Source organism: Phascolarctos cinereus, unplaced genomic scaffold, assembly GCF_003287225.1.
Source record: "Phascolarctos cinereus isolate Bilbo 61053 unplaced genomic scaffold, phaCin_HiC Scaffold_726;HRSCAF=1367, whole genome shotgun sequence".
NCBI classification, from domain to species: Eukaryota; Metazoa; Chordata; class Mammalia; order Diprotodontia; family Phascolarctidae; genus Phascolarctos; species Phascolarctos cinereus.
This window is the reverse complement of record NW_027556098.1, coordinates 46,851,001-46,972,896: the sequence shown is the minus strand read 5'-3', so window position 1 is coordinate 46,972,896 and position 121,896 is coordinate 46,851,001. Positions and strand designations below refer to the sequence as shown.

General features: G+C 35.9%; 2 protein-coding genes across 6 annotated transcripts; one reads left to right on the top strand and one right to left on the bottom strand.

Annotated features, from left to right (window-relative positions):
* Positions 1-4,540: 4,540 nt before the first annotated feature.
* Positions 4,541-94,261, top strand: LTN1 (listerin E3 ubiquitin protein ligase 1). 4 transcript variants are annotated; one of them, XM_020995868.2, is made up of 30 exons: positions 4,541-4,715; positions 14,974-15,177; positions 15,712-15,810; positions 16,401-16,631; positions 27,140-27,192; positions 31,453-31,633; positions 32,115-32,288; positions 32,840-33,030; positions 35,000-35,147; positions 35,773-36,597; positions 37,744-37,785; positions 40,707-40,896; positions 44,157-44,396; positions 45,687-45,840; positions 46,486-46,633; positions 46,922-47,108; positions 55,973-56,132; positions 57,679-57,783; positions 61,553-61,695; positions 66,388-66,523; positions 66,710-66,854; positions 80,871-81,072; positions 84,337-84,574; positions 86,006-86,080; positions 87,580-87,766; positions 89,888-90,059; positions 91,652-91,872; positions 92,819-93,013; positions 93,229-93,396; positions 93,907-94,261. In XM_020995868.2, exons 1-30 carry the CDS (start codon positions 4,674-4,676, stop codon positions 93,967-93,969), a joined length of 5,319 nt encoding a protein of 1,772 aa, XP_020851527.1. In that variant the 5' UTR covers positions 4,541-4,673; the 3' UTR covers positions 93,970-94,261. The 4 variants fall into 4 exon arrangements, with proteins under 4 accessions (XP_020851527.1, XP_020851528.1, XP_020851529.1 ...); XM_020995869.2 differs by lacking the exon at positions 37,744-37,785; XM_020995870.2 differs by lacking the exons at positions 89,888-90,059; positions 91,652-91,872.
* A 1,143-nt stretch (positions 94,262-95,404) lies between these two features.
* HEMK2 (HemK methyltransferase 2, ETF1 glutamine and histone H4 lysine) lies at positions 95,405-121,126 on the bottom strand. 2 transcript variants are annotated; one of them, XM_020996035.2, is made up of 6 exons: positions 120,903-121,122; positions 109,289-109,375; positions 108,689-108,779; positions 106,788-106,871; positions 102,132-102,273; positions 95,405-98,894 (listed from the first exon to the last, which is right to left on the bottom strand). In XM_020996035.2, the coding sequence occupies exons 1-6, from the start codon at positions 121,049-121,051 to the stop codon at positions 98,785-98,787; spliced, it is 663 nt and encodes a 220-aa protein (XP_020851694.1). In that variant the 5' UTR covers positions 121,052-121,122; the 3' UTR covers positions 95,405-98,784. The 2 variants fall into 2 exon arrangements, with proteins under 2 accessions (XP_020851694.1, XP_020851695.1); XM_020996036.2 differs by lacking the exon at positions 102,132-102,273 and having other exon boundaries at positions 98,782-98,894; positions 120,903-121,126.
* Positions 121,127-121,896: the final 770 nt, after the last annotated feature.

The following is a 121,896-nucleotide window of genomic DNA, read 5'->3' as shown; positions in this document are numbered from 1 at the left end:
ATGATGATTAATTGTGAAAGACTTAGCTATTCTTATCAAGACAATAATCCAACACAATTCCAAAGGACTTATGATGAAAAATGCTATGTCCAGAGACAGAACTGATGAACTCTGAGTACAAACTGAAATAAATTTTTTTCACTTTCTGGTTCTGCCTTTTTTGTCAGTGGGGGGGTTGGGGGGTTGGGGTGATATGGCTTATATGGAAATGTTTTGCATGATTTCACATGTATAATTGTTATCATACTGCCTGCCTTCTCAATGAGTTGGGAACTGCAGGGAGAAATTTTGGAATTGAAAATTTAAAAAAAAGAATGTTAAAATTTCTTTTCTAAAATAGCAGCATTTGCCTAAGGAAAAGGGAACATTAGCAGTGCTCAGGGCCTAGAACAGGCAGATAGCATACTGTGCTGCTGCAGTGGCCGTTAGCCCCAAAGCAGTCATACCAGACTGCTATGTAGGACCTAGCAGCAGTGCCAGAAGGTACCAACCCCAGGGGTAGCAGTCAGCTACCTGTAGCAGTGACAGTGGTCAGCAGTAGGAAACAGCTTTATAGAATTCCAAAAGTTTTGGCACATCTCATCCTTATTTCCTTTGATAAATTTTCTATTCTTCCTCTGATTCGTTCTTTGATCCACCAAATATTTGGGATTAAATTATTTTGCCTCCAATTGATTGTTAATCCTTTCTTCAAGGACCCTTATTACATCAAATTTTTATTGCACTGTGATCCATAAAGGGTATGTTTAACATTTCTACATTTGTGAGGTTTTTATGTGCCTAAAACATTTTTTAATATCCCAAAACATTTCAATTTTTTTAAACTTGCCATGCATGGCTAAAAAAAATATGTAAAACTTTCCACTTCTATTTGATAATCACCACAGGTCTATCATATCTAATTTTTCTAATGTTTTATTCAGGTCCTTAATTTTTTTTCTCATTTATCTTTTTCTTGGGTCACCTTTCCCTCCTTGGTATTGTTGTCTTTCTAGGTTTTCATGACCCTATTCTTTCATACTTTTCCTCCTACCTCTCTGACCACTCAGTCTCCTTTGCTGGATCTTCATCCAACTCACAACCATTAACAGTATTAATAGCATGTGTCCTAGACCCTCTTTTCCCTCTATATGATTTCATTTGATCTCATCAGTTCTCATGGAATCAATTATCATCTCTATGCTGATGGTTCATAGATCTACTTATCTAGCCCTAACCTCTCCTCTAACCTCTAGTCTTACATTTCCAACTGCCTATGGGACATTTGGAACTAGATGTCATATATGTATATGTATATATATATATATATATATATATATATATATATATATATATATATATATATATATATTATTTTAAACTCAACATATCAAGGACTGAACTTGGGGCAGCTAGGTGGTGCAGTGGGTAGAGCACTGGCCCTGGATTCAGGAGGACCTGAGTTCAAATCCAGCCTCAGACACATAATACTTACTAGCTGTGTGACCCTGGGCAAGTCTCTTAACTCCACTGCCTAACCAAAAAAACCTCCCCAAAAAACTGAACTCATTATTATCCCCTCAAGTCCTCCCTTTTCCCCAAATTCCCTGTTAGTGTTAAGGGTATTCCATTCTCCCTGTCACCCTAGGAGTTATCCTTGACTCCTTACTCTCACCCCTCCCCCAATATCCAATTAGTTGCTAAATTCTGTAAATTGTACTTTAGCATCATCTCTCTTATATGTCCTTTTCTCTCCTCTGACACTGCTACCACACTGGTGTAGGTTCTCATCACCTTACACATGGAGTTTTGCAATAGCCTATTTTCTGAGTCTCCCTGCCTCTAGCATTTCCCTGCTGTTGTCTATCTTCTACTCAGCTGTCAAACTGATCTTCTAAAGCACAGGTCTGACCATCTGACTCTGTCATTCTCTTAATCAAAACTCCAGAATGCCTGCCAGCTTCCGTGTTCCTGCCTAGGGGATGACTGAGCTGAGGCCCCACTGGGAAAGGCAACCAAATGGCCTTTGATGTCCATGCGGCAGCCAGCCTGGTCGTGGGCTAACGGGAGAACATCCGGCCAGTGCTTCAGATGTTCTGCTACCAGGAGGCGATTGGGCCTCGAGGCTCCGTGAGCTGTGCTGGCCGTGGCTGGGCCCTCAGGGCCTCATCTAGGGCAGATACTGGACCTTCTAGTGCTGGAGCAGTTCCTGAGTATTGTGATGAATGAATTCAGAAAAGACATCCTCACCTCCCTCAGTATGCCTGCAATTTGACCCTGACCTTCTTTTCATGTTAATCTTATTCCTGGCTAGATGTCCAAGGACATCTATGGTACTTGCTCCCTAGTAGGGCTGGCCACCCTTCCAGGCACCGGAAACATCCTTGAACAGAATTGCTCTCAAGGATGTTTTGAGAACCTTGCCTCCCCCACTAAGGATGCATTTATTCTGGCAAACTACCTTCTTAGTTAGAAGGAACTACTAAAACCAGGTAGCCCCAAGTTCACCTTTGGAGTCTCCCCTGGGGGGCAGATGGGTAGCCCGAGATTTTCCCACTGGAACTCTGGAGTCTGAAACCCAGGCCTCCCTAGCCCATGTGATCCAGATGTAGATGATTCCCTTCATGGTAAAGATTGATTGTGACAAGATTTGATACCCGTTGAGACTTAAGTATGTTATTGTTACCTACTGGGACTTACTAACTCTAACTCTATTCTACTTATTAATCTTAATCCAATTTTACTATCTTAATAATAAATACTTTTACTATATACTTATATGTAAAAAAACAAACAAAAAAACCCTCCAGTGTCTCCCTGTTACCTCCAGGATTCTCTGACATTTGAAGCCTTTCATAATTTGCCTTCCCACCCCCACCTTTCTAGCCACATAATGTGTAATCCAATGATACTGACGTCCTTGAGGTTCCTTTCATAACGAATACTGCAGTTTTACTTGTTGTACCCTATGCCTGTGATGCTCTCCCTCCTAAATCTCCATCCCCTGGCTTCCCTGGATGCACTCAAGTTCCAGCTATAATACCACCTTCTACAAGAAGCCTTTCCTGATCTCCCTTAATGTTAGTGCCTTCCTTTTGAGATCATCTCCAGTTTATTCTGTATATATCTTGTTTGTAAATGTTTGTATTATGTCTCCATTTAGACTCTGAGCCTCTTGAGGGCAGGGATTTTTTTTTTCATTTTCATCTTCTGTCCTATCCTAGTCCTGGCACATAATATAGGTATTTAATAAATGCTTTGTTGCCTGGCTCTCACATTTGTAGAAGACTCAATGAAAAGCTATGTGGTGGATGTTAGCAGATAGCAGCACATTACCAATAACATGAAGTGGTATAAAAAGCATCCCCAAGGACATGTATGATCTGTGAAGGAGTGTAAATACCAAAAGGAGGAACAGAAGAACACATGGAGGGTTACAATGGAATAAGTAAAATGCTGAAAGTCCCAGATAAGGTTTTACTTTAAGTCATAGAAAAATATCAACATTTGCCACCAGTGGGAGGAGCATTAATTCACATTTACATAGCACTTTAAGGTTTGCAAAGGGATTTCCTCAGAACTATCTTGTGCTGTAGGTATTATTTCCACTTTACAAAGAAGGGAACTGAAGTGCACAGAAATTACTTAAGGAAGGTCAGTTCTTTGGTATCTTATTGTGGGAAGAGAGAAAAGCATTTCCTCCTATTTCTTATTCGCTGTGAGGTGACTGACTAGTCATTTTTACTATTTCACGTCTTTGGGCCTTCGGATCCCACTTGTGAAAACATGAAAACATGTAAAAAGCATGAATAAGTAGTTTTCAGTACTCTTATAGCTCTAAAGTTTTGTGACTGTTATTTTTGTGACTAGTGCTTTTCTTTGAAAAAATTTTTATTATTATGAACTTAATCATTTCTGTATGGAAAGGACAAAAATTGTATATGAAACCACAAACTTGTTATAGCCTTAAAAAGTGTGTATTAAAGCGGGCAGTAACATAACCGACCTATTTGTGCCCTCTTCTGTTTTCTTCTGTGTATTTTTAAACGTATTGGTGGTTTTTATTTTGCATCTCAATTTTTCACTAATTTATCCCTTCCCCCAATAAAAGCCCTACACTTTAACGTTTAGTCAAGCAAAACAATCAAATATTCATCATGTATGCCAGCGCTCTTCCACCAGCACAGTGCTGACGTTAAGAAGAAATGAATTAAAACCCACCACTGCACACTAGATCCAGAACGCATCAGGGCAGAAGCTCACGTGACCAAGGGTAAGGGAGACCTGATCCTAGGAACCTCGGAAGTGACGCATTTCTTTCTTGTCCCTTCATGGCCTTTCCCCTCACCTCCCCTCCCCTGCCCCCTGCCCCTGGCCCTGCCCCCGGCCCCTCCCCTCCTATCATGCCCTAGCTGCCCATCTTTGGGTTTCTATTGGATGAGGACGGGTATCTTGGCTTTGGGCAGGGCTTTACACTGTGACGTTTCCCAGGGCAAAGGAGAGAAAGGCCGGGATGGTGTTTCCAGAGGCAGGGGGCGGGCGGGGGGGAGGGGAAGGGAAGGGGAGGGGGAGGTGTTTTCTCGGCAGCTCTCTTCCGGCGGGCGCTGCGTGCCCGGAAGTCGCCCTCCTGGCTGAGGGCTCCGCTTCGCGCGAAGTCTAGGGAGCCCGGGGCTGGCAGGACGGCGGCGGATGCCATGGGGGGGAAGAACAAGCAGCGGACGAAGGGGAACCAGAGGGTGAGTGGAGGGGGAGGGCTGGCGGGGCGGGGCGTACGGGGGCGGTTGGGCGTCAGCCGCCTCCTGCACCCGGGCTTGTCGCTCCGTCATTCCTAGCGCCCTGTCAGCCGGAGGGAACTTGAGGGGCCATCTTAGGCCAAAGTCCACATTGACAGGAAGATGACGCGTTGGTGGTTCGTTCGTGTTGCGGTCCTGGGTGGCGTGATGTCGGAGAGCGAGTTGCAAGGGAAAGGGTCATCGATCACTTAGCTCTCTTTTTCAGACTGCTCGCCCTGTCCTTCCTCTCCTTTCTGAGTTAGGGAATTGCACAGCTGTTTGCACCCTGAGTTCACCTTTCAGGGCCAAACCTCTTGAAAAAGTTTTTACACCCAGTACTACTCCCCTGCAACTCTGCTCAACATTTAGCAACCCCTGTCAATATTCCTTTTTTTTTTTTTTAAAGCAGTTGGGGTTAAGTGACTAGCTCAGGGCCACACAGCTAGTAAGTGTCAAGTGTTTGGTCTGAGGCCGAATTTGAACTCAGGTCCTCCTGACTTCAGGGCAGGTGCTCTATCCACCGCGCCACCTAGCTGCGTCCCAATATTATTTTGAAACTACTTACCCAAAGAGCGTTAATAGCATATCCTCATTTTCCCTCAACTTTTGCTGCAGCCTTTATACTGATGGTCACCCAGTCCTTCTGGATACCCTTGCCCTCATTGCCTTCAGAAATACTAGTCTCCTTGATTTGCTTCTTAGTACTACTACTAGTTGCAGGCGTTTATTATTAAAACCCTTTAAATATTTGCAAAATCTTCACAGATTCACTTGGTGATTTCATGAGCTTCCATGGATTTAATTTTCATCTTTCCACTGATGGTTCTCAAATGTACCTCTCCAGCCCTAACTTCTCTGCCAGACTCAGATCTCCCAACTGCCTTTCAGACATCTCAAACTGGATGTTGGATGCTCAGTAGATATCTGATGAAACTCAGCATGTCCAGAATTGAACTCCATACCTTTCCCTCCACATCTTTCCCTCTTCTAACTTTCCTATTGCTGTTGAGGGGCACTGTCATCCTCTACTCCTCACTCTCTCATCACCTCTCCAGTCTGTTGTGAAGACCTGTGGTTTTCAACTTTGCCACGTCCTTCTGATAAAGCCCCCCTCTCTCCTCAGACTCTGCCACCACCCTGGTTCAGGGCCTCATCACCTCATACCTAGACTATTGTAAAAGCCTGTTAGTTGGTCTCCCTACCTGCAATCTCTCCCCACTCCAATACATTCTCCATTTATCCACCAAAGTTATTTTCTTATAGAACATTTCTGACCATGTCACCAGCACTTGGACACCCTTAAGTGGCTTGCTTTTGCACTCCAGGATGTTAACAAGATTTTACTGAGCCAGTCTCTACCCTGAGAAGGATGAAACAGAAGGCCAGAGACAAAGTACCAGTAATTAGGTAGCCTTTAATTTAATTAGTTTCGATATGAGGAACAGATTTACAAATCAGGAATTCTCTTGATCAGCATTCCATTTTGCTGAAATGAAGACAGAGATTATATACATAAATCACAACTGGGAAGGGAGGGAGGAAGGTAGATTACAAACATTTGTTCCTGGGACCATAGTGGTTTCCCTCGACAAACCCACAAATGGAGGATAATACAACAGTTCTGGAGTCCTGTGGGAGCAATATTGCTCAAGTCCTTGGAGGTGGTTACTTGGTCGCAAGTTTTATGAGGGGAACAGGTTCTACAATCTTTGATTTGCTTCACTTCAGGTACACAGGCAGAGGAATGCCAGTGATTGTGAGCCTTGTCAGGGTTTGATTGATCACTTCAAGCTGCATTGTGAGTTTTCTCACAAGAGAGGCAATTCTGAAAAATATGATCTATTAATATATTCATTACACATATCTTATCAATTGAAAAATCAGAAGTGTCTCCATAAAGATCTATATAAAATCCTCTTGCTTTTAAAACCTGGCCCCTACCTTTCCAGCCTTCTTTCACCTTACTCCTCTACATGTACTCTGCCATGCAGTGACAATGGCCTTCTTGCTTTTCCGCAAACAAGACACTCCATCTCTTGACTCTGTGCCTTTACACTGGCTGTTCTTCATGTCTGGAATGCTGTCCTCCTCATCTCTACCTCCTGACTTCTTGAAGTCTCAGTTAAAGTCCTACTTGCTTCAAGAAACTTTTCCCAGTCCTTACTGTTTTCACTCTGAGATTATTTCCAGTTTATCTTGTACGTATTTTATTTGTGCATGGTTGTTTACATGTTGTCTCCCCTGTTAGAATGTGGAGGGGAGACTTTTTTTCCTTTCTCCTTATCCCTAGTGTAAGCACAGTGCCTGGCACATTAGTAGGTGCTTAATAAATGCTTGTTGACTTGACTTCAAATCCATTGCTCCTACCACTGTATCACACTGCTTCTTCCTAGCTCTTTTAATAGTTTCTTGTCTTTTCTGACTCCAGATTTTTTCTGGTGGTGCTCAAGGTTTCATTCATAGTAGTTTCTTCTTCTTTCTTCATTTTTACTCACTTAGGCTAGGCCATTTATCTTTACAGGTTCAACCACTTCTAGGCAGATCTTAAGATTTATAACAAGAAATGGTCTTAGAGATCATGATGTGATAAGCCTTTATTTTATAGATGAAGAAACTGTAGTTTAGGTAATTCCAGCCCTGAGCTGTGGACCTGTCTCCCACTATTAACAAAACATCTCTGTTTTACTAATTTGCCCTAAGATAGCAACAGGATTTCCTGTCTCCCATTTAAATCTGCCATTTTGACAGCTAGAATAGCTTCCCTTTGTCAAAAAATAACTAGTTAATAGCTTTCATTAAAAGTGTAAAAAGTTCTGTTCTTGAAATGTTTGATTCTCAAATACTAATTCAGTGGTTCCAGCAATTATAAATATCCTTCCTTACAAATTTTAACAAGCTATACCTGAAACATTTGTGTATATAAACTTATGTATATAAAATTTTGAGAACAGATGATTTGCCCTGTAAGTTTTCAAGTATTTCAAATGTCTGACATATACACACAATTTTCCTTCTCCTTGCTGAAGTTACATTATTTTCTTTTTCACGAAACATTCTGACATGAAGAGACATTCGAATCTGAAAAGTAAAGCCACACTTTAGAGATATAAAGGAGATTCTAGTTTAATTCAGGTTTCTCCTCTCTTCCCGCCCATCGCCAGTTTAGATGACAATTTTTTTTCCTGCACACCCTTTTATACACTGCTGATGTTTGATGTTTACTGATCCCAAAAAGCATTTTATTGGAGTTTTAACTATGCTGTCTTACAGTGTATCAGTCTCTATTTTCCCTTAGTGAAGATCTTATCTTCCTAAGTATGAAAATGGATTGTCCCCAGTTAAAGATGTAGCATAGTACAGTGAAAAGAACAGTGTATTTTGAAAACAGACCAATTATGAGGATATTATAGTAGGTGAGGCAAGAGAAGATGAGGCCTTGAACTAGAATAGTAGCAGTAAATGGAATGAATGTGAGAGATGTGGAAGTAAAATCAACCAGAACTGGCAGTGGACGGATTTATGAAAAGTGAGAGACAAGAAGGGGTTGTTCAGGAATGACTCTGGAAATGTGAACCCAGGTGCCTGACAAGATTGTGGTGTCTTCAGCAGAAACCAGGAGGTTTAGAGGAGGGGAGGGGAATTTAAGAGAGAGAAACGTTTGTTTGGATGTGTGTGATTTGAAATGCCTTCTAGGTAGAGATATCCATAAAACTAGGAGTTATAGGACATCTTGTGGGCAAACACATGTTGACAACATATTACAAATAGGAGTATACACATAGGAAAAATTATTTAAATTTAAATTTAACGTTAAATTTAAATTATTTAAATTTAACGTTAAATTTAAATTTAATGTATTTAAAGCTCTTTGCAAACCTTGAGTTGGTATTATTAATGTGACCACTACATTGATGCTCATTGGCATTGGGTCACTTGAAATTACAATCCTTAACAAACTGTTGTGTTCCCAGGTTCACAGCCCCCTAAAATCACGATGAAGCTACTATTTCAGTACTTCCATATACAGTATCACATATATAAAACAATATGAGTTAGCAGATGCAAGTATCAGATGAATGTCTTAGACTATTAGTGTTTGGTGGAGGGTGAACATGAGTATGACAAGTACTAGAGTAGAAACCAGTCTCCTCTAGAGCTCTTATGTAATTTTTAATCTCTTAGTTTTCTCAGGGACTCTTGTAGATCTTGTGGCCTATCCGGTTTTTTTCTCAGAGGGCTCTGCTTGTTTTGTGTTCCTTTCTTTTTCTGGGTACACCCCTTGGGTCTCTCTTTAGCAGTAGTATTTCTTCATTGTATTTGGTATTTTATTTGCTTGTGTTTTCAGCCTCAGTTTCTGGATTGGAATTTTGTGTTCATACCAGTCAGCTAGTTCCTCTCCAGTACTTAGAATAGATGAATTCAACCAAATTAAATTGGTTGAATTTTTTGATCCTGTCTCCTCTTTAATTCTACTCCTGCTGAGAATCTAGATGAGGTGGCTTCACTGTCTACTTCAAACCAGAGTTTTTGCCTTAGATTGTCCTTTGTTTCTGTTCTATTGGGCTAGACTTGAAAGAGTCTAGCTTCAGGATCATTTGTAGCAACTTGGACTGTTTTCCTTGGTAGGCTCCCCACCTTTGCTAATCATGTTTACCTAAGAGCTTGCTGGCTTCTGTGGTGTGTCACCTCTATTTATCTTTGTTAGCTTCTGTCTGTGTTTTTTTTTTTTTTGGTTTATTTTGCTGTTCTGTATTAGATGGAGGTGCTTGTTTCTGTTCCTTTTTTGGGGTCCTTTTAGATATTTTCTGAGGTTTTTGTGAGAGAGCTGGGCTTCTCTATGTCCTTCCTCATCACCATCCTAATTAGCCATAAGTCCAACAGTGAATCCACTACCCGTAGAAAATATAGTGTGGCCAGGAAGTAGAGAAACAAAAGATTAGAAGATCAGCTAGACTAGAACAAGTATACACAGTATACAAGTATACACAGAATAAGTCTGTGCTGGAGGCAACACAATTTTAAGACTATTAAATTTCAGGTATCTGAAAGAAGGGATGATTCAGAAGGTTTGGACAAAATCACAGACTTTTTTTTTTGGCCATAAAAAAGGCATTTGGGAAAATGTCAATAATTAACTGACTTGAATGCCTAATTTCCTGTGTTAATAAAATCTTTGAGATTATTCAATACTCACATTGAAGGAATCCTCAAAGTATGAGATCTTTGCAAATGAAATTCTACAATAGACCACTATTTATAGTCACATGATTGAAAGCTTATAGAAGAATAAAAGATGCCTTAAGTTCATTTTTTGTTGTAAAAAAGAAAATAAAACTGTTTGGGTAGAGGGAAGTACCTTCTTAAGTGATCTTTTCTAATAAGATATCTCCTGTGAATGTTAAAACTCTACATGATTCTTTGAAAGATATAATAGACTTTGTAACTTTATTAAGTAGCTGCTGAGTGGTATTATCAAAGGAAGCATAAAACAGGAATCCATTTACTTGCCAAGGTGTTTGCCATTTTCCATGTAGGTCATCCAGGACAGAGTCTAAATCCTAGCAGCATTCCCTTTAGGTTCATGTGAGGTCCTACTGATTGCTCATTTTTGTAGATGATTTAGTTCCATTTTGTAGATGTAAATATGATCAGAACTGAAGGAACCTTAGAGGTCATCTCGTCCAACTCCTTTTTTTTTTTTTTTGCAGCGGAATATCTGGCCCAAGGTTTTACAAATAGTTGGGGCAGAGCCAGGGTTTAAATGAATCTTTGAAAGTTCCAAATCCAATGGTCTGCAGTCTTGTTTAGTCTGTTTGTTCCTTCCTCCCTCCTTTCCTTCCTTTGTTGTTCAATTTATCTAAGTCTGAGGGAAGTAAATTTTGGTTCCACACTATTGTAGTCTTCCTGTATTTCATTTAACTTTCCTTTAAGAGTTTAGATACTATGCTATTTGTGCATATATGTTTAGTATTGATGTTAACAAAAGGTAGTTGTCCTGCTTATCTCTTTTAATTATTTTTTTTTTACTGTGGCTTTGTCTGAGAATAGGATTATTCTCTTTCTTTTTTACTTCAGCTGAAGTATAATAAATTCTATTGCAGTCCGATATTTTAATTATATGTATGTCTTTCTATTTCAGATGTTTCTTATAAATATATTGTTGAATTCTGGTTTCTAATACATTTTGCTGTCGTCTTTCATTTCATTTTATAGAAGAGTTCATCCCATTCAGATTCACTGTTATGGTTTCTAACTGTATATTTCTCTCTGTCCTATTCTCATACTTATTCTTTTCTTCCCCTACTCAATTTAAGAATATTTTGCTTTTCATACCTCCCATGCTTGACCTCTCACCTTTTTTCTTTACCCCTTTCCTTCCTGTTGGTTAAGATGTATTTCTTTATCCAATTGTGTATGTGTGTGTGTGTGTTTGTGTATTCTTTCCTCCTTTAGTTCACGTGAGAGTGAAGTTCTAATGTCTTGCCGTTCCTCTCCACTTCCATTTCTTTGTTGTATAAACTCCTTTTCATACACTCCATTTACATAGTTGTTTCAATTTTTCTTATGTCTCCCTCTCTCCCATTGCATTCCTCTTCCCTATCCATCACATCCCATTCTTCTTTTGAGATCTTCCAAACACAACAGAATCACACCTAGCCCTTCTAATTAAATTCTTTCTATGACTCCAGGATTCTGGGTTCCAAGGGGCTGCGTGTATATCTCCCCATAAAATAATGTAAACAGTTTAATCTTGTTTAGCCTCTTATAATTTTGCACTCATATTTGTTTTTTTATGCTTCTCTTGATTCCTGTGTTCATATGTCACATTTTTTTTTCAACTCTTTTTCATCAAGAATTCTTGGAAATCTATTTCATTAAAGGTCCATTTTCCCCCCATGTAGTATTATACTCAGCTTTGCTGGATAGGTTTTTCTTTATTGTAAGCTCAGTTCCTTTGCTTTCTGGAATATCATATATCAGGCTTTCTGCTGCTTTTTTAGAGGTGGCTGCTAAATTCTATGTGATCCTGACTGGTTCCTCCGTACTCGAATCTTTTCTAGCTGCTTGCAGTATTTTTCCCTGCCTTGGGAGCTCTGAATTTTGGCTCTGATATTCCCAGAAGTTTCCATTTTGAGATTTCTTTCAGGAGGTAGATTTTTTTAACTTCTACTTTGTCTCTGTTTCTAAGATATCTGAACAGTTTTCTTTTAAGATTTCTAAAATAGGATGTCTAGTCTTTTTTACATTTATAGTTTTTGTTGCGGTTTCATGGTGTCTGTTGTGGCAGCACTGTCTCAAAGAATTCAGTCAGACCACCGCTAATCCAAGTATAGGTATTTATGGAGAATTGACACCCTTCAGAAGTGGGCTAGCTTCCAAGAGAAACTAGCAACTTATAAAGACAAAACAGGCAAGTTTAGAGTGTAATGATACTGGTTAAACAACAGAAGTTATGAATATTAAAAGAGTAGGAGGGAGTTGTTAAGAGATTATGTAATGGGGAGGGGTCCCTTCTGTGGTTCTGTGGTCAGACAGCCTGGTTGTGCTGCTTTCTTATTGGCTAGGTATTGTGGTCTTGTCTGGTCAAGATAGTTAGGTGTTGTGGTCCTGACTTGGGCTAAATGGATTGATGTGATTGTGGTTGAGTACAGGGACACACCTGTTCAGATATGTGAATTGGATCTGGGGGCAGTGGCTAGCTGGGGCAGTGACTGTATTGAATCTGGGGACCTGAAGTGTGGTTGAATCAGGACAGGCCTGCTGTTCAGTGGGACCCATAAGGAAGTTAGAATGGGGCTGGGGGGAAGCTTTATTAGGATTCCATCATTTTTCAGGTGATTCTTTAGTTACATTTTTGTTTTGTAGACTACTTTTTCCTATGAGATAGCATAATTTTTTTCTATTTTTTACAGTCTTTTGACTTTATTCTTGATTTCTCATGTAGTCTTTAATTTCCATTTGGCCAATTTTAATTTTCAGAGTTATTTTCTTCAGTAAGATTTTGTTCTTTTTCCAAGCAGTTGATTTTCTTTTCATATTTTTTCTTCTTTAATTCCTTTCTCTTTTCCCATTCTTTCCTTTTCTGTTCGCAACTGGTTTTTAAATCTTTTTTTTAATTTATTCTTTAATTCTTGCTTTACTTCTAGTAATTCTTGTTGGACTTGCATCCTAGACACATTTTTTCTTTGAGACTTTGCTTGTAAATGTTTTTCAATAATTTTCTACTTCTGTATTTATGTCTTGAGCTTGTCTTATCACCATAGTAGCTCTTTATGGTTGAGTATTTTTTTTTTGGCTTGCTCTTTTTTACCATCCTACTTATTAACTTTGGACCTTATGTTCATATTGGTCTCTGTATACTTCTAGAGGGATGTCTGACTTGAGTTTCTGTCATTTTACATTTAGCCAGCAACATTTATTGGACATATATGGTGTTTAGAGTATTTTAATGGATGTTAGAAGAATTGCAAAAAGAAGTGAAATAAAATATGAGGAACTTGCTGTTGAGGAACTTATAGGAAAAGACAAATAGTCAATTTGTAAAATAAGTTTTTATTACTGTTTCATCACCACAGTATCCCATGTATCTCTTCTGCTCCCATTCCCAGACAGCCATCCTAGATGACAAATAGTATTATTTTAGAGAGCAAAAAAAAAAATCAGCACAACTGATTGATACATTGAGAAAGTCTGAAAACTTGTGCAATGTGTAACACCTGAGGACGCCCCACCTCCATGAAGGAATAAATTGGGGAATGAATGAAAAATATTTAAAGACTCAATTGTCATAGTTGGAAGGGCTCTTAGATGGCATATGGTCCAAACCTTTTCTTTTTTTAGATGATGAAACTGAGGCACATTATAGGGACTTACAAAAAGACAAGTGATAATAACCATGTACTTTAAATTTTTTTTAAATGTTATTAATTTATTTTGATTTATCAATAATCACTTCCATATGCTTTTGAGTTTAAAATTTTTCTCCCCCTTCCTCCCCACCACCCTCCTCAAGATGGCATACAATCTGATATCAGTTATACATTTACATTCCTATTAAACATATTTTCACAGTAGTGAAGTTGTAAGTAAAAATTAAAACCAATAAATGGAACCATCAGAAAGAGGAAACAAAACTCAACAGAAGAGAAAAAAAAATGATAGCGATTCAACTTCCATAGTTCTTTCTTTGGATGTGGACAGCATTTTTGAGGCCTCTGGAGATATCTTAGAGCCTTGTAATGCTGAGAAGGGTTAAGTTTATCAGTATTAGTCATCGCACAACGTAGCTGTTATTGTGTACAAAGTTCTCTTGATTCTGTTCACTTCACTCAGAATCAGACCACATATACTTTAAATTGCATCAAGATACTTATAAGAGCTAATGTGGAAGGTTAAAGAATTAGAAGATTCAAGAAAATGTTAGTGGAGTAATTGAAGTGGCAGAAGTAATCCAAAAAGCCTTCAGAGCAGGGAGACAAGATAATTTTGAAAATTTATAGCAACAAATTTATGAAAACAATTATGGGTTTCTTTATGTGAGCTAAGTTTGAAATGCATTTCTAGCCCCTTTCTGTGGCATCTCAGCAAAAAAGTGTCCTTTTTTTTTTTGGTGAGGTAATTGGGGTTAAGTGACTTGTCCAGGGTCACACAGCTAGTAAGTATCAAGTGTCTGAGGCTGGATTTGAACTCACTTCCTCCTGACTACAGGGCCAGTGCTCTATCCACTGTGCCACCTAGCCTTTTGAACTAGGTAAATATTACATGCTGTGGAAACTGGGAAGCAAATTTGTTTACATTTCCTTGATGACAAAGATAGGGCATTCTTTTTATTTTATTTTGTTTTATTTTTTTATTTAATTAAATATTCCCTTGAGAACTTAAACTGTGAAGATAGGATGGTCTGCTTGTCTATAAGGGTCCCAGCTGCACAAGCTGTTCCCCAGTCTAGTGCAGACTAACTGGCACTTGATTTGATTCTCAAGGACACAGCAGGGAGTCCAGCTTGGGGTATAAAGAACAAATTATGTCAGCTCAGAAGGAGCTTTGTCCTTTACACATTCATAGCTTCCTATATACTCTGGGTCTAGTGTTTGTAAAAAATCTGGTAACTCAAAAAGACAAGTTTAGGGGAACCCTTAACAACAATGAAAAAAAATTTAAGTAATTTCTTATTAGGTCTTAGAAGATAATTCTTTGGTCTATCTTCTTTGCTTTTCATCAGCCCTCAAACAGTGGCCGTGCTGCAGAACTCCTTGCAAAAGAACGTGGAACAGTACCTGGATTTATTGGCTTTGGGACATCTCAGAGTGACCTGGGCTATGTTCCTGCTGTACAAGGAGCAGAAGAAATAGACAGCCTGGTGGATTCTGATTTCCGGATGGTCCTACGAAAACTTTCCAAGAAAGATGTTACAACAAAATTAAAAGCAAGTTGACTTCTTTACCTTAAAATTAGGCAAGAAAGCCCTTTTATTAAAATAGTGTTTCATTAGAAAAGTCAAAAGCATATCTTGTTGTGTTAGCTATGTTGTTTGTAAGGGAAATTAGATTAGGCTTACATATTTACAAGTGATTTTTCTGAAGCATAAACTTAAGAAACATAGTAAGCTGGATCTGCCTCCAGCTGATATATGAATTGATTTGTTGTTGTGATTAAAAAAAAATCTTTAAATTTTGACTACTTTGATACATATTAAGGAATATTGTTGTGAATTCAAATTATTTTAAGAGGATTTTTATAAAATGTCTAAAATTCCTTATTATATTCATTTGTAAGGGAATGTCTTAAGTATTTCCAAATGGCAGAGGTGAAAATTAACCTATATAACTTCCATTTACATTATTTAAACTTTGCCAAACTGAACAAAATAACTGACATATATACCATGGAGGTGTTTTGCTACTCATGCATACCTACAAAGAGTATTAGTAACCTTGCATATATTGGTTCTTTGCATTAGGCTATGCAAGAATTTGGGGCAATGTGTGATGAAAGAGATGCAGAGATTGTAAAAGGTGTTCTTCCTTACTGGCCAAGAATTTATTGCAAAATCTCTCTTGTAAGTACTGAAACATTTTTTTTATTTTAAAATTGCTATTTTCTTTTGTTGCAGTAATGAGTGCAGTTAAATTTGTGTGATCTCCCTTTGATGAGGTTTTGAAAAGAACAGTGAATTCTGAGGAATGTTAGAAAAACAAAATAAAAGACTCCTGTGTTTTACATAGACTCTGGGGACTATGCTTTTATAGCTGTTAATAATATACTTTAGATCCTAACTGCAGACAAATACTTTCTCAACCAATAAGTTACTTATTTTAAATCCTTATTTGTTTACTTCTTGAAGAATAAGATAAATAAAATATGAGTTGATTTCTTATGCAGTCCTTCCAATAAACTAGCATCAGAGCAGGGTGTAGATTCCAGCCTTGTTTCTTAAGCCGTGTCTGTGCAACATCTAGTAACCAACTACTTGAAAAGTGAAAGATTCACGCACATTAGGTACTTGCCATAAAAAATACCTTGGTTATTTTCTTGATTTTTACTGGTGTTTAAAAAGAAACACCTCAAGTTAGATATTAGTTGTGCACGGAGGTACAGTCTCAGGAGGAAGAAGCAATTATTTTTTAACCATATTTGTATTTTCAATAGGATTATGACCGTCGAGTTCGAGAAGCCACACAACTAGCTTTTGAAAAACTTATCCTAAAAGTAAAGAAACATCTGGCACCTCATTTAAAAAGTCTCATGGGATATTGGCTAATAGCACAATGTGACACTTATGCCCCAGCTGCAATTGCGGCAAAACTAGCATTTGAAGCAGCTTTCCCTCGAGGCAAGCAGTCCGAAGCATTAGTATTTTGTAAAGACGAAATTATTAATGTAAGTTGAAAAAAGTTTATATCTCTTTGTGTGTGTGTATGTGTGTGTCTTTGTGTCATTTTAGTGGTATAGAGAATATCTGGTAAGGAAACTCCCTTAACCAATGAAGATGGGCAACAGCTCTGCAATTTGTAGTCTTAGTTGCTTGTGAACACTGAGAGGGTAAGATATAGAGTCATAGATTTAGAACTGGAAGAGACCATGTAGGTCATCAAGTCCAAAGGCCCCGTAATTTTATTGTTGAGGAAATTGAGGGCAAGAGAAGTAAAATCCAAGAAGAAAGAGCCAGTTTGTGTCAAAGGTAGAACTTGAAACCAAGTCTTCTGACTCTAAAGTAGGCTTTCTGTCAACTTTGTATTTGTTATTTGTAATTCAATTCAGTAAGTACCCAGTGAAGTGCTTACTTCATGTTGTTCTAGGCATTGGGGACATAAAGATAAAAATGAAACTGTCTCTAATAATAAGTTTACATATTAGTATGGGTTCAGCAGTATGACCTCAGAAAGTAACTTGAGGAGGGAAAGAACACTAATAACTAGGGGGACTTAGAAAAGCTTCCTGGAAGCAGTATATCTTTCCTGATTCTCAAAGGAAGGTAAGGATTCAGAGAAGTGGAGATGGGATTTGAGAGGAAGAAATATGTTCCAAATGTAAGAAGATACTTATTTAAATGTACAAAGTTAGAATATGTAATGGTTTGCTCTGGGGAAAAAGTCTACTTTGCTTGGAAAATAGAATGGAGAAGAAGATGGTACTTGAGCAGAGCCTGGAAAGAAGCTGATGATTCTAGACTTGAAAGTAAAGAGGAAGTGCATTCCAGGTTTGGGGGATAGCTTAATATGAAGGTGAAGAGAAAAAACACATTTCAAAATTTTTCATTCATTCTTTCAGCAAGCATTTTATTAAGCATCCAGTGTAGCAGGAGCTGGGGGTTACAAAGGCAAAAATAAAACAGTCCCTGCTTTTGAAGAACTCATATTCCACTGGGAATGAAGCGACAAATACACAGATACAAATAAACAAAATATATCCAAAGTAGATGCAAAATTTCACCCTTTAAATGACAAAACTACTTTTATTAATTTTGGATAGAAATCTTCCTAAGACACCTTAGACATTTCTTTATCCCAAACATAGACTAACTTAAAAAAAGTTTTATTAAAGCTTTTGGCCCTTCCATCATATTCATTTTCCTTTTTTTCTCTCTGAAGTTAAAGACCAAAATAAGCATTTCTTTAATATACACAGTAGAACATGAAAAGAGGATTCTATATGAAACCTTGAATTTCCACTTCATACCCCTTGCTTTTGTAGACAATATGTAATATGTACGTGTAACATTCAAGACTACCCTGTGTATCTGTTTTTCTCTTCTGTACATTTAAAAATAATATTTCAGTATCCCTCTTTAATTTTTTTTTCTCAGCCCTTTCCCACTCATCAGTTAAAAACCAAGAAAGAAAACATAATCAAACAAAACATCCACACAGTGGCCATATCCAAAAATTATGTTTGTTTCTTTATCTTCAGTCCATCAACTTTCTGGAAGTGGTAGTTGGTCACTGCTTTTATCAGTGTCCTTAAGTCTTTTCAGAATTGTTTTCCTTTGCCGTGTTGTCCTTGTGGAATCTGTTCAGCTTTTATACAGTTGACTCTGCATTGGTTCATACTTTCTAACATTTTCTCTCAAATAATCTCTTTCATAATTTTTTATGGTGTAATCATATTCTATTATATCCATATATCATAATTAGTTTAGCCTTTCCCCCAGACATCCCCTTAGATTCCAATTCTTTGCAGTCCTTTTTTTTCCTTTTAATCCTCAAGAAAAGATAAGTTTGTTTTGCTTCAACTATTGCCTCCCAGTTGGTCAATCACCAAGAATTTACTAAGTGCTTATTATGTGCCAGACACTGTGGTAAGTGCTGGAGGTACAAAGAAAGGCAAAAAAGAACTCCCAAATATTCCATAAGGAGTGTTCATTCTAATAGAAGAAACCTGTGAATACCTGAATGTGCAGTATATCTATATCTGTCTATCTAAATCTATATCTGCTTATTTATCCATCTATGTACATATGCACATACATATGTGTGTGTGTGTGTGTGTGTGTGTGTGTGTGTGTGTGTGTGTGTGTGTATATATATATATATATATATATATATATATATATATATAGAGAGAGAGAGAGAGAGAGAGAGAGAGAGAGAGAGAGAGAGAGAGAGGTGGAGAGAAAGAGGTGGACCTGGAAAGATCTGTAGAAGGTGGGATTTGAGTTGAGTCTTTTTTATTTTGTTTTGTTTTGTTTTGGTTTTTGAGTTGAATTTTGAAGGAAGCCAGGGAAAACTGAAAGGCAAAAGTGAGGGAACACAGCATTCCAGATAGAATTACAATCTGAACTGGGGTTGTGGCAGTATGACTAGAGAGAAGACAGATATACAAGACATGTTGGGGAGGGAGAAATGACAAATTTAGCAATAGATTGGGTACGTGGAGCAAATTAGAGTGAAGAGGGTGGCATTGAAGTTGTGGGTCTGGTGAATTAGAGGAAGGTGATAGCTGGACAGTGATAGGAAAGGAATAGAGGGAGGATTTGTTGGGAAAGATGTTGAATTCTGTTTTGGATATGATATGTTTGAGGTGCTTACAGGGGCATTGAGTTTAAGATTTCCAAGAAATAGTTGGAGATTCATGACTATAGCTCATCAGAGAAACCAGAGCTGGAATATGTAGATCTGGGAATCATCTTCATAGTGATTAATTCCATGGGAATTGATAAAATCACCAAGGGAGATAGTATGTTGGGAAAAGAGAAGAGGACCCAAGACAGCCTTGCAGGGTACAGTTGGAGGGTGTGAAGTGGGTGAAGAATTAGCAAAGGAAACAGAATAAAGAGTCTGATAGAGAAGAGGAGAACCAGAAATCAGTCTTATGAAAACCTAGAGAGGAGAGAGAATCCGGAAGGAGAAGGTGATGTACAGTATCAAATGCTTCAGGGAAGTCAAAGAGGATCAGGATTGAGAAGAGACTATTTGATTTGGCAATTAAGAGAGATCATTGGTAACTTTGGAGAGGGCTGTTTTAGTTGAGTGTTGAGGGTGGAAGTCACATTGCAGAGGGTTTAGAAGACAGTGGGAGGAGACGAACTAGAAGCATCAAGAGTAGGGGCTTTCTAAAGGCATTTGGTTATAAAGGAGAGTGAAACTATCAGAGATGGTACGCTTAAGTGAAGGTTTTTAAGCATGCATGCGTATGCTTGTTAGGCAGTAGGAAAAAGTAGCTAACAGAGATGGAGAGAGTGAAGATGAGAGAGGGGAAATGATAGTGGGGGCAATTTTCTGGAGAAGCCTGGAGGAAGTTCAGGGTTGCTGTAGAAGACTTTGCCTCACCTTTTTTTTTTTTTGGAGACCAGAGAGAAGGGGAGAAGGTAGTGGAGGAATATGTCTGAGTGATATGAAATGAGGAAGAGGCACAAAAAGACAGTTCTCAGTGAATAGTCTCAATTTCTTCAGTGAAGTATGAAATTGCAAGGTATCCTTGGGCTTATTTAGGGGAGGGTGTGTCATGGAGGGCTTGAGAAATTTTGGAACACAGCTGTGGCGAGTGAGAAGGTGAATCGGTTAGGGAAGAATACCTTTACCTTGCTACAATGAAGGCCCAGGTAGGATTAGATCACCTAAATATATAGAGTGTCCAAGTAACCCTTTTACGACTTTCTCTAGCTCCATTCAATTACACATGAGTAACAAAGGAGGATAATGTGAGTAATCCAGACTTGGGGCTTAGTGTAGTGTGACTTGTAGTAAGACAGAGAAAAGGGGAATTGAAAGTGAAGTTTGAGTTGGTCCAGAAAGGGTTCAAGATAGGAAAAAGAGGAGAGTATAGCATAGCCAGTGTAGAGGTGATTGCTTGATAATGAACTGAGATTGGAGAGAAAGGAAGTCACAATGATAATCAAGAACAATGTCAGGGATCATAAAGCACAGGGAAAGAAGGAATAATAAAAGATTATAATCAGTTAAAGGAATTTCAGAGTTCATGAACATGGAAATGTGGAAACTTTATAGATGATGGCAAGGTTAAGGGTATGATCATCTCTGTGTGTAGCAGAGATGGATTGGAGTAGTACCTGGTCATAGCAACTGAGTAGAATAGAGGAATTGGAATATTCAGGTGTTTAGGGGGTAATAGCATGTATGTTGATATATCCCCTGTTATGAGTACAGGTGATGAGAAGAGAGATTGTGAGCCAGGCACTAAACTCAGTGAGAAAGGAAACAAAATGCTGTGGAGTCCATAGATAATAGCCATCAGGATCTGGATTGGGTGATAAATTTGAATAGCGTGAACATCAGGAGAAGAGGTTGCATATTGAAGGTAGTTCAAGAGGGTCTTAAAGTGGCAGTGGAGAACAAAAATATTCTCATTTCCACTGTCAACATTGATTGTGTATTGAGAGTTTGTTTAGCCAGTTGGTTGGTGTCCTTCATTCTCGAAGAGGACCAAAATGACATCACTGTATTGGAAGTTAGGGTACAGTATGTCTGACTGTGGCTGATCAGACCAATCTTTACTGAACAGACAAGCTCAGAAGGCTGTGTTGCAGGTTGGTCACAAATAGTGCACGTGAATGTGTGGAGGGGAAATGTCTCTAAATTTGTGCATGTCATGTCTCTTTTGAGCTACTGCAATTCTGCTTTGCCTTTTTTTTTGATGTGGGCGTGCCATGCTGGGTAATCCTTTGCCAGTGTTTCCTATGTCATGCAGTCGATTCCAAATTTCTTCAGAGAAACAAACCTTAAGGGTGTCCTTGTTTTGCTTCCTCTAACCTCCAGGTGAACACTTGCTTTGTGAGTTCTTCATAAAATAGATTCCTATTTTTTGCTTCCTCAAAAAGAGCCTTGTAAATATTTTTGTACATCCTTATTCAGAACTTGTTTTGCTTCGGACAGTCCCTCCCTTTATTCTGTTATCCTTCTAATTTCTCCTTCTCCCATATTCCTTTACCCACTTCTTTCCTTGTTGAGTGTAATTCTGTATCTAGCTCCATGTTTCTTCCCTCTTTTGACTAGTCAGATGAAAGTGAGGTTCACTTGTCAGCACTTCCCGCCACCTTCCTATTTTTATATTCATGTCTACTTGTGTACCCTGATTATGCAAGATAATTTTCTCCAGCCTTCCTTTCCCTGCCCCCATGCCACCCCCAGTGTATTCATCTTCTCTATTTCTGTTCTTTTAAGATCATCAAGATGTAACAGATCCCTAAGTTATCTATTTCATTCTTTCCCCTGTAAGATTACACTAAATTTTGCTGGCTATGTTATTCTTGGCTTTAAGCCTATATCCTTTGCCTTCTGGAATATTTCATTCCAGGCTGCCCTATCCTTAATAGTGGTGGCTGCTAAATTGCATATGATCCTGACTGTATCTCCTCATTACTTGAATTCTTTCTTTCTGGCTGCTTGTAGCATTTTTACTTTGTTTCTCGGAGTTTACGTTTTGTGATTTCTTCTAGGAGGTGACCAGAGGATTTTTTCTATTTCCACTTTGCATTCTGGTTCTGAGATCTGGGAAGTTTTCTTTTAAGATTTCTTGAATTATGGTGTCTAGCTAGGGTTTTTTGGTATACATATAGTCCAATGATTCTTGAATTTTTTTCTCTTTGATCTGTTTCCGAGGTCAGTTATTTTTGCTATAAGATACATTTTCTATTTTTTTCAGTCTTTTGACTTTGTTTTAATATTGTCTTATGGAATTACTGGTTACTTCTATTCCATTCTAATTTTCAGAGAGCTTATTGTTTTTTTTTTACTTATGCCTTTTTTTTTTCTGGGGTGAGGCAATTGAGGTTAAGTGACTTGCCCAGAGTCACACAGCTAGTCAGATATCTGGCCTAAGGCTGAATTTGAACTCTGGTCCTTGTGACTCCAGGCCTGGTGCTCTATCTGCTGGACCACCTAGCTTCCCCTTTTTTACTTATGCTTATTCCTTCAGTTTCTCATTATTATCTTCTTGCTGCAAGAATTGATAATTTTGTTTCCTCTTTACTTGTGCTTTTTCCCTCAATTTCTTTTTCTTATCTTATTTCTGTAGCTTGCATTTCTAGTAATTCAAGGATAATTTATTAAGTACGTACTGTATTCCAAGCACTGTGTTAAGTGGTAGTCGTGTGATAATGGCATCCTTACTTTACCTTAGTCCTTTTGGAAAAGTCTCTAACTTTTGTTCATTATATATAATGTTTACTTTTGGTTTTAGATAGATTTTGTTACAGTACAAAGGAAAAGTACCTTTATACTTGTGTTTTCTAGTTTGTTTGTTTTTTAACAGAAATGGCTATTGGATTTTGTCAAACGTTTTTTTCAAGGGGCAGCTAGGTGGTAAAGTGGATAGAGTACCGACTGGCCCTGGATTCAGGAGAACCTGAATTCAAATCCGGCCTCAGACACATAACATTTACTGGCTGTGTGACCCTGGGCAAGTCACTTAACCCCATTGCCTAGTGCCTCCCCCCCAAAAAAAAGGTTTTTTTCAAAATGTGTTGGTATAATCAAGTGTTTTTTATTCTTTGTAAGTTTGTCATGTTTATATTTTTATTTTTTGAGCCAGCTTTACATTTCCAGTATAAATCTATAATGGTCATAGTGTATATTCTTCCTCAGATATTGTTTCCTACTTCCTAATTTTTATTTAAAACTTTTGTATCAGTGTTCTTTAGTTTATAGCAGAGGTTCTTAACTTAGGGTAGACATACTCTAGAGTTTAATGTAGATAGATTTCAGGGGTTCTGTGGAAATATTTATATCTTCAGTTTCACTATAATTTCCATCTGAAATTTAACAGTTCCTTCCATTATGCATGTAGGCAATATTATGGAGGAGTCTGTAGGCTTCGTTGAATCTACTAGCTGGGTCCGTAAAACACATAAATTTAAGAATCCTTGGTTTATAGTTTTTTTCTCTGCTTTTTCTCTCTTTTAGATATTGATACTATATTCATTAGAAGGGTCTCTTTTCCTGTTCTTGCAAAAAGTTTCTATAATGATGGAATTAATTGTTCTTTTGTGTTTGATAAAATCCATCTGGTTCTGGAGGGTTTCCCCCCCCCTTTGGGAGTTTATTTATGACTTGTCCAGTTGTTTTTCTGATACTGAATTTTTAATTAATTTTTTTTGTTAATCTGAATATTTTGTTTTTGTGTATACCCATCCATTTCCTCTAAAAAAAAGCACTCTAGTTTTTTAAAATTAATTTATTTTGATTTATCAACAATCACTTCCATATGCTTTTGAGTTTAAAATTTTTCTCCCCCTTCCTCCTTACCACCCTCCCCAAGATGGCACACAATCTGATATAGGCTATACATATACATTCCTATTAAACATATTTTCATATTAGTGATGTTGTAAGTAAGAATTAGAACCAATAGGAGGAACCACTAGAAAGAGGAAACAAAACTCAACAGAAGAAAAAAAGTAGCAAATAGTATGCTTCAATCTGCATTCAAACTCCATAGTTCTTTCTTTGGATGTGGATAGCCTTTTCCATCACTAGGCTTTTGGAGAGGGCTTAGATCCTTGTATTGCTGGGAAGGGTTAAATTTATCAATATTAGTCATCGCACAGCGTGGCTGTTATTGTGTACAAAGTCCTCGTGGTTCTGCTCACTTCACTCAGCATCAGACCATATAAGTCTTTCCTGGTTTTTCTGAAGTCAGCCTGTTCATCATTTCTTATAGCACAATAGTATTCCATTACATTCGTGTACCACAACTTGCTCAGCCATTCCCCAGCTGATGGTCATCCTCTCAATTTCCAATTCTTTGCCACCACAAAAAGAGCTGCTATGAATATTTTTGTAAATGTGGGTCCTTTTCCCATTTGTATGATCTCTTTGGGATATAGCCCTAGAAGTGCTATTGCTGGATCAAAGGGTATGCACATTTTTGTAGACCTTTGGGCATAGTTCCAAATAAAAGCACTCTAGTTTTGTTAGTATATAATTGGGCAGAGGAATTTCTGATAAATTTTTAATTTCCTTTTCAATTGTTGTGAATTCTTTTTCATTTTATAGTTGGATTTAACTCTCTTTAGAATTCAAATTAACTGTTTATTTTATATTTTTTTCAGGAAAAAAGCTTGTAGTTTTATCAATTTGAGGGGTTTTTTGCTTTAGATTTTATTAATCTCTTCTTTGATGTTCAGAATTTCTACTTTAATTGGTTTTTAAAAATTTATTTTTGTCTTAATTTTTAAAATAGTGTGCCCAGTTCATTAGTTTATTTTTTTTTCTCTTTTTGTGATGAAAGCTTTTAGAAATATAAATTTTCCCCTTAGAACTGTGTTAGCAGCATCCAATAAGATGAAAGTCAAGTGATCTGCTCTGTTGGTCTCCCTGATTTTCTGTATTGACCTTTTTCTTTCTAGATCTTTGATGTTCAGAGCACTTATGTCTTTAGGACCCTCTATGGCTTTTCAGGACAGAGTCCTTCGGACCTTGGGGTGTCTAATACTTAGCACAGCGCCAGGCATATATTAGGTGCTTATTTAAAAAACGCTTGTTGATTAACTGACTGTCTGAACAGTGTTGCACCCACACTGTTAGCTACTGCTCTTCATGGCTTCCAAGGGCTATACTCTTGTGTTTCTCACTACTCTGGGACTTCTATGGAGGAACTCCCCACTCTTAATGTTTCTAACCACAGAACCGTGATGTCTACATGAATTCTTGACTGATCTCTGGTTGCAGTGGGAGGTTGCTGACTTATTTACCTGTCCTGGTTCTGGCTTTACTGGTGGACCTCTTTTCTTTTGCCTGAGGGCCTTTTTATTCAGTTCTAGGGTGGAAGAAGTCACTCATTTTAGTTTCTCCTTGGATTTCTTGACCATTATTTGGACTAGTACAATTTTTATGTTTTTTTTGGACTAGGTGGGGAAAGCTAATCTTCCAGTCCCTGTTTAGGCAGCCATCTTGGCTGGAAATCTCTATTATAATTCATTTTTGGATATATCCTCACTTCCCCTTCCCAGTAAGCCTTTCCTTAACAAAGATAAGAAAAGATTTTCCATGAGGTAATTTTGCAAAACTAGCCAACACATTGTTGGGCATCTGTATCTTGTGCAGCGTTTCACATCCATAGTGCTTAACCTTTTCAGTGAAAGGAGGAGACTGCCTTTTTTTTTTTCTGGGGCCAGGTATGAGAATTTTAATCATATAGTTTCACTTTATTGTTTTTCATTTATATTGTTGTCACTGTGTATATTATACAGTATTATAAATAATATATACAAATATATATAAATATAAATAAAAAATAATATTTTACTGGTTCTGTTTACTTCACTTTATATTAGTCTTCCCGTGTCTCTCTGATTTCCTTGTATGTGGCATGTCTTAATGTTCTGTTGATGTATCACAATGTGTTTAACAGTTTCCCAGTTGGAAGGCCCCATTTTGTTTCATAAAAAATATTGCTGGAAATATTTTGATTTATATAGGACTTTTCTTTCGTAGGTGAACTTTTTGCCTGGTCAATTTAGCACTATGGTCAGCATCAGTTATTGTACTTGTGAGTGTTTATACAGGTTAAAGAAAACCACCAAAATAGACAAAAAATAAACGTGGCGATGTTTTTCACAGGCTTTTGTGATTTGTTTTTGGACTATTTGCCCCCATAACAGAATGCCTCATAATGCTTGGAGTTCTCTTGTGCCCCACTATATTATGAAATTAATCAAGTTCTTAATAAACATCTCTTGATAATTGACTTGAATTCTGCTTGCCATACTTTTCCATTTCCCTCACTCTCTGCTAGGTTGTGAGGTCTTTGAATAATATATAGGGATTACGTCTTGTTTTAATCTTTATATCTTTCCTATTGTCTGTCACAGTGCTCTGCATAAAGTAAATTCTTGGTAATCATTGGTTGATAATGAATTTATGTCTGCTTGGTTTAATTTCTTCTCTCACTTTACCACAGTCACTTTTTGCTGCTATGTCAGTATGCCTTTATCAGCTGTCTCTCATAACTGCTTCCTTTCTAATTTGAAGCTTTGGACTCCTGTGAATTAGGAACACAATGAAACTTGTTAGAATTGAGTTAAGGGCCTGAAATATCATTTTGTGTTTGAAATAAATATCTTTTGTTTATGTCCATGGTGACATATTTTGTATGTTCATAGACTTTTTTTTTGCTTCTTTTTGGGTTTTTAGCTACATTACAAATAGTTGAGATGATTAACTAAGTGGTAGCTGTGTAAACATGTATTCTGTACCATATAAAACCCTAGAAGAAAGAAGAGAAACTCTAATCAGTTTTTTGCTACTTTGTGGTAACTCTGGAAATAATTTTGCTAAGGAAGAGGTTGAAAATATTACTAAAAATGAGTGTTACAGGATTATCTGTAACTTCCACATATCCATGCTGTTTCTACCCATCCTTGACTGTGCAATTGAATCTCTTATTAAGTGATTAAGGTTTTGGTTTTTTTTTTTTTAAACCTTGTGTAGGTACTACAGGATCATCTTCTAAAAGAAACACCAGATACACTTAGTGACCCACAGTAAGTTATATGATGTTTCTGTTTGTCTTACATTAAAGGTATACTTTTATTACTGTGAGCCCACCTAGATGTAATCAGTTGTTTATTAAGTGATAAGTTAAAAATGGCTTATAAATGTAGATTTTATTTATTAGAGTTGTCATACCAAAGTTTATAAGAACTAAAATTATCTTCATCCAAGTGTATTTTCTCCATTACATTTGCTGTGTGTGGGGGGGGAAAGGTGATAGTCTTTCTTTGTTTTTGATTTTTTTTATTGTTTTGTTAATATTCTTTTTTCCTTGTTTTTCCATTATATGATTTAAATAATTGTTTCTGACTCTCATAATTGGGATCCTCTAGAGAATGGAAGACCTAATTTTCATGGTCTTTAAACCTTGTTTTGGAAAGAACTTCTAGTGCATCACATACCTATTTGTCTTCTTTCAATGTGCAAAATCACATTTTCACTACAAAATATTTTCCCCTGTGTTTTGATTTTGAAAATAACATATTTGAATTTGTTCCACCTTATTTCTTCCCTGCCCAAATGTAGCAGCGCCCCTTCTCCCACCTATCGGTGCTTATAGAGAATGAGTAAAGATTCATAAATAACCCTGTGAACATAATTATATAGTTATATGTTTAAAGCTATATAAAGTGGCATCAAGTAGATTAAGCTTTTAGAGTCTTCATCAAAGAAACATTTCATCCCTGGATTCACAGTGATTTTAGTGCCAGTGCTCATCCTGTCATCAACTTTCATAGTTTTCTAACTTTTAGAATCCCTTATTTATATACATTATCTGACAGAGTGGTGATAAGAGAGGGATAGTGGAAATAATTGTAGCATATTACTATGAGTAGAAATGGTATATTGTAATTTTAAAACAGCCGTAATAATATGTATGATGTATGTATGTATGTATAGTATATGCTGTATACATTGAAAACTTAAATTCTATCCAGTTAAGTGTTTCCTGTGTGCAAGACATTGTGCTAAGCACTGGGCATACAAAGACAAAATGATAAATAGCCTCTGCCCCCAAGACATTTATCTTCTACTGGGGTATATAATATTTAAATGGATAAATATCTATATGAGAATTTGAGGAAAAGGGCAGATCTGCAAAAGCTTCCTATAAGGAAGTAGGACATGAGTTTAGCCTTGAAGTAAGCTAGGAATTCTAAGAGGTGGATCTGAAGAGGGAATGCATGCCTAGCATGTTGTTAACATGTGCTGTTACTTGAAAGTGGGAGATGAATTCCTGTTCACCACGTTAGCTGGAACAGAGAATTCATGAAAGTATAGTAACATACAGTAAGCCTAGAAAGATAGACCGGAGCCAGAGTACAAAGGGCTTTAAATGGTAAATTGATGATTTTTAAAATTTTATTTTGGAAGCAATAGGAAGCCATTGGAAAAGGTTGAGCAGGGGAATGATGTGATTAAACTTGTGCTTTAGAAAGATTTATTTTGGCAGCTCTTTGGAGGATAGTTTGGTAAAGAATCTTAAAGCTGTGAAAATCTAGTTTTTATAGGCTTTTGAAATAGTCAAGATGAGGGTTAATGAGTACCTAAATTAGGGTAACCAAGTATGTAGAGAAAAGAAAATAAATGTGTAATATCTTGTTGAGATAGAATCAACAAGACTTGGTAACAGTTTGAATATGGGAGATATGAGTCAATCATTTAATAGGTATTTATAAAGTGCTTGATGTTCCATGCTACATGCTAAATGGGGCAGGACGGGGAGACAGAAACAAAAAACAACAGTTAAAAAAACAGTTGCTCCTCTTAAGGAGTTCACAGTCTGATGAACTGCAAGACAAGTTGCAAACACTTATGTACCAACAAGGTATATAGAGGATAAATTTGAAATGTAATAATATTAAGGGGAATTGGAAAAGGAAGAGGGAAGAGTAAAGGGTGATTCCAAGGCTGGACCCAAATGGCTGCGGAGGAGAGAGGGAGGCTGGTGACTTTGCACAGCCATGCCTCACTGAAATCCAGTTCACTTGCAAGATATCACCTTCATGTCATTGGTCTTCTTTGACAACAGAGGACAAACAGCAAAGTGATTTTCCTAAATTTCATGTCCAATGATGTTACTTCCCTACCCAGCAAACTCCAGAATCTTCCTATAGCCTTCTGGATCAAATATTGATTCTTCTACTTGGCATTCAAAGCTCTTCATAACCTAGGCTTCTCCTACCTTTCTAGCCTTATGCCCTGCCAACATACTCTTTGATCCAGTGACACTGACCTTTTCGCTGTTTTGTGAACAAGACATTTGCTGTGGCTGTTCCCTGTGCTTGGAATGCTTTACCTCCTTGTCTCTGCCTGTTGGCTTCCATGACTTCGTTTAAGTCCCAGCTAAAATCCCATCTTCTGCAAGAAGCTTTTCCCAATCTCTTTTCATTCTAGCTTCTTTATTTACTATTTATCTGCTATATTGTTTCTATATGTATGTTTGTTTGTTGTTTCCCCATTAGATTGTAAGCTCCTTGAGGGCAGGTTCTTTCTGCTTCTTTTTGTATCCCCAGTACTTAGCACAGTGCCTGAAACATCTTAGTGAGGGAAGTGAGTATATTAGAACAGAAAGTGGTAGTGTATATAGAGTGAAACACACTGATTCCATCTGGTGACTTAATATTGGAGTTAGCTCAGTTGCCTTTCTATTCAGTTATGGGTCTAGTACAGTTTCTGTCATATAAGAAAATTTTATTCAATTATGGGAATTGTGAGTGAACTTTATTGCATCTGAACCTAGGTATGTGTGACTAGGAAGTTGAACCACCTCTACCAGCTGCTTAGAGACCCTTAACTAAGGACCTAGGTTATGCTGACCAGAAACTCAGTCAGATCAAAAGATTGATGCAAGATGTTTTCTCACAATTACACATCTCCAGTAACCTGTATTTCTTTTATGGCCCTGTAATGGTCAGTTGTTGTTTCCATGTTTCTTTAATTATATACAGATGCTTGGGGGGAGTGGGATACCTCTTTTTCTGATTTCAAGGAATTGTACCTGTTCATTCTCTGTTGCCTGCAACCAGACTGTACACCGAACGGAGAGGTGTGAAATAACTTGTGACATGGGCCAGGCGGAGTAGAATTACTGAGTCAGTTTATTCATCTGAGCATACAGGATATATAGAGAAAATCTAGCCTAACTTCAAAGAGTCCTCCCTGTGAGATACTCCCCAGAACATCTGCTGAGGATGTGACAATCATGAATTTCCTCCTTATCAGGGTTCCTAGATTGGGCTGTAAATTCCAAGGTTTTCCTAGGCGCCTTGGCGCCACCTGCATAGAGGAGTGAATGTGTAAATCTAAGGTTCAAAGAGTGAGAAGGAATGTCTGAGGAACCCCCTAATCAGGAAGGAATTGGAGAGCCATACCACTTAATCATTGAGCCCTTTTGGGTAAAAGCCTGGGCAGAGGTCAAACTGTGCCTTGGATCTTAAACCCCTATCAGACTCTTAAGATCGGCCCTCAACAATTCTTCCCCTCCCGACTTGGAGAGTCCCTGATCTTTCCTCCAGTTAGAAATCAGGTCACCTAATTTTGTATCCTGGATAATTGTTTTCTTTTAATTAATTGGTTTTATTTGATTAATTGTTTTTAATGCATAAAAGTCTGTCTCCCTTCGTATTTGGAGTCCATTGCCAAAACTGAGGAAGGTTACTGGTCTCGATTTTTGGCAATTGGCATACATTGATTCATTTCATTTTTCACCCACCACAGTAGGAACTTAATAAATGGTTTATTGATTGATTAATTATTCTCAATAAGTGAGAAAAGAAGAGAAAGTCTTGGAGGTTAGTCATAGTTAGAGGGCAGGACATGGATGATCCATCATGTTGGCAAGCCTAGTACTGATGTTTGAATCTTCCAGGCTAATTACTCTGATTGTAAATTTTCATTTATTCAGCAAATGTTTATTAACACCTACACTATGTAAGGCACTATGGTAAAAATTACATATATCATTTATATGCTTATATATACATTCTTTCTCTCCTGGAATGTAAGGTCCTTGAGGGCAAGAATTATCTCACTTTTGTCTTAGTATTCACCTTAGCACAGTGCCTGACACTTAGTAAATAGATACTTTATATATGCTTGTTGATTGATTAATTTCGTAGTTGCTGTAATGAGTTTATATTGAGAATTTGTGTCTTCATGATATAAATAATTGTTACTTTTAACATTTGTTTTGTGCATATTTAATATATATTCCATTACCCCCTGTCTCTTACCCCTTTCAAATTAAGAACTGTTCCAGAAGAAGAAAGAGAAGCCAAATATTTTCGAATTTTAACTTCTTCCCTGTTGGCTTTAAAGAAACTACTTTGCATGTTGCCTTCTAGTGAGATTGCCTCTCTAGAGGAAAAACTCAAACCTCTTCTATCACAGAACAAATTTTGGAAGTATGGAAAGCATAGTTCACCCCAGGTATTTTTTTCCTTTTTATATTTTAAATGCCTATCTTATCTCTCTCTTTTTAAGATAATACCTTAATTTACATTTATTTACATTTCTCTGATCAAATTCTGATTGCTTATTTGAACTAAATTCTGTCAATTTTTAGTCATTAATGCTGTTGGTTGTAAATATATTTGACATTTTGTGTACCTGATTTATAAGCATTCACATGTCTTCACTGGAACCCAGAGCCATTCATATTTTCCTGCATTGTTATGGGAAATCAGAATTATTTGAAACTCTGAGTAATAGATTTGAAAATTGTTGTTCTTTAATGTGCATATTAACTGCTCTTTATTTTTTAACCATAAACAATAAACCACATCCATGTATTTTATTTGGATATTTATTATATGTGTAACAAGGAAATGAAAAAACTAGGCCTTCATTGTAACACAGCTTTTTAAGTGTTCCTAACTTTTATATTATTTCTCTTTGTTGTCTCTTTTAGGTTCGTTCAGCTTTTTTTGAATTAATTTCTGCCTTATGTCAGTATATTCCAAAGTCTGTGAAAGCCGAATCATCCAAAGTATCTCCTGCAGTTCTCGTTAGCATTGATGAAAACGATCCACTGGTTTGTCCATCTCTTTGGGAAGCTGTGCTTTATATCCTTACCACCATTGAGGTATGTAAGAGAACTTCAAAATTATTTTTGTCCCTTTTTCATTAATGGATCATTATCTAGCTTTAAACATAAAGAAGTCCATTATGAAAACTAAAAAATGGTAGAAGAAACTTCATCCATTATGAAAACTAAAAGATAGTAGAAGAAACTTCTTCTAAATCTTGATACAAATTTTAACCTGAATATAGAAATGTAATTCACAAAACTTGTATTTAGTTTCTTACTTAAAGCAACAACCATTAATACGTAATAACTTGCAGGCAAACAAGAGCAGCGTATATGAGTCTTAAAAGGTAGATGGAATTGAGCTGTCATTTTCGGAAAGTACCCCTAGTAGAATTATATTAAATGAAATGCATGTCCATGTGGATTCTGATCAACGCTGATTTATGTTATAATTTTGACTGTATTGTGATTATGACTGATGATTATAGTATGACTCAATCTGTGTTTTTCTTTTCTGAATTTCATTTTTTAGAAGTGGAGAACATTATAGGAAGGGATAAATTGAATGATTCATTGTATTTCTATTTTTTGTTTGTTTTTGGTAGGACTGTTGGAATCATGTCAATGCAAAAAAAAATGTCTTTCCCAAACTGTCAAGTATTCTTAGTGAAGGAGGAGGAGGCCTAGCTACGGTTATATATCCTTATCTCTTGCCTTTTATTAGCAAGATCCCTCGTGCTACTACAGACTTGAACTTGGAATTCTTCAGAAATTTTTTCACTTATATAACTAAAGGGTAAGATATCCTAAATTTTGATTGTTAAAGTACAAATAATTTTCTTCAGAAGTAGAGAAATAGAATAAGAAATACAATGTGTCCCTATGTATAAAATGTCATTGATAGTAATATTTTTGTGTCTTGGACTAGATGTGTGAATTTATAGTTCTTTTGTCTGGGTGAAGGAGCATCTTATAGTTAATATACCTTATTGTTGGTAAGTATTCAATGGGACAATATGGGAACCTAGTAAGAGAGAGTAGGATGATTTACTGATCATTATTGAACCAAGAGTTAGAAGGGTTCAAATTCTAGTTCTGTTACTGTGGTATCTTAGGCAAGTCACTTACGTCTTCTGGGTTTCGTTTTCCTCTTCTATAGAATGAGGAGGTTGAACTGGATAAACTTTAGTAGTCTATAATCTTCTACACTTATAGCTTTGGAGGTGGAGTGGATAGAGTGATAGGCCTGGAGTAAGGAAGACTCAAGTTAAAATCCTGTATTGGGCACTTATTAGTTATGTGACTGTGGACAAGTCACTTAACCTCTTCAGTTTCCTCATCTATCAGATGAGGTGGTTTAGCCTCAGTGGCTTCTAAGGTCTCTTATATCTCTAAATCTGTGATCCAATGAATAAGATTCTTCAAGTATTTATATATTCTAGACAGTATAGTGGGAGTGTTGAATTTGGAGTCAGTGTTACCTGGGTTGGAATCCTAGATCTTCCATTTACTGCATCTATGATTTCGAATAAGTCACTTTACTTTTCTGGGCCTCATTGTTCTCATTTGTAAAATGAGTTTGAGCTAGATGTCTTCTGAGATCTCTTCCAACTCTGTCTCTCCGATCTTAAATATTATCTACTTAAATGTGTTTTAAAACCATAGCCTAATAATTCTTTTCTTTGGAATTCTCATAGTAGCAGGTTACACAAAACAGTGAAATCAGTATACTAAGGTCAAGAGTGAGATCACTTTGCCAAATGGATTAGTTTGGTAGCATTTTGAGAAATAGGACCCAGTGTAGACAAGATCTTAATTAGGGTTTTCATCAGTGTAACTAGTTTTTAAAGTGATTAAGTTCAATAAATAATGAAAACTCAGTTCATTGTAGTGGTAATAAAAATGTGTAAGTTCTTTATTTTAACTTATTTTCTTAAAAAAAATTTTGTTTTGATTTGTGCAGGAGTCACCTACTAATTTGTATATGAGTTAGTATGTGGAGCAGGGTTGTTTAGTGGAAAAAGTGTTCGGTGATTTGAAGTAAGAAGGTTTCCAATTCTAACTTTATCACTTTATAGTTTGCAAGTGATATCAGGCAAATCATTTAGGCCTTAGTTTCTTTCTCTTTAAAATGGGAATAATAATACCTGAACTATCTACCCATGTGAGTATAAAATGGGAAAACACTTTGCAAATCTAAAGTGCTACCTAAATATTAATATTAATGGAAAATTAATATCTTTTCAAAATTTTTTCTCCTAGATTTCTTTCTGTATTTTTAACTTGTTTTAACTCTATTTTCAGATACTCAACATAAATAAAAAAGATATTTAAGCTCATTGAATATAAGTCTTGTTAGCTGTGTGAATATGAATAAATCAATTAATTTCAGGGCATGGAGGCTTAGTTTCTTTATTGGTAAAGTGAGGGAGTTGGTCTAGATGGCCTCTAAGCTCCCTTTTATCCTATCACCTAAAGATTTGAACTTGGAATTCTTCAGAAATTTTTTCACTTATGTAACTAAAGGGTAAGATATACCCTTCAAACTTAAACACACTATGATTTCTAAGTACTTCTCATTTTTCAGTAGTTTTAAGAATATGTCATTCTGGTGTTGGTAGAATATTTTCTGTATATTTTTTCGTGGCCTATATTTTCATTCCATAATGTTTCTTCTTCTTCTTATTAACTATAAGAGTATGAGACAAATCAGTAGTCAGAATTGCAAAATTATTGTTCTTATCACATAATTTATTATTTCTTAGACTATCAACAGAACGAATCCTAACCAGCCGGTCAGAGTGCTCAGCGGTAATATCTGCATTTTTTGAATGTTTACGGTTCATAATGCAACAAAATTTAGGTGTAAAGGAAGAATCATTAAAAATGCAGAAGATGCTTATCAATGATCAGGTATTTATAAAGTAAAAATACTTCTTATTTTAAAAATGTAACCTTTTAATATTAATTGATCATGTTTATAATTTTTAACTTTGCCGTACTTATTCATTAAGTAACATACTATATTGGCTAGATAAATTTAGAATTCTACAATTATTATGCCCAAGCCTAAAATTATGGTTAAGTTGGAATTAACCATATGTTGTGTCAGTGATCAGCCCTTAGTGAAGTGAAAAGGTTGGGATAAACACAGACATAGAAAGAAACCTGCATTATTTTTTCATATCTAAGAGAGGCCGTGTTGCTTAATGAAAAAATAGAGAGCTGGCCTCAGAATCAGAAAAATGTGCTGGGTATGTGATCCTGGTTAAGTCACATAACCTTTCAATGCCCCCAATTCATATTAGTAGAGAGAAATTCCTCACTGGGAGCTCCCTACACTGAAGAAAAATCACAGGTCTGGTTAAAAAAAAAAGTAATTCAAGCAGACTCTAATTATGGCTGTAGGATCTTTAACTTTCAGAGTTCTGGGGCGAAATATATTTTTCAACAACTCCTAAAGTTTGTCAGAAATATATTACTTAAATTCTTTCTACTCAAAAAACTTTTTTTTACTTTTTTTGTCTTTCATTTTTAGTTGATCCCTTTTGTTGATACAGCACTGAAAGACCCAAGACTGCAGAATGAACAGCTCTTTGATCAGTTAGTAGAAACACTAAGTTCCTGGGAAACTAAAGCAGAAGCCCAAGGAGATGATACAGTAGTTAATACTTTGAAGAATGTGCTGAAAACTTTTTGGACAAGTCTAACAGAAATTTGTCTTCAGAAAATTAATGCACAAGAAACTGATGGAAAATCATTATTGAGCATATCTACCTTATTAGAAGTTCTTCAGAAGGCAGAAAATTCATGGAAACAAAGGAAAAAAAAAGTTGCTAAGGTCAGATTTATAGATGAGATGCCTGAAAGTAGCACCGAGAACAAAAAAGAAGAGAACAAAATAGATATATTTTCAGAAGAGAATATTGAAGAATCTGAATTCTGTTGGGATGAGAATCTTCCAGTTTCTATATCTCCTCTAAGGAAAGGACCTCTGTATGACTTAGTTTGTAAACTTGCAGAACAGAGTATTGTACATATCAGTGAACTGAAGTCAGAGCATCATTTAAGCTTTTTGTCTTCTCTTCTCAATTCTTTCTCTTCATGCCAAGTATTCCAAGCTCTGCTGGACTTAGCAAAAGAAAAAAACGATGCCAGTGAAAACCTTACTCCGCTACCTCAAGAAGTAGGAAAATTTGTCCATGAAAATCCTGCAATACAATTTATGTATCGAAGACTAATGAATTGGCTTGGTGAAGACAAGAAGGCAAACATTGATTTTCTGGTTGATATTTTGTTCAGTGTCCTCTCTTGCTGTGAAACTAATACAGAAAGAAAAAATATACTGGATGACTTGACAAAGGTATCACTAGGTTGACTCCTATTTCTTAACAATTAGTTAGCTGTGAATAGCTAAGTCACGTAACCTTCCTGAGTCCCAGTTTTCTTACCCATTAAAAAATGGGTAGTACTACCTCACAGAGTTGCTGTAAGGATTAAATGAGATAATGTTAGCACTTTGTAAAACTTAAGATGCTATTTGGAAACAGCTATTATTATTGCCCTTTTTTTGTTGTTAGACTACCATGTCATTCCATTAAAAGTAGACGGAGTAAGTTGAAATTCAGAAAGTTAGCTTTTTTGGATTACTCTATATTCACATAGTCAAGTCATTTATTAAGTCAAGGCTTTTATTAAATGCTTGCTATGTGCTGGGAACTGTGTTAAGCATTGGAACATGGTTACCCTTTTTTTGGCCAAGTTTATAAGTTAAAGAGTATGATATTGATCATTATTGGTAAATTATATAAATGTGGGATGTCTGTTAAAAAAAAGACCCTTTTTTCACTAAGGCTGTAAGTTAAAGAATATGATATTGATCATTATTGGTAAATTATACAAATGTGGGATGTCTGTTAAAAAAAGACCCTTTTTTTCGCTAAGGCTGTAAGTTAAAGAATATGATATTGATCATTATTGGTAAATTATACAAATGTGGGATGTCTGTTAAAAAAAAAGACTTAGACTTGATGCTGTCTTCATATATCTGATACATGCCTTCATGTACAAGAGGGATTAAATTTGTTTTGCTTGGCTTTGAAGGGTAGAACTAGGAACTGCACATAGAAATTTCAAAAAAGCTTCATTTGTAATTAGAACCAGTGGGTGACTTCAGTATTTTACTGAAAATATTAAAGCAATTAAGTTAGATAAATACTTACAGAGAAGTTGTAGAACTTAGTTGATTTGTGAGGTTCCTTCCAATTTCACAATTCTATGATTTCATATGAGAATTTAGCAACAAACTCTTTCAGTTACTGCCTTCAGTCTATAGATTATAAATGGGTTCTTTCAACTTAGGAAACTTTAATTGCCAATCTTCTGACTGTAAGTGACTTTCCTAGCTTAATTAATTTTAATTCTCCTTTGTGCCATAGCAATTTTGATATTTCAGAAGTTGTTTTTGCCTTATTCATGGATTATAAGTAACTTTTTTTCCCTCATTCAGTTGGATCTGAAATGGAATATTATTCTTCGGATTATTCAAAAGGTATTTTTTTTCACTGTTCTTTTATGGTTAATTTTTTGTAGTTTTAGAAAAAATTAGTGTCCTTCAAACTTGAGTTGATAAGTCAGTATGCAGTAAGTCTGTTTCCCTATTTATTTACCAATGTGGTGGTGTGGCAAATTTTGGCCTTACTAAATACATCCTCTCATAATTCAGGAACTTATTTCTTACCCACAAATTCACTGTTCATTATTTTTTTTTGTAATTTGTTCTAGCCAGTCTTTAAGTAGAAGAAAAAGGATACTTTTTGAGAAATCCAGTGTGACTTCAGTGGGGGGGAAATTTATTTTCCTAGTACCAGGGTGCAGCCTTTTTTAAAATTACATTTTAATTTCAATTATTAAAATATTTTATTTCCTTACTATCTCCTCTGTTGGGAGGAAAAGACCAAAGACCTTATAGCTAATCTGTTTTGTCAAATAAAATAAATTTCCTCGTTTGCCATGTCCAAAAATTGTTGTTGTTGTTGTTTTTTAATTCAGTTTCATTTCTTACATGGAGGCAGCAGATTATTAATCTTTTTGTAATTAAAAACTTTTTTCAGCCACTAAGTACTTATTTTTCTTTCTTTTCTACCTTTCCTCCACCCAATGAAAACAGAACAAATTCCCGTATTGGCCATGTCCAAAAGGATATACATCTCATTCTGCATCTTGAATCCATGTCTCTTTAGTACTGAAGTAGATAGTATCCTTCATCATCAGTCCTTTGGAGTTGTGTTTGGTCGTTACGTTGATAAAAATTCTGTCATAGTTGTTGAATCTGTCATTTTTTAAAAACAAGGCAGTATGATCACTGTAGTAATAATTCACTATAGCCCCTTCATTTTCATTCTGTATGGAAAAGATTTATGAGTGTGACTTAGTGGATAGAGAGCCAATCTTGAGGGCAGGCAGACCTAGATTCAAGTTCCACTACTAGCTGGATGATCCTGAGCAAGACATTTAACTTCTTAGTTCTGCAGGTACCTCTTTAGGTGCCACCTTGCATTGGTAAAGGGTATTTCCTCATTCAGGAGTTAATTATACCAATGAAATCACAGATTGAGTATCTTTATTACTAGAGAAATTATTTGTGTCATTTCTTAATGGTGCCCAAGCATGCTAAAAAATTTTTTGTGGCTGCCCTCCTAAAATCCTTCCTTTTTCATAATATGCTTTGTTTTGTGTGAGATTTAGGCAGCTAAAATTTTTTAAAATAGATTTGCTCCTTAGACCAGCAGTAATCTACTACTATTGTAGCGTAGGTTTCATGTTATTTTATATTTATTGAACAATCTGTTTAACATCACACTTCAAATTAGAAAAAATTGACTCATAAAATTAGATTACCCATAAGCTAAAGAGGACTTTTTAAAAAAAATTTTGCTAGGCAGTGGGGTTAAGTGATTTGCGCAAAGTCACACAGCTAGTTAAGTGTTATGTGTCTAAGGCCAGATTTGAACTCAGGTCCTCCTGAGTCCAGGGCCAGTGCTCTATCCACTACACCACCTAGCTGCCCCAAGAGGATTCTAAAGTAAGCTTTTTTAGAACAAAAGGTCTTTGAATATTAGAGGCAAAAGGGACATTAGAAGTTGTCCAGTTGAATTCTCTCATTTTACACATGAGGAAATAAAGGCCAAGAAGTTACTTAAGGTTAAATAGCAATTTAGTGGCAAAGCCAGGAATAGAACTTTGTTAAGCTTTGCTTTTATGCTATTCAACCCATTTTTAAAAATAGATGATTTCCAAAGAATGATTTGTAAGGCATTTCCCAATCGACACTTGGTTTTTGGATTTTTTTTTTCCAGATTTCTTTGAAATGAACCAAGTTACAATTTCCCTTCTTCCTCAATCCTCAAAACAAAGGAGCATGAGGAACATGGATCAGCATGTTTCTGGAATGGATTGATGGATTTTTTTTCCTTGAAGATCGGTCATTTGCAGTTAGACATCTGGGCTCAATAACATGCTTCTGGGCCAAAGTTTCTTTTTTTTTTCATGGCAGTATAATTTCAATCTATTATAGAAGTAAATTGCCACTATTATATATCAAGTGCTCTTTAATTTTAGTAAAACTAAAGAACCAGAAAATAACATTTGTTAGGTATTTTTTATTTAAAATTCATTCCTGAAGATTTTTATGAAGGATGAAGTGCGCATAACACAGTGCTAAGCTCTGTGGGGAATACAAAGGAATTATGAAACAGCCATTATCTTGAAGAACTTTATAGTCTGTTTGGGAAGAAGACATACATTTGGGGCATGAAAGTACAGAATGTTATATGAATAAATTCCCAAATAAGTGGTACAGACAGTTTTTCAGAGAGGGGAATAATTACCAGTGTCTGGAGTAGTTGCAGAATAGTTCAGTCAGTAGACTTTGTATAGAGAGGCAGCATCAGAGAATATCACGAACAGAGGTGAGAGTATGACATTAGACAAACCTAAATAGAACAGAGGCTTTGTGTTTAAAAAATAATGGGAGACAAAAATTTGAAAGGTTGGAGTTAATTGAGGAGTTTGGAATTTAGGGGGAGATAATGGGTCATATTGGCTAGAGTACTGGCCTTGGAGTCAAAAGACATGCATTCACATTCTGCCTCATATACTGTAACTGTACGCTTATGGGCAAGTCATTTAATCTCCCAAAGCTTCAGTTTCATCATCAGCAGAGCGGGGATAGTATACTTAATGTGTACTACTTAGCTCACAAGGTTGCTGTGAAGAAAGCTCTTTACAAACTTTAAAGTGCCATATAGATGATAGTTATTATTTTTCTTCAGATAGTGGTGAATAATTAAAGTTTTCTAGGCAAGGGACTGATATTTAAATGGCATTTTAGGAAAACTTATGAATTAAGTAAACTTGCATATCTTTGGCCCTAACTCTTGCTTATGCTTACCTTTACTTTTATGTTTTCAGGCATGTTCAAGTTCCAGTAAACACTTGTTAGTATCTACTTGGCTAAAGGGAGATATCCTAGGGGAGAAATTGGTAACTTTGGCTGATCATTTGTGTAATAAGGACTTGGAAGGCACAGTATCTTCAGAATCCTTTACCTCAGAAGGATGGACCTTATTGAGTTTGGTATTGTCTCAGCATGTTAAAAATGGTATGTTCAGTGAGGGTTTATTTTGACAACTGGGGATCAATTTTTGGAGAATCTAGAATTTCCCAGGTTCAGTTTTTGTTATTGTTTGTTGAGTCATGGCCGATTCTGCAGGATTCCATGGACCATAGCATACTAGGCCCTTCTGTCTTCCACTGTCTCTTGAAGCTTTTCCAAGTTCATGTTTGTTGTTTCCATAACACTGTCTCCATCTCATCCTCTGCTGTCCCTTTTTCCTTTTGTCTTCAGTCTTTCCCAACATCAGGGTCTTTTTCAGTGAGTCCCATCTTCTCATTGTGTGGCCAAAGTAGTTAAGCTTCAGCAGTATTTGACCTTCCAGTGAATAGCCTGAATTAATTTCTATGAGAATTGACATTTTTGATCTCCTTGCTGTCTATTGCTGGAACTCCCTTGCTTTCTCCATAATACAGTGAATGTTGATAATTTGGTTTCTGGTTCCTCTGCCTCTTTGAAAACCAGTCTGCTCTTCTGGTAATTAGTTCACATATTGCTGAAGCCTAGCTAGAAGAATCTTTAGCATAACCTTGCTGGTGTGTAAAATGAGCACAGTTGTTCGGTAATTTGAACATTTGTTGGCTCTGCCCTTCTTTAGAATTGTGATTTAAAGTAACCAATCCAGTGACTACTGTTGAGTTTTCCAAATTTGCTGTCATATTGACTTTTACAGCACTTTTACAGCATTATCTTTTAGGGTTTTAAATAGCTCAATTAGAATGTACCATCTCCCCTAGCCTTATTGTTAGCAATGATGCCTAAGGCCCATTTGACTTCATTCTCAAAGATATTTAGCTGTAGGTCAGTGACCACACACCATAATGTTATTGGTGATAATAAGATCTTTCTTGTATATTTCTTCTGAATATTCTTTCCACTTCTTCATAATCTCTTCTGCTTCAGTTAGGTCCCTGTTTTTATCTTGTATCATTCCCAGTTTTGTACAAAACGTTCCCTTGATATATATGTTTTTCTTTCTTTTTTTTAAGGCAGTTGGGGTTAAGTGACTTGCGCAGGGTTGCACAGCTAGTAAGTGTCAAGTGTTTGGTCTGAGTCCAGATTTGAACTCAGGTCCTCTTTGACTTAAGGGCTGGTGTTCTATCCACTGTGCCACCTAGCTGCTCCAATATATCTGGTTTTCTTGAAGAGATCTATTGTCTTTACCATTCCAGTGTTTTCTTCTGTTTCTTTGTTTTGTTCATTTAAGAAAACCTTCTTATCTCTCCTTGCTATTCTCTGGAATTCTGCCTTCATTAGAGAAATATTTTGGCCTTTCTCCTTTATCCCTTTCAGTTTCCTTCTTTCCACAGTTGTTTGTAAAACCTCATCAGATGGCCATTTTGCTTTCTTGTTATTCTTTTTCTTTAAAATGTTTTTTGTTGCTGCCTCCTGTACAGTATTGCAAAACTCTGTCTGTAGTTCTTTGGGCACTTTATCTATCAGATCTAATTGCTTAAATTTATTTATCACCTCTACTTCATTTTCATGAGGATGTTATTTATTTCATACCTATATGGTCTAATGGTTTTCCCTACTTCCTTCATTTAATAAGAAGCTCATAATCTGAGCCACAGTCAGTTCCAGCTCTTGTTTTAACTGACTGAAGTTTCTCCATCTTTGTCTACAAAGTATGTAACCAGTCTGATTTTGATACTGACCATCTGGTGATATCCATGTGTAGCATCACCTTTTGGGTTGTTGAAAAAGTGTTTGTTATGACCAGCAAGTTATCTTTACAAAACTATTAGTCTCTGTCCTGCTTCATTTCTTCTGTTACGCCAATTTTCTTTTGATTTCATACTTTAGTATTTCAGTCCTCTATGACAAATGTACTATCGTTTTTTAGAAAATATTGTAGGTCTTTCTAGAACTGATCAACTTTGTCCTCTTTGTCCTCAGTGGTTGGAGTATAGACTTTGAATTGTTTGCCTTGGATTTGAACAAATATCATTCTATCATTTTTGAGATTATACTCCCAGTACTGTTTTTTTCACCCTTTTATTGACTATGAGGAGGGCTGCTTTATTTCTTCCAAGGGATTCTTGGGTACAGTAGTATATGTAGTGATTCACCCATTCCTGTTCATTTAGTTCACCGACACCTAAGATGTTGGTGTTTTATCTTTCCGTGTCCTGTTTGACCACATCCAATTTACCTTGATTCGTAGACCCTACATTCCAGATTCCTATGCAATATTGATCTTTATAGCATTAGACTTTCCTTTTATCACCCAACACATCCGCATCTGAGTTTCCTCTTGGCTTTGGCCCAACCATTTCCTTAGTACTGGGGCTACTTGTAGTTATCCTCCATTCTTTCCTAGTAGAGTATCGAACCCTTCTGACCTGAGAGGTTCATCTTCTGATGTCACCTCTTTTATCATTTTAGTAATGTCCATGGGGTTTTCTTGGTAAAGATACTGAAGTGGTTTGCCATTTCCTTCTCCAGTGGATCACTTTTTATCAGAACTCTCTATTACGACCTGTCTGTCTTGGGGAACCCTGCATGGCATAGCTTATAGTTTCATTGTGCTATGCAAGCCCCTTTTCCACAACAAGGCGGCGATCCAGGTTCAGTTAGCTTGTTGGTTATTGGCCTAGAGAAGCCGTAAGACTTTTCTTATTTGTATATAAAAAGATTTAATTTGCAGGATCTGTTGCAGGCATCTGTGGTGCTCTCTTAATCCTTTCAACATTACTTGGAAAAAATATAATTTTTTTAACTTGAGTTTTGTTAAGCTAATCTACTTTTCTTATAGAACATCAACATTTTTATTATGTGCTTTTGAGCTAAGTTTGAAAGTGTAGATTGAATAGTCACCTTGAGTTTTCTCTGTGTGTGTGTGTGTGTGTGTGTGTGTGTGTGTGTGTGTATGTGTGTGTCTGTATGTATGTATTTATACTCATGTGTGTTAGTTTTCTTTTTGGTCTCGATCTTTGATTTCATTAATATGAAGTTGAATGTCTTTCCATTATTGAAGACTGACAAGACTATAACTTAGAGTCTTAGAGGCTTGCTGGGCCACTGTTTAATTGGCTTGTTCATGATTACATAGCTGGTGTCAGAAGCATGACCTTAAATATTGCAGTCTTTCTAACTCCAAAGACTGGTTCTCTGTCTGCCATGCCATGCTACCTGGATATTTGGAGAATTGTTCTGATGAAAAAGAATTGCCAGTAATAAAAATATGCTTGAAAATGCAGTGATAATATTTGTAACATTTTGTTTCTTTTTAATTTTTTCAACAGATTACTTGATTGGAGAAGCTTATATTGAGAGAATTATCAGCAAACTTAATGCAGCTCTATCCAAAGCAAAGCATATTTCAGAAGCTGGAAATACTGAGTCACCAGTATCTTTCATCTGTGATGTGGCCTCTAACTTTTTCACCTCTATTAAAGGATGTTGTTTAATGTCATCTTCTGAAGAGTTATTATTAACCATCTTTCAGTTGTGTGCTCAGAACCAGAATTTTACACACTTATCAGGTAGCAATATGCATACTTCTGAGTAGTTTATTTTTTAAATTCTGTTTTTGGGAAACATAGCTTTGGATACTGGAAAGTACACTTGCACATGCTCTCATTATTTTAGTGTGGAAATTTAAACGTTGTTTTAGAGGGTTAGACATACCCACTATGTTCTGTTTTAGACATGAGGCTCGAGGGTTTCTAGAGATAAAACATTTAAATAATCAGTCTAATTGCTCTCCCATGAGAATGAACATAAGTTCCTTGAGAAATAAATTGTTTTACTTTAGTTTTTTATACCTAGCGTTTAATATAGTACCTTGCACATAGGGACTTAATGTTGATTGATTATTTAATAATGAATGTCAGGGTAGAAAAGGATTTTGAGATACCCAGTCGTCTATCCCCATGACTTTATACCTAAAGCATCCCAGAAAACAGCATTCCTATTGTTGGTATTTAAAACATTTTTACCCATTCTATGCCATAGATTGACATGTGACATGTACCATTTTGAGAATTGTAGAGTATTAGACTTAGAAGGGACTTAGAGATCATTTTGTCATTTGCCCTTTCTCCCTTCCTTCCCCCTATTTAACACTAGAAATAACCCTGGAGAAATGAAGTAAATTCCTAAAGGTCACATAGATGATTAGTGCTGAAACCAGGACTTAAAAAAAAAAAGTCTTCTATTCTCATTGCATATTTTGCAGTACCACATTGCCTCATCTTGTCTAATAGTTAAAAGATAAAATAAAATCAACTTTTGGTATCATATCCAGACTGTCTGTTGTAGAAACTATATTTCTCAACCCTTGCTTTAGTATAGAGGTGTCAGACTTGCTGCCTGCAAGCTCCAGAGTGCATGAAACACATTAAAGTGTAATTGGGAAAAGTTTTACAAAATAAATTTTTGGTTTTCTAGGTCAGTATGCCGACCTTAGGGATCTGTTTAGATCTGAGTTTGACACCACTGCTCTTAGTACACTTTCATGTATGAAAGGAAAAGAAATATAGACTTTTTAAAAAAAGCTTCATTATTAATCTCTCTGGAAATGATGGTAGTATTTTTCCAACCTTTAAAACCTAATGAAATCATGTCAGTTTGTATTTGTTATGTGTTTCACTTGTATTAGTGTCATGATTCAGAAATTCTTTGCTTGGTAGTTGAATGTTTATTTTACATTTTCTGTTTAAATGATGCTTTAAAAAACTGAAATCTATTATAAACTATGGCCAAATTCAGATGAGTAAAGTATTTGGACTTTTTTTGTGTTACAAATTACATTATTAACTGTTTGATTTTAGACTTTCTTGTCTGTAAACTGAAGCATACGTGGTTATGTGGCTTGCATTCACTGGTTCTTCAGTTTGGAAATTCAGAAAAGCAGAGCACCTTCCTGTATTCATCTGCTCTATGGCTCAAGAACCAAATTCAGTCTACATCCTTGGATGTCAAAAGGTAAGTTCTCTGTACTCTATAACAGTATTTTTTTCTTTGTAATCCTTTTCAAAACAATGAGGCTTGTTGATTTGTGTACGTGCTTGTATATTAGTGTAGAGTTAATGTAAGTTTCTTCAATGATGATTTGTTGCTAATGAGTGTTAATGCTACCACGCTGTCCGTTTAAGGATAATTGGACATTGGAAGGAATTTATCTTTGCAAATGTAATAATCGCATCTTCAGTCTAGGGCAGGCTTAGAAGAGGTCTGTTCTTGTTGGGAGCACCCTTTGGTATTCTCTTCCCAGTATCTCTGAGATGGAAATTTTTCAGGAAACAGATATAACTAGAAACAAATTGGGATCACATCTGTTCTAGAAGTCAGCTACAGAATAGTCCTAAACCCCAAGGATGAAAAAGTGAGGCAATATTTTCTTCTGCATTTTCCTTGTCAGGATGAAATTCTTCTTAGATACATGGTACTGTTTCAAGAGGAGTGAATAAAATTAAAAGACCTATATTATATTTCTCAATTATGAATTTATATGATGTGGAAAAATCACTTACCTCTCAGTTTATCTTTGTAGTTCAATAAAGGTACTATCATATACAAATGTCCTTAAATGAAAGTAACAGTCTAACTACAATATATTTTTGTTTTTAGCCTACGAGTTATGATGTCCACTGTTGATGACTTACTAAATAATCTTCTAGGAGCTTACAATTCCCATTTTCTTCTGAGACTTTGTGTTGAAAATATAATGCCAAGTGATAGTGAATGGGAAAATATGAGGCATTCTCTTTCTACACAGGTATGTTACAGACTGGAAAACTCCTTTCAGCTTTTCTCCTCGAGAACTTTCTTTTAATGATTATTTGGATTTCATTTAAACTAACATCTTCTACTTGCTATGTAATCTGGTGAGAGTGATAAACTTTCTACTTCCTCTTTGACTCTTAATATACACCTTTGTTAATTTTGGAATTTTATTATTGCACTGCATATCACCTGACCATATTTTTTCATTTTGGGACTTAACATACCTGTATAAATGAGAACTTCTTTCTGTCTCTCACTCTTTTTTTTTTTTTATTAACAGTGGTTACATAAACCTCTTTTGGAAGGAAGATTAAGTTTGAACTATGAACACTCCAAAACAGATTTCAAAGAACATAGTACAGTGAAGCTTCCAAACCATTTGTGTACCACAGCATTGTTAAGCAAAATAGTCTTGTTGGCTCTGAAAGAGGAAATAATTCTTGAAGATAATAAAACTGAAAAAATAAGTAAGTATTGCTTTGTGATGAAAATAAAGGATTCTGGCTTACTTAAAATGCGTGAAAAGGGATAGTAAACACTACAATTTTAGTTCTTTGAATGTAACATTGTTTTAGCGATGAGGAAAGTTGAAAGACATAAGTGATTGATATTAAGCTATAAATCAAATGGGAACATATTGACATTTTATTAGAATGTTATAAGCAATAAAGCATAAAGTAGGTCTGTTTGGTCTCATCTAAGGAAGAATTAGTTGTGTAATTACCAAAAGGGTCTTCATCATAATAAATGTTTAATGAATTGAATTGTTGAGTTCCATGACACACACACACACACTATAGAAAATGACATGAAAAGATTGTGGTGTTTAGTTAGGAAGTCTATACTTACTTTTTTTAACACTGTCAGTATTTTCATAGGTATATCAGTTTTCTTTTTTATAAATTTTTTCATTTTAAACTTAAATACAAAATAAGAAAAGAAAGAAGACTTAAATACTAAAACTAAAATAATACAAAATAAGGAAAGTATTACCATATACACAGTAGAACATGAGAAGATTCAAAATATACAGCCATAAATTGCCATTTCAAGAAAGCCTATATAATAAATAATATACATTGTGTTGAGAGCTGTCCACATTTGCTTCCATATAAGTTTTCTTTTATTCTCTGCTGTACACTTTTTACTTTGTTCTTTTTTCCCCCTTCCTCCCCTCAGAAGGCTACAGTTAAGCACAGTTATGTATAGATACACACACACACACACACACACACACACACTGTGCACATATGTATACACATACATATATACATATATAGATAGACATATACACCCAAAGATATATACATAAACATACATACACTTATACATACATATTCTTAGATATCTATAATTATAGTCATAGATGGATATATACATTTGTATGCATCAGTGTAAGACCGTACTATACTTATTTATCCTCTGTTTCTCTGAAGGTGGATAACCTCTTCCTCCCTAAGTCTGAGTCTTTCCATATTTTTCCCACTCCACCAACTCATCGTTTCTTACGCTATAGCAAAATTCCCACTGTCTGGTTGTTTTAAACAGGCCAAAACAACATTGATAAATATGATTGACACATAGTGTAGTTTCCCTATTTTTCTCTTTTGATTAAATCTATTTTAGTCTTAACTTTGTCTAAGATCATGATTACAACCCTCCTCCTTTTTCCCTAACAAATTCTACTCCTGATCTTTATTTTATGTTTGTGTGTATCTCTTATTTTCTGTCTTTCCTCATTCCTCTGCTTTACTTCTTCCTGCTATCTTGCCCTGCCATTATTTAACCTACCAACCTCCCCCAAGGATCCCTCCCTTATCCTCCCATTCTCATTAATCCAAGCACCCTTCTGTATCCGCCTTTAACCTATTCCCTCATCTTCCCTTCTAAAGATCCCTCCCTTATCCTCTCCCCTCTCTCTGTTCCCTTAGTGTTTTATTTCTTTCTGAATTTAGAAGATTTTTATACCCTATCTATATGTATTGTTCCCTCTCTTGAACCCATTCCCAGTGAAAGTAGGTTTCCAGAACTGCCAGCTCTCCTCCCCCATCTAATTCCTCTGTTTCAGTTCTTTCTCTCATACCTTATTTGTATAAGATACTCTTTTTAGCTGTTCCTAAAAGGTTTTACTTTTTAAAATCATATCATACTCGGGTCTATCCTGATTTTTCTTACGAGCTAACCATTTACTAATAAAAATCTTAGAAATACATTTTATGTTTTACATACATAAAAGGTAAATAGTTGTTCCTTATTGAGTCCCTTGTAATTAGTCTGTGGTATGTACCTTTTATGTCTCTTGGCTCAGTATGTCACATCTTCTATTAAGTTCAGGTTTTTTTTTAACAAAATGCTGAAAATCTGACAGTTCATTAAATACCCATTTTTTTTTCATTCAGTATCATGCTTAGCTTGGCTGAGTAGGTTGCTTTTGGCCAGAACCCCAGTTTTTCACTCTTCAGTATAAAATGTTCCAAGACCTGCAGTCTTTTGTGTTGCCACTGGTTGGTCTTGTGTGAATCTAATTGTGGCGCTGCCATACTTAAATTGATTTTTCTCGTTGCTTGTAATATTTTATCCTTGCTGTGGTTGAACTCTTTCTCTTTTGCCTGTTCATGATTTTTTAATTATTTGTAGTAGCTTAGTTTTTGTAATCATCTCTAGGCCTGAGGCATAGGGTACCTCTGGCCTCAGATCATCCTTCAGTTCTCCCCTCAGGTCTGTAACTGAAACCAAGACCTGCAGCTTCCTGCATGTGCCCACAGCCAGCAGCATCCTCACCCTGGTGCTTCTGCACTCACTGACCGTATGCTATTTCTTGACCCTGGCCACATCTCCATAGCACTGCTGGGTCTGGTGTTTCTTGTCAGCACAGGTTCCCTTGGTCTTCTTAGATGCCCTACTGTTCTCACTGTTCTGGGGGTAAAAGTTCCTGTGGCTGGGTCTGAGGCAGCCTCGGGACCCAGTTAACCCCAGGGCTTTCCATTTGTTGCTGAAGCTGGAGGGGTTTACTTTTCACAGGGACCAAACCTCATCCTGGGATTTTTCTTCAGATCTCTCCTGGTTGTCTCAGGAGGACCACTGTTCTGCCCCTACTCTTATTTATTTTCACCTCTCTATGTCTTCCTTGAGGTGCTATTCTTCTCTCATTTGTGGGGGAAATCTGGAGAGCTTGGAATTTTCTAACCTACTCTACCATCTTCTTAGGTACTCTCTCAGCATATCAGTTTTATACTTCAGATTGTTGTTCCTCTTGGAACTTCAGCAGAATCTGTTTTCTTGGTTTTTTTTTAATGTAGATAGAGATCCAAATAACAACATGGATGGATATTTTGTCTGGGTAGGGCTTTTGCAAAATTGGTTGGATTACAAATTTGGAGGGCTTGTATCTGTTGTTAATTCTGTATTCCAGAGGGGTGGATTCTGGAAAAAGGCATCATAAGGCAGGAAATTACCTGACTCTCCTAAATTCCCCCACAGATAATTTAAAATAATGTCTTAAAGTGACATTTAGAGGGGCAGAAATAATTAAAAGTTGGGGTAAAGCAGTTAATCCAACCAAAGACAGTTTGGGTAAAGATTAGTAAAGATCTCCCCTCCAGGACAGTGGTCTGGCCTGAGTGAAGTGTGGATACCTTGGGGCATATACCACCAAGTCAACAAACCACAAGCCCTGAGGGCAGCTGTATAGGCAGTAGCCTCAGGTTCAGGAACCTTCACCCCATGGACAGTGTTGGGGTCAGACTGCTGATCAGGGGAAGATTCTAGGACCCTCTGCTGGTGCTGGATCTGGGTACCAGGTATGTTGACCAGACACCCGACTGGTGACTGTGGTCGTAGAGGGTGGGGCCCTGTTGGCTGTAGTAGCTTGCAGGAGAGTAGAGTCCCAGGTTTCAATTCCAGAGCATAGGGATGAGCTGAAACTCCTAGCCATAGGAGTGATTACAGGGAGTAATTGTGTCTGTGGTGACAGCATTGCTGGGGGGTCTCCTTTGTGGCTCTGGGGCAGAGAGGAGTACCTGAGGTTAGGCCTCCAGATAGAGAAAACAATAGCATAAAAACCCTGATGTCTGAGACATTATCCCCCACACTTTGGGATTATAGCCTGACTTTACCATAAAATTAAATAAGCTGCTAAAAAAAATGAGTAAGCAAAAGAGAAAGATAGCTACTGTGGTGATAGAGAAGATCAGAGTTTAGACTCAGAAGTGAAGTGAAGTCCTTCTAAAGCTTCAAAGAAAAATGTGAAATGGTCACAAGCCCAAAAAGAGTTCTTGGAAGAGATTTAAAAGGACTTTAAAAATTAGAAGTTGAAGAAAAATTAGGAGAAACAATAAGAGTAATGCTAGAAAATTATGAAAAGAAAGTCAACCAATTGGAAAAAGAAATCCAAAAACTTATGGAAGAAAATAGTTCGTTAAAAAATAGATTTGGGCAAGCAGAAGCTGATAACTTCATAAGACACCAGGAAATAATAAAACAAAATCAGTAGAATGAAAAAATAAAAGAGAATGTGAAATCTTAATACAAAAATAATTGACCTGGAAAACATATCAAGGAGAGACAATATAAGAATTGTTGGACTACATGAAAGTTTTGCTAAAAAAAAAAAGTCTGGACATTATACTTCAGGAAATTATTAAGCAAAATATCCCTGAAATTCTAGAGCATAGAGCATAGTGCCTGAAATGGGCACTATCATCTCCTGGGGGGCACTGGAGTGATCCGGGGGGCAGTTGTAGCTTGGGTGCAGTTGGGAGTAAAAATAAGGAGGCAGTGGAAGCATAAGGAAAGAAGAGAAGAAAATTTTGAAAAAACTGTTTGTACATGTTTCATCTGTTGTCTAACAGAGTTAAAGTCATAGTGATTACATTATTTTCCAAATACACACACAAATGCTAGTTATAACTGATCAATGGTCAAGTCTGCTGACAGATCTTAAAAAGCAAGTAGTGTTGGCAGGTGAGCATGTTGGGAAGGCCAGCGTGCATCAGCAAGAATATGTGCTATAATGACTTGTTTACAATATGATACGATACGGTTATGTGATGCAATATTGTGTTACCAAATTTCAAGCAGGAAAAAACCCACAAATTTGCAATAAATTATTAAATGTAAGATGCTTCATTTAAAAAAAATATTTTTTGAAATGATGCAGATTTCAAAAAAAAGTTAAAGGGTTAAAGAAAGTAGATTTCCAGGGGGGTGTTGAGTAATTTTTTTTTTGAAAAGGGGGTGATAAGCCAAATAAGTTGGGAACCTCTGAGCTAGAGGGTAAAATAAAAATTGGACAAATCTACCATTCACCACCTGAAAGAAAACTCACAGGAACATTATAGGTAAGTTTCGAAGCTCCCAGGTGAAGGAGAAAATTCTACAAGCAGTTCTACAAGAAGGAAACAGTTTAATATTGTAGAGATACAATCAGGATAACGCCAGAGTTAGCAGCTTCTACATTAAAGGACTGGAGGGCATGGAACATGAATGTTCTTCAGAGCAAAGGAGCTGGTTTTAAGAATAACTTACCTAGCAAAGCTGATTGTAATCCTGCATAGGAAAAAAATAAATATTTAGTGAATTAAAGAACTTTAAGGTTTTGTTGAGGAAAAGACCAGAACTGAACAGAAAATCTGACCTACAAGAACCAGATAAAGCCAAACATAATAGTTAAAGCAGTTAAAAGATAAATAGGGAAACTGAGTTCTGTAAGAGGTACCATAGTTAATGAAATAATATCAATATTAAACCTATGTGCACCAAATGCTATAGCACTCAAAATTTTAAAAGGAAAAGCTGATTGAATTACAGGTGGAAATGGATAGCAAAACTATTATAGTGGAGGAGAGTCAAGGAGATAATTAGAATCTTAGATAAGCCAGATAAGCATCTGAAGAGAATTGAATGGGAATAGAAAGGAATATACCTTTTTCTCATTGGTATATAGTACCTTTGAAATTAAAATTGACTGTATATTAGGGTATAAAAACTTTATAGTTAAATTCATAAAAGCAAAAATATTAAATTCATCCTTTTCAGATCATAATACATTAAAAATTATATTTCACAAGTGACCATGGAAACATTAAAAATTAATTGGAGATTAATCATAAAGAATGAGCAGGTTAAAGAGCAAGTCAGAGAAACAATAAATAAAGAGAATGATAATAATCAGATAACATACCAAAATCCATGGGATGCAGCAAAAGCAATAATCAGAAAAATGTATATGTTTAACTGCTTACATCATTAAACTAGAGAAAGAGCAGATCAACAACCCTCCCCATTAAATACCAAATCAGAAATCCTAAAAATTAAAGGTGAGATTAATAAAATTGAATGTAAGAAAACTATTGAATTAATAACTATAACCAGGAGTTGGTATTATGAAAAAAAATGAGGTAAAATTAAAAAACCCAATAAGATTTTGGTTAATATTACTAAAAAAGAAGGAAAACAGATCACTAGTATCATTAATGAAAAGGGTGAATATACCACTAATGAATAAAATCAAAGCAATTATTGGGAGTTTTTTTGCCCCATTATATGCCAGTAAATTTAACAATTTAAGTGAAATGGAAGAATACTTATAAAAATCTAAACTGCCTCAGTTAATAGAAGAGGAAATAGAACATCTAAATAACCTATTTTAGAAAAAGAAATCAAACAGGCCATAAATGAGCGTCCTGAAAAAAAAACAAAAAACACATCAGAATCAGATGAGTTTACAAGTGGACTCTAGCAGGCATTCCAATTTTAATTCCAATATTAAATAATTCCAATATTAAATAAATTATCTAGAAAAATAGGCAAAGAAGGAGTCTTACTAAGCTCCTTTTAAAAACAAATGTAGTGCTGACACCTAAACCAGGAAGAGCAAAAACAGAAAGAAAATTATGCAAATTATGCAAAAAAATCTCGAAATACTAGCTAGGAGAGTACAACAATATATCATAAAGATTTTACATTGTGACCAAGTGGGATTTATAACAGGAATGGTCTAACATAAGAAAGATTTAACATAATTGATTACATCAATAAGAAAAGTAAGAAAAGTCATATGATTATCTTAATAGATGTAGAAAAAACTTGATAAAATACAACTCATTCCTATTAAAAGCATTTGAAAGCACAGATATAAATGGATATTTACTTAAAATGAAAAGAAGCATCTGTCTAAAACCATCAGCAAATATTACTTTTGAAATGAGAATAAGATAGAAGTCTTTCTGATAAGATCAGGAGTGAAACATTGATGCCCATTATCACCAGGATTATTCAATATTTTATTAGAAATGCTGGCAATAGTAAAAGAAGAAAAAGAAACTGAAGTTATCAGACTTCTTTTTGCAGAAATATATGATAATATATTTGGAAAATCCTTGAAAGTCAACTAAAAAGCTAATTGGAACAATTTTAGCAAAGTAATAGGATATAAAATAAATCCATGTAAATCATCAGTATTTCCATAATCACCAAGAAAACACTGCAAGATAGTAAAGGATATTCCATTTTACAAAACCGTAGACAGTATAAAACACCTTGGAGTACATCTCCTGGGATAAACCCAGGAACTATATGAACATAATTATGAAACACTTTATACGGATAAAGTCAGATTTAAATTATTGGAGTAATGTTAATTGTTCAAGGGTAGGCAGAGCCAATATGAAAAAAGTTATACTCCTACCTAAACTAATCTACTTATTCAGTGCCATTCCAATTAAGTTACCAAAAAGTTATTTCATTGAGCTAGAAAAAATAACAATTCATTTGAAAGAATAAAAGGTCAAAAATATGAAAGGAATTAATGGGGGGAAAATGTAAAAGAAAGAGTTTTAGCAGTACCAGATCTTAAACTGTATTAAGAAGTGGTAATTATCAAAACTTTCTGCTACTGGCTAAGAAATAGAAAGGTAGATCAGTGGAACAGAATAGTAAATGGTTATAGTATGTTTGAGAAATGTAAAGATTTAATCGTTTGGGATAAGAGTTTACTATTTAGGAGAAAATTGTTGGGAATATTGTAAGGCAGTCTGGCAGAAATTGGGTATAGACCAATATCTTATGACTACTTATCAAGACAAGGTCAAAATGTATTCATGACCTAGATACAAAGGGGAAATATGTCACAAGTAAATTAGAAGAACATGGAATATATTACCTGTCAGACTTATGGATAGGAGAAGAATATTAAATTAAAAATGTTTTGTACAAATAAAACCAATGTAGCCAAGGTTAGAGTGAAAGCAGAAAACTGGAAAATTTTATAGATGGTTTCTTGGATAAAGGTCTTACATCTCAAATATATAGAGAACTTTGTCAAATTTATAAAAATGAGTCATTCTCCAGTTGATAAATGGTCAGAGGATACGAAGAGGCAGTTTTTGGATGAAGAATTCAAAGCTATCTATAGTCATGAAAAAATGCTCTAAATCACTGTTTGCTTGAGAAATGCACAACTTTGAGATACCAACTCACCTATCAGATTGGCTAAAATGATAGAACGAGAAAATGACATGTTAGAAGGGATGTGGAAAAATTGTTACACTAATATGCTGTTGGTGAAACTAAGAAACCATTTTCAAGAGTGATCTGGAATTATGCCCAAAACTGTGTATATACCCTTTGACCCAGCAATAGTACTATTAGGTCTGTTTCCCAGGGTGATCAGGGGAAAAAGAAAAGAACCTATATATTCTAAAATATTTATAGCAGCTCTCTTTGTAGTGGTATAGTACTGAAATTGAGATGTCCATCAATTGGGGAATGGCTGAACAAGTTGTGAAAAATGATTCTTATGTAATACTACTGTACTGTAAGAAATGATAAGTAGTTTGATTTTAGCAAAATATGGAAAGGCTTGCATGAAACAATAAAGTGTGAAATGAGCAGAACCAAGAGAACATTATATACAGTAACAGCAATATTGTTTGAGGAATAACTGAATAATTAAGCTGTTTTGAGTATTATAAATATTCAAATCAACTGCAAAGGACCTATGAAGTAAGGTGCTATCCATCTCCAGAAAAAGAACTGATAAATAGGAATATGCATCAGATGGTTTTACGAATCTGTATGTCTGGCTGTCTATCTGTGTTGAGTGGTGGCCTTCTCTAGTCAGGATGGGGGGTGTGTAAAGAAGGAAGGAGACAATTTTGTACTTACAGTATATCAAAAAAATTAATAAAATTTAATTAAAAAAATTATTTTTTCCACACAACCTTGGGGCTACTGACAGGAGAAAAGCCTCAGTGTTGGGAAGTGAGATTGGGCAAATGGAGATGGCTGAAGTGTGTACATTTTTTAAGTCTGATCTTGTCCTTTTCACTAGTTGCAGAATTGCTCTATTCATTGCAGTGGTGTGAAGAATTGGAAAATCCATATAGCATGCTAATTGAATTTTGTGAGATGCTTCAAGGAATGGGTATTACTTATGATAATTTATGTGTACTTAGCAAGATACCTGGACTGCTGCAATTGATATTTATCAGGTAAGAAGCCATTTTAATTCCTGACTTCTTTATGATATAGGCTTTCAGGAAATATGGAGCTGACTTCATGTACTGCCTTTTCACTAAGAGAATTGTTTTAAATTTCTTTCTTTATCTTGGGATTGGTAGTAACTGTATTGAAGATATATTTCAGTGTAGGTAGAAAAATGAGTCTTCACTAGTCAATACCAGCTCTGTAACTGTGGGAAAGTCGCTTACTATCCCCAACTCTCAGTTACTTCATTTTAAAAATTAGGATAATAATATTTTCATTGCCTAATTCAGTGTATTTAGAAAATCACAGAAGTATATATGAAGCATTTTGTAAAATCCTGGAAGTGAGATACGTGTGGGTACATATACATACATATATTTATTTTAGCTGTGATTTCATTTACTTTTAAAATTCTTCCCTGATTTCTCTGAATCTATATATCTTTATTTCATATGGAACAATAATATTTCATGTTCTGTTTCAAAGTTTGTTTAGTCATTCCCCAATAGATGGTCACCCACATAATAAATGCATTCCTAGACCACACCTTAATCTCCATTCTGCTACTTCTCATAGGAGTTGGAGGTTCTAGATCCTTTTTGGATTTAGAGTGTTAGCTGATAATAAACAGTACAAGTAGTTTATTAGTGAGGATACCAGAAACTTAAGGAAATAATACTTTTGGCTTTAGCAATAGATAAATAAACAGACAGATATATAGTTATAGGGTAATTAGATACCTTCTCTGGAAAACTTTAAAAAACTATTTAATTGACATATTTGGTATTTTTTCCTCACTTTGCAGTAAACAAACCCTCCCTACTACAGTGCCTTCACATTAAAAACAAACAAACAAAATCCCCCGGTAAAACAGCCTAATATTTCAAACAATTTTGTTTTTGTAATTTACTGTTTAACAAAAAGGAAAGATCTATATTTTATAAATTTGAAACCAACATTATTACATTTAACCTGAATTTTATTGTCTTTTAGTATTGTCTTCATTTATATTATTGTCATCATTGTGTATATCATTTACTGGTTCTGCATTAATTCATACCAATCTTCTTGCGTTTCCATTACTTTCATATGCCACATATAGTTAAACCGTTCTCTGTAGTTGTTGAACACACACTTTGTTTCCAGCTTTTTGCTTTTAAAAATATTACCGCTGTGAATATTTTGGTACATATGCAACCTTTCTCTAATTGACCCTGATGGTCAACACTGGGATCATTTGATCAAAGAATTTAAATTTAAGGATTAATATCTTTTGTAGTATAGTTTCAGTTGAATTTTATGGAATGTTTGGATTAGTTCACAGCTCTGCTAGCAATGAATTTGTGTGTCTACCTTCTTAAAACCTCTTCAGCACAGACTTTTTCTTTCTTTGCCAAATTAAAGGATGTGAGGGGTCAAAGTTGTTTTATTTGTATTTTGAAAGAGACATGATATTTTTACAAAGGTGGCCCTTGTAATCAGTTTTTCAAACCAGTAATAAATTTTAGAAAATAGAGTTTCTTATAATTTTCTTCTATTGTTTTCCTTCAGGTCCAAGGACACTGGTACACTTTGGGCGCTAACTATTTCTAAACTGATGCAATCTAAGAACATTTTACCTGATGAAGTTAAACAACTTTATAAGACAACAGAAGGGTATTTTAATTTATAATTATTATACTTTATAATTTCTCTTTAGGCAGTCATGCATGCTACCTTTAACTGAAATGAACTAATGAACTTACATAGTTTGAGGAAAGGCCAGTTGTATCTTTAAAAATTTATCATTTTTGTAAGGAATGTTCTTTTTTTTCAAGTGCTATCAAATGAATTCGATTTAAGAAAATGACTTTTTGAGTTTGGCATCACTTCTAAACAATGCATTTCAAAAGTCTGTTCTCTTACTTTGTACCAAAACTCCTCCCAGTTTTTGTCATGAAGTTCTTACTTTTTTAAAGTTAGGGCAAATTAATTTTCTTTTTTGGCTTGTTAAAGTAGTCGAAGCAGATTGTCATTGTCCTTTGCTCTTAGAAGAAGAACATTGTATTTAAATAAACCAGTTCCTCTGAGCTGTTTAAGAAAGTTAGGCAGCAAATGTTCAGAACTACCTTATGTGATAGTATGCAAGTGGCTTTTAATAATTGAATTAAACCTTTACTTGGAAGTATTTCTAGTTATATACCAAGAGATGTAATGAAATACGAAAGTTAAAATATTGAAGCTATGTGAACAATGGAAAGATCACTAGTACCTCCTTTCTCAGATTTTCCCAATTGAAAGTATTCTCCCTGACCCAAGCTGTTTCTAGAGCAGTTTATATTATTTTGCCTTAGTCATGCACTAACTTAAGCAGTTTTTTTTCTGTACATGTTGAAGCCCCCTGTTGGTGTTATTATTATTGCTACAAATATTTAAAGAAATCATTTTGCTGGTTTCAGTATAGTATAATATACTATCAGCGTTTTTCAATAAGTAGTAGACACTATTGACCTTTTCCTTGGTTAGTCTTTCCATCTCCTTGTTTTGATTAAAACCTAAGTTTCACCTGTTGACACACTTGTTTTCTTGAAACACTTTCCATTGAAGGCTACTCTGTTCTTCAGTTCAAGGACAGAAGAAAAGTGATAAGTGTAGTTCTCATACTCCTTTTAGATATTGCTTTTGCACTGTCACTCAAGAACCTTTTGTTTTTGAACTCCACACCATCTCATATGCTACCCTTTCCAAATTTCAGTCATCTAAAGATTTCCTTTGGTCCTAAAGTACCAAGCTCACAGTATTCCTCTAGCTTCTGCCTTTTTCACTCACTTCTTTGCTCCATGAACCTCACAGTTCTGATTTCCTCACTTTCATTGTGCAGTTTCCATGACCTTCACTTCTTTTACTGCGTTATTGGCAGCAATCATATGGCCATATCTTAGTCCTCATCATTACTTCTGACCACTGATTTGAGTTTCCGCCAATTCAGGATTTTTATGTTCCTTCCATTTTTTTCCTTCCTTACAATTTCAGAGGAGATAGTCCTTGTTAAGGTGATTTCTGTCTGATTTTTTTTTTATCCCATTTCTTCTCTCTTCTGATCTTGCTCTATCATTAATATTAATCCCTTTTCCTATCATATCTGTGACTTCTTCCTCTCTGATAGCAACTGCTCTTTTGTCTATAAACATATGTTCCCTAATATTTTTTTAAAAAGCTTTCTCTTAACTCTGCCATGCTCTAAAGCTTCATTATAACCTTCTGTCGTGTCCCATTCACTAACTACTAAACCTATTAAAATGGAACCATTTGACTTTTACATCCTACCCTTTTTCTTAATGCTAGTATTCCTTAATCCTTTATGATATAACTTCATGACACCACATATTTGGTATTTTTTTGGCAAGGGTATCAGTCACTTAATTGCTAACTTCTGTGGCCTTTTTGCAGTTGTAATCCCCCACGTCTCTGTAGTGTTGTAGTAACCAGACATCTTCCTACTTGATTATTTCTCTTTTGGCTTCCACAACAATGAACTCATCTGTTTCTTTCCTTATTTCTCCTGAGTACTTTCTCCTTCTACCTCCTTAATGCATATATGTTCTAGGATCTATTATTGACTTTTTAAAATTCTCTTTGGTAATGATATCAAGTCCCATGGCTTTAGTTATTTAGTTTATTTAGTGAATGACTCTTACTTTTTCCCAAGCTCTCGATCCACACTCTGAACTGCCTACAGATTCCATGTGAATAGTTCATCATTTGCCAAGTTCTATTGATTAAATTTCTACAGTAGTTCTCAAGGCTATCACTTACTTTATATTCTTATTGCTACTGGACATAGTTTAGGCCAGGGGTCAACACATTATAGCCTGAGGACTGCCCCATATGAGCTAAGAATGCTTTTTACATTTTAAAATACAGCAAAACTTAATTTTAAAAGTATAGTAAAACTTTATTTAAATGGTAAAAAAACAAAACAAAACATTTTTAGGTCAGGAGCTGTACAAAACAGATGAAGAGCTGGATTTGGTCTGCAGAAGGCCTTTATTGCCTCTAGCCTGGTATATTACGGTAACTTAAATGATCTCTTTGTTCTTGCTGTTCCAGTAATCCTGCAAAACATTATTGAATCAAAGTTGTCTCTCTCTTTTTTTTTCTTTTTTGATGAGGCATTTGGGATTAAGTGACTTGCCCAGGGTCACACAGCTAATACGTGTTAAGTGTCTGAGGCTGGATTTGAACTCAGGTCCTCCTGACTCCAAGGCCAGACCTCTATTCACTGTGCCACCTAGCTGCCCCAAATCAGAGTTCTTAAAGTAAAGCTTTAATCATGTCATTCTTGCTCAGAAAACTTCAGTGGTTCCCTGTTGTCTATTGGATAGATTAAAAACTCCTTATTTTCATCTTCAGGACACTCCACACCTGTCTTATCCTTGATTAGCCTACTTTGTACCTTTCTTTTCAGCCAAACCAAATTACTCTGTTCTCTGAACATGTTTGAGGCTTTTACACCTCCATACCTTCCAGAGTCCTTCTAAATGCCTGGAATTCTCAACATGTTCCCTATATTTCCACAGTTTACAATCTTAACTTTTTGTTCAAGGTCCAGATCAAAGACTTTCTCCTTGAGTATTCTTCCTCCCTTTCCCCTGATCCCTACTTGGAAGTGATTGCTCCTTCCCCTTTGATCTCTCAAGAAGGCATTTAGTTCATGCCAAGTATGGTGAGGGAGGCCTGTGATCTCTGCTACAAGGCAGGTTTAAAACGGCCAATGAATAGCTTGAGCTCACGAGTTCTGAGATTCAGTGGACTATGTTATGGGGTAGTGTGTTAGACCCCAGGAATGGAGGAACATCAGACTAATAAAAGAGGGTGAACCGGCCTGGGTTGGAAACAAAGCTGCTCAAAGCTTCATGCTGTTCAGTATTAACTGGTTTTCAAGGAGTGTCGTCCGTAGGGGGATTTGTTTTCTACCACGTGAATACAAAATATAGCTACACATTTTTATAGATCAAGGTCCCTGACCCTAAGAAATTGAAAATGTTTTAGGGATAGAAATCAGACAGATTTACAAATGATTATAATACAAAGCATTAACAGTGTATAAGAGGAACCATGAGTGGGTTACTCTACTTCTGGGTATGGATGAGATAGGGAGACTCAGTCTCAAAAGTACAAAACAAAACATAAAATAAGAAAAACAGTTAATTGTTAGCAGAAAGTAGAGATATATCTTTTAGTTTTGACAGTGTAGTATTCACATTGACCATTGTATTTGGCCAGACTTTTGTTGCATTTCTTTTGATGTATTATGTGATGTGAGTTGAATAGCCTAAACAAGAGGTATGGATTTTGGGGATTTTTCTGAATTTAACTATGCAAGTGACAATAGAGGTATTATTTTAAAAATCTTTCTATAACATCTTTTCTCTTCTGTGGACAGGTTTTTTCCAGTAACAGAAGGTAGTTTGCATACTGTTCAGAGTCTCTCTCCATTTTTACCTTTAGAAGATAAGGAAGAATTAGTTAACCACTGCACAGCTAGGCTTTTGACATGCACAAAGAAAGATCTTTGTAATATTGATGGTAAGTTAACTTTAAAAAAATAACTTTCATGTTTATCTGTACAGCATTGAGTAGTTATGACTGGAGGTGATATTTACTTTTATAATTAAAAATTAATTAACAAGTAGAATACATGACATGCAGAGAACAGGACAGTGTATATTGCTGAAAGATGATCATTTGTTACTATTCCTGTTGTACAGTAGTGCCTCTGCAACATGCCATCATATGGAAGGCTTATAACCACTTATTGCAGTCCTTCATTTATGCACATAGAATACCTTGCCAATATGTCGTAGAGCTCCGATGTTCCCTATGTTTATCTTGTAAATCCTCTGATTTTATAGATGAGAAACCGAAGAGTTCAGTGACTTTGAGAACCCAGATGACAAAATCACAGAATTTCACTATTGACAGGGATCTCAGTGACTCTTCCTGATTCTATACATAGCCAAAAAAAATTCTCACTGTAGCACATGCTGCAGCTGGTCATTCAGTATTTATTGGAAGACTTCTAATGAAGGCAAGCCTCCTACCTGCTGCGTCAGAACATTTCACTTATGGATAGCTTTAATTGTGAGGACATTTTATCTTAAGATCAAGACTATTGCCTCTGCGATTTCTGCTCATTGCTTATGGTTCTGTGAAATAGCTACCATGTCTTCCTCAAATCTTCCCTCTCCCTAGCTAAACATTCCCTATAGTGTAAACTAATCTTCATTAGGTATCAGCTTGAGTTCCTTTACTGCTCTTGTTGTTTTCTTTTATGTGTTCTCCAGATGAGAAATATCCTTTTTACCTGGTATTCCTAGAACAGAACACAGGATTCCTTTTGTGTTCTGACCAGGGCAGAGTATAGCAGACCTCTTACTTCCTTATTCCTGGAAGTTTTGCTTCTCTTAATGTAGCCCAATTTCACAGTAGCTATTTTGGCAGCCATACTCACATTCTTAACTCATTGAGCTTTTCTAGTCCACCAAACCCTGCAGATCTTTTTCAGACAATCTGCTATCTGATCATGCATCTCCTATATTTTACTCTTGAAGTTGATTTATTGAACCCACCTTGAAAGACTCTGCATTTGTCCCTATTAAATTTTGTTATGTTCTCTTCAGCCTACTGTTCTAGTCTGGCAAAAACCCTTTTGCATTTTCACTTGTCTTTCAAAAATGTTAGAGAGCACAGGCCCAAGCATAGACTCCTGGGACATTCTGCTAGAGATTTCCTGTCAGGTTTCATTTTTTTAATTCTTATTTAAACTGCCTAACTTATTCTGACTTATTCTATCTAACTTAGCAGATACCAAATAAAATGGGTATTTGCATTTACATAGTAAAGCTGAAAATGAGATAGTACCTAAAGCTGCAGATTGCTAAGTACGTCTTGCTCTTTTAAGTATATTAGTTTAACTTGTAACTTTCATGTCCAGCTTGCTTCTTTCTCACCTTCTGTTATCTTTTCTTTCTTTAAAGAAGAAAAATGCCCAGTGACCTCCTTTTTTCATCCTTGTTCCTATTCCCAAGTCTTCACCATTAGAAAAAGAAAAAGAAAAACCAAGCCCTTTTAACAAATAAGCATAGTTAAGCAAAAGAAGTTTTAAAAAATGTATGCCTCATTCTGCACCTTGTGCTTATCACCTCTTTGTCAAGAGTGAATAATGTGCTTCATCATCAGCACTCTAGTCATAGTTTGTCATTGCACTGATCAGAGTTCTTGAGTCTTTCAAAGCTGTTTTTCTTTATATGTGGTTGTTGTATAAATTGTTCTTTTATTTCTGCTCACTTCTAGTCCTACCACATTGAGTTTGACCATTTAACCATTTCTTAGTCCATTTAATTTACTACATTTTTACATCTTTTTCACAAAAATGGCAAAGCAAATACATTACTGATATCTAGGCAAACTAAGGCATTGCTTTGATTTAATAATTTAGTAACTTAGTAGAAAAGGAAACAAGTTTAGTAAGGCATGACATTATTGATGAAATTATGCTGCTTTCTATAATCACCGTTTCCTTTCCTATAAATTGTTTAATAATACTTTGTTGAATTTGTTCCATTCAAACCGTTCTGCAGTTTTGCACTTTCTATTCTTTTCCATTCTTTGAAAACCAGTACATTTGGCTCCTCCAGTCAATCCCACATTGCCCTTTCCTTTCTTTACTATCTTTCAGATATCATTGACATTGGCTCAGCAATAACATCTGCCAGTTGTTTCGGTACTATGGATATCGTTCATCTGGGACAGGAAACTTGAATTCCTTAAGGGCAAAGAGGTTTTCTCTTAATTATCTCCTCAATTAGCCATTTTTTTTCTTTTTACCATTCAAAGGTCATTCTTCTTGGCAGAGAAGTAAATTTAGATTTGAGCAGTTCTACCTTGTATTGTCATTTACCATTTTATCCATCCCCAAACAATGGTCCTACCTCTTCTTTGAGGTGCTTCTTTTCCCCCAATTAAATAGTACAATTCTACCCCCCCCAACAAAACAAAATGAAAAACTTATAACCATCTTTTTGTTATCCTTGGCTTTCCTTGCCAGCCTTAGTTCATTCTAAACTTTAGCACTCTGCTACGTATATATTTTGTAAGGCATTATTTATATTAATCCATTAAAATGAGAAATAGAAAAATCAGCTTCTCTCATATCAAAGAAATGCATAAAGAAATTAAGCAAATGCATTTGACACAGTGACCGCGTCTGACAATGTATTCAGTATTTTGCCCAATAGAGCCTTCCTCCTTTCCATACTTCTCTGCCATAAGGAAGGATGTATCTTTTTATTACTTCTTTCCCTGGACCATCATAATTTTTACTCACACTTCAGCTTCCTTTTTAGCATTCTTTTAATTTACATTGTTGTAATCATTGTACTTTTTGTCCTTTTGATTCTGCTTATCAGTTTGTCCAAAGTTTTTCATGCTTCTCTGAATTTATCACATTAGTTGCCTGATATTTATATGGTATCATTCCACACTTTTATGTTTACCTTCTGTTATTTGCTCTCATTTCCACATTGTATGTGTAGTTTTTTAAAAATCTAGGTTGATTTGTGAGTTTTTTGTGTATTTATTTCACCAGTCATTTCAGACATCTCCTTGTTTTCTGAATTTCATTCAAGTGCATCCCATCACTTTTGGGCAGCTTTTGTCAGTAGAATTTTAGTCCATAGATTTCTACATATTCTTCCTCTGAACCTTTTGAAATCTGCTCTTTGAAAATCTAGGGTATATATCAATCTGGCTTTCTTTTCTGTTACAAATTCTGGAAGGGAGTGTTGAAAACTTCCCTCAAAATTTTCATCAGTTCCCCCCCAGTTTGTCAAACAGAAAAAAATTCTGCTCATTGGTTACTCTTCCTTCTGAAGGATGAAGTTATCAGTAATTTAGATCAAGGAGTTAATAGCTGCTGTCTTTTTGGCACAAGAACTTCAATATATGTCTGGTTCCTTGAGATCCTATAATACTTTATTATTCCTCTTTGCAAGACTAGTGATCATTTGTACCTGTATGAATGATCAAAAGTAGTTAGTAGTCATCTGTTCTGACAACTTTTGAGAGCTTCTCTGTTATATCATGAGTACATACTCTGGAAAGACAGAAGATCTCTGATCCTGCAGTCAGGTTAATTGACAAATAGCTTCCTCATTTCCCATCAGTAATGAGTTATCAACCACCCACTACCATTTTCTTCCTGTCTCTTACAAGGTGATCACTTAGCAGTACCTTGAACTTAATCATTCTTTTTTGGATATATAGATGCTTCTTCTCAGAGCATTAAACTTTGTATTTTAGCTCTAAATGTATAGGTCTCCTGATTACTAGTTTAAGACATTTCTCACTGTATCAAACTGTGTCCTTAAGCTTAACTCATCTCTTCCCTTGTTAACTGTTTATTGACACGTGAAGGAAAAGGGCAACATTCTGTGTTCCTTTTTACACCATAGTTCCAGTCCATTCAATGTTTCTCCATCCTGTTGATTAGCTATTTAGGTTGTGTAATAAGAATTGAATTTCATTTACTGTGCTTAGAAATCACCATGAAGTATTTTTTTTTATGCCTGCCATATAGGTGGTGATAAAAAGGAAAATGACGTTTAGAGGATGGAGGAAAATAGAGGAAATCTTTTAAAAATTAATACATTCCCCTCTTAGTTTGTCAGATGAGGAACTAAATACCAAAGGCATATAGCTTGGCTAAATCAGTTTTTCATATTTTTTCTCAAAGTTGATAGTCACCATGGTATAGGGATTCCCCCCCCCCCCAATCTTTCTTTAACCCTTGAATGTTTTGGGTTTTTTTGAAATTTGTATCACCCCAGACTACTACTGTCCCCCCTCCTGTCTTCATTCTAGCACCTGCCTGGGGGCAGTATGGCCCACTTGGGGAACCTGTGGTGTAGAGAATAGAGAGCCAGGAGCCAGCCTGCAAGTCAGGAACACTGGATTCAAATTACATCTCTGAGACTAAGTTGCAGAGAAGGTGCTAACCTGAGTTAGTAGTAGGAGTTTCCTCACTTAGGAGTTCCCTGTACTAGTGAAATCACAAGTCTAGTTTCTATCCCTAAGTCTAAAGAAGTTGTTTGATGCTTTTGTAAGTGTTCTTTAGATTTCTTATAATAATTATTCATTCGAGAAGAAATTGATCCTTTAAAAGAATAGATGTCCTATTCCATAATGGCTATATCATTTTCACATTGGCTTTTGCTTTAGGAAGTTTTGGATATCTTTCCATTTTGAATTCTTGTCTGAAAAAGGGAAGCATCGATGGTAGAGAGAAACTCTATGGAATACTAAAAATTATAATGTCATGGAAGAGTGACCATGAAGATATTTTTCTTTTCAGTTGGTAGGTCATGCACTATACTATAATTTTCTTCTTTTTCTACATATAAAGTATATTTCTTACCATAGTTTGTTAAACTAACAATATCATAGACCTTTAAATCAAAAGGCTAATGGCAAGGCTGAAATGAATTATCTTTATTTTTTTGCCACTTCAGAATATTTTTAATCCTTTGTGTTTTTGGTGCAGCAATTTGAAAGAAGCAAGTCCTCAACTACTTGGCTTAAATATAGAAATAATCCACTTACTTTCCATATTACTGAAATATTCTTCATCTCTTTTGGTGGATGGTGACTGGGACTTCATCATGTGTTCAATGTTGGCCTGGTTAGAGGTAATATGATTTCTCATGTTTCCACATAAGCATTAGTAATTCTCTAATTCTTAAGAAAATTATTTTGAAGGAACTCAAAACATTTTATACCTATAAAAACAATAGTTTGTTATTTATAGACCTTTATATCCAGCATCTCACTTTGTTTTGTTTTGTTTTGTTTTTTTGGCTAGGCAGTGGGGTTAAGTGACTTGCCCAGAGTCACATAGCTAGTGAGTGTTATGTGTCTGAGGCTGGATTTGAACTCAGGTCCTCCAGAATCCAGGACTGGTGCTCTTTCCACTGCGCCACCTAGCTGCCCCTCTAGGTATCTCACTTTAATAGCACAGAGTAATTCTATGAGGTAAAGTGTAGTATTTCCATTTACAAATAAAAAATAAGGTCACTGTCATTAAATGACTTGCTAAAATTCATAAATCTAGTAAGAAGACTTCTCGTTTCACTTGTAACGTTATTTCTATTATATTGCCTTGTCCCTCACTATTATGCATCTATTGTTATGTCAATTATTAATAAAATGAAGGATAAGAAATTGCTAGCAGACCACATATTCTGATACTGTATCATATATATTTCTCTTAAGTGCTCTTTCTCATTAATCTCTGCCTTGAGGAGAGTTCTTTACAGCTTTGTCCTTTAAAGCAAGAGCCTTTTCATATCACATTTCTTAGTTTCTTATGAATGTACATATTCCAAAAGATTCATAAGATGGAATTGTAAGTACTCTACAGAAGTATATTAGTGATGATCAACCAATCAAATAATGAGCATTTATTATTTTTGACAGACACTGTGCTAAGTGCTGGGAAGACAAAAAGAATGAAAGAATCATTATTAATAAGTATAGAATAAATACAAGAGAGGAAGGGAGAGTTCTAGCAATTGGGAGAAATCAGAAAAAGCTTTATATAGAAGATGGTACTTAAACTGTATCTTGAAGGAAGTGAGGGATACTTTAAGGTAGAGGTGAAACAGAAGTACATTCCAGGCCTGGGGAATAGTGTGTAGAAAAGGACAAAGAAGGAAGATTGAATGTCATGTGAGAAATAGAGAAAAACCCATTTTGGCGAATAAGGTTGGAAAGAAAATAGGAGTCTTATTGTGAAAGGTTATAAAAGGCTTTAAGAGTCAAACAGAGAGCTGGGCTTGGTGGTGCACACTCATAATCTCTTCTACCACCTGTACCTAAGGAGCTCTGAGGAGGTTGAGGATGGTGGATTGTTTGAGCTCAGAAGTTCTGAGATGCAGTAGAAGCTAAGCTGATCAGGGATCTTGACTACTTCCAGCACACTCAAGGGGAAGGGTTAAGAGAAGCCAAGGCCACCTAATAAGGGTGAACCAGCCTATGTTCAGAGTAGAGCAGATCAAAACTGTGCAGATCAGTAGTGACATAGAGTGGCACTTCCATCCTGGGAAAGATAGGAAAATCCCATTCCTAACACACCAGGCCCACCTTGAAAAAAAAAAGCCTAATGGAAATTTATATTTTATCCTAGGGGTAATAGGGACCAAGTGGAGTTTATTGAGTAGGAGAGTAACATGGTTCTGAATGTTCTTAAAGAAAATCATTTTAGCAGCTGAGTGGAGGTAGGATTGGAGTGGGGAGAAAATTGAGGTTGTGAGACCAGTTAGGACACAATTGAAATAATCTGGGTCAGTCATAATGAGTGCCTGAAGAGAGAAATAGTTGAATATGAGTGGTATTGTAGAGTAAAAATGATAAGAATTGGCAATTGATTTTCAGTGGGGAGGGGGGTGGGTAGAGGGTGCAGGATGGAGAGTGAAGAGTACAGGATAATAGGTTAGGTTATGAACCTGAAAGGTTGGAAGAATGGTAATGCCCTTTACAGAAATTGGGACCTTTGGAAGTTGGGTAGATTTTGGGGAAAGATAATGAATTACCTCTTGAACATGTTAAATTTAAGAAGCATCCAGAACATCCAGTTTGAAACATCCAATATGCTTTTGGTGATGTAGGCCTGAAATTCAGGGTAAAGACTAGCATAGAAAATGTAAATCTGTGACTCATCAGGGTAGAGATGATACTTTTACTGGGAGGAGCTGTTAAGAGTATTGAGAAAAAGTGTAGAGGAAATAAGAGGGCCCAGCACATCTTTTTGCATATGATGATACATGAATATGCAAACAATTTGGAAGTTCATCATTATATGAAACTTAAGGTAGAGGAACTCTCTCCAAATTATTACTTGCCTTTAACTTAGTAGACGAGTCCTCTGAAATTGCCTGAGTCACTTAGAGGTTAAATGCCAGTGTTATATAGCTAGTAAATGTCAGAAGTAGCTTAAACTTAGGTCTTGCTGACCCAGCTACCACTCTATATTATGATATATACAAGAAAATTTAGAGAGGGCACACTTTTCCTTTTATACCCTTGAGTCAGTTGGGTTTGGTTTCACTCATTTTAAACATTATGTGAATTTGCATTACACAGATTTGATTTTATGTAAAAGAATTGTGAAAAAAACCTGCATTCCCAAAAAACTTACTTATGTTAATTTTACTATACTCTCTCTTGTCACTGTGCTCTCTCTGTCTACTCTTGCCCCTTGGCTTGGCATGCTGTGGCCTCCCAGCCCCTACCAAAAAATACTAAGGAAAAAATCCTTCAAGTGAAAACAGAAGAACAGATGGAAAGAGACCACCACCACTGTGGCCTGATCAGGGACTCGTCAGGAGATCTCAGACCTGAAGAGAGCAAAAGCTTTGCTCCATTCTGCTCACTTGCCCACATATCTCGTCCCTCCATTCTTCTGCCCCTTCATGCTCAAGTACTTCACCTTTACACAGCCCCAACTTGTCACTCATTCTCTTCTGTCTTTTTCTGTGTCTGTGTCAGTCCCCCACGTGTCTGTCAGCCCTCCCCACTCCTGGTGTTCCTTCTGCTCTTGCTTCTCTGTCCCTGGCCCCTGTGTGTCTAGTGAATTTGCATTATGTAAACATATCTTTAAGTCATGGTCTGCTTGAACAATCTGTTTAAATCGAGAGCTGTCTGTATAAATGTAATCCATGTTTCAAAAAGTCTGTCTTACAGAAACTGTTTAATGTCTCTTTAAGATCACAGGATGTTTAGGAAAACAGCTCATGTTGGCATTCTTTTTTTTAAATTTTTTTTTAAGGCAGTTGTGGTTAAGTGACTTGCCCAGGGTCACACAGCTACTAAGTGTCATGTGTCTGAGGACACATTTGAATTCAGGTCCTCCTGACTCCAGGGCCAGTGCTCTATCCACTCCACCACCTAGCTAACCCAACATAAAAATTTTTAAAAATACACAGTATTTGTGAGCGCCTCGATTTTTACAAGATTTCTTTGCAACACATCACTTACCACAGTTTTGATATGGAAGAAGTTTCATATTACTTTCTTCCCTAATTGTCTTCTCCACAAAGCTCTCAGAGCTCCTCAGAGATCAAATATAAAACATATCACCTTCCTGCTGACTCCTTAGGGAGAAGCACTTCTTAAAAAATTTCTCAACTGTCACTTCAAGAATGCCAACATGAGGGGCAGCTAGGTGGCACACTGGATAGAGCGCTGGCCCTAAAGTCAGGAGGACTTGAGTTCAAATCTGACTTCAGACCAAACACTTGACACTTACTAGCTGTGTGACCCTGGGAAAGTCACTGAAGTCACTTAACCCCAATTGCCTCATATAAAAAAAATTATGTTACACTTAAACGTCAAAAGTAATCATTTTCACTTACAAAGTAGGACAGAAAAAGATAATTTTTATATGAAATTGGAAGTTTCTCGTTACATATAGCTTGCTTTTAAAAAGCTTATATAAGAAGTTCAGCATGTAGCAGCCATCCAGTTTGTTACTTTCTGATTTTTCTTCTTATCTCTTCTAGGTAATTTCTTTTAAATACTATAGTGACTGGGAGGGGTGGGTTGGGTTGGCAAGCCTATTACTTTCCCCTTTCTTTTAATCTCCACCCTACTCCCATTCCCCCCAAGTTGAAAAGTAAAAAGCAAAATAAAGACTTTGCAAAAAATATTTATAAGCAAGCAAAACAAATCCATACATTGTCCATATCTAAAAATTTTTGATTTTTCCCCTTGACTCTACTACCTCTGTCAGGAGGTAGACAGCTTGCTTCATCATCTGCCCTTTACAGTCATGGCTGCTTATTGCATTGATCAGAATTCTTGAGTCTTTCAAATTTGCTTTCCTTTAGCATATTTTTGTTTATTTTATAAATTGTTTTCCTGGTTCTGTTCCTTTCATTCTACATCAATTTATACAGGTATTCACAGGTTTCTTTGAACCATCCCTTTTGTAATTTCTTATGAAGCAACAATATTCCATTATGTTCATATGCTATAATGTCTTTAGCTATTCTCCATTTGTAGGATTAATGTTTTTTATAATTATCAAAGTGAGGCCGAAGAAAAAGGGCCAATTAGCTTACTTCCCAAGAGACTGAATTTAATTCTTATATTGAGGAGAAATATAAAGAATAATTTTAAGTGACTTTTATCAGAATCTGGAATAAATTGGATGATGTGAGAGCAGGTTGTCAGAAAAATGAAGTAGAGTCATCTGTTTTTATATTGAGGGTTTGAGGTAATTCTGGTTGTAATCTTCTCCGTGAACAAAATATTGTAAATCATATATGTCTTTATATTTGTTATAGGTTTTATTGGTTAATAAGTTGTATATATTTAGTGATTTTAATATTTAATTATTGAGAGACAAGGATGATCACTAATGGGAAAAGAGGTTTCTATAGATTATCCATTAATAAACACTCAATAAATTGGGGTGAGGGCTTGAGCTAATTAATGAAAGAATGGAAGTTTAATAGGAAACTAATTTTATACTTGGATTTAAAGAGGGAGGGGTATCATAAAAAGAGAGGTTGTCAGATTTTTTTTCATGGCTACATGAGCAGGATGATTTATCCTCTTTATACTTGTGATGTAAAAAAAAAAGAAAAGAAAAACCCTTGAATATTAAATCTTTAGTTTCTTTTTAATGTAAAGTTTGATAGTTTTTCTTGGGATTGGACAGTGGTATGAATTTTGAAATCATAAATAAGAAATATGGCATATACTATCCCTTATTTCAGATGTACTATAGTTTGGTGGAAAACACATTGATTGGAGGCTGGAGATTAAAGGTTCCAGTCCTGTCACTTAATAGTTGTGTGACCAAAGAGCTATAAATCCATATAGCAGAGTAGCAGGAAGAAGTACAGCGACTTCTTCATCAAAAGTCCTGGAAATAGATCTAAAAAATGTACTAGAACAAATCCTGGTGGAGAAATACAAGAAACAGTCACAGCAAGTCATTTTTTCCAACCCAGGTCGGCATCACACTGTGACTTTATGTGGGATGTAGGAACAAGTGCCAGTGGGCAGCTTTGCTGCTCACTACCCAGATCCAGGTCACAGCTCCAGAGCAATGAGGAAGGAACCTGTGCCCTAAAGATGGCAGTAAATGATGAGGTGTGGTTGAGAATCCCCTCCAGGCTGGGCAGTATCTAAAAGCAAGAAACAGCCATGTGGCTCAGACTTGAGGAGCAGAGCAGGGTCTTAGTTCCAACTTTAAGCCTATTGTGAATTTTACAGTGGAATAACCAGGGTGAAATCCCAAAAAGAAGGTTGCAATCTTGTTACTTTGAACCAATAGAGCTTTCCAACTGACTGTAGTCAACTAGTAGTCTATGTTGCTCAGACCTAAACCATAGTCAAGAGTTTGCCGAGCTCAGACCAGAGATTTAAGTCATTAGCCTTTGCCCTTTGAGAGCGCTGATATAGCTTCCAGGTCTTCAGCCTGAGATGTGTCTGACATATGCCCCTGAGAATAACAAACTAAGTACCTCAAGAAAACAGCAACACAGGACCAGCCCCGACTTTCCCTCCAGAAGTACACAGTTAGTCAAGAAGCATTTAATGCTAACTGTATGCCAGGCACTATATTAAGTACTAGGAATGCAAATATAAGGGGAAAAAATAGTCTCTGCTCCTTGGGGTGGGGAGGTGGTGGAGAGGGCAACAGTTCATAAAAAGGAGCTGAAAAGGTTTCAGGAGAGCAGAAGGTACATGGTTTGAGAACAGGACGGAAAAGGCCAGAGGAAGGGGGCCTAGTAGAAAAGGAAGAGGTGGCTGACTTGGGTATCCTCCTTAAATGGAAGTTCTGGGAAGATCTTCTTACCCTTCAGTTAAAGGGAGAGGGGCATCACGGGCAGAGGGTAATGATGAAGTATGAATTCTAGAGCTGAAGTGATCTTCCAGGATGAAGAAGTTCCTGCTGTAGGACAGAGAAGTCTAGAGGAGTGAAGCCTAGTGCTCAGAGGCTAGCCCTAACATAAAGCCTGAAGTAAAGAACTAACAAAAAAAGAATCTCACCATAAAAAAGCTATGAGACAGTGACATTCAGTACACTCCTGATCCACAAGCAAAGCTTCAAAGAAAAACTCAGCTTGGGCAAAATTCAAATCAAGTTCCTGAATAGATGAAGCAAGAGCTTAAAAAAAGAGTTAAATATTCTAGGGTGAGAATTCTTGCTGGCAGTACAGACAGGCAACTTATCAGTAATTTATAGTATAAAGTTGCCTGAAAGCATTAAAATTACATAACTTGCACTTAGATTTTATTACAGACAGGGCTTGAAATCAGCATTTCTTTGACCCCACATTGGGCTGTCTGTCCACTATACCATGTTGCCTCTTGTGAAAGTATATAGCGAAATTCCAGAGTTCCCAGGTCAAGGAGAAAATATTGCAAGCAGCCAGAAAGAAACAATTCAAGTATTGTGGAAACACAGTCAGGATAACACAAGATTTAGCATCTTCTACATTAAGAGATCAGAGGGTTTGTAATATGATATTCCAGAGGTCAAAGGAGCTAGGATTAAAATCAAAAATCACCTACTCAGCAAAACTGAGTATAATCCATTAGGGGGAAAATAGACATTCAATGAAATAGAGGATTTTCAAGCATTCTTGATGAAAAGACCAGAGCTGAGTAGAAAATTTGACTTTCAAATACAAGACTTAAGAGAAGTGTGAAAAGGTAAACAGGAAAGAAACTTATTAAAGTTGAACTGTTTACATTCCCATGTGGAAAGATTGTATTTGTTACTTATGAGACCTTTCTCAGTATTAGTGTAGTTGTAAGGGATATATATATATGTGTGTGTGTGTGTGTGTGTGTGTGTGTGTGTATTTATATATGTGTGTGTATATATGTATATATATAGAGAGAGAGACAGAGGGCACAGCGTGAATTGAATATAAAGGGATGATATTTTAAAAATAAAATTAAGGGGTGAGAGAGGATTATACTGGGAGAATGAGGAAGTGAGAGGTAGAATGGGGTAAATTATCTCACGTAAAAGAGCCCAGAAAATGCTTTTACAGTGGAGGGGAAGCCCCGGGGGGTGGGGGGGAAGGTTAGAGGGAATGAGTAAATCTTACTCTCATTGGATATGACTTTCAAGGGAATAACATACACACTCAATTGGGTATGGAAATCTATCATACCCTACAGGAAAATAATGGGGAAGAGGATAAGAGGGGGGATGATAGAAGGGAGGGCAGATTAAGGGAGTGGATAATCAGAAGCAAACACTTTTGAGAAAGGAGAGGGTCAAAGGAGAGAATAGAAAAAATGAGGAGGGACAGGATAGGATGGAGGGAAATATAGTTAGTCTTTTACAAAATGACTGTTTTGGAAGTCTTTTGCATGACTGCACATGTATAACCTATATTAAATTGCTTGCCTTCTCAATTAGGGTGGGTAGGGAGGGACAAAGGGAGAGAATTTAGAACTCAAAGTTTTAAAAACAAATGGTAAAAAATTGTTTTTACATTCAGCTGGGAAATAAGATATACAGGGAAAGTGGTATAGAAATCTATCCTGCCCTACAAGAAAATACAGGGGAAGGAGATAAGAGAAAGGGGGGCGGTGATAGAAGGGAGGACAGATTAAGGGAAGAGGTATCCAGAAAGCATGCTGTCTTGGGGTTGGGGAGGGGAAAGATGGGGAGAAAATTTGAAACTCAAAATCTTATAGAAGTAAATGTTTTAAAACTAAAAATTAATTAATTAAAAAAAAATAGGTTAGTCCCAGTCTAGTATTCTGTCCATTATATCATTCTTCCTCACTAATGGCATCATTAAAGAAAATAGTACAAAATAAGATAAGACAGTAGGCTGAAAAGTACAACCCAGATGAGTAAGGTTCAAAACCGTCACATATGTTAGAATATTCGTATAGTGAAAAGAGCCCAGATGACCTGGGCCCAAAACCCACTGGCTACATAACTTCCGAGTTCTGTTTAATTCTGAGTGGCACATGACTATGGGTTTGTTTAACATCTCTCAGCTTCAGTTTTTTTATCTATAAAATACATTGCTATAACACAATCAATGAGAATATATATATGTATATGTGTGCTTTGTAAATTATAAAGCACATGTGAAGCATTTGTGAGGAAGGGAGTTGAGAGCTGTGGAAGAAAGAATTGGAAAGGAAATTAATAGTTTGGCACAAGTGGTATAAAATCTTTCCCAAGCAGCAAATTCCCTGAAAATTAGAATGGACTACATAGAAGCCAACTCCAGAAGACAAGAAGACATAATAAAACAAAATCAAAAGACTGAAAAAATGAAGTGCAAGGTATCATAGCAAAAAGCAACTTACCTGGAAACAGATCAAGAGAAAAACATTTTAGAATCTTTGGAATACCTGAAAGCCATGGCCTAGACATCATGTTTTAAGAAATCATAGAAGAGAACTGCCCAGATCTGTTAGAGGGCAAAGTGGAAATTAAAAGAATCCACTAGTCACATCGTGAAGGAGACTCCCCAAATGAAAACTCAAGAATATCATAACCAAATCCTGAACTCCCAGATCAAAGAAAAAAATACTGCAAGCATGGAGAAAGAGAGAATTCAAGGGCTGAGAAGCCACTCACATTTTAACAGCCATCATCATGCTGAGAGTATAGCACTTGAAATAAGATTTTCCATAAGGCAAAAGATACAGTTTATGAGCTGAGAAAAACTGAGTATAATTTGGCAGAGGAAAAAACAATGGATCTTTCATGAAATAGAGGATTTCCAAATATTCCTGATGAAAAGATCAGGTGCTGTGTAGTAACTTCAAAGCTCAAACACAGGAATTAAGAGAAACATAAGAAGGTAAACATAAATGAACAATGATTAAGGATGAACTCCTTACATCCAGATATGGAGAGATGATACATGCATCCCCTATAAACCCAGTCTTTATGTCAGGGGTCATAGAAGGAATCTAATTATATAGAAGGCCTGGGATTGGTTCCATGATGTCTTGATGATTTCTTTTTTTTTTTAGGCAGTTGGGGTTAAATGACTTGTCCAGGGTCACATAACTAGTAAGTGTCAAGTGTTTGGTCTGAGGTCAGATTTGAACTCAGGTCCTCCTGACTTCAGGGCTGGTCCTCTAAACGTTGCACCACCTGGATGCCCCGATGTCTTGATGATCTTAAGAGAAGAATGGAAAGAGAGGGAAAGAAGAGTGTATTGGGGGGAAAGGAAAGAAAAGCTAGAGAAATTATCTCACATAATCAGGCTGTATGAGTAAATATCTGCACAAATAAGGAATAAGAGAGAGGGAGGCAAGGGAGCCAAGATGGCAGAATAGAGGCAGAAACCCAGCTGAACTCTTCTAACTTTCCCTTCCAAACAAATTATAAAAACATGTCAAATTGAATTCTGGAGTGGCAGAGCCAACAAAAGGTCAGGGTAAGATATTTTTCCAGCCCAAGATAACTTTGGAGGTCAACAGAAGAGGCCTATGATACTAGTGTGAGGGCCAGCCCAAGCAAACATGGTGGCAACACCAACAGGTGATTTGGAGGTGGCTGCAGCAGCGGCAGCAGCAGATTAGAGATTATAAGGACCCTGAGCTGATGCTGGGACCAGGACCTGGAAGTGTTTGGCAGCTTTTGCCTATGTGTGGTTCTGGGTCAGTTCCAGGGAGGAGAGGAGCACCCATGAGCACAAAAAGCAATCAAAGTGTCAGGGAAAACCAAGATACAAATTCAGAAGAAGACAATGACATGTAAACAACTACAAGCAAAGCCTCAAAGAAAAAGGTAAATTGTACTCAAGCCCAACAAGGATTCCCGAAAGAGTTTAAGAAAGAGATAAGAGTAGTAGAGGAAAAAATTGGGAAAAGAAATGATGCAAAGAATTATGAAAAGAGAATGAATAGCTTAGTTTAAGAAAAAAAAAGGCACAAGAAAATACTGAAGAAGATAACATCTTAATATACAGAATTAGCCAAATGGCAAAAGAGCCACAAACATTCACTGAAGAAAAGAACTTAAAAAGTAGAATAGGCCAAATGGGAAAAGAGATACAAAAGCTCATTGAGGAAAAGAAGTCCTTAAAAATTAGAATTGAGCAAATGGAAGCTAATGATTCTATGAGATATCAATAAACAATAAAACAGTAAAAAAAAAAAATGAAACAAGAAAATGTGAAATATCTCATCAGAAAAACAACTCAACTGGAAAACAATCAAGGAGATATGATTTAAGAATTATTGGACTACCTGAAAGCCAAAAAAAGAGCCTAGACATCATATATGAGGAAATTATAAAGAAATATAAACACTCCCCCTGTATCTTAGATCCAGAGGGCAAAAGAGAAATCAAGAGTCCACCAATCACCTCCTGAAAGAGGTCCCAAGATTAAAACTCCCACGAATATTATAGCCAAATTCCAGAGCTATCGTGTCAGGGAGGAAATACTGCAAAGCAGCCAGAAAGAAGCAATTAAAATATCATGGTGCCATAGTCAAGATCACAAGATTTAGCAGCTTTCATGTTAAAGGAGCAGAAGGCATGAAATATGATATTCCAGAGGGCAAAGGAGGTAGGATTACAACCAAGAATAACCTATACAACAAAACTGAGTATAATCTTATAGGGGAAAAAGATAGTCATCTGATGAAATAGAGGACTTTCAAGCATTTCTGATGAAAAGACCAGAACTGAATAGAAAATATGACATTCAAACACAAGTCTCAAGAGAATCATAAAAAGGTAAACATAAAAGAGAAATCATAATGGAATCAAAGTTAAACTGTTGACATTCCTATGTACATGTACCTTCTGAGAACTTTATCATTTTTTTCCCTGTTCTTTAAAAATCTTTTTATTAATTTATTTTCATTTATCAATAATCACTTCCATATGCTTTTGAGTTTAAAATTTTTCTCCCCCTTCCTCCCCACCACCCTCACCAAGATGGCACAATCTGATATAGGCTATACGTTTACATTCCTATTAGACATTTTCACATTAGTGATGTAAGTAAAAATTAAAACCAATAGGAGGAACCATCAGAAAGAGGAAACAAAACTCAACAGAAGAGAAAAAAAATAGCAATTCAGCTTCCGTAGTTCTTTCTTTGGATGTGGATAGCATTTTCTATCATGAAGCCTCTGGAGATGTCTTAGATCCTTGTATTGCTGGGAAGGGTTAAGTTTATCAATATTTATAAATATTAGTCATCGCACAACGTGGCTGTTATTTTGTACAACTTTCTCTTGGTTCTGCTCATTTCACTCAGCATCAGATCATACAAGTATTTGCAGGTTTTTCTGAAGTCAGCCTGTTCATCATTTCTTGTAGCACAATAGTATTCCATTACATTCGTATACCACAACTTGCTCAGCCATTCCCCAGTTGATGGGCATCCTCTCAATTTCCAATTCTTTGCCACCACAAAAAGAGCTGCTATGAATATTTTGTACATGTGGGTCCTTTTCCCATTTGTATGATCTCTTTGGGATATAGCCCTAGAAGTGCTATTGCTGGATCAAAGGGTATACACATTTTTATAGCCCTTTGGGCATAGTTCCAAATTGTTCTCCAAAATGGATGGATTATTTCACAGCTCCACCAACAATGCATTAGTGTTTCAATTTTCCCACATCTCCAACATTTGTCATTTTCTTGTTTTGTCGTGTTGGGCAATCTGATAGGTGTGATGTGGTACCTCAGAGTTGTTTTGATTTGTGTTTCTCTAATCAATAATAATTTAGAGCATTTTTTCATATGACTATAGATGGCTTTAATTTCTTCATCTGAGAACTGTCTGTTCATATCCTTTGACCATTTATCAATTGGGGAATGACTGAACTTTCATTCTTAAGGCAGTTAGAAGAAGTCTGCATAGAGGACAGAAGTGTGAGTTATGTTGAGATGATCTCCAAAAAAAAAAAAAATGAAGGGGTGAGAAAAAGGGATACCCTGGAAGAAGGGGAGAGGAAGAATAAGAAAAATTATGTCAGAAGAAGTGTGCAAGGAAGATCTTTTACAGTGGAGGGGAATATAGGAAGGGGGGTGGTTAACAGACAATGCTTAAACCTCATTCTCATTGGATGGGTTCAAAGTGGGAAGATTATATATACAAACTCAGTTAAGTATAGAAATCTATACTACCCAACAGAGAAGTAGGAGGGGAAGGGGATAAAAGAGAGGGAGTGGATTAAGAGAGGCAACGGTCAGAAGAAAAACAGACTTGAGGAGGGACAGGATAAAAAGAGGATAAACAGAAGAAATAACTCTGAGGTACTACTTCACACATATCTGATTGGGTAATGTGACAGAAAAGGAAAATGACAAATGCTGGAGGGGAAGTGGAAAATTAGATACACTATAGCACTGTTGATGGAGATGTGACCTGGTCCAGCCATTCTGGAGAACAATTTGGAATTATTGGAGATTATAAGATTGCACATAACCTTTGACCAGCAATACCACTACTAGGTCTGTATCCCAGAGAGATCAAAGGAAAAGAAACTATATGTACAAAAATACTTATAGCGGCTCTTTTTGTGGGGGCAAAGAATTGGAAATTGAGGGGGTGCTCATCATTTGGAGGATGGCTGAACAAGTTGTACTATTGTGCTATAAGAAATGATGAGTAGGATGCTCTTAGAAAAATCTGGAAAAACTTACATGAACTGATACAGAGTGAAGGGAACAGAAGTAAAGTTTTTTTATAAAAGGAATAGGGAGGGGAGCAGCTGACACTTGACCCTCATTCTCATCTGAACTAGTCAAAGGAGGGAAGAATGAATACAACGTCCACACGAGTTGGGTTCAGAACTATATTTTACTCATTGTGGAAATAGGGAAAAGGGAAAAGGGGAAATTGGAGGGTAGAAAAAGGAGACATTCATCCTAAGCATAATACTCTTGAGGATAATACCAAACTATAGCTGTTTTTGAGGTGGCAAAGAATGGGAATGTGAGGGGAGTGGGTGCCCATTAATTGGGGAATGGCTAAAGAAATTATATATTAATGTGATGGATTACTACTATGGTGCAAGAAGTGATGAAGGGGATGGCATCAAAGGAACCTGGAAACATTTGTATGGACTAAGGCAGAGTAAAGTGAATAGAACCAGGAGAACAATTTATATACATTGAATGACTCGGGAACTCTGATCAACATAGTGTCAGCCACAATTTCAGAGGACGTTTGATGAAATGTACTGCTGCTTCCTGGTAAATGAAAGACTGAGTACAGACTGTCACACACACAACTACGCATATAGAAGTATGTGTGTGTGCTTTTTTTCCTTTCGGATATGGCCAATGCAGAAATTTGTTTTGCCTGAATACATGTGTTTCTAACAGCTTATTTTCTTTTGTCCTTAAGGAGTGGGGCTTGAGGAGGCAGGGAGAAGGAGTTGGAGAGGGAGGGAAGAGAGAAAAGGTCCATTTTTGCTGATTGAAAAAATAAATATTTAGTTTTTAAAAATAGTTGTGTGATCTGGGCAAGTAAGTCACTTCACTGAGCCTCAATTTTCCTGGCTTTAAGAAAATTTTGCCTTTTCTTTTTCATCAGATTACTTTAAGGATTAAATAAATGAAAGGAATATGCTTTATAAAGTCTTAAAAGTATAATGTAAATATGTTACAATTATTGCATCTGATTTTAGTAATTAGAAATTTTCTTAATTCTACCTGATTTTTATTCCAGACAACAAGTGAAAATCATGCACTGTATCCTGTTCCACTTGTGCAACTGTTTGCCTGTGTTAGCTGTGATTTGGCTTGTACTCTGAGTGCTTATTTCAGTTCCATAAACAGCAACCTTCCTGTAAACCTAATCAGTGAATGGCATGAGTTTTTTTCTGAAGGCATACACAGTTTACTTTTACCTCTTTTGGTGAAGATTACAGGCAAGTAAAAAGGGAAATAATGTCCTGTTCTTGAAGTGGTAGTTTGATATTTATGAGGTTTATCCATAAAATTATCTATAGATTCATAACTATAGATTTATCTATAAAAATTCAGACTAAAAGAAATTGAAATGGCATTTTAAATGTTTGAAGTGGTATGAGAAGGGTAAGATGAAGAATGCGGAAAGTGAGGCAGATATTATAGCAGTTATGTTGCTTTTTGTAGCATTCAGCTAATATGATAATTTATAACTTAGGTGTTGAACACACATCTGAGAGAAGATCCCTCCTAAAACAATTGCAAGAGGGAAGAGTACTGAAATAAGTCTTTTATTTCTTCCCCACCCCCACCAAACTTAGTGTTTATTTTTAACATTCTTTTTAAATTTTGAGTTCCAATTTCTCTCCCTTCCTCCCAGCCCTCCCCCGACCCAGTGTGAAATCATGTAATATACATTTACATACTAGACTTACTGCAAAAAAAAAAAGCCAAAAAGAAATTGAGAAAATTTTACTCCATCTTGCACTCAGAGTTTATCAGTTCTCTCTTCCATGGTGGATACCTTTTTTTTCATCATGAGTCCTTAGAAGTTGTCTTGGATCATTGTATTGATCAGAGTAGCCAGGTTTTTCACAGTTGATCATCCTATAACAGTGCTGTTACTGTGCACGATTGATTCTTCTTACTTCACAAGCCTTTTATTTTTAACGTGACAAAAATACTTAACCTCTCCTACTTCACTGTTTTTTTCAAGAGAGTGACATAAACAGTCATTATTCTAATTAGAAAGGTTGGACTTGCCACTTATGCCATGGATTGTTGATCTTGTTAGGAGGTTTTGATTTGAATATAAGCGCTGTGAAAAAAATCTCTCCGTGGCCACAGTCTAGTCAGTTAACTATGCATGGTACACAAAGTTTTTTCCAAATCACTTCCTTTTCTTTTAAGGTCTGCAGTATATGAGTAGGTCATTGTTGAGGAAAAAGAAAAAGAAGTAGAGAACAGTTGGTATTATCCAAAGGTGCACCTGGGCATTTGGTTAGTTAGGAAATTTCAAAATTCCTTTTCTTTTTAAATCAGGGAGGCCTATTTTTTTTAAAACAATTTATTTATTTTTAGTTTTCAACATTGACTTCCATAAGATTTTGAGTTTTAAATTTTCTCCCCTTCCCTTTCCTTCCCCCTCCCCAAGATGGCATGCAGTCTGATATAGGAGAAGGACTTATTTTATACACTCATCTTAAGCATATTTTCACATTAGTCAAGATGTAAAGAAGAATTAGAAGTAATGGGAGGAACCATGAGAAAGAAGAAACAAAACAAAACAAAAGGAGAGCAAATAGTATGCTTCCATTGCATTCAGACTCCATAGTTCTTTCTCTGGATGTGGATGGCATTCTTTCTCTGGATACGGATAGTATTTTCCATTGTGAGTCTTTTGGAGCTGTCTTAGATTCTTGCATTGCTGAGAAGAGCTAAGTCTATCAAAATCAGTCATCACACAGTGTGGCCGTTATGGTGTACAGTGTTCTCCTAGTTCTACTCATTTCATATTAGTCCAGGTTTTTTTGAAGTCTTCCTGCTCATCATTTCTTATAATACAATAGTATTCTATTACATTCATATACCACAACTTGTTCAGCCATTCGTCAATTGATAGGCATCCTCTCAATTTCCACTTCTTTGCCACCGCAAGAAGAGCTGCCATAAATAATTTTGTACATGTGAGTCCTTTTCCTGTTTTTGTGATCTCTTTGGGATACAGATCTAGAAATGGTATTGCTAGGTCAAAGGGTGTGCACAATTTTATAGGCCTTTGGGCATAGTTCCAAATTATTCTCCAGACTGGTTGGATCACTTCACAACTCCACCAACAATGCATTAGTGTTCCAATTTTCCCACATCTTCTCCAACATGTATCATTTTCCTGTTTTGTCATGTTGGCCAGTCTGATAGGTAGGGAGGCCTATTCTTGGAGTGCCTTTTTTTTTTAAATAAAAGAAACATTGGATTATGACTGTTAATGAGAAGGGAAAGATATTAATAGATTGATTATTTAAAATACAGGTTAGAACTTCCAGCTGTATATCCCAGAGACATCCAAGAAAAAAAGCTGAGGAGAAGGACTTATTTGTACAAAAATATTTATAGCAGCTTTTTGTGATAGCTAAGAATTGGAAATCAAAGAGATGCCCATCAATTGGAGAATAGCTAAAAAAGCCATGGTATATTATTGTGATGGAATATTATTGTGCTGTAAGAAATGACAAGCAGGAAGATTTCAGAAAAACCTATAAAGACTTACATGAACTGATGCAAAGTGAAATGATCTGAACCAGGAGAACGTTGTACACAGTAACAGCAATATTGTACGATGAAGAACTGTGAACGACTATTCTCCCCAATATAATGATCCTAGAGAGTCCCAAAGGACTAATGATGAAGCATACTGCCTCCAGAGAGAGTACTGATATTGTTTGAATACAGCCTGAAGTGTGCTATTTTTCACTTTTTTTCATTCTTTTTCTTGTATTTGAGGAATCTATGACTAACGTGGAAATGTTTTACATGATTGCATATGTATAACGTATATCTGATTGCTTACCATCTCAGGTAGAGGGAAGCAGAGGGAGAGAAGGAGGGATAGAATTTGGAACTCAGAACTTTCAAAAAACTGTTTTTAAAAAAAGTGTTTTAACATATAATTGGGGAAAAATAAAAAGTATAAAATGTAAAAAAATAGGGTGTGGAGGTAAGCAGTACAGAGTACACAGTATGTTGGGTCTTTTAAAAGGTGTGAATAAAGGATTAATAAAGTACTTACTAGATGCAAAGCTTTGTGCTATTCAAATTTTTCCTGACAATACCCCAATGGAAAAAAAAAAACCTGACCTTACCTCCACTCAATAATAAAAAAAAGATATGGATTGGGCGGGGTGGGGGGTGGAGAGGGGAGAATATACACACATGTGCAGAGAGAGCAGGGATGGTGGAGTAGGCGGGGGTTAGGTCAGAGTTTTTCTTTTTTTGGCCAAAAACTTGCAAAATTAAGTTGAATAATAATACTCTTCTGAAGTCTTAACTGAGTACAGAACTTCTTTTTTTAAAGAATCAACAGCATAAAAACACTGTTGAAGGCCGTGATATTGCATTTGCTTTGTATTAATAATATTCTGTAGTTGTCTACTGATTTTCTCTTAAGTATTAATTATAGTAACTGTCTCATTGGATCTTTTGGTTTTGTTTTGTTTTTCTTTTATTAGAGGAAAGCAAAGATGCATCTGAAACTTCTTTTCAGAACTCAGTGCTGATACCTTTGGGTGAAACACTCACATACATCTCAAAGGATCAACTGCTCAATCACAAACTCGCCATTAGATTCACACCTGACCAAAAGACAAATCTTCCGGAACATCTCCAGTCCTTGTTAAATACACTTGCCCCATTACTTCACTTCAGAGCTAGACCTGTGCAAATTGCAGTTTATCATATGTTGTATAAGTAAGAATTAAGTTAATGTACTCATTGTGTTGGGTTTTGTTTAGCTTTCAACCTTTGAAAAATGTGTATGTGTGTATGATTAGTTTTTTTCTTTATTTAAAAAGTTGGACAACTCAGATTGTGTTTAGTGAAAATTTAGGAATTTAAATTTATGTGGTATAGAGAAAACTTCATGCAATAAATTTATTTAGGAGGTATATTAAGTGGAAGAAGAGGTACTATATTTCTAATACAGTGCTAATTTCTATAAAGTGGTTCATTTTCAAAATTAGTTCCTATTTTTAGGGAAGTTGCATTGAGAACTGTACTGTCAGTCTATGTGAATTTTAAGTGTTTAAGTTATTTTTAAGGTATTTTAAGTTAACAATAATATTGTTATTATTAAGGTATTTTAATAATAATAGCTAGAATTGATATAGTGCTTTAAGCACTTTACAAGTATCTCATTTTATCCTTACAACAATCCCAGGAGGTAGGTGCTATTATTATCCCCATTTTACAGATGAGGAACTGTGGCAGGCAGTTTTTAAGTGATTTTCCCAGTCACATAACTAGTAAGTGTCTGAGGCCCAATTTGAAATTAAGTTTTCCTGACTTCAGGTCCAGGAGTCTTATCTACTGTACCACTTAGATGCTCCTCTCCTGCTTTTAAAATCATAGAATTACTTATAAAATTAACTATAGAATTATTACAGAATTGGAAGGAGCCTTAGAGTTCATCCAGTCCTTCCCTCTCATTGGACTCATAAAGAGGTATTTGTAATCAAAGGCTTACTTTCAAGCATACATTAATTTCTTCTTAATTGTTGTTGCTCAATATTTTTTTAAAAAGAAACATTTTCTAAGCAAATTATTTGAAAAACCAATTAATGTTAAAGATGAACAAATACAGAATTATATGGCCTTAAAATATATTCACATTGACTATGAGTTAATATTTAGTAGCATAGATGATGTGTTTTTATGGTTTTAAGAAAGACTTGCTTTCTCCTTTGATTTTAAAATACACAGATATGTTTTATTTTAACATAGCAGATACTTCCCAACAAAATCCAAGTGAATCTCTTTGAAAAGTAAATTTCCAAAAAATTGTTGACAGAAAAGGGTATGTGGGTGGGGGAGAGGGCTGTCCTTTAACTTTTAATAGCAGAATTAAAAAACTAAGTTTTGTTGCCTTTCAGGGTTGACCTTACTTATATTTGTTTACTATATTCATTGTGTGAATATTATGTAATGGTTATTCAGCTTTCCTCATTGTGAATCACATCATACACGTTCTAGTTGTTATGGTATCTTAAACTATATTATGTGCATTTACATAGTTTGGAAAATTTGTCCCTATGGATAATTTAAACTTAATGCTGTAATATAAAATAAAAGTTGAGCCTACAGAAAAAAATTTTTTTTAAATAATGCTTCCTCCAACCTTAGGTTGATGCCTGAATTGCCAAGGTTTGATGATGATGATGTTAAATCATATGTTGATGAAGAAGAAGAACCTGCCTTGTGAGATTTTTTAAATTTTAATTTAATTTTTCCTTTTAATCTTATAGCTGCTTTTAAAATTCCCATTCGATAAGTTATTGTTCTTAATATCTTACAAATAGATAATATTGGTATAATTAATAAGGTTTTATGACCTAGAGTTTGGTGTCTGAGGCTGGATTTGAATTCAAGTCTTTCTGACTGAAGGTTCAGGGCGCTAGGCACTTAGCCACCTAGCTGCTTCTTATTTAATTAGATACCCTGGCATTTAATATCAAAAGACTTCAAAGGGAATGAATGAAAAAAGGATTTATTAAATGCTTACTATGTGCCAAGCACTACCCTAAGGGCAGAGGTAGAACTTACTTCCTTAGATTCAATATATAGAAACCCATTCCTTTTGTACTTTATCATATCTGCATGTGAATCAAGAAGAATTGGCCTTAAATAGCAGTTAGATATGATTTGGTAGTTTCTTTATCCAGCTGTCTAATACATACTTGTCTATACCTCCTGTAGAATGTAAATACTCTTTGAGGGCAGGGAGGGGCTATATCATTTTTGAATAGTAATATGTGTTGCACATAGCAGACCCTTAATGTGCATTTGTTACACTGAATTCAGTTTAGTTACCTGAGAAATTTATTTTGGTGTTTCTTTTTTAGGGCTGGTATTTGTTTCTTTAATAATATGTTTACAGTTGGGAAATCAGTCCTCTTCATTCCCTCTCATAATCTTGGTGAATGTTAAATCTGAGAAAGTTTTCAACTGTTTGCTTCATGATAAAAATTAGACAATTTTTTCATAGGTATAACCCTATACAAAAACTCCATTCCTCATCCTGATATCTGGAGTTTCTGGGTCTTCTAAGCCTATGCCAACGGGTTACAAACTTTGGCATTTCTGGGCAAGCTAGAAACGCTTTGTGTACAGGCTTAGTTATGGTTTTTGTGTCTGTCATCTGAGGGCCAGCCAGCCTAAGTTTTGGAAGGCTTATCAAGAAGTTGCTTGCGGAGTTCATTTTTTTTCCTTTTATTGACCAAGACCTAGGCTCCCAACACAAGATTGCAGAGTTCATTTTTTGACTGTAGAAGCTCCAGAAGATGATCTATCAAATTATAGGGAGGTTATGATCTTTGTCAGTGGAAGAATATATACCAATCATATCATGAATCCTTAAGAAAATTAAACGTTATTTTCCTTGTGATAATTTTCACAGTAATGCAGTGCTAGTGGCCATTATAAAAGAAAATGTTTTGCTTGCTCTGTTTTAAGGACTTAAGTATCAAGACTATTATTTTTCTTTCTTTAAAGCCTCTATATGGTTAAAAAGGAAATAACCTTAGTAAAGTAAGAAAAGTTTTGGTTTGGAACTAACTAGTATCCAGACTTGTATAAATTGCCCTTCAGTTTGCATAATTGCCTTGTTGTGTCTTAAGTTTAAAAATATAATTTAAGGAGACTTAGGAGCCAAGATATCTGAAGCATTTAAATAATGGCAAATTATTATTAATTCCTAGATCACCACCTGTAGCTTTGATGGCTGTTCTTGGCATCTTGGAAGATTTACTAGAAAATATTCTGGAGTGTTACCCTGTTGGAGAGTTTGCAGTTATTCAGCCATTGAGTGAGGAGTTCTGCTATGTTTTGGGCTACCTCCTCACATGGAAATTAATACTTACTTTTTTCAAAGCAGCTACATCTCAGGTATGTCCAAAATCATTAGCTCTATCCCCTCTTATTCTTTATATTCCACTAAAAGAAAATAAGAAAAGTGGTTTTTCATCTTATCTGAACAACTTTGGACCTAGTCTATTTAAACTTCCTCTTACTTATTCTTCTACCTCTCTTATCCTTTATTTATCTTTTTTTACCCCATCCTTATTATCTGTGTTGTTCACTTTTTGACTTTGACAGGGCCACTAAACCTAAAGGATCCCTTGCAGGCTGCATATTGATTTAGAAAACCACATAATCCAGGTTCTATTGTATTTTTATTTATTTTCTTAAATATTTCCCAGTTACATTTTAATCTTAATTTGTCACATTCAGGAGTGTTGGGGGATGCAAGACAGCTTGACACCTCTGCCCCACAGCTCTGGCACCACTCACTCTTTATGAGTTGTGGGCTCCCTAGGTTGAAGCTCCTTTCAGTGACCACCCTGCTCTCTTTTCTCCATGTCAGCCCCCTTCTTTCGGTGTGCTGCTTCCACTCATCCCCTAGCTTCCCAATATGCCATCCTGAATTCCCATTCTATGTTTACAAACTGCCCTTCAACATTAGACCTGTATCTTACTCCAGGAAATTACTTTGTATATATTTCATATTCACTTAAATGTGTACGTGTTTGCTTCTAAAAGAATGCCTTCTTGAGGGCAGGGATAGTTGTTTTGTCTTTGTACCCTTGGCACCTTGCATATAGAACTTGATAAACACTTAGTGAATTGAACAGAATAATCTAATAGAGGAGATACAAAGAACTGCAATGAGAAAATAGAACATTGAGTGCATAAGATAGGTAACAAAGTGCTGTGCAAGGTTTGGAGAAGGAAGATTTCCCCAGTTGGCAATGGGGAAATCGTGTGAGACTTATTGGAGATGGTACTTGAATTGGTTCTTGAAAGATGGGTAAGATTTTGGTAGGTAGAAGTAGAGTTAGAGCTAAGAAAAAAAGGGTATTTTAAATATAGGGAAATGGCATGAGCAAAAGCATGAGAAGAAATTGAGAACTGTATCCAAGGGATGATGAATACATCAGTTTGGTTGGAGCAGAGTATACGATAGGGTGGCACTAGATTATGAAGGGCATTGGATGTCAGACTAACTTGAATATTTTTCATTTTGCATTTATTGAAGCGTTTCAGGAAGAGTAGTGATAGATTTGTGCATGTGAGGAATATAAATCTGGCAGTCACATGAAGTCACATGATTGGATTGTGGGGCAAGACTGGACATGGATTAGGAGGCTATTTGAACAGCCTAGACAGGTAGTAATGAGGGATTTGAAAGAAGATGAGGATGTATTTTGGTGTAAAGAACATTCTAAACAAGAACATGACAAATGAAAACTTGGAGGCTATACAAGTTTTGAATATTGGACAAGCAGGTTTACTGTCTGCCTCAGAGAATCTAAGTTGAGGTGATACAAGTATTATAGCATTTATATAATGCTTTTAGCATTTACAAAGAGGCACTTTACATATCTTATTTGATCCACACAACAGCTCTGATAGATATGTGTATTTATTAGTCCCATTTTACAGATAAAGAGACTTAGGCTGAGAGAGGTTAAGTCATTTGCCCAGCACCTCACACTAACAAAGGAAGGATTTGAACTTAGATATTCCTAACTCAAAGTTTAGCATTCTGTTCACTGCCCTGCCTGAGTAAGCTAGGAGGCAATGTATAATTAAAGTGCAGAGTTAAATTATATTTGGCGTAAATGGCATTTGAAAGCTGTGGTGGCATTTTTAAATAGAGGAGTGATGTTATCAAAATACTTTTGAAAAAGAGTCAGGAATGTCATTTCACTTCAGAGTATATCTTAGTTTGGGACTTGAGTGTTGTTCAAGCTTCTGATCTCATTTTCTGAGTTATTTTCTAAGCCCATCGCTCTCATTTTGTAGATGAGAAGACTAAAGTCAGTGGAGGTTAAGTGACTTGCCTCGGGTCACACACAGGTGGTCAGTGTTGGAGGTGGGATTTTGAACCCAAATACTTTGAGTCACTTTTCCCCCCACTGTTATCATACCTTGCTTTATCTGTTTTTGTGTTTCTCACTGTAGTTTAATCTGGAATTACTAACAAATAATTTTTGTCCCCATCAGCTTCGTGCCCTTTATTCATTGTATCTTAGAAGAACAAAGAGTTTGAATAAGCTGCTCTATCACCTGTTCAGACTTATGCCAGAAATACCCACCTATGTAGGGCCAGGTATTGAGCTCCCAAATAAAGAAACTAAAACATTCTTTACAGAAGAACTTCATTTACATGTCAGAGGTCAGTAAAGTATATTGTTTTTATTCTCTGTTCTTTTATGAAACTAGCTTCAGGCTTAAGGTTAAAATATGCTTTCTTCCAGGGAAAGATGTTACATTTTAGGGAAACAGCTTTTTCTTTAGGTTTGTTTTTTTTTTGCTTTTTGGTGAGGCAGTCAGGGTTCAGTGACTTGCCTGGGGTCATGCAGTTAGTAAGTGTCAGGTGTCTGATGCCAGATTTGAACTCAAGTCCTCCTGACTTTAAGGCCAGAGCTCTATCCACTGTACCACCTAGCTGCCCCTTTTCTGTAGTCTTAAAGACAAGAGAAATCATAATTGCTGACAGAAAACTGACATTTAAGATGTTCCAGAATTTCTTATCTATGATAGAAGAAATCATATTTTTTGGTTCTATACAGAACCTAGGATCGGGATGATCATTGATTATGGTTAATTCTGAACTCTTTAGCATGCTAAACTTGCAATATTTTACTAGGTAAGAGCTAGGTGTAGTGTTACATATCTATAATCCCCACTTCCAAGGAGGCTAATGCTCACAAAATCTCTCGAGGTTGGGAGTTCTGAGCTTCAGTTGGGCTAATAAGCCAATCAGATGTTGGCATTAAATCTAGCATCAAAAATGGGAGTAGTATCAGGGTTGAATCAGGTGCCCTAAGGAAGGGAGAACTGGCATAGGTCAAAAAAGGAGCAGGTCTCCTTGGCCTGATCAGTAGTGGGATTGAGCCCATGAGTAGCCACTACATTTCCAGCTCAAGCTAAATAGGGAGACAACCAGTCTTTCAAAAAAAAATTTTTTTTTTACTACATATGCTAAAAATGACCCCCATCCAGCTAGTGAGTGATCTTTGGGGACTAAGATGGCTCACCTAGAACCTTTGGAACTAATGAGCATGCTAAACATCAGAGATCTAAAAAAGAACTTAGAGCACAGTCCCTTAAGAAACTTTAATAGGTAGGGGGGAAAGATGTAACGTGATATTCCAGAGAGACTATTTCACTTCTGTGTTGGAAGTATGTTTTCATTTCACGTGTCATGAGTGTTCTTTTCCTATTCTCACTTAACTGACAGTTTTCACCTTTTTTTTCACTTAAAAAAACTTCACCAGTGTGGTATGTAGTTGAGTCATATTTACTACAATGTAGGGTATATAAGAATAAATTGAGATTAACTCAATACTAATGCCTTTTGTATACCATTTAGCTCCTTTAATTACAACTACTGAAAATTTAGTATTTTTTTTAATGGACCTGTGATTTTATCAGTATGGACCCCCCAGTGTGAAAACCAAGCCAAAATAACAAATGTTCTTCTGAACATTAGTTAAACATGATGAGTCTTATTTAGACATAGGAGGCAACTCTATTAGGAGGTAAAGATATTTGTGAATCTTTGTTGCTAAACACTAACTTTGGCTTTTGCATGGTTCATCCTGAATTTGAGAGAAAAAGGTCAGCTGACAACAATGGAAGCTAGATCTTCTTTGCATTTGGCAGTGTTGTTGCCAATGAATAAAACTTTATTTTTTAATGAAAATGAACATTTTCTAGATATGTGTATCTATAGATAGATAACTAAGACTTTTTCTCCCCCAGAGACAGCAACTCTTTCATCTCAGATTCCCCACTTGGCTTGTTCTGTCTATCAAATCACATTAAAAGATTTGCCAGCTATGGTTAGACTTTGGTGGAATAGCTGCGAGAAGCGTGTTTTCAATGTTGTAGATAAATTTACAAGCAAGTATGTGAGTAATATGCTTTCTTTTCAAGAAATATCTTCTGTGCAAACAAGTACACAGCTTTTTAATGGCATGACGGTTAGTATTATTTTTTAACTTCTAAAAAAGTTTTTAGAATATTTGGCTGTATCTCTAATTGTAGTTTTAAAACTTTATAGTTTTATATAAAAATAGTTTACATATAATTTACATAGTATATAGTTTATATATAAAAATCATTAAGTTGAATGAACGTTTGTGAATGTTACTTTTGCGTGTTTTTAAAATGAATGTGCTCAGGGGCAGCTAGGTGGCGCAGTGGATAGAGCACCGGCCCTGGAGTCAGGAGTACCTGAGTTCAAATGTGGCCTCAGACCAAACACTTGACACTTACTAGCTGTGTGACCCTGGGCAAGTCACTTAACCCCAACTGCCTAAAAAAAAAACCTAAAATGAATGTGCTCATGAGAATATATCATAACTAGAAGATAATGTTGTGATAGTAAAGGAGTCAGTGCCTCATTCATAAAATAAACAGTGTGCAGGGCTTTTTTATACCCTATATTTCTGTGCTTCATACCTGGACATTACCAGCTCCACAGTTCCACCTATTAATAATTTCTTCTTTCCTTAAGGCCTAGGCTTTCCTAATCCCTTCAAGCTGAAAATAACTTCTTTTTCAAATGTCTTGTATCATATTGGCTGGATATCTCCTTTTCCTTTATATAATATATGGACCTCCCATTAGACTTGTAAGATTTATAAAAGCAGGAACTATGTTTTATATTATCCAGCACTTAGTATGGTGTCTTGCATATCTATAATAATTACAAAATTATATGATTAATATATGTAATGAATATATGTAAAAAATGCTTTGAATCTGTCATCAAAGAACTACATTTAAAAATTGCAAGTACATTTAACACTATGATTTATTTATATACTCACATTCATATGTATTGATTTTTCTTAAATGAAGATCTTTGCTTACAGTACTCTTCTGAGAATAACGATTTGAAGATTGCTGTTCTTTTTCTTCCAGGTAAAAGCTCGCTCTACCACAAGAGAAGTCATCGCTACCTACTCAGTTGATGACATATTCATTGAACTTATCATTCAGCTTCCTTTGAATTATCCACTGGGCTCAATAACAGTGGAAAGTGGAAAAAGAGTTGGAGTGGCTGTTCAGCAGTGGCGTAACTGGATGCTGCAGTTAAGCACGTACCTCACTCATCAGGTGAGTTTCAAATGCCATGTCTGTTAGGTTTCCAAACTAAATCAGAGCTACTTTTTGTGGGAGGAAAAGTGGGAAGCCATTTGAAAAGTAAACAGTTTATAAAACTTAGAGTTAAATATTCTCTTATCTAAATCTTAATTTGTGAAGTCTAATTTGAAAAATAACACTAGTGATGTGGTATGCAATACTGACGTACTTTTTTTCTTTTTTGCTAGAATGGAAGTATTATGGAAGGCTTGGCATTATGGAAAAATAATGTGGACAAACGTTTTGAGGGTGTTGAAGACTGCATGATCTGTTTCTCAGTCATTCATGGTTTCAACTATTCTCTTCCCAAGAAAGCTTGCAGAACATGCAAGAAAAAATTCCATTCAGCCTGTTTGGTAAGACTAGAATAAAAAAGTTCAAGAATTGTGAGTGATTTGTAATGGGTGTAAAGGTTGTAATACTTCAGACACAAAAACAAAAATTTTACCAATATTACCTCAGATTTCTTAAATTTAGTTAATGGAGTCATACATGGTTCTAGTAGACTGGTAGCATCGTTGAACTTCATAGCTATTTCCTCAATTTTTTATTTTCCTATTTCAAGTGACTAATCAAAAAAAAATCAACAAGGTAAAGGTACAAAATACTTTGTTGTATTTTGATTTTATGCTTATGAAGAGGTTGACATTTAAAAAAAAGTTTTGTTACCTATTTTCTATTAGTAGGAAGTTTCATATTAGAGACAAAAGTGATAGGTGTACATATTTTTAAGTTCTGATATGTGATGCAGTCTGTGACAGTAATGTAGAGCAGATCTCTTTATCATCACTTGATTTTTGGCCTAGAAGAAAGCAACTGTGGTGTTTTATTGTCTTTAATTTTTTTTAAATATTTATCTCTTGCAGTACAAATGGTTTACGTCTAGCAACAAATCTACTTGTCCACTGTGCCGGGAAACATTTTTCTGAGAAAGAGACTGTTTCATTCAGTTTACTGAAGTTGCTCTGTCACTCCTGTCAAATATTTTAAGTGCTGAAGAAACCATTCTCATATGACCATTATTTCTAAATAGGATCAACTAGAAAATTCCATTTGTTTTTATGATGATCCTAAAATCAGGTTTACTTGCCTCTATATTGTTTTGTAAAGCATTTGGAAGCTTTTCTTTGGCATAAAATATTGGCAAATTTACAATGTAAAAAACTCAGTTTATTTTAATTTGCATATTAAAAATAAATTTGAAAATAACAAATTACAGAATTTTTGTGTACATGAGAATATCATTTAATTGTAGCATGCTGACAAACTTGCTATTCAGATTCCAAATAATATGTGGGACATATCAAATGAGGCATTTGATAAGGGTTACAGATTATTATAAAACTAAAAATAGTTCTAATTATAGTTATATAACTTTGGGGCAGCTAGGTGGGGCATTGGATAGAATGCCAGTCCTGGAGTCAGGAAGATTACTTTTCCTGAGTTCAAATCTTGCCTCAGACACAAATTAAGTGTGTGACCCTGGGTAAGTCACTTAACTCTGCCTCAGTTTCCTCATCTGTAAAATGAACTGGAGAAGGAAATGACAAAACACTCTAGTATCTTTGCCAAGAAAGCCCCAAATGGGATTATAAAGAGTCAGACATGACTGAAACAAATGAACAACAAAAAATATAATTTTAAGTTAAAATTTAAATTTAAAAGTAAGCAGCTATTTAAAACTTCTTTACTTTTCTGTTCTAAATCCTTTTGCTGGTAGAGGGGAAGAATTTCACAGATTTGTCAGTGGAAATAAACAGTATGCTTTCAGAGGCTTTGAGAGAGACTGAGAATGGGACATCTCTCAGCTAACAATGAATTCAGCCTTTCAATCTCTCATGTCCTTATTTAATTTAAAAAATTTAATTGAAGCTTAGACCCCAGGTTCACAGAGATGAGGTGCTGCAGAGCTGTAGGGCTCTAGTCTCATTGGGGCATCACATTTCCAAAGCATATGTGATCTGTCAGCTAGGACAAGACAAAGGGTCCTGGATGGCAGAGAGAAGTGTTACAAGAGGGATATGACCAAAGCTATCATATGGAACAGGCACTAGTCTTATCATTCTTGGTCACAAAGGCAGAAGTAGGAACACTGGATAGATATTATGTAGGAAGAGATGTTGGAGCTGACAATGTCACCTTCCTCTGCCTCCCTCCCCAAATCTTTTATGACTCTGTTTTCTCTAAGAAATAATACAAAACTGTTTTTTAAATTTTAAAACATTATTTGTAATTTTGAGTTCCAAATTCTTTCCCTCCCACCACTCTCCTCACCCAATCAGAGGGCAAGAAATATGATATCAAACATACATGTAAAATCATTGGTCATGTTGCAAAAAAAGCAATGAAAATAAAGTGAGAAAATTATACTTCAAAAAAGTTTAATTGAATTTAAAGCTTTTTGAAATCCAAGATAACGGTGGAAAATTAACAGGTGATATAATGTAATCTCCATTTTTATTGTCAAGTGTTCTCTTACCTACCAAAAACTGGGATCAAGGTAGAAAAAGTAAAATTTAAAAGACTAACAATTTTGTCAACTTGTAGCAGCATAAGTTAGTTAAAACTTAAAAAAATCAAAGTTCATAAGATGTCTTCATGCATTTATGAAATACTAGTATGTATTATGACTTAAGGTTTTAAGTTTTTTAAAGAATCAAAATGTCATACACTGGTAATAAACATATATAAGATACAGTACTTTTACAACCACAACTTTATGGTGGTCTGAAAATGAATGTCATATTTGAGGGAAGAATTCTTCCAGAATCTTTACTGATCTTGTGTTTGACCTCAGGGGTCAAAGGAATTTTTGGAAATAACTTTTTTTACTGTTCACAGTTCATTTATGGGAGGGATGGAATACCTACTTTTCATGGCTTAAGGACCTAGAGGGCCACATGGGGCCTTGAGCCAATAGGTTCCTCACCCCTGGTCTGGACCCTATCCCTATCCTATCACTCAAATCCCTTAAAAGAATTACGTAGGAAAACCCGCAATAAAATTCTAAAAGGATGTGATTTCTTTGAGGAGAGCAAAAATATTTTTTGCAGAGAGGCCAAAGTTGATGAGTTCTATGAAAAACTAAAACATCTAGAATTAACACCAAAAAATCATGTCACATTCCTCATAGCGGACTGGAATGCTAAAGTAGGAAATCAAAAGATAATTGGTGTAACAGGGAAGTTTGGCCTTGGAGTACAAAATGAAGCAGTGTAGACTAATAGAGCTGTCAAAATAACTCACTGGTCACAGCAAAAACTCTTTCTCAGTAACTCAGAAGGTGACTCTACACAGGGACATCACCAGATGGTCCATATCAAAATCAGACTGATAAATAGGGAAGCTCTATCCAATCAGTTAAAACAAGCTAGAACTAACTGTGACTCAGGTCATGAGCTTCTTACTGCAAAATTCAGATGTAAATTGAAGAAAGTAGGGAAAACCATCAGACCATAGAGGTATGACCTAACAAACATCCCTTATGAATATGAAGTACAAGTGATGAATAAATTTAAGGGATTAGATTTGGTAGATAGAGTGCATGAAGAACTATGGATAGAGGTTTGCAATACTATACAGGAAGGAGCAATAAAAAACATTCCAAAGAAAAAGAGCAAGGAAGCAAAATGGCTGTCTGATGAGGCTTTTACAAGTAGCTGAGGGAAGAAGGAAAGTAAAAGGTATAAAGGAGAAAGAGAAAGATATACCTAACTGAATGCAGAATTCCAGAGAATAACAACGAGAGAAGGTTTTTTAAAATAAGCAATGCAAAGAAATAGAAGAAAACACTAGAATGATAGATTTCTTCAAGAAAATTAGAGAAGGGAAGGTTTCCTTCAAAAATGGGCATGATAACAGATGAAAATGGCAAGAATACTCAGAAGAACCATACAAGAAAGATCTTAATATCACCAATAACTACAAGGGTGTGGCAGCTGATCTACAGCCAGGACATCTTAGGGAATAACATCAAGTGGGCCTTAAGAAGCATTGCTAACAAGGCGGCTAGTGGAGGGGAGGGAATTCTAGCTGAGCTATTTAAAATCCTAAATATGACATTAAAGTGCTGCACTCAAAATTTAGAAAACTCAACAATGGCCACTGGGTTGGAAAAAAATCATCTTATACCCGAATTCTAAGAAGGACAAGATCAAAGAATGTTCAGGCTATTAAACAATGGTGCTCATTTCACACACCAGCAAGGTTATACTTAAGATTCTTCAAGCTAGGCTTCAGCAGTATGTCAATTGAGAATTACCAGAAGTGCAGTCTGATTTCCAAAGAGGCAGAGGAACCAGAGGCAAATTATCAATATTTGCTGTATACTGGACAAAGCAAGGGAGTTCCAGAAAACCATCTACTTCAGCTTCACTGACTACAGTAAAGCCTCTGTGTGGATCACAACAACATGTGGCAAGTCCTCAAAGAAGGAGTAGCAGATCATTTTACTTGTCTCCTGAGGAACCTGTATGAAGGCCAAGAAGCAACAGTTAGAACTGAATATGGAACTGATTGGCTTAAGAATGGAAAATGAGTGTGACAAGGCTATATGTTGTCACTTTATTTATTTAAATTATATGCAGAGGATAACATGAAACGCCTGGCTGAATGAATCAAAAGCCAGGAGTAAAGTTTCTGGGAGAAATATCAACAATTTCAGATATGCAGATGATTTCACTCTGATGGCAGAAAGTGAAGAGGAATTAAGAAGCCTCTTGATAAGAGTGAAAAAAGAAAATGTAAAAACTGGCTTGAAGCTTGAAAACATCAAAACAAACACACAAAAAAACCACGAAGATCTTGGCAACTGGTCTCATCACTTCCTGGCAAAAAGAGGGAGAAGAAATAGAAGCAGTGTCAGATTTTATATTCTTGGGTTCAAAGATCATTGCAGATGGTGACTGCAACTATAAAATTAAAAGACATTTGCTCTTGGGAAGGAAAACTATGGCAAATCTGGACAGTATACTAATAAGCAGAAACATCACCTTGCTGACAAAGGTCCATATAATCAAAGCTATGGGTTTTCCACTAGCAATGCATGGCTGTGAGAGTTGACCATAAGGAACACTGAGCAACACAGAATCAATGCTTTTGAATTGTATTGCTAGAGAAGACTTTTGAGAATCCCTTGGACAGCAAGGAGATCAAATCAGTCAACACTTAAAAAAATTAATTCATACTATTCACTGCAAAGTGAAATACTGAAGCTGAAGCTTAAATACTTTGAAACATAATGAGAAGACAGGACTCACTAAAGAGATGCTGACGTTGGGAAAGATTGAAGGCAAAAGGTAAAGGGAACAACAGAGGATGAGATGGATAAATATTGTAATGGAAGCCAAAAAAAAAAAAGCTGAGACAGACTTCAGGAGATAATGGATAGAAGGGTCTGGCGTGCTATGGTCCAAGGGGTCAAAATGAGCTGCACATGACTGGACAACAAACAATAAACATTTACATAAATCAAACCCTTCTCTCATTACTTGGTGACAGTGACATTTGCTATGATATAAATTTTTATTAATGCTTATGACATTGTTCAATAAACCACTTGACTTAGCATAAAGCCCAGACAGCCTTTTCTTGAAAAGCCATAGATTTTATTTTGAAAAGCACTGATTTAACTTAAATAGTTTGCCTACATTGTTCTCAACACTTAAAAACCACACTTCAAATCTTTACCTGACTCTTGGAATAGCTTTGGCTTTAAAAGTATACTAGTGACTGAACATTTCACATTACATATATTTGTTGAACTTTAGGACTGAAAGAATTTCTTGTCCTGCTTGTCTGGAAAGTACAATTTTGCCCTGTAAACCGTATTTCTTCATTGTTTCCATAATTTCATCTGAAACAAAAATGAAATATAAAATCACATTAACTGTTTTGATAAAGTTTAGCTAATTGTGGTATCTGTTGAAAAATATAGCAAGATTATAATCACAGGATATTTTAAAACATTTTTATCTGGCAAAATGACCTTAGATTTTACAAACTTTAAAAGTTTTTGTAAGTTTTATTATATAGCTTACTTTTATGGTGGTAGTTTGCTTAAGAGATAAAAAAGGAATAATTTAAAGTAGTAATTATCACAAATAGTTTTTTAAATCCTATTTTCTTGACTATTGACTGCACTGCATGTAGGATACTTATACAAAAATACAAATATAGTGCCAGTTTTATACCTATAGATTCATTTGTATTTGTCTTTGTTTCATGAGTTGCCTTAGCCAAAGATCCAACATTTATGTGGCCATCTAACTGTTGATTAATCTCTCCATATCAGCTGTCTTGTTCCTCAAGAAACAGATTTGCTTTTTCCCTAGGGTCATACTATATATAGCCTTCCCAACATAGTATATGTAAACTGGCAGAGCTTCTGCTCTGCTGGCATAGCTTTCAAGAAAAACCCAGGGTCACCTCCATGAAGTAAAGAAGCATATAAGTAGTACTTTACTGCAGAATTATGGCATGGCAAATATATATACACACACACATATGTATATTTTGCAAAATATATTTACTTACATATTTTATAAATATTTCTAAAATGTACATATTTATATGTAATATATATATCTAAAATGTTGAGTGGACCCCTTGTGGCGAACTCATGGGAAGATATGGACAAGAGTTTACACAGGATGGGTTATAATCTTGATCACTGGAGGGAACTTTGAAATTGATGAGATCACAGATTCATTCAAATATTACATTGAAAATATGGCAGTGAAGAAATGTTTAGTGTTAGTAAGTAGGGCTTCTTATTAGTTTTCAACCTGTGTGTTAAGAAAACAGTATCTGTTTCTGATAATGAAAATCTCAATTTTACTGGAATAGAATGTGTAATTTGTTTTTTGGGGAAAAAAAGATCCCTTAGAATGTAATAGAAAAAGCAAATTAATTTCAAACCTAAGGAGCACTGTTGAATTTGAGATATGAAAAAATGAAAATGCACCTTTGTGAGGGAGGAATGGCAGGATCTCCCTTTATTTCACTGGTATGGGAAACTACTGGTGTGGAAACTCTCCACTAAAACAGATCAGCAACCAGTTTGTAACATCATCTTATAAAACTGCCTGGGGGTACTTTAAGTGACTGTCATAGTCACAGGGCAAATCTGCAGCAGGATGTGGACCTTCTATCTCTTTTATCTTCCTGCGTCTTATATACTCATTGTTTTTTAACTTTAATTTTGAAATTTTATTTTTACATTTAAAAAAATTTTGAGTTCTGAATTCTCTTCTTCCCTCCAGACCCTTCCCCACCTATTAAGAAGGTGAGCAATGTGATACCCATTTTACATGTGAAGTCATGCAAAACATTTCTATATTAGCCATGTTGCCCCCCCCCAAATAAAAAGGCAAGAAAAATAATGGAAGTGAAAAACAATATGCTTTAATCTTAGAGTTCATCAGTTTGCTCGCTGGTCTTCTGACACCATCTTGGAGCACTGTATTGATCAAAGTAGCCACGTCTTTCACAGCTGATTATTGTCTCAGTCTTTCTGTACAATGTTCTCCTGGTTCTGCTCATTTCATTCTATATCAGTTCATATAGGTCTTTGCAGGTTTTTCTGAAACCATTCTGCTCATTTCTTACGGCATAATAGTATTCCATCACAATCATATATCACTTGTTCAGACATTCCCAACTGATGGGCATCCACCAATTTTTTGCCACCACAAAAAGAGATGACATGTTTATACTTTGTATATATAAATCTTTTTTTTTATTTGATCTCTTTGGGATACAGACCTAGTAGTGGAATTGCTTGGGTCAAAGGATATGTAGGTTTATAGCATAGTTCCAAATTGTTTTCCAGAATGACTGGACCAGTTTACAACTCTACCAACAGTACATTAGTGTACCTATTTTCCCACATCCCCTTAAAGGTTTGTCATTTTCATTTTCTGTCATGTTCACCAATCTGATAGGTATGAGGTGGTCCTTCAGAGTTGTTTTAATTTGCATTTCTTCAATTAGCAATTTAGAGCATTTTTTCACATGATTTATTCTGCTTGTCCATATTCTTTGACCATTTATCAATTGGGAAACAACTCTTATTTTTATAAATTTAGCTTAGTTCCCAAAATATTTGAGAAATGAGGCCTTCATCAGAGAAACTTGCTGTAGAAATTTCCCCTCAGTTTCCTGATTTCTTTCTAATATTAGCTACAGTGATTTTGCTTGTGCAAAAACTTTAATTTTACATAATCAAAAATTACCCATTTTATCTCCCATGATTCTTGCTATCTGTTTTAGTCATAAACTCTAATCTTATTCATACATCTGAGAGGTGAATTTCTTCCATGCTCTCCTAATTTGCTTACAATACCACATTTCATGTCTAAATTATGTACCCATTTTGACCTTATCTTGCTATACAGTGTGAGATGCTTGTCTATGCCTAGCTTCTGCCAGACTACTTTCTAGTTTTCCCAGCTCTTTTCTGCCTCAAAAGCTTAGATCTTGGGGTTTATAAAACACTTAGATCACTGTGGCCATTTACTACTGTATACTGAATATTCAATCAGTTCCACTGATCCACCTCTGCATTTATTAGTATCAGAGAGTTTTGATGATTATTGCTTTATAATATAATTTGAAATTTGGTACTGCTAGTCTGACTTTCTTCACATTTTCTTTCATTGATTCCCTTGATATTCTTGACCTATGGTCATTGTTAATAGCATGATTAGGGAGCTCAAATTTAAGATAGAAAAAAACAACAACATAGATATCTACAGTAACTGATCAGCTGAATAAAAAAGGATTTAATAAAAGCATAGTCAAGATGACTAGAAATGGGAAGTTCATCATAATGAGTATACGGTGCTTGGAAAAAGTTATAGACATTTTTATATCTAAGCAGCAGTATGCCAGTTGAGAAACTCAGGCAAAATGAATTTGTTTTAAAATGGTTAAAATAAAACTACTTAATATCCAATTAAGCAGCATGTATTAAAAACCTACTATATCCTGTCCTTCTCCAGTGTTAATATCCCATTATCTTATGGTTTGAAAACTGCATTACATAATTTCAGATAAGTAAATCATTGAAAGATAAACTAAATTGTATTACCTGGATTATTTTCTTTAATGGTAACTAAATAGAAAAATCCTTCTGGTGATAGTAGATCTGCAACCAAAGGGAAGAATCTGTCCATGACTTCTCGGCCATTTCTGCCACCAGCCCAAGCTGCCTCTATTCCATGACTTCCTACCTGTGTTACCAGTTGGAAAGAATCTTTTAATTTTTTTTAGTTAAAACTATGTCTGGAATTTCAAACTACTGAAATTCCTGAATTTCAAATTACTGAAATCAACCTTAGATTTCCATGTTAATACTTTGTTGGGAAACATAAATTAAGCTCTATACACATCTGTCCTGCTTTTAAGAAACCTGATACAGTATTTGGAAAAGTTCAAACTTTAAGTGCTAGAGATCACATTTTTTTTTGTTTTATAGAAACAAAGGAGTTTTAAGGTCTTTATTTTTTGGCATAATGACATATTTAAAACATTTAAGAGATCCTATTTAAAAACTGACATATAACTTTTAAAGAATACATGCAAAGATACACTTTTACAAACCCCACCCATTTGCTTCAGGTCCAAAGATGACCCAATTGTCAGATTCTGAAAGTGAGTTTGAACAGATACATTATGAATGACCCTACCATGGTAATTTCATGTCCAAAGTGGCAAGATTTTATCTTAGAACTGTGATAGCAGCTATGTTCCTTCAGCAGTGGAGGGGTCAGGATTCATTTGGTTTACCAGGTTGTGAAGAAAAATTGGGGTACTACTTTGGTGGATCTGTGATTTTAATGTGGGCACTCACTCCCTCCAACACAGTTTGTAACCCGTCTGTATTTTCTCACGTGGTGTGACTTTTGCCCATTTTGTCCTATAAATGCTCCATACAGGATTTGAGAGATCAGGAAGTCTCAGAGAAAAACCTACCTTAATTCTCACCTTCACTTTGCCATGACTACTGATATCTCTTTGGATTAAAGAGAGATAAAAATGGGCCTTCTAAATCACAATCCAGTTACTTATTTTGTGGACAGGCATCCTGCCTCACCTTCCAGGTATTCTGTTCCCTGTTGGAGGTGGGGCCTTTTGTGAGATCAAGGGGAGAAATGAGAAAGGGTTCATTGCTGTGAACTTGATGTTGATTATCTTCATAAGTAATGTGACCTTTATTATGTAGAGTAGTGAGTAACCCTACAGTGATGAATATCTCTGTAACCCTTAGAGTATGACTCTTTGGGCTTTTGTTTCCTTAACTATAAAGCAAAGAGGATAATGTCTGACATTTCTTCCAGTTCTAAAATTCTAAGAATACTTTAATGTCAGTGTTTGTCATTTATAAAGCCTATGCCTATAGTTCCTCTAGTACTGAGCAGGATTATTATGACAGTAACACAGGCAAAGATAAAACCTAACTCATTAAGTCTAATCTTAACTCAACTTTAATATTAGTAAGTAAATAATGTAATCCTTGGTGACTGGTAGTAGTTTAATGATCCCCTCTCAGTTTGGCTTGATCTTCTTTGAGAAAGACAGTTTACACACCTACTGCAGTTCAATTAAATATTATGTGCAAAGAAAGCATCATGCTACATAAACTGGCTATACAAAAACAAAAATAATTTTAAGAAACTTCAACCTATAATATAAACACAAGAATGAAAGGAATAGAGAGCTCAAAAAGGTGGTGGAATCAGGAGAGGTATCACGAAGGGTGTAGTACCTGAGCTAAGCTTTCGGGAAGAAAAGGATTCTAAAAGGTAGAAATAAGTAAGGAGTGCATTCTCAAGCATGTATAAATGCATTGAGGTGGGAAATAGGATGTTAAATTGGAGAAACAAAGTGACTAAGCTTAGCTGGATTACAGGTACTTGAAGAGGAAATTAGGAAATACTGCTAGACAGAGGAAGATGGGCCGATTTATTAGAGTCTTAAATTTCAGTTTGATGGTGTCACTGAGAGTTTTTGAGCAAAGTAGTGAGACGTGGCCAAGCCTTAACTTTAGAAAAAAATGTTTTGGGAGTTGTGTGAAAGCTTTATTTGAGAAGGAACAAATTGGTGAAATTAGGTTATTCTGTAGTCAGGATTTGAGAGGCAGCTAGGTGATGCAGTGGATAGAGTACCAGGCCTGGAGTTGGGAAGACTTGAGTTCAAATTTGGCCTCAGACTCTACCAGTGTGACCCTGGGCAAGTAAATTAACCCTATTTGCCTCAGTTTCCTCATAAAATAAGCTGGAGGGAGAAATGGCAAACCACTAGAGTAACTTTGCCAAGAAAACCCCAAATGGCATTACAAAGAGTCAGACATGACAAACAGGTAAATAAGAACAAGTCAGAATAAGACCTAGGCCATGCTTCACATACTATCACAGCCATCTTGTTCTGTGCCTTGTTGATATATATACATAGCTCATCTTCCATCCACTTTCTCTCATCCTGGGAAAAATAATCAAATCAATACTGTTCGTTGATTCTGGCATGAAATAGGGTAGTGGTTATCTGAGAAGGAGATGGATATAAAAGATGGTGTCAAAAAAATCAACAAGTTTAGTAACTAATTGGATTTTGGACAACTCTGAGGTTATGATCCTAAGCAGTATTATGGTACCTTCAAGTAGTAAAGAGGCTTGGATTTGGGGAAAGACAATATTAGCTTTCGACAGGTAGAATTTGAGATGCCAAAAAGACTTTCAAGTGGAACTGTTCAGCAGTCAGAATATGTTAAGGAGTTATCTTCAACGATGATAATCAAATCAGTGGAAGCAAATCAGATGACCAAGAGAAATTGTAGGAAGGAAAAGGGGGCCTAGGAAAGAGCCTATGTTCAGGAAGTAGGAGATACATAAGTTGGTAAAGGAGACTGCAGTGTCATGGAATCCAAGAGTAAAGGAAGTAACTAGGAGGGCTGGGGCACCACATTAAAAGACGTAGGAAGGGCAAAGAGGTTAAGACTGAGAGGAAGTTTTTGTTAAATCTTTGCTTAATTTCAAATTTTTAGCCATCTAGAGTTATAGATAATATTTTTATTGTTTTTATATATCATTTTCCCTTAACACCTCTCCCTCTCACAATAAAGTTTTCTCCAAAAAAGAAAAACATTTAACAAACTAACAGACACTATGAACGACTTGACATAGTATAAACCATATTCTTCTTTTTACCATCTCAGCACTCTGGGATCAAGATTAGTCACAGTGATTAGTCAGTTCAAATACTTTTAAAATGTTTTCCATTATTTCAATTGTGGGTTCTACATTCTTTACTTTGTACTTAGTCATACAATTCTTTCCGTGTTTTTCTGATCACATCCACTAAGCTTTGAAACTCTGCCTTGGGTTTGAGCTGTCCTGAATAGTAAGTAGAAAAAACTCCCTTAACTCTCTTCTATCTTGTAGCCCCCATATCATACTTCAAATCCCATACATCCTAGCAATTTGCTAAATGTCCTCCTGCCATATGCATATCCCCTCTCCCATCTAGATTTCACCTTTTGTAATTAAGAACAGTAATCAGACTACAGGCATTTGGCACAGTGCATGGCACACACTAGGCACTTGCTTTTATTCAATTATTCTCTGGTTCTGTTCACCATCTCTGAGACTCTCCATGTCATAACTATCTTCCTGGCCACCATTCCCCTATGTATGTTGTCTTCCCCTATCAGAATACAATATAAGCTTCCAAAGCATAGAAACTATTCCCATTTGAATCTATATTCCCCACATCTAGCAGTGGCTGATACATAGCATCCCCCAACATTTTTAGTTCTATGTGATGACTCAAAGAATATAATCTGTCCCCTGGCTTAATCTTGACTGTGGAATCTTGTCACTATTTCTGAAAACCATGAGATGTATGTATGAAGACCTTGCATGGGTAGGGAGAATTCATTTAGCAGGAATAACTTAGCTATCTGAATCTTCCTCCAAGCTGCAATACTTTTGTGAATGGGTATAAAATGTCTCTGATAGACTTAAAACCAAAGAGTAGTGAGAACTTCATCATGGATAGCTTCAATTTTATCATAAAATAGGAGACAAGTTCATCTGCTGAATAAAGCAAACTAGGAGTAGAATCAGGGTCTTGAGAAGACAGAATAAAGTTTGTAGTGGATCAGCCATTATAAAGTGTGTGGTAGTAAATCATAGATGAATGAACAGATTGCTGTGTAGCAGTGAAGGCCCAGAGCAGACAAAAATGACATGAATTGTTCAACTTATTCCAGAAGAAGGTGGGAATTTGCTAGCATAGCAATAGAGTACTTAATTGACTAAAGTAGGTGTTGACTGGGGCAATGGCAGCTAGAAGGTCACATGATGAAGGGGGGTCACTAATCACTAATCCTTATGAGGGGGGCTGGTGCTATGACCAGGAGGAAAGGGTGGGCCATGTAGTAAAGGAGTCCTAAAGTCTCATGGAACATATGGCAGTGGTAGCCTCTTTACTCTTCCATCTCTTAGCACCACGGTTTTAACCAGGACCAAACGGGGCAGCATTGGGAGCTGCATTTCTTTACTCTGCAGCAGCAGTAGCAGTTTTTACCCATCCCACCATGTAATGATGGAGGGAGGCATAGGTGCCATTTCACTGATGCTACCCCATATTGAAGAGAGGTGAATGATGACATAACAAAATTCATTCAATACCAGCCAACGTGTAACCTAAAGATAATGGTCATTTAAAATTTTTATACATCTCTTACCTCTTCAGAAGGTGTAACTACATAGGGTGGGTTAAATACCAGAAGATCGACTTTCTTGAATAACCTCGGTAACAATCCTTTGGCCTGCATATAAATCAAAATAGTCAATTGGACTTTGTGGTTAAATGTCAGTGCCTTCAATAATGTCACTTGTATTCTTACAGAAGAAATGTGTTTCATGTACTGTGAAGCATGGCAGGCTCAGGTGCTGAAATATCTTAAAATCTCACACATTTTCATCTGAAGTCTCACATAAATTTATATAGGTTTTTTTTTTGAGCATGGAAACTGTTTCATCAAAATAAGCCCAAAATGTCTGGGTGTATTACTGCTGTTCAACAATCCAGATTGTACACTCTGGTATATTTTTATAGAATAAAATAACAAGGTAGGCAAAATCCATAGATTATAGCAAGTCGGAGACAGAAACAGTTGCATTTCATAAATACTTAAAACCTAGCACAATTTTCTGATTGAGAACTAGGAAAAAGATGCCTTTTTTGAGTCAATAAATTCAGTTCAACTTAGATGTAGCATACATACACACACACACACAAAGAATTTATTGAGAAAGAGAACTTATGCTTCTAGAACTTCTGTGCCACTTGTGTTTTTATTAATTCAGATTATTTTTCTAAATCAAAAATGCTCCCTTAACAATGGTTACCCTAGGGCAGCTAGGTGGCACAGTGGATAGAGCACTGGTCCTGGAGTCAAGAGGACCTCAGTTCAAATATGGCCTCAAACACATAACATTTAACAGCTGGGTGACCCTGGGCAAGTCTCTTAACCCCAATTGCCTCACTAAAAAAAAAAATGCCTGAGAGAACATCAGTAACTACTAATAAATCTGCCTACTTTTCCTGTAAATGACAATTTGAGCAGCAAAATTCACTGCTGCCCTATTCGTAATGACAAAAAATGAGAAACATCCTTCAATAATTGGGAAATGGTTGAATAAATTACATTATAATAAATTATAAATATATAGGGTCATCTAAGTGGCAGTGGATAGAGCTCCAGCCTTGGAGACAGGAGGATCTGAGTTCAAATACGGCCTCAGACACTTGACACTTACATTTACTAGCTGTGTGACTTAACCCTGATTGGCTCACCAAAAAGCAAAAAAATAAACAAACAAAACAAAAAAAAAACAGAACAAAAAAACCAACAATGGTTACCCTACAGCATTTCATGTAACTGTTACATTCAGTGTCAAATTCTGACTGAGAAATTATGAAATAGTATACATCAAAGATTTTGACTGTCAAAATTTTAAAGCTTTCTAAATTCTAATTCCATTTTTAAACTTAACACTATTAAGTAGTCATTAAGTGATGAAAAAAGAAAAAAGACATGCTTATTTAGAAAGACTGTTAAATTTCTTTCCCTGGAGGGCCTTAAGAAGAGATTCATCTTCATATAGCACAGATATCATTTTGCCCTTTTTAAAAAAATTAATGGTTAACCTTTTTCTGGAATACTCAGAGTTAAGTATTCTCTGAACACTAGTTAAGAAGGCAAAGACATTACACTTTAGGAAGACTTCTACTCAAAACTGTTAAAAAAAAGTGTTTAACTTAGTACTTGCAGGATGAAGCTATCCTATCAACTATCCATAAAATCCAGCTACTCAGGACAACCATTCTCTTAAAAGCTACTTTATATGTTATCTTATTTAGTCCTTACAATAACTCCATGAAGTAAAAATGTTGCTTGGGCACTGATGAGTTAAATAACTCCCATATTTAAGTGTTAGAAGAAAAAGTTGAACCCAGGTCTTTCTGATTCTATCCACTGTGACTGGCTCTTTATGTCTCTCTATGTCAACCTATACTTTTTTAAAAGTTTGGGAGAATTCTTAATTTTATACCAGCAGGGGAAAAGGATTACTATCTCACCAAATCTGTAATTATTGGCTGAATGTGAACTTTGTTACACAGTGCTGTCTCCAGCGTACAGTCAGCTGCTTTTGGGTTGATATCAGTACACCTATAAAAAAGATAAAAAACAACAAAATAACCCTTTGAGAAACAAAACTTTACAAATTAATGGGGCAAATCTATGGCAGAAATCAAGAAATGTTTAATTTTTTTATAAGAAAAGAAAGTATAAGAAAAAGTATAATGCTATAATAATGGGCAAGAAAACAGATGCACATTTGTGGCTTTTTTATCCTGACAACTGGTCACAATAAAACTGTTTAGAATTGCAGAATGATAAGAATTGGAAGGAACTTTATATATCATTTCTTTTAAATAAAATTTTTTTAAAAATATAGATGAGTAAGTTAGACCCAAATTAGTGTTGCATGTATAGTTTTAATTGTCAGAGAAGGCATACTACTTGATCTTGTGTCCTTTATGTGTTTAACTATTACATTTACAAATCAAACATGTATACTTTGTAAATGTTAACACAAAATGTTGTATTCAAATAACTATACTTCAATTTATTACTCTTACTATACTATTTGATATAATTGATACAATTATACTTACATATATAAAGCCTGAGGGCCAATAATTGAAGCCAGGAATGCAGATACGATGCCAGATCCTGATCCTATTTCAAGGCATATCTCTATTCTGAATTGAAAATGTTGTATTTAGTAAAAATAAAATCAAAATGGACTCTACTAAATGTTTTGCATAAATCTTTCCTGTTCTATTCCCCCCAGTAAAAAGTTAATATTATAACTATATGCAAAAAATACTTATGTTTTCATGCTTAATATTGTAAAGCTCAAAATTGCAGAATTACTCTGTATATGCAAATAAATACTGTCTTATTGAATTAGGAAAAACAATGTATATGGTAATGTCTCTAGACGGCTTTAAGGCAATTTCAGTAAAATATTACACAAGAACTATGTACTTATTCCCTGAAAAATAAGAATATTTACTAAGGGTTAATTTCCCTAGTTTTTTAAAATTACTTTGGAAGTTTAATTCTGTAACATGCTGTATTAAAAAGACCCTTGGTACTAATTTAGAGTGGTAAAGGAATTCCCTACATAGCATGCAGTAAGGAGACTGAGAAGACTTTGGTGAAAACAGTGAAATACTTGCATATCTGATGCTAGTGCTTTTATGGTACTATCCAAATTAAGAGCCTGATATCAATTCCAAGAGAAACAGTGTGGTATGGTGGATAGAGGAGGATAGTTGTGGGCTTGAAACGGTATCTTTCATACATTGTTGTAGTACAGTGAACCACTTAACCTCTCAGTGCCTCCAAGCAACTCTCTAAGCCAGTTCATATATTTTAGTTGTTCTATTTCTTAAACAATTTTTTTATTGCTGTTTTCTGTTTCTTAACATCACCAGAGTATCCTATGTATTTCCCCAACCCCCTACTGCCCAGGAACCATTCCATAAGAGAAACAGTGGAGTATTTTTGCTTTAGGAGGGAAAATCAGCACAACTGATTGATACAATGAAAAAGTTCAAAAATGTGTACTGTGTTAAGACCTGTGGTTCTCCACCTACACAAAGGGATATCTTCTCCTATCTTTTCACTTGAATCTCACTTGTTCTTTATAATTCTGTTACATTTACTTTTGATTTTTTTAATGTCATTGTTTCCAGGTATATTGTTGTAGTTAATGTTGTGTATACTGTTTCCTTGGCTCTGCTTCACTCTGCATCAGTTCACAGCTTTCCATGCTTCTTTGTATGCATCATTTCTTACAGCATATTAGTATCCCAATATATTCATGTACCACAACTTGTTTAGCCATTTTTCAATGTATGGGCATCAACTTTGTTCCCATTCAACTAATTCTTTTCTCTCCCTAGATGCATTGTTTTCTATGCAGAAGCTTTTCAGTTTCAAGTAATCAAAATTTTCTATTTTATCTTTTGTAACTACTGCCTTTATCTCTTTTTTTTTTGGTCAAAAATATTCTTATCTACAGCTGTGAAAAGTACATGATCAGTTTCTCTTCTAATTTTTTTAATAGTATGATATTTAATATTAAGGTCACATATCCAATTAAAATGTTTTGTGGAGTGTAGTTCAAGGTGTTAGTGTAAGCCTAATTTCTGCCAGATTGCTTTCCAGTTTTCCCAGCAGTTACCAAATAGGAAGTTTTTCCACTGGGTAACTAAAGTTTTCTACTTTATAAAACACTGGACTATTGAGTTTTATTGTTTCTGAATCTCCCTTGTCTAATCTGTACCACTGATGTATTTTTTTGACCAATAATTTTAATGGCTGCTGCTTTATAATACAGTTTGAGTTCTGGAAGTGCTAGTCCCCCTTTCTCCTTAGTTTTTTTCATCATTTCCCTGGATATTTTAGATAGTTTGTTTTTCCAAATGAATTTTGTTATTTTATTAAGCTCTGTAAATAGTCCTCTTGGTAATATGAATGGTATAGCATAAATGGTAAATTAATTTTGGCAGTATTGTCATCTTTATTACATTGGCATGGCCTATGTTATAGGCCGGAGCACTAAGTATTACTCCAGCTATTTAAGTTGTTCTTTATTTCTTTAAGGGGAACTTTGTAATTGAATCTATACAAATCTTCTGTGTGCTATGGGAAGTTGATTCCCAAGTACTTTATGTATTTTGTACTAATATGAAATGGTATTTTCCTATCTTTTATTGCTTCTTTTATTTTGTTATGATGATATAGAAATGCTCTTGATTTTTGAAGATTTCTTTTGTAGCCTGCAACTTTGCTGAAGCAATACAATTGATTAGCATCTATGCTGATTCCCTGGGGTTTTTCAAGGAAACCATCACATCATCAGCAAACAGGGAGAATTTTATTTCCTCTTTACCTACTCATATCCCTTTAATTTCCTTCTCTTGTCTTATTGCTACTGCTAGCATTTCCAGAACTATATAGAACAGGGGAATCCCTGTTTTATGCTTGTATTTATTAGAAAAGGTTCTAGTGTATCTCTATTGCATGATGCTTATTTTGGTTCTACAGAGGTGCTACTTAAGATATTAAAAAAAGGTCCTTCTATGCCCATACTTCTTCAGGTTTTTAGCATAAAAGTATTTTAATTTGTCAAAGGCTTTTTCTGCATCTATTGAGATAATCATGTGCTTTTGAATATTTTGGTTTTTAATACAGTTATGTTGATTTATTTTTCTAATGTTGAATGAGATTCTTGTACTCAGAGTATCAATCCCACTTGATCACAATTTCTTGGATAATTTGCTGTAACCTGTTTCATAAGATTTTGTTTAAAATTTGAGTCAATATTCATTAATTATATTGGCCTATATATAGTTTTCTTTCTGTGTTTTATCTTTCCCTGTTTTAGGTATTAGGACTCTATTTGTCTCAGTAAAAGGATTATGGTAAGGGACTTTCTTAATTTCTGAAGATAATTTGTGAAGTATAGGTACTAACTATTCTTTAAAAGTTTGATAGACTTTTCCTGTGAATCTATTAGGTTCAGGGGCTTTTTCCTTTGAGAGTTCCTTTACAGTTGGATCTATTTCCCTTTCTGAGACTGGATTATTTAAATCTCTCTATCTGGTTTTCTGACTGTTTTGGTACAGTAGTATTTTGAAAGTATTTCTTTATTTCTTTTATGTTCTCGGTTTTGTTAGCATACAACTGTGTATATTATGTTCTGATCATTCTTTTTTTTCTTCTGGATTTGCTGTGGTGCCAGTCTATATATTTTTTAAATCATACTGTGTTGCAGTATGATTTATACCTCCTATTAGGAAGGTTCTAGCTGCTAAACTATCATAAAATATCAGAACAATAACAAAATCAGTTCCTTACATGGCATGAATATAGATTATGTTTGTAACCTATTCTAGGATATTTTGGAATAAAAGACAAGTTACAAAATAGTGTTGATTGATTCTGTAATTTAGTAAATCCAAAAGTTCCATTGAGGCCTGTGTGTGTAAAAAGCATGACAGCTATCCAATCAAATGCATCCAGAGAAACCCAGTTCTTCATTCCATTACAAATACATGTAAATGGTCAAATTCCAGCATATGAATTTCACTCTTTATATCTATAAAATTTTAAAAGTTCTTCCTTTCTTTATAAAGTATTGAGTTCTCACTAATTATATTTTTTACTTCAAAAATCTTACCAACCCCCAAACCTTTCACCTTCCCAGTTACTGGAGAGGGTAAGCGCTATGTTCTAGTCCCTCAGGTACACAACCTAGCTGTCATCCTCGATTCCTCAGCTGGTTTTCAGCAGAGAGAGTGGGGGGAAGGGGACACATGGGATGTTTGAGGAAGGATGAAAAGGTTTAGAAGAGTTGCTGTGAAAAGTGGGATAGTGAGGTGTAGCAGGATTGCCTAACAGCAGTGAGGGCCCAGTTGAGTTTAGGTAACATGAATTTATAGACTCAGTCAGAATTTGCACGATTTTTTCCATCTTTCTTCAGTAGCATGGGTGTAGGACTAAAGGAGACAAATAGTGACAGAGATTTAAGGTTGAGGCTTGGCTGGTCATAATCAGTGATATGATAATGGCGCTTGGGATTCAAGAGGAGAACAGCATAGAGTTGAGTCAAGATAAAGAAGAGTCAAGACAGGGAGAAGAGAGAGTGGCTAGTATAGGAGAGATGGCCTGGAAGAATCAAAGAAAGGGTCAAAGGATTGGAGGTAATGGTGAGAATGAAGAGTAGGGAAGGCACAAGGAGAAGTAAAAAGCTAACAGATTATGGTCAGATAAGGAGATTTCAGAATCCTTGAATGTGTAAGTGGTACATTTATGGATGATGGCAAGATAAAGGGTATGACCGTTTTTGTGTATGGCTGAGTTGGGGTGTAAGAGTAGCTCATGGGAGGAGATAAGATTGAGGAATTGAATGGTTAGGGCATTTGAGGAAAAATCAATATTATGTATGTTGAAGTATGAGGGCAGCAGTTGGGTAAGAGAGAAAAACTGTAGGTCAGATATCAAACTCATTAAAGAAGGAAGGAGAGTGACCTTGTGATCTGTAGGCAACCTGATACCAAGATTTTGATTGATAGGAGTAGCATGACCCTATAAGAAAGAAAGGTTACTGAGTGATGGATGAAAGGAAAGAGCCTAAAAGTGACAGTATTGTTCTAGAAATGCAAGCTATAGCAATAAATCAAGAAAAATAAATTGAACAAATAAATCTTGGCAATGAGAGAAAAAAAAAGCTATCACTTTTGTAGATGATATGATGGTTTACTTAAAGTACTCCTAGAGAGTCAACTAAAAAACTAATGAAAAGAATTATCAGCTTCAGGAAAGTTGAAGAATATCAAACAGACACACAGGATCATCAGAATTTATGTATGTTACCAACAAAACCGAAAAGAGATAGAAAGAGAAATTCCATTTCATACAAATAAAGAATATCAGATTACCTAGAGATATATTCATTGCTCATGGGCAAGCTGAGCTAACATGATAAAAGTGAAAATACTACCTACATTAATTGACTCACTCAGTGCCATACCAATCAAACTATCAAATTATTTATAGAACTAGAAAAAATAACAAAATTAATCTGGACCAACAAAAAGTCAAGAATATTGAAGGAATCAGTGAAAAAAATGCTAAGGGAAAGGACCTAGCAGTACTAAATCTTAAATTATACTACAAAGCTATAATAAAACAATTTAGTACTTGATAAGTAATAGAGTGGTTAGGAGGCAGAGCCAAGATGGTGGGGAAAAGGCAGCAACTCACCTGAACTCTCCCCCAAACTCTTCTGAACCCCTTTAAATAATGCCATAAAACAATTCCTGAAGTGGCTGAACCCACAAAAAGATGAAGTAAAATAATTTTCCAGCTAACGACAACTTAGAAGGTCAGGGGGAAAGGTCTGCTGCACCTGAGTGAGAATGGAGTGCAGTCCAGCACAAGCTTCACCAGTACAGACCTAGCCCCAGCAAACCAGGAGCCAGCCTTGGGAGGCACTGAATCTGCAATGGCAGCCGCTGCAGCTGCTTCTGGAACTCTCAGCCCACAGGTGATAATGGGGTTGAACAACTGATCAGAAGGAGATTATAGGGGTCACCTTACTGGTACTGGGGGAAGAACTCTGTTGCTTTGCTTGTACTTGGATCCAGGTCATAGTCCTGGGTGGCAGTCTCAGGGCAAAGTAGAGCACTAATATAAAACAGCTTGAGGCCACAGTGGAAGAGGGACCCTCGTCACAGTTCCAGGGCTGAAAAGAGTGCTTGTAGTTATTCACAGACCAGAGCACAGGACAGAATAGTAGTAAACATACCTCTTCTTAGATCACACCACCTTGGAAGAACTGAAAAATTACAGGTCCCTAGATGTATCTCTGAAAACAACTGCACAAAACCCCTGAAGCTTGGGACAATGTGCCCTCTACCCTGGAAGTAAAGCCTTACTTTAACAAAGAGTTAAAAGTCAAGAAATAGGCAGGGAATATGAACAAAGAACAAGAAAGAAAATTCTGACCATAGAAAGTTACTATGGTGACCAGGAAGATCAAAACACACACTCAGAAGAAGATAACAAAGTCAAAATTCCTACATCCAAAGCTCCAAGAAAAATATGAATTGGTCGCAGGCCATGGAAGAGCTCAAAAAGGATTCTGAAAATCAAGTAAGAGAGGTAGAAGAAAAATTAGGAAGAGAAATGAGAGTGATGCAAGAAAATCATGAAAAAGGAGTCAATAGCATGGAAAAAAAGACACAAAAAAGTACAGAAGAAAATAACACCTTAAGAAACAGAATAGGCCAAATGGTAAAAGAGGAACAAAAAGCCAATGAGGAGAAAAAAGCCTTGAAAAGCAGAATTGGCCAAATGGGAAAAGAGGCACAAAAACTCACTGAAGAAAAAACTCCTTAAAAAGTAGAATTGCCCAAATGGAAAAGGAGATACAAAATCTCACTGCTGAAAATATAATTCCTTAAAAATTAGAACTGAGCAAATGGAAGCTAATAACTTCATGAAAAATTGAGAAACAATAAAACAAAACCCAAAGGATGAAAACAAAAAAGACAGAATTAAATATCTCATTGGAAAAACAACTGACCTGGAAAATACATCCAGGAGAGATAATTTTAAAAGTACTGGACTACCTGAAATCCATGATCAAAAAAAGAGCCTAGACATTGTCTTTCAAGAAGTTATCAAGGAAAACAGCCTTGATATTCTAGAATAAGAGAGTAAAATAGAAATTAAAAGAATCCACTGATCACCTCCTGAAAGACAGCCCAAAATGAAAGCTCCTCCCAGGAATATTATAGTCAAATTCCAGAGCTCTCAGGTCAAGGACAGAATACTGCAAGTAGCCAGAAAGAAACAATTCAAATATCATGGAGCCATAGTCAGGATAACACCAGATTTAGCAGCTTCTACATTAAAGAATAGGAGGGCTGGGAATATGATATTCCAGAGGACAAAGAAGCTAAGATTACAACTAAGAATCATCTACCCAGTAAACTGAGTATAATACTTCAAGGGAAAAAATACTGAATGAAAAAAAAATTCAATGAAAGAGAGAACTTTCAAGCATTCTTGATGAAATGACCAGAGATGAATAGAAAATTTGACTTTCAAATACAAGACTCAAGAGAGCATAAAAAGGTAAAAAGAAAAAGGAAAATCATAAGGGATTTAATAAGGTTAAACTGTTTGTTTCCATTCCTATATGGGAAGATGATACTTGTAACTCTAAGAACTTTCTCATTATTAGGGCAGTTAGAAGGAGTATATATAGACAAAGGGCACACTGTGAGTTGAATATGAAGGGATAATATCTCAAAAAATAAAATTAGGGGTGAGAAAGAGGAATGCACTGGGAGAAAGGGAAAGGTAGAGGTAGAATGGGGTAAATTATCTCACATAAAAAAGACAAGAAAAAGCTTTTACAGCGAGGGGAAGCTGGAGGAGGTGGTAGGAAATGCTTGAGCCTTACTCTTATTGGAATTGGCTCAAAATTGGCCCATTCAATTGGGTATAGAAATCTATCTCACCCTATAGGAAACTAGGAGGGGAAAGGGATAAGAGAAGGGAGGTGACAGAAGGGAGGGATGATTGGAGAAGGTTTTAAGTCAGAATCATAACACTTTTGAGAAGGGATAGGGTGAAAGGAGAGAGAATAAAACAAACAGGGGTGGAGATAGGGAAATAATATTAGCAATCATAACTGAAAAAAATTTTGAAGCAAGTTTCTCTGATAACTTTCTCAAATATGTAGAGATGGAGGCAATAAGAAATCACTGGAGTTTATTGAGTAGAGGGATGACATGATCAGACTAGCACTTTAGGAAAATCACTTTGGTGCCAAAAAAGAAGGGTGTGAAGTGACGTCTCAGTGTCAATCATACATTTCTCTGATATATTTTATTCTGTTGTTTTTGTTTTTTTCATAGTTCCTAATATGTGGTATGGCGCAGCCTACTCACACCCACTGTCTACCTCTCCATTGACATTTAAGTGATACTCATTTAAAAAATTTTTCAGAGACTAAAGTATTCCACAGCTCAAAGTCCTACAACACTGATAAAACATTGATATCAAATATGTAGAGAACTGAGTCAAATTTAGAAAAATAGGAGCCATTCCCCAATTGATAAATAATCATGAGGTATGAACAGTTTTCAGATGAAGTAATCAAAATTATCCATAGCCATATGAGAAAGTACTCTAAATTGCTACTGATTGGAAGAATCACAATTGAAACAATTCTGAGGTACTGCCTCATACCTATTAGATTGGCTAATAGGACACAAAAGGAGAATGACAAATGTTGGAGGGGATGTGGTAAAAATGAGACATTAATGCACTGTTGGTAGAGTTCTAAACTGATTCTATCATTCTGTAAAGCAATTTGGAACTATGCCCAAAGAGCTATAAAACCGTGCATACACTTTGACCTACCAGTGCCCCTAGTAGGTCTATATCCAAAAAGAAATAAAAAACAAAAGGGAAAAGGACCTATATGTATGGAAATATTTATAACAGCTCTTTTCTGTTGGCAGGAAGTTGGAAACTTGGAGGATGCCCATCAATTAGAGAATGGCTGAACAAACTGTGCTGTGTGACTGTGATAGAATACTATTGTGCTATAAGAAATGATGTGCAAGATGCTTTCAGAAAAATCTGGAAAGATTTACATAAGCTGATGCAAAGTGAAATGTACTGTATACAAAGTAACAGCAATATTGTAAGATGATCAGCTGTGAATGATAGCTATTTTCAGCAGTACAATGATCCAAGACAACTTTAAAGAACTTATGATGAAAAATGCTATCCATCCCCAGACAAAAAACTAATGGTGTCTGAAAACATATTGAAGCATACTTTTTTACTTTCTCTATTTTTCTTGAGGTTGTTTTTATCTATGTTTTCTTTCTTTTTTTTAAAGGCAATTGGGGTTAAGTGACTTGCCCAGGGTCACACAGCTAGTGAGGCTGGATTTGAGCTCAGGTCCTCCTGACTTCAGGGCTGGTGCTTTATCCACCGCGCCACCTAGCTGCCCCTCTATGTTTTCTTTCACAACATGACTAATATAGAACTGCTTTGCATAACTCTGTATAACTTATATCAAATTGCTTGCTTTCTCAGTGGGGGGGTAGAGAGGAAGGGAGAGATGTTTTAAAACGAATGTTAAAAATTGTTTTTACATGTAACTGCAGAAAAATTTGTTTTTACATGTAACTGGGGAAAAATACAATGCTAAATAAATTTTTAAGAAAGAGAAAAAAGAAATAGAATGGTTGAACAATGGAACAGATTAGGTACATGATATACAGAAGCAAATGAGCGCAGTAACTCTGTGTATGATGAGTCCAAAGATCCCACCTATTGTGGCAAGGGCTCACATTTAATAAAAACTGTTAGGAAAACTAGAAAGTAGTCTGGCAAAAAGTAGACATAAACCATATTCCAAGATAAGTTCTGGGATCTCTTTTCAGCTTTCTTCAGTATAGTCTCCAACCCTCCCTTCCCACAAGATTTAAGCTTCTTGACTACAGGAACTATTTCCTTTTCTTATTTGTATCTCCAATACCTTGTACCTGGTAGGTTCCTAATAGAAGTTTAGTGAAATGAACTGAAAGTGGGTACATGATTTAGACATAAAGGCCCAAATCATAAAAAAACAAAAATAGCGAGGCATGGAAGATATTACCTGTAAGATCTATGAATGGGGAAGAGGTTATGACCACATGAGATAGAGGTTCAGATGAGATAAAATGGATAATTTTGATTACATAAAATTAAAATTATCTGTACAAGCAAAACCAATGCAGCTAAAATTGGAAGAAAATCAGAAAACGGGGGGAAATCTTTACAGCAAGTTTCTGATAAAGGTCTAATTTTTAAAATAAATAGGAAACTGAGCTAAACAGCTATCCCCCAATTGGTAAATGATCAAAGGAAATGAATAGGCAGTTTTAAGAGAAAAAAATTAAGCTATCAAATCATATTAAAAATGCTATAAATCACTAATAATTAAGGAAATCCAAATTAAAACAACACTGAGGTACTACTTCACACCTATCAGATTGGCTAACATGACAGAAAAAGAAAATGACAAATGCTGGAGGAAGTGTGGAAAAGTAGATAGCTAATGCACTGCTGGTGGAGCTGTGACCTAGTCCAACCATTCTGGAAACGATACGCCCCAAAAGCTATTAAAGTGTGTATACCCTTTGAGCCAGCAATAACACTACTAGATCTGTACCCCAAAGGGATAAAAGAAAGAAGAAAAGAACCCATGTATACAAAGATCTTTATAGCTGCTTTTTTTGTGATGGCAAGAAACTAGGAACTGAGATGATGACCATCAATTGAGGATTGAATAAACAAGTTATAGTATACACATACATACATACATATGTATATATACCTGTGTGTGTGTATATATATATATATATATATAAAATATATGAATGTGATACAATGATACTGAACTGAAATGAAAGAGATGGTTTCAGAAAAACTACGGTAAAGACTTATATGAACAGATGCCAAGTGAGGTGAACAGAACTAGGACAACAATTTACAGAGAAACAGCAATATAAGATTAGCAATTTTGATTAACACAATGACCCAGTATAATCCCAAAGGCTTTATGATGAAAATATGCTATTCCTCTAGAGATGGAGAACTGATAGATTCAGATTGCAGATTTAAGTATATTTTTGGATGATGTGGAAATGTTTTTCACAAATGCATGCTTGTAACAAATCTTTTTATTTTCTTGTCTTCTTAATGGACAGGGGAAGGTGAGAATTTGGAACTGAAAATAAAATTGATATTAAAATACATAAAATGGGGATAACAGCACCTTCCTAAGATTGTTGAGGATCAAATGAGATAAATGTAAAGTGCCTTGAAAACACTAAAGCACTATATAAGTTCTAGTTATTGTCATTAAATGAAGTCTCAGAGAGCCAAAAAACAAACAAACAAAAAAACCACATCATTAGAAAGTGCTTTAGAAGAAAGATTAACGTACTAAGGAAGATGACTTGTGCGGGCTGAAAGTGGGCTTTTCAATGAGGCTAACCGTAAATATCTCAACATTTCACAAAACAAAGCTCGATCCTAAAACCCTTTAACAAAGTATTATTTACACAAGCAACTCCAGTTTTTGTATGTTTGGTTTTTTGGCATACTGCCACTCCCATCATATCATTAGATTGGTTCTGACACCAAAAATAAATCCCCAGTCATGATTTCTGTTAGTTGAAGAGGGAGCTAAATTACGCTTAAAATTAAAAAAAAAAAGGAAAGAAAAAAAGCTCTTTGCTTCAGTTCCTCATCTGTAAAAAGAGCTGGAAAAGGAAATGACAAACCACTCCAGTGTCTTTGCCAAGAAAAATCTCATATGGGGTCATGACCAAAGAGCTGGACACGAAAGAAAAAACGCCTGAACAAAAAGACTTCAGGAGCCAAAGACGCACTTCCGACTTGGGCAAAATCAGTACTTTCCCAGCGCCAGCATTGAGTGCGATAAAGACGATAACACGGCAGCAGAACACGTACTTCCTGCCGCCCTCTGGCACCGCCTTCCGGCACCGCCCCTTCCTGTCCAACACAGCGGCTTGCCCCGCTCGCCCCTCCCTCAGAGTGATGATCGCTTCTTTCTCTTCCCTTTCCTTCTCCTCCTCCTTCCTGTCCCCCGCTTCGTTCCCACCCTCTCACCCCATGAGCTCCTCGGCTTGTGCCTCCAGTGCATCCAGCAACAAGAACGTGTCTTCGGCCGGTTCGTATACCTCCTGGAAAGCACCCTGTCCCACGTGTCGGTGTAATGGAGTAGAAAAACGTGGCGGGGCCCAGCCCACCTGGGTCATGACTGCAGAGCCGCGCCGCGCATGCGTAGCTTCGGGCGCTCTCAGTCTCGAGCTCGTCTGGCCCTCGAGCGCGCGCTTCCTCGTCCTCCCGGAGCATGCGCAGAGCTGACCCCAAGCGAGGTTGTCCTGTTTGTTTGCTGTCTATGTTCTTGCCGGAGGCCCTCTGTTGTTGAGATGTCTCCCTTCTCAGCTTTGAGGGTGCTTATCACATCCATTCCTCTCACAGATGAATGTCCAGAGCTACATCCCCCCCTTAGGATTCCGGGGGTACCCCCCAGAGAAGTCTGGGATAGAGCTCCTACCAGTGTGCTCCCCCCAAGATTATCAGATTAGAAAGATAATTTAGTCACCCAAGCCATAAATGACTTTTATAAATGTGCATTTACTACAGCGGTTTAGTTGGTGCAAAACAAACACCCCTAGCCCCAGAAGTATATACAGAAGCAAAGGAAAATGTACCAAAGCTTAGAGATCAAATCGCAGTTCCTTCTGGAAGTCCTTTTCTTCCATTTATGGGATGATCAAAAAATTACCTTGGACCTTAAGCTTAGGCCTTAAGTTTCTTTGCTGGCCACTTCATGGTGTCATGAATTTATATCTTTATCAAGTATGTCATTGGTTTCTACTGTATACAATGATTGCCCATATTCCTTTTCTGGCCAAAATCTGGGTGGAGAAGAGAGGAAGGAGACCTGTGCTAAGACCATAGCCAAGACTTCTCTTTCCTCTTCTGGTGTTTCCTCCTTAAGGATTTTCCTGGAATGTCATACTTATTACAGTGCCTTGAATGACTCCTGTTTTAAACTAGTAAAACCCTTGAGTCAAAATGCCAGTTGTCTGAGACT

Coding starts and splice junctions, on each gene's coding strand:
- LTN1 (XM_020995868.2), top strand. CDS start 4,674: ATGGGGGGGAAGAACAAGCAGCGGACGAAGGGGAACCAGAGG. Junction 44,397..45,686: donor GAATTTTACACACTTATCAG/GTAGCAATATGC, acceptor GTTTGATTTTAG/ACTTTCTTGTCTGTAAACTG. Junction 56,133..57,678: donor CTGCAATTGATATTTATCAG/GTAAGAAGCCAT, acceptor GTTTTCCTTCAG/GTCCAAGGACACTGGTACAC.
- HEMK2 (XM_020996035.2), bottom strand. CDS start 121,051: ATGACCCAGGTGGGCTGGGCCCCGCCACGTTTTTCTACTCCATTACAC. Junction 109,376..120,902: donor CAAGCCGAGGAGCTCATGGG/GTGAGAGGGTGG, acceptor TTTTCAATTCAG/AATAGAGATATGCCTTGAAA. Junction 106,872..108,688: donor AGCCAATAATTACAGATTTG/GTGAGATAGTAA, acceptor ATTTATATGCAG/GCCAAAGGATTGTTACCGAG.